This window comes from Schistocerca gregaria, chromosome 11, assembly GCF_023897955.1.
Source record: "Schistocerca gregaria isolate iqSchGreg1 chromosome 11, iqSchGreg1.2, whole genome shotgun sequence".
NCBI classification, from domain to species: domain Eukaryota; kingdom Metazoa; phylum Arthropoda; class Insecta; order Orthoptera; family Acrididae; genus Schistocerca; species Schistocerca gregaria.
Genome location: NC_064930.1, coordinates 6291264 through 6433367, shown reverse-complemented (window position 1 = coordinate 6433367; position 142104 = coordinate 6291264). Strand labels below are relative to the sequence as shown.

The window sequence follows — 142104 nt, the reverse complement described above, 5'->3', positions numbered from 1 at the left end:
TTCCCTATCACATTGACACTTGTCGAAGAACATGCTCTGACAATTCTCTCTCATATTTTCAGGTGTAGCTGGAATGTCTAAAAACAGTCTCCTTCGCAAATACCCAGGGGTCAATGTTGGGGCCACTCCTGTTCCTTATTTATATAAATGATGTGCCCTGTAGTATTATGGGTAGTTGAAATATTTATGTTTGCTGATGACACTAGCTTGGTAGTAAAGATTGTTGTGTGAAACATTGGCTCAGTTTCAAATAGTGCAGTACATGACCTCAGTTCATGGCCTGCAGAAAATAAACTAATGCTAAATCACAATAAGACTCAGTTTTTATGGTTTCTAACATACAATTCAACAAAACTTGACGTTTTGATTTCACAGAATGGGCCTATGATTAGTGAAATTGAACAGTTCAAATTTCTAGGTGTTTAGATAGATGGTAAGCTCTATTGCAAAGGCAACATTCAGGATCTTGTTCAAAGACTTAAAACTGCCATTTTTACTGTACGAACGGTATCAGAAGTGAGTGATCGTTCGACACGAAAATTAGTGTATTTTGGTTTTTTTCATTCGTTTATGTTGCATGGTATTATGTTATGGGGTAACTCTTCCTATTCTAAAAGGTTATTTTTGGCTCAGAAACAGGCGGTTCGGGTAACAAGTGTTGTGAGTCAAGCGCCTCTAGTCCACTTCTGTTCACGAGTCTGGTTATTTTGACATTGGCCTCCCAATATACAGGGTAGTCCATTGATAGTGGCCGGGCCAAATATCTCACGAAATTCACGAAATAAGCGTCCAACGAAAAAACTACAATCTTTAAGGGGAAAACTGAAGGCGCAATGGTGGGCCCGCTAGATGGCACTGCCATACGTCAAACGGATATCAACTGCGTTTAAAAAAATATGAATCCCCATTTTTACTACATGTTCGTGTACTACGTAAGGAAATATGAATGTTTTAGTATGACCACTTATTTCGCTTTGTGACAGATGGCGCTGCAATAGTCACAAACGTGTAAATACGGACGGTATTTGCTTCATGATGCATTACCCTTGTTGAAATGGACCGTTTACCAATTGCGGAAAATGTCGATATCGAGTTGATGTATGGCTATTGTAATGAAAACGCCCAACGGGCATGTGCTATGTATGCTGCTCGGTATCCTGGACGACATCATCCAAGTGTCCGGACCGTTCGCCCAATAGTTACGTTATTTAAGGAAACAGGAAGTGTTCAGCCACATGTGAAACGACAACCACGAGCTGCAACAAATGATTATGCCCACATAAGTATTTTAGCTGTTGTTGCGGCTAATCTGCACATCAGTAGCAGACAAATTGCCCGAGAATCGGGAAGCTCAAAAACGTCAGTGTTGAGAATGCTACATCAACATCGATTGCACCCGTACCATATTTCTATGCACCAGGAATTGCATGGCGACGACTTTTATCGTCGTGTACAGTTCTGCCACTGGGCACAAGACAAATTACAGGACGATGACAGATTTTTTTTTGCACGCGTTTTACTTAGCGACGAAGCATCATTCACCAACAGCAGTAACGTAAACCGGCATAATATGCACTGTTGGGCAACGATAAATCCACGATGGCTGCTCCAAGTGGAACATCAGCGACCTTGGCGGGTTAATGTATGGTGCGGCACTATGGGAGGAAGGATAATTGGCCCCCATTTTATCGATGGTGCAATGTATGCTGATTTCCTACGTTATGTTCTACCGATGTTACACAAAATGTTTCACTGTATGACAGAATGGCGATGTACTTCCAATATGATGGATATCCGGCCCATAGCTCGCGTCCGCTTGAAGCGGTATTGAATAGCATGTTTCATTACGGGTGGATTGGTCCTCGAAACCATACCAAGGCCCGCACGTTCACCGGACCTAACGTCTCCAGACTTCTTTCAGTGGAGAAAGTTCGATATTTGCTATCGTGATCCACCAACAACGCCTGTCAACATGCGTCAGCGCACTGACTATGCATGTGCAAACATTACGGAAGGCGAACTGCTCGCTGTTGAGAGGAATGTCGTTGCACGTATTGCCAAATGCACTGAGGTTGACGGACATCATTTTGAGCATTTATTAATGTGGTATTTACAGGTAATCACGCTGAAATAGCATGCGTTCTCAGAAATGGTAAGTTCACAAAAAGTTCAAACGGTCGAGTGTTCTATATTTTAATTTAAAAAAACCTACAGTTACCAACTGTTCCTCTATAATTGTGAGCCATATGTCTATTACAGCGCCGTCTATCACAAAGCGAAAAAAGTGGTCCAACTGAAGCATTCATATATCTTTACGTACCTACACGAATATATTATAAAAAATGGCGGTTCATATTTTAAGAAACGCAGTTGATATAAATATCACCTACCGCAGGGTCTATCAAGCCAACAATAGCACCATCTGGTTTCCCCTTCGTTCGTGAGATATTTGGAACGTCCCCGATCAATGGACCACTCTGTATATATTCCTTATTGTCGTTTCTTGTTACCAATATTAGTTAATTCCCAAGAATAAGCAGATTTCACTAGGATAATACTCGACAGATATCAAACCTGCATTAGGATCGGACTTTCTTAACCCTTGTGCCAAAAGCTGTGCAGTAAACTGCTGCATCTGTTTTCAATAAGGTACCACCCGAATTCAAAACACTTTAGCAGTAATTGCATCGGGATTGAATACAACAGGCACCATGCGGACTTCTCTCCATCGGAGTAATGTCTCAAACGGTCTACGATTTTATCGATTCCTGGGAGACCAGTAGTAGTTTCCGAAGCAAATCTGGAGGCATTCTGTAATCTGTGGACCTTCAGAGTGTTGATGAAACACAGAAATTGCATTGGGATTGAATACAACAGGCACCATGCGGACTTTTCCCCATGGGAGTAATGTCGCTAACTGTCTACGCTTTGATCGATAACGGGGAGACCAGTAGTAGTTTCCGAATCACATCTGGAGGTTTCCTGTAATCTGTGAACCTTCAGAGTGTTGATGAAACACTAAAATTGAATCGGGATTGAATACAAAGGCACAATGCGGACTTTACCCAAAGGGAATAATGTCTCAAACTGTCTATGCTTTGATCGATTCCTGGGACACCAGTAGTAGTTTCCGAAGCACATCTGGAGGCATTCTGTATTCTGTTGGCCTTCAGAGTGTTGATGAAACACAGAAATTGCATCAGGATTGAATACAACAGGCACCATGCGGACTTTTGTCCATGGAAGTAATGTCTAAAACTGTCTACGCTTAGATCGATTCCTGGGAGACCAGTAGTAGTTTCCGAAGCACATCTGGAGGCATTTTGTAATCTGTGGACGTTCAGAGTGTTGATGAAACATAGAAATTGCATCCGGATTGAATACAACAGGCACCATGAGGACTTTTCTCCATGGGAGTAATGTCGTTAAATGTCTACGATTTGATCGATTCCTGGGAGACCAGTAGTAGTTTCCAAAGGACATCTGGAGGCATTCTGTGTTCTGTTGACCTTCAGAGTGTTGATAAAACCCAGAAATTGGATCGGGATTGAATACAACAGCACCATGCGGACTTTTCTCCATGGGAGTAATGTCTCAAACTGTCTACAATTTGATCGATTCCTGGGAGACAAGTATTAGTTTCTGAAGCATATCTGGAGGCATTCTGTAATCTGTGGACGTTCAGAGTGTTGATGAAACACAGAAATTGCATCCGGATTGAATACAACAGGCACTATGCGGACTTTTTTCCATGGTATTAATGTCTTAAACTGTTTACGTTTTTATCGATTCCTGGGAGACCAGTAGTAGGTTCCGAAGCACATCTGGTATCTTCCTGTAATCTGTGGACGTTCAGAGTGTTGATGAAACATAGAAATTGCATCCAGATTAAAACAACAGACACCATGTGGACTTTTCTCCATGGGAGTAATGTCGCTAACTGTCTACTCTTTGATCTATTCCGGGGATAGCAGTAGTAGTTTCCGAAGCACATCTGGAGGCTTCCAGTAATCTGTGGACGTTGAGAGTGTTGATTAAACACAGAATTTGCAATGGGAATGAATACAACAGGCACCATGCGAACTTCTCTCTATGAGAGTAATGTCTCAAACTGTGTACGCTTTGATCGATTCCTGGGAGACCAGTAGTATTGCATGGCGACGACTTATATCGTCGTGTACAGTTCTGCCACTGGGCACAAGACAAATTACAGGACGATGACAGATTTTCTTTTGCACGCGTTCTACTTAGCGACGAAGCATCATTCACCAACAGCAGTAACCTAAACCGGCATAATATGCACTGTTGGGCAACGATAAATCCACGATGGCTGCTCCAAGTGGAACATCAGCGACCTTGGCGGGTTAATGTATGGTGCGGCACTATGGGAGGAAGGATAATTTGCCAAAATTTTATCGATGGTGCAATGTATGCTGATTTCCTACGTTATGTTCTACCGATGTTACACAAAATGTTTCACTGTATGAGAGAATGGCGATGTACTTCCAATATGATGGATATCCGGCCCATAGCTCGCGTCCGCTTGAAGCGGTATTGAATAGCATGTTTCATTACGGGTGGATTGGTCCTCGAAACCATACCAAGGCCCGCACGTTCACCGGACCTAACGTCTCCAGACTTCTTTCAGTGGAGAAAGTTCGATATTTGCTATCGTGATCCACCAACAACGCCTGACAACATGCGTCAGCGCACTGACTATGCATGTGCAAACATTACGGAAGGGGAACTGCTCGCTGTTGAGAGGAATGTCGTTGCACGTATTGCCAAATGCACTGAGGTTGACGGACATCATTTTGAGCATTTATTAATGTGGTATTTACAGGTAATCACGCTGAAATAGCATGCGTTCTCAGAAATGGTAAGTTCACAAAAAGTTCAAACGGTCGAGTGTTCTATATTTTAATTTAAAAAAACCTACAGTTACCAACTGTTCCTCTATAATTGTGAGCCATATGTCTATTACAGCGCCGTCTATCACAAAGCGAAAAAAGTGGTCCAACTGAAGCATTCATATATCTTTACGTACCTACACGAATATATTATAAAAAATGGCGGTTCATATTTTAAAAAACGCAGTTGATATAAATATCACCTACCGCAGGGTCTATAGGGCCAACAATAGCACCATCTGGTTTCCCCTTCGTGCGTGAGTTATTTGGCCCGTCCCCGATCAATGGACCACTCTGTATATATTCCTTATTGTCGTTTCTTGTTACCAGTATTAGTTAATTCCCAAGAATAAGCAGCTTTCACTAGGATAATACTCGACAGATATCAAACCTGCATTAGGATCGGACTTTCTTAACCCTTGTGCCAAAAGCTGTGCAGTATACTGCTGCATCTGTTTCAATAAGGTGCCACCCGAATTCAAAACACTTTAGCAGTAATTGCATCGGGATTGAATACAACAGGCACCATGCGGACTTCTCTCCATCGGAGTAATGTCCCAAACGGTCTACGATTTTATCGATTCCTGGGAGAACAGTAGTAGTTTCCGAAGATAATCTGGAGGCATTCTGTAATCTTTGGACCTTCAGAGTGTTGATGAAACACAGAAATTGCATCGGGATTGAATACAACAGACACCATGCGGACTTTTCCCCATGGGAGTAATGTCGCTAACTGTCTACGCTTGGATCAATAACGGGGAGACCAGTAGTAGTTTCCGAATCACATCTGGAGGTTTCCTGTAATCTGTGAACCTTCAGAGTGTTGATGAAACACTAAAATTGAATCGGGATTGAATACAAAGGCACAATGCGGACTTTACCCAAAGGGAATAATGTCTCAAACTGTCTACGCTTTGATCGATTTCTGGGAGACCAGTAGTAGTTTCCGAAGCACATCTGGAGGCATTCTGTAATCTGTGGGCTTTCAGAGTGTTGATGAAACACAGAAATTGCATCGGTAGTGAATACAAAAGGCACCATGCGGACTTCTCTCCACGGGAGTAATGTCTCAAATTGTCTACGATTTGATTGATTCCTGGGAGACCAGTAGTAGTTCCGATGCACATCTGGTGGCTTCCTGTAATCTGTGGACGTTCAGAGTGTTGATGAAACACAGAAATTGCATCCGGATTGAATACAACAGGCACTATGCAGGACTTTTTTCCATGGTTGTAATGTCTGAAACTGTCTACGTTTTTATCGATTCCTGGGAGACCAGTAGTAGTTTCCGAAGCAAATCTGGATGCATTCTGTAATCTGTGGACCTTTAGAGTGTTGATTAAACACAGAAATTGCATCGGGATGGAATACAAAACGCACTATGTGGACTTTTCTCAAAAAGAATAATGTCTCAAACTGTCTTCACTTTGATCGATTCCTGGGAGACCAGTAGTAGTTTCCGAAGCACATCTGGTCGCATTCTGTAATCTGTGGACCTTCAGAGTGTTGATGAAAAACAGAAATTGCATCAGGATTGAATACAACAGGCACCATGCGGACTTTTGTCCATGGAAGTAATGTCTTAAACTTTCTACGCTTAGATGGATTCCTGGGAGACCAGTAGCAGTTTCCGAAGCACATCTGGAGGCATTCTGTAATCTGTAGACCTTCAGAGTGTTGATGAAACACAGAAATTGGATCGGGATTGAACACAACAGGCACCATGCGAACTTTTCTCCATGGGAGTAATGTCTCAAACTGTCTACGCTTTGATCGATTCCTGGGAGACAAGTATTAGTTTCCGAAGCACATCTGGAGGCATTCTGTAATCTGTGGACGTTCAGAGTGTTGATGAAACACAGAAATTGCATCCGGATTGAATACAACAGGCACTATGCGGACTTTTTTCCATGGTAGTAATGTCTCAAACTGTCTACGTTTTTGTTTATTCCTAGGAGACCAGTAGTAGTTTCCGAAGCAAATCTGGATGCATTCTGTAATCTGTGGACCTTCAGAGTGTTGATTAAACAAAGAAATTCGATCGGGATTGAATACAACAGGCACCATGCGGACTTTTCTTAAAGGGAATAATGTCTCAAACTGTCTACGCTAGAATCGATTCCAGGGAGACCAGTAGTAGATTCCGAAGCACATCTGGAGGCAGTCTGTAATCTGTTGACCTTCACAGTGTTGATGAAACACAGAAATTGCATCGGGATTGAATACAACAGGCACCATGCGGACTTTTCTCCATGGGAGTAATGTCTCAAACTGTCTACGCTTTGATCGATTCCTGGGAGACAAGTATTAGTTTCCGAAGCACATCTGGAGGCATTCTGTAATCTGTGGACGTTCAGAGTGTTGATGAAACACAGAAATTGCATCGGGATTGAATACAACAGGCACTATGCGGACCTCTCTCATTGGAGTAATGTCTTAAACTGTCTACGCTTTGATCGATTTCTGGGAGACCAGTACTAGATTCCGAAGCACATCTGGAGGCTTTCTGTAATCTGTGGACAATCAGAGTGTTGATTAAACACAGAAATTGCATCGGAATTGAATACAACAGGCACCATGCAGATTTCACTCCATGGGACTAATATCTCAACTAGTCTACGCATTGATCGATTCCAGTAGTAGTTTCCGAAGCAAATCTGGAGGCATTCTGTAATCTGTGGATATTCAGAGTGTTGATGAAATACAAACATTGCATCGGGTTTGATACAACAGGCACCATGCGGACTTTTCTCCATGGGAGTAATGTCTCAAACTGTCTACGATTTGATCGATTGCTGTTAGACCAGTAATGCTTCCGATGCACATCTGGAAGTATTCTGTAATCTGTTGATATTCAGATTGTTGATGAAAAACAGGCATTGCATCGGGATTTGATACAACAGGCACCATGCGTACATTTCTCCATAGGAGTAAAGTCTCAAACTGTCTACGATTTGATCGACTCCTGGGAGACCAGTAGTAGTTTCCGAAGCACATCTGGAGGCTTCCTGTAATCTGTGGACGTTTAGAGTCTTGATGGAACACGGGAAATCCGTCAGGATTGAATACAACAGGAACCATGCGGACTTTTTTCCATGGGATCAATGTCTCAAACTGTCTACGCTTTGATCGATTCCTGGGAGACCAGTAGTAGTTTCCGAAGCACATCTGGAGGCTTCCTGTAATCTGTGGACGTTTAGAGTTTTGATGGAACACGGGAAATGCGTCAGGATTGAATACAACAGGCACCATGCGGACTTTTTTCCATGGGATCAATGTCTCAAACTGTCTACGCTTTGATCGATTCCTGGGAGACCAGTAGTAGTTTCCGAAGCACATCTGGAAGCATTCTGTAATCTGTGGACTATCAGAGTGTTGATGAAACACAGAAATTGCATCGGAATTGAATACAACAGGCACCATGCGGATTTCACTCCATGGGACTAATATCTCAATCTGTCTACCTATTGATGGATTCCAGTAATAGTTACCGAAGAAAATCTGGAGGTTATTCTGTAATCTGTGGACATTCAGAGTGTTGATGAAACACAGAAATTGCATCGGGTTTGAATACAACAGGCACCATGCGGACTTTTCTCCATGGGAGTAATGTCTCAAACTGTCTACGCTTTGATCGATTCCTGGGAGACCAGTTGTAGTTTCCGACACACATCTGGAGGCATTCTGTAATCTGTGGACTTTCAGAATGTTGATGAAACACAGAAATTGCATCGGAATTGAATACAACAGGCACCATGCGGAATTTTCTCCATTGGAGTAATGTCTGAAACTGCCTACGCTTTTATCGATTCCTGGGAGGCCAGTAGTAGTTTTCGAAGCAAATCTGGAGGTTTTCTGTAATCTGTGGAACTTCAGAGTGTTGATGAAACACAGAAATTGCATCGGGATTCAATACAACAGGCACCATGCGGAGTTTTCCCCATTGGAGTAATGTCTCAATCTGTCTACGCTTTGATCGATCCCTGGGAGACCAGTTGTAGTTTCCGAAACACATCTGGAGGCAATCTGTAATCTGTGGACCTCCAGAGTGTTGATTAAACACAGAAATTGCATCGGGATTGAATACATCAGGCACCAAGCGGTCTTTTCTCCATGGCAGTAATGTCTCAAACTGTGTATGGTTAGAGCGATTCCTCGGAGACCAATAGTAGTTTCCGAAGCACATCTGGAGGCATTCTGTAATCTGTGGACCTCCAGAGTGTTGATGAAACACAGAAATTACATCGGGACTGAATACAACAGGCACCACGCTGACTTCTTTCCATGGAAGTAATGTCTCAAACTGTGTACGCTTTGATCAATTCCTGGGAGACCAGTGGTAGTTTCCGAGGCACATCTGGAGTCATTCTGTAATCTGTGGACTTTCAGAATGTTGATGAAACACAGAAATTGCATCGGCATTCAATACAACGTGCACCATGCAGACTTTTCTCCATGGGAGTAATGTCTCAAACTGTCTACGCTTTGATCGATTCCTGGGTGACACGTAATAGCTTCCGAAACACATCTGGATTCAATCTGTAATCTGTGGAACTTCAGAGTGTTGATTAAACACAGAAATTGCATCGGGATTGAATACATCAGGCACCATGCAGACTCTCTCCATGCGAGTAATGCCTCAAACTGTCTACGCTTTGATCGATTCCTGGGTGACCAGTATTGTTTCTGAAGCACATCTGGCGGCATTCTGTAATCTGCGGACGTTCAGAGTATTGATGAAACACAGAGATTGCATCTGGATTTGATACAACAGGCACCATGCGTACTTTTCTCCATGGGAGTAAAGTCTCAAACTGTCTACGCTTTGATCGATTCCTGGGTGACACGTAATAGCTTCCGAAACACATCTGGATTCAATCTGTAATCTGTGGAACTTCAGAGTGTTGATTAAACACAGAAATTGCATCAGGATTAAATACGTCAGGCACCATGCGGACTTTTCTCTATGGGAGTAATGTCTGAATCTGTCTACGATTTGATCGAATCCTGGGAGACCAGTAGCAGTTTCCGAAGCACATCTCGAGGCATTCTCTACTCTGTGTACTTTCAGGATGTTGATGAAACACAGAAATCGCATCGGGATTGAATACAACAGGCACCATGCGGACTTTTCTCTATGGGAGTAATATCTGAATCTGTCTACGATTTGATCGAATCCCGGGAGACCAGTAGTAGTTTCCGAAACACATCTGGAGGCATTCTGTTATCTGTGGACATTGAGAGTGTTGATGAAACACAGAAATTGAATAAGGATTGAATACAACAGGCACCATGCTGACTTTTCTCTATGGGAGTAATGTCTCAAACTGTCTACGTTTTGATCGCTTCCTGGGAGACCAATAGTAGTCTCCGAAGCACATCTGGAGGCATTATGTAATCTGTGGATCTTCAGAGTGTTGATGAAACACAGGAATAGCATCAGGATTGAATACAACAGGCACCATGCGGATTTCACTCCATGGGACTAATATCTCAAACTGTCTACGCATTTTTCGATTATAGTAATAGTTTCCGAAGCAAATCTGGTGGCTTCCTGTAATCTGTGGAAGTGCTGAGTGTTGATGAAACGCAGATATTGCATCCGGATTGAAAACAACAGGCAGCATGTGGACTTTTCTCCATGGGAGTAATGTCGCTAACTGTCTACGCTATGATCTTTTCTAGGGATAGCAGTAGTAGTTTCCGAAGCACATCTGGAGGCTTCCTGCATTTTTGAGAACCTTCAGAATGTTGATGAAATACCGAAATTGAATCGAGATTGAATACCACAGGCACAATGCGGACTTTTCTCAAAGGGAATAATGTCTCAAATTGTCTACGCTTTGATCGATTCCTGGGAAACCAGTAGTAGTTTCCGAAGCACATCTGGAGGCGTTCTGTAATCTGTGGACGTATAGAGTGTTGATGATACATAGAGATTGCATCCGGATTGAATTCAACAGGCACCATGCCGACTTTTCTCCATGGAAGTAATGTCTCTTACTCTCTACGCTATGATCGATTCCTGGGAGACCAGTAGAAGTTTCCTAAGCACATCTGGAGGCATTGTGTAATCTGTGGACCTTCAGAGTGTTGATGAATCGCAGAAATTGCATCGGGATTGAATACAACAGCCGCCATGCGGACTTCTCTCCATGGAAGTAATATCTCAAACTGTCTACGTTTTGATCGATTCATCGGAGACCTGTAGTAGCTTCCGAAGCACATCTGGAGGCTTCCTGTAATCTGTGGACCTCCAGAGTGTTGATGAAACACAGAAATTGCATCGGGATTCAATACAACAGTCACCATGGGGACTTTTCTCCATGGGAGTAATGTCTCAATCTGTCTACGTTTTGATCGATTAATGGGAGACCAGTAGTAGTTTCCTATACACATCTGGATTCATTCTGTAATCTGTGGAACTTCAGAATGTTGATGAAACACATAAATTGCATCGGGATTGAATAGAACAGACACCATGCGGTCTTTTCTCTATGGGCGTAATATCTCAAACTGTCTACGCTTTGATCGATTCCTCGGAGACCAGTGGTAGATTCCGAAGCAAATCTGGAGGCATTCTGTAATCTGTGGACTTTCAGAGTGTTGATGAAGCAGAGAAATTGCATCGGGATTCAATACAACGGGCACCATGCAGACTTTTCTCCATGGGAGTAATGTCACAAACTGTGTACGCTTAGAGCGATTCCTGGGAGACCACTAGTATTTTCCGAAACACATCTGGATGCTTCCTGTAATCTGTAGACCTCCAGAGTGTTGGTGAAACACAGTAATTGCAGCGGGATTCAATACAACAGGCACCATGCGGACGTTTCCCCAGTGGAGTAATGTCTCAATCTGTGTACGCTTCGATCGATCCCTGGGAGATGTTGTAGTTTCCGAAACACATCTTAAGGCAATCTGTAAGCTGTGGACCTCCAGCGTGTTGATGAAACTCAGAAATTGCATCGTGATTGAATACAACAGGCACCATGCGGTCTTTTCTCCATGGGAGTAATGTCTCAAACTGTCTACGCTTTGATCGATTCCTCGGAGACCAGTAGTAGTTTCCGAAGCAAATCTCGACTCATTCTGTAATCTGTGGACCTTGAGAGTGTTGGTTAAACACAGAAATAGCATCAGGATTGTATACAACAGGCACCATGCGGACTTCTCTCCATGGGAGTACTGTCTCAAACTGTCTACGCTTTGATCGATTCCTGGGAGACCAGTGGTAGTTTCCGAAGCACATCAATAGGCTTCCTATAATCTGTGAACCTTCAGAATGTTGATGAAACACAGTAATTGCATCGTAATTGAATACAACAGGCATCATGCAGACTCTCTCCATGGGAGTAATGTCTCAAACTGTCTACGCTTTGATCGATTCATGGGAGACCCGTAGTAGCTTCCGAAACACATTTGGAGGCAATCTGTAATCTGTTGACCTTCAGATTGTTGATGAAACACAGAAATTGCATCGGGATTGAGTACAACAGGAACCATGCGGACTTTTCACCATGGGAGTAATGTCTCAAACTGCCTACGCTTTGGTCGATTCCTGGGAGACCAGTAGCAGTTTCCGAAGCAAATCTGGAGGCTTCCTGTAATCTGTGAACCTTCAGAATGTTGATGAAACACAGAAATTGAATCGGGATTGAATACCACATTCACAATGCGGACTTTTCTCAAAGGGAATAATGTCTCAAACTGTCTACGCTTTGATCGATTCCTGGGAAACCAGTAGCAGTTTCCGGAGAACATCTGGAGGCATTCTGTAATCTGTGGACCTTCAGAGTGTTGATGAAACACACGAATTGCATCGGGATTGAATACAACAGGCACCATGCAGACTTTTCTCCATGGGAGTAATGTCTCAAACTGTCTACGCTTTGATCGATTCCTGGGAGACCAGTAATGCTTCCGAAGCACATCTGGAGGCATTCTGTAATCTGTGGACGTTCAGAGTGTTGATGAAACACAGAGATTGCATCGGGATTTGATACAACAGGCACCATGCGTACATTTCTCCATAGGAGTAAAGTCTCAAACTGTCTACGATTTGATCGATTCATGGGAAACCAGTAGTAGTTTCCGAAGCACATCTGGAGGCTTCCTGCAATCTAAGGACGCTTAGAGTTTTGATGGAACACGGCATATGTGTCAGGATTGAATACAACAGGCACTATGCGGACTTTTCTCCATGGGAGTAATGTCTGAAACTGTCTACGCTTTGATCGATTCCTGGGAAACCAGTAGTAGTTTCCGAAGCACATCTGGAGGCATTCTGTAATCTGTGGACCTCCAGAGTGTTGGTTAAACACAGAAATTGCATCGGGATTGAATACAACAGGCACCATGCGGTCTTTTCTCCATGGGAGTAATGTCTCAAACTGTGTACGCTTTGATCGATTCCTGGGAGACCAGTAGTAGTTTCCGAAGCACATCTGGAGGCATTCTGTAATCTGTGGACTTTCAGAATGTTGATGAAACACAGAAATTGCATCGGCATTCAATACAACGGGAACCATGCAGTCTTTTCTCCATGGGAGTAATGTCTCAAACTGTCTACGATTTGATCGATTCCTGGGAGACCAGTAGTAGTTTCCGAAGCACATCTGGAGGCATTATGTAATCAGAGGACGTTTAGGGTGGTTGTGAAACACAGAGATTGCATCTGCATTTGATACAACAGACACCATGCGTACTTTTCTCCATGGGTGTAAAGTCTCAAACTGTCGACGATTTTATCGATTCCTGGGAGACCAGTAGTAGTTTCCGAAGCACATCTGGACGCTGCCTGCAATCTTTGGACGTTTAGAGGTTTAATGGAACACGGGAAATGCGTCAGGATTGAATACAACAGGCACCATGCGGACTTTTTTCCTTGGGAGTAATGTCTTAAAGTGTCTACGCTTTGATCGATTCCTGGGAGACCAGTAGTAGTTTCCGAAGCACATCTGGAGGCATTCTGTAATCTGTGGACTATCAGAGTGTATATGAAACATAGAAATTGCATTGGAATTGAATACAACGGCACCATGCGAATTTCACTCCATGGGACTAATATCTCAAACTGTCCACGCATTGATCGATTAAAGTAATAGTTTCCGAAGCAAATCTGGATACATTCTGTGATCTGGGGACCTTCAGAGTGTTGATGAAACACAGAAATTGCATCGGGATTGAATACAATAGGCACCATGCGTATTTCTATCCATGGGTGTAATGTCTCAAACTGTCTACCCTTTGATCGATTCCTGGGAGACTAGTAGTAGTTTCCGAAGCACATCTGGAGGCATTATGTAATCTGTGGACCTTCAGGGTGTTTATGAAACACAGAAATTCCATCGGGATTGAATACAAGATGCACCATGCGGATTTCTCTCCATGGGAGTAATGTCTCAAACTGTCTACGCTTTGATCGATTCCTGGGAGACTAGTAGTAGTTTCCGAAACACATCTGGAGGCATTCTGTAATATGTGGACTTTCAGAGTGTTGACGTAACACAGAAAATCCATCGGGATTGAATACAACAGGCACCATGCGGATTTCTCTCCATGGGAGTAATGTCTCAAACTGTCTACGCTTTGATCGACTCCTGGGAGACCAGTAGTAGTTTCCAAAGCAAATCTGGAGGCATTCTGTAAACTGTGGACCTTCAGAGTGTTGATTAAACACAGAAATTGCATCGGGATTCAATACAACAGGCACCATGCGGACTTTTCTCCATAGGACTTATGTCTGAATCTGTCTACGCTTTGATCGATTCCTGGGAGACCGGTAGCAGTTTCCGAAACACTTCTGGAGGCATTCTGTAACCTCTGCACATTCAGAGTGTTGATGAAACACAGAATTTGCATCGTGTTTGAATACAACAGTCACCATGCTGACTTTTCTCCATGGGAGTAATGTCTAAAACTGTCTACGATTTGATCGACTCCTGGGAGACCAGCAGTAGTGTCCGTAGCACATCTGGAGGCATTCTCTAATCTGTGGACCTTCAGGGTGTTGATGAAACACAGAAATTGCATCTTGATTCAATACAACAGGCACCATGCTGATTTCTCTCCATGGGAGTAATGTCTCAAACTGTCTACGCTTTGATCGATTTCTGGGAGACCAGTAGTAGTTTCCGAAGTCCATCTGGAGGCATTCTGTAATCTGTGGACTTTCAGAGTGTTGATGAAACACAGAAATTGCATCGGGATTGAATACAACAGGCGCCATGCGGATTTCTCTCCATGGGAGTAATAAGTCAAATTGTCTACGCTTTGATCGATTCCTGGGAGACCAGTAGTAGTTTCCAAAGCAAAACTGGAGGCATTCTGTAATCTGTAGACATTCAGAGTGTTGATTAAACACAGAAATTGCATCGGGATTCAATACAACAGGCACCATGCGGTCTTTTCTCCATGTGAGTAATGTCTGAATCTGTCTACGCTTTGATCGATACCTGGGAGACCAGTAGTATTTTCCGAAACAAATCTGAAGGCATTCTGTAAACTGTTGACCTTCAGAGTGTTGATAAACACAGAAATTGCATCGGGATTGAATACAACAGGCACCATGCGGACTTTTCTTTCATAGGTGTAATGTCTCAAACAGTCTACGCTTTGATCGATTCCTGGGAGACCAGTAGTAGTTTCCGAAGCACATCTGGAGGAATTCTCTAATCTGTGGACCTTCAGGGTGTTGGTGAAACACAGAAATGGCATCGGGATTCAATACAAGATTCACCATAAGGACTTTTCTCCATGGGAGTAATGTCTCAAACTGTCTACGCTTTGATCGATTCCAGGGTGACCAGTAGTAGCTTCCGAAATACATCTGGAGGCAATCTGTAATCTGTGGAACTTCAGAGTGTTGATGAAACACAGAAATTGCATCGGGATTGAATACAACAGGTAACATGTGGACTTTTCACCATGGGCGTAAGGTCTCATATTGTCTACGCTTTTATCCATCCCTCGGAGACCAGTAGTAGTATCCGAAGCACATCTGGTCTCTTCCTGTAATCTGTGGACGTTCAGAGTATTGATGAAACTCAGAAATTGCATCCGGATTGAATACAACAGGCACCATGCGGACTTTTCTCCATGGAAGTAATGTCTCTAACTCTCTACGCTTTGATCGATTCGTGGGAGACCAGTAGTAGTTTCCTAAGCACATCTGGAGGCATTCTGTAATCTGTGGACCCTCAGAGTGTTGATGAAACGCAGAAATTGCATCGGGATTGAATACAACAGCCACCATGCGGACTTCTCTCCATGGGCGTAATGTCTCAAACTGTCTACGCTTTGATCGATTCCTGGGAGACCAGTGTTAGTTTCCGAAGCACATCTGGAGGCATTCTGTAATCTGTGGACTTTCAGAGTATTTATGAAACACAGAAATTGCAGCGGGATTTAATACAACGGGCACCATGCAGACTTTCCTCCATGGGAGTAATGTCTCAAACTGTGTACGCTGAGAGCGATTCCTGGGAGACCGCCGGCCATGTAACAGTGTAGCGCCCTTGCGGCAACCGAGTAGTCACCACATAAACACGCAACCCTGGATCGAGTACGACAACTTAGTGGTGCAAGCACCACACCGACATCGACAAGAGGGCCACCTGGCAGGGCAAACATCAGTAACAAAGTGTCGCAAATAGGCATGGCGTCTGGTATTCACGAATATGCCGTCATGTCGCCGAGCCAAAAGATCGCTGCAATTGACGAGCTACTGAATGACATTGCAGCGGAACTGAAGGCTAAACACGTGTCTAGTAGTGTACTGAATACAATACGGAATAAAATATTCCCGTTGGCATTTCAACTTACGTCAGAAGAAGCCAAGGTCGAACTGCTGCAAGAACAGAATAAAGATCTACTGCGAGAATTGCATTACTCAGCAGATCCAGTAAAGGACCTACGCATTAAGTCACTCACCGAACAGGTTAATAAACGAGAGGAGGACAACTCCAAGCTTGTTGAAATAAATCAGGAACTTAGAGACCAGATCAGGGAACTGACAGGGAAAGTCACTGAACAAGCGCAGCAACAGGCCAAAACATTAACATATGCTGCAGCTCTATCCACCGCACCCAAAGAACATAAACGCATTGAGGCGGCCAAAGCCAAACAGGCAACAACATTGTTCATAAAATCAACAAACAATCAAGACACAAAAACAGTACAACAAACACTGACACAAAAAATAACCCCAAGACGTGATAACTTACATATAAAATCGATAAGAAACACGAAGACAGCCGTTATTGTCGAAGCAGCAACACAGGAGGACTGCCGTAAAATCATAGAAAAGACGAAAGACATAGAGAACATTGTGTGTGAAGGGCCTAGAAAACGGCAACCTCTGGTGATAGTCCACCGAGTTACAGACACTATCTCAGATAGAGAATTTCTGGAGTGTCTGTACGAGCAGAACCTCAGCGACGATCTCACAAAAGACGAATTTGACAGAGACGTCAAAATCAGATTCCGCACAGGTCCAAAAGGAAAGGGATATAACCATCAGGTGTTGGAGGTTACACCCAGAATTTATTAGTATCTCACTAAAAAAGGAAGGGTGTACATAGACTTTCAATCATTAACCGTCAAAGGCTTTACCTCCGTAAGCCAGTGTTACAATTGTTGTGACCTAGGCCACACAACCAAAGCTTGCGCAGACACAAGTGCGACCTGTTCAAGGTGTGGCAAGAAGGGTCACAAACGCGCAGAGTGCCGTGCATCAGAACCCATCGATTGTATTCCCTGTAGGAATAGAAACAGAATTTGCAATAAGAGTAGGGGTGGGGTCTGCCAGACCTACAAACAGCTGCTTGACAGACTAATTGACAGCACTGACTATGGCAACTGAACACCCCCCTGCGTCAACTGACCTGCTCCACAAATCACACCCTGCTAAAACGAAGTCATACAAGTCACCTTCGACAAAAAACCGAAACCACCTACGTGCAATACTCTGGCGTAAGAGGCAAAAACTGTTACTAGACGACTACCCCAACAATGGATACATCCCAGGCTTGATGAACAGTACAAACCTGGAAGACAGCCTTCACGCAGTTACCGAATACATTGACGATCTCACATTGACAGGACAAATAGTACCAGAACCCGCCAAACTAATTAAAAGACAGATAAGGTACTGGATGACGTTTTAGACGACCCTCATTAGCAGGATAGACGAACTTGAAGACGAACTACTAAGATTAGACATGGTAACCCCATACTCCGACACTGACAGATCAGGATGCTACAACACATATGACCAACTAGAGCAACCATGCAAAACAACACCACCAACGACCCAACGAGGCCCTTCTACTCCAACGCAACGACGCACATAGGATACCACGAAATGCGAAGGATATATCAAACCAGTTAAGTTCGTTTTAGGTGAGACTTTGAACCCTACCGTTATGCAAGCCAGCGAAACTGGAACTCAAACGAAAGACACAGACAAATCAGACACCCCAGGCTGCATTCAATCCAAACGAATAATAACTCACACTTACTCATCGGCAGAGGAAGAAGATGACGTATATCACTGCCCCTACGCCAGAGATTGTAGCGTACACAAAAATGATCCACCAAATCCCAATGCCAATCTTGAACAGGCCACAGCACTGACCGACACCGCAAATGACACGCATAAAGTCGGGGCAACAACCGCAACTAAAGCTGACAGTGCGCATATCATACTCAAAGCTGATACGACCGACGCAAATAATGACGAAGAGCAGACCTTTGAGAACCAACTCGTGTCAGACCGAATTAGAACTAAGGTACACTCACCCAACACATCTAAAACACAACAAGATAGCACAAATGAAACACACAAAAAACACACAAAAATAATCACAGCCTTCAAGAAACTAAACCCACGTAATAAACCTAAACAGCCTAAGAGAGTTAAAAAAGTGAAAGCGTGTGACGACCAACCGCGGCAATTGCCGGCTGTTCCAACACCTTGTGTCAAAATAGTGATTCCCCCCAGTGGTGTAAACACACCCTCAGTTCCCAAATCAACAACCGCAACGTCAACGCCATTGGAATCCCCCGCAACGACCAACATGGGCACCCATCCAGCGCTTCTCGCAGAGGCGCACAACGACTCCACTACACCACCACGGCACGACACGGCAGCGGGCACGTCAACACACGCCACCACCACCACTAGTTTTAAATACGATAAGTTAGACCTAAATGTAAAATTAAGTAGGCTAGAAAAGAGGGACATATTAGAGACGGTACAACGGATGCTTATTCGCACCCTACATCCATATGGAGATTCGGTCTGTTTTCGTACATCGGAGCAAACCGACAGACTCATTCTCAAAACAGAAAACATTCCGACGGATCCTGACAGCCTGCTTAATCTGCTCATGCAGGTGTGCGCGCGCAGGGAGGAGCCATTCGACCTAGATAAGCTATATAAGGATCACGTTAGGGCTCATGGGAGAACATACTTCGATTATAGTCAAACCGGCAGCAAGTGCTACGCCACTGTTAAACACCCGAACTGCTGTTAGCACAGCTTAATGCTATGCGGAGTATACTCGTCAACTCGGAGCTCCCACAAGCCCTACGTGAACTAAGAAGTGATATTCTGTGTTTACAGGAGCCATATACCAGAATAGGTCAAATCCCTAATCTCCCTCCAGGCGCGGTGACAGTTGCGGAGGGGGCGGGCTGCAAGGCATCCGTCACAATTCTAAACAAAGGAATATACCCGGTGAAAATCACAGAACTCTGTTCTGAACACCTAGCTACAGTCGAAGTCACGCACAAGGGGGATACGTGGATCATCGCGTCGCTGTACGCCCAATTCTGTCACAGCATTATACCATATGCAGACCTCATTAGAGATCTTGCAAATTATGCTGGCAACAAGAAACTACTTATCTGTGCAGACATAAATGCCAGATCCACCCTGTGGCATTCAGACAGAACTGACGACAGAGGCAGAATCATAAACGACATCATTAATGAAAATGGACTCCACATACTCAACGAAGAAGGACACCACCCGACTTACACCGGACACAACGGCTACACATCAAACATAGACATTACCATCGCCAACAATGCTGCCATTAACCGTGTACGAGACTGGACTGTACATGATCAGATCACAGCTAGCGACCACAACATCATCACACTAACCTTAAATGGTACATCCAACATCAACTCAGTCACACAACCCAAAAGACTGTTATTTAACAAAACGGATTGGAATAGGGTCAGACGAACAATACATGAGCACACATTGCACGACATCACCGGTAGCGTTGACTTCCGAGCACACATGCTGACGGACATCATCACAAAAATACAGAACACCTGCATACCTACACAAAGCAAGACAAAACACCAAAACATTCCATGGACCACACAATTAACGCGACTCAAACAGGACTCAAAACGTAAGCGTAAGCTTTATCAACGAGCAATCTCAGACAGAGAATGATAAGTACGACTACACGACTACCGGCTTGCCAAGGACAGGTACAAACTCGAGCTGAATAAGACCAGGAAAGACCACTGGAACAGCCATGTAGCAGCACAAACACAACTAAACATTTGGGGGGAACCATACAAAATAGTGACAGAAAAAGTAAAGAGCCCACTGGTTCTGGGAACGCTGCGACAGGAAGACGGCGCGATGACTAAGGGCTGGAGACGCACAGCGGAGTTCCTGCTAAGCAAACTCCTGCCTGATGACATCGCTGACACTGACACACCAGAACAAGCAGCACTGAGACGCGAACTCGACACAGCATACATTACACCAACTGTCGTCTGTCCTTTTGCACAGGAAGAAGTCGCGATAGCGATTTCAGAACTAAAAAACAAAAAGGCGCCAGGACCAGACGGTATCCACTCTGAGGTACTAAAACAAATTGCACCGCAGATCACCCCATATCTCACAACATTGCTAAACGACGCATTAAGGCTGGGTCGAGTGCCTGCAGTGTGGAAGTCCTCGAAGGCGGTCATCATCAAAAAAGCCCCAGACAAAGACCCCTCAGATCCCAAGTCATACAGTCCAATATGCCTCATCAACACACTGAGTAAAATACAAGAGAAACTACTTTGTAAACGACTACGAGCACATAGAACACTACGGGGACTAACACCACACCAATACGGCTTCAGGGAAGGGAAATCTATAGACGACGCAATAAACAGAGCACTCCAAATAGTACATAACACACCTAACAAATACACACTTGCCATTATGAGAGATATATCAGGTGCTTTCGATAACCTGTGGTGGCCGGCCTTGTTCAAGAGGCTCAGACACCTGCAGGTGCCGGAATCCCTGTACAATAGCTTCATCGATTATTGCAAAGACAGGACAGTCGTTTGGCACATGGACAATCAGAAAGTAATCAAACGTATTACAAAAGGCTGTCCACAAGGGTCGATCTGCGGCCCCATCTTCTGGGACATAGTGATTGAACCGTTCCTACAGTTACTAGAGGAGCACACTTTGACAGATGGAGTTGTCGCCTATGCTGACGATCTACTCGTGGTTGTATCAGCAAATAACCTGGCCCAGCTAGAAGAAAGAGCCAATGGAACACTTCATACAATAACCAAATGGTGTGCTAAGAACAAACTAAAGATAGCAGAAACCAAAACAACATACACACTGTTAAAGGGCATCCTACGCAGGACCCCAACAGTCAAAATAGGGGAAACAAACATAAAAAGACTCGCGGCTACACGCTATCTAGGAGTATACATTGACGAACGTTTGAACTTCCACGAACACATGCGAATATGCACAAACAAAGCAGAAAAGCTACTACACAAACTGGCAAGGCTAAATTCGGAACAATTTAGACTACCCCTGTCAGTCACACGAACATACCATTGTGCTCTCTTCGAGTCAGTACTATGCTTTGCTGCCAGTACATGGGCCCACAGATTGAGTCTCTCAACCAACAGAACCATCGTACGTAGAGGACAAAGAAGTGTTTTACTTCGATTAACTGGGGCCTTCAACACAACGTCAATTGATGCACTATGTGTGGTCATGGGAATCTTCCCAATAGACATCACAATCAGGTACCGTGCAGCAATGTACTGGCTTAGGATGGGGAGAATAGACCAGGTTCGGCAGATCACTGGTGTACCGATTGAGTCAACACGCCAACTTAAAACATGGCGAGTGGATACCTGGCAGAGCGAGTGGGACAACAGCGATAAGGGCCGCCGAGTATACAACTTCTTCCCTGACATCCGGGAAAGACTAAAACTGAAACATATCGATCCCAGCCGCGGTATGGTACACTCCATCACAGGACACGGCCCCTATCCCACGCACCTGAACCGCGTGAGTCTGCAGCAGACTAATAGATGCACATGCGGGGAAGAAGGTTCCCCTGAACACATCGTCTTTTTCTGCGGACAACGCACGATCACAAGACACACAGTACCCGTAGACCACTTGAACACACAAAATGAACTACATGCCATAGTACGCGATCCTGAAAGGTGGACTGAACTTAATACACTGACTGACGAAATCTCAAAGATTCAACATGTTGAATATTTACGCAACAGACCATACAGAAGGCAAGTCGGCACAACCAGACAACAGGATGCCCAGAGGATCACAGACATTACTGATACATCGAGTGAAGAAGAAGAAGACACAGATGCAGACCAAGGCACCAACACAGATATTGAGGCGTCCAGCGCGTATGACCCATAGTGTCAACTAAAGTGGCCTCAAAGACTTTTCCCGAAAGACCGACAAATGGTGCATATGTCACAGAAATTGTGGAAAACTGATTGCACCTAAATGTAAATATGTATATAGTTAATAGTACCTCCATGTCTAACATGAGCTTAAAGCTAGGCACCCCTTCAAGGGACCTACGCCTTCTGGTAAGAGGCAGCGCACGGCCTCGATGGAAGGATCTTAATTGTGGTCCCTCTTGACTGAGCCCAACCCGACGGATACATATTGTAGATCGGGGAAAACCACCTTTCAGGCTGTGTTGCTGGCGGGGCCGGGAGGTGCTAACTAACGCATTATGCAGTATCATAAGCCTTATTGCTTCAACACAAATTGTCAGTTTTAATGCAGCTGTACAACCGCTACCATAACCATTATTTTACCAATACCATCGAAGCCAAAGCTTATTGGTAGGCACCTCCTCAAGGGACCTACGCCTCCTGGTAAGAGGCGGCACACGGCCTGGATGGAAGGATCTTAATTGTGGTTCCTCTTGACTGAGCCCAACCCGACAGATACATCTTGTAGATCGGGGAAAACCACCGTTCAGGCCGTGTTGTCGGCGGGGCCGGGAGGTGCTAACAACCGAACAGTCTTTATTAGGAGCCATGCAAGCCCGAAATAAACAGCCACATTCCATCTCACCTCTATTACCATTACCATAACAACTTTCCACCAATAACTTCTGAGCCAGATCAAAAAGCTGGGCATTATTTGTTATTCATCACAAGGTAGCTTTGCAGACTAGACATGGAGGGTTAGTTGGCTAATGTACCTCAACCTTCCATAGTTAAGTAAGTACTTAGAATGGCAGACATTAGAAGGAATGGTGAGCGACGTCCAGCGACTTGAGGATCATTCCAAGACCCTGGACGCCGCCCACAACCAGGTGACGGGCCCATACTACACCATTCCTTTCCCTATTCCTTTCCCTTTTCTCTACTTCTTCCAAACATCCTATTAATTATTAAGTTTTTGTATTATTATTTTCTTAATTCTTTCGTATACTTGTCTGTCTGTCTGTATCCTACTTATTTTATATTTTATATTAGTTTTAAGATTTTAATATGCTGCACAATAACAAAAAAAAGATAAGAACCATACAAAGCCCGCCTCCACGTGGCGGGACACGGGCAACGGTGTGGGTGGGGACGGGAGCCGGGGTGATGGCACAATCAGCCACTCCGGACCCCGGACCCAGCCACAGCGGCCAAGAGGCTATATAAGACCCACCATAAGAAATTAGGCGGTGGGTCATTAAATATAAAGCAGCAAGTGAAAAAAAAAGTGTCGAACAGTCCAGTGGTAGTAGCGCCCCGCCGCAGGTTTTGCACGCCCCTGACACAGAATTTCCTCCTTTGCGTGCCAAATCTGATGTTGTTCCGTCTGTTCCTCAGGTGGGTGTGCCGCTTTTGAATAATAAACGGCGTCGCGCACAAGATGGAAATAGTACGGATGAGGATCTCCGCGAGATGCCCCACTCCGAGAGACCGACATCCTCCGAGCCACAGAGTAGTGTAGATGCTCCCTGTTCCCCTGAAGTAGCTGTTCCGGTAGCGGCTGCTGACGCCCCTCCGGCTTCCGACGCGGCTTCTCTCGAGTCGGCTCGTCGGTCGGGCCGGTTGGCGCCGCCTTCCGAACCGACTTCGTTGTCACAACAAGTTGAGCCGCAACAACTTCCTGCTTCGCTGCCCCATACCTCTGCCAGCGGAGCTGCTCCGCTTCCTTCCAACTTAGCAGCTTCGGAGCTTCCTGCTCACGTTTCGCCTCCGTGTAGTCCATGTTTGCCGGAAGCTAGTATTGGTGTAGACCAGTCCGTTTCGTCGGATGTTTCCCCCGCGACCCCGGACCCTGACTGTGGACCGGCGCGGGTGTTGTCGGATACAGAAGTTGACCCTCCTACGTCACCGGCGGCTGCCGCTTCCTTGCCCGTCAGCCGACGCAAGTTGCGCGTTCAGCCGAACGTCAATGCTGTTCGTAAAAAACCGAAACGTAAGGGATCCGCGGAAGAGGGTAGCAGTCCCCCTCCCTCGGATGCCTCCGTCTCCCCTGCTATGGACTGTGATGTTGATGCGTCGGTGTAGGTGATTTCTTCCCTCGCTCTTCTCTCCATGGTTCAAGCATACACCTTTCTTACCTTAAATGTTAACCGTATTGAGTCCGACGTTCGCATTGCCTCTTTGCGGCAGTTTCTCTACGACTCCTGTGCAGACATACTATTTTTGCAGGAAGTATTGTTTTCTGATCTCTCTCTACCTGGATTTCAAACTGTTTTTAATGTCGCACCGGAAAATTCAACAGGAACTGCTCTTTTCTTTCGAGAAGGTATTCCTGTTACTGACATTGAATTCCTTGACTCTGGCAGTGGGATTGGTTGTCGTCTTTTTGATCTCTGCCTAGTTGTTTTGTATGCCCCCTCTGGTTCGGGTCGCACTGTGGCTCGATCGCGCTTTTATAAGGAAGAGCTTATTTATCTTTTGCGCAAGAGTCCTCGGAGTCTCCTGCTCGGAGGCGATTTTAATTGTGTTTTACGCCCTGAAGATCAGTCCCCCAATTTTAATTATTGCCGAGATTTACATGACTTGGTTCGTACGATGCACCTGCGTGATGTTTGGGAACACAAATATCCAACCCTGGTGAAATTTACGTATTTTACCGCGTCCTCATGCAGTAGACTCGACAGATTCTACTTCTCTGATTTTTTATGTGATAACATTCTTTCTGTCGATGTTATTCCTACTAGTTTTTCTGACCATTGTGCTTTTACTGCAACTGTAAACCTTAGTCACCAACCAGCAAAACTTTATCGTTCCCAGTGGATGTTAAATGTTTCCCACCTTGCCGACAGTGCCATTGATGAAGTTGTAAGTGCCGTGTGGGAGCGATGTCTTCGCTCTGTCCCGCGTTACCCCTCCTTGCTCGTTTGGTGGACTGCGTTTGCCAAGCCCATGATTCGTCAGTCTTTGATTGTTTACTGTGCCGCAAGGGCGCGCGATTTTAAGAACAAGTATGAATTTTACTACTCTGTCCTGCGTGAACTGTATGACGCGGCGGGTCCTTCTCCTCTGCGGATCCATGATGTTCGTCGTATTAAAGCAAAGCTCTTGACCCTCAAACGACGACAGTTGGATGGTCTGCAAGTAAAGTCGAAACCTCACTCTCTTGTTGAAGGTGAACTGGGTTCTTTGTACCACCTGCTGCGGCATCAGACTCGACGTCGTCGCACCTTCATCTCTTCTCTTATGGTGGATGATGGACGACAGCTTATTGCACAGGAGGATATGACTCGTGCTCTTCATCAGTATTACGCTAGTCTCTATTCTGCCGATGATTCTGGTGCGTCACTTTCTGATGATGTCCTTGAGGATCTTCCTGCGACGATCACGCCTGACGCGAACGGCGACTTTCTCCGGGAGTTCCAGGTAGATGATGTTTTCGATTTTATTGCTCGCTCTCCGTCCGGTAAATCGCCGGGTCCAGACGGCCTGCCTAAAGAATTTTATCTCCGTTTTTGGCCTCTTTTGGGTGGCACTTTTACGCAGATTTTAAATGAGATTGTCAGGGGGATGGATGTGCCAGCCGATTTTAAAGTAGGGAAAATTGTTTTATTTCCGAAGTCCACTGGTCGTTTATCTGCTGGCAATCTTCGTCCGCTCACATTGCTGAACTTTGATTACAAGACAGCTGCTAGAGCGCTCAATAGTCGATTGTCTTCTCTGCTTCGGGGTGTGATTGGTGCACATCAATGTTGTTTTCCTGGTAGATCTATTCTGACCCCAGTAGCCGAATATCGGGATGTTGTCTCGGTTGCGGCGGTTACAAACGTTCATTGTGCCTTTGCTTTCCTCGATTTTTACAAGGCTTTTGATCACGTCAGTCATGTGTTTTTAAATCGTGTTTTAGATACAATTGGTTTTAACGCTTTCATCACGTGGTGTTCTTGGTAATTTGTATTGGGGAATAACTGCTCGGGTGTCAGTCAATGGGCAGCTGACGCCGCCCTTTGCTATCCGCCGAGGGGTACCTCAGGGTAGTCCGTTCTCTATGTCTCTATTCATATTGTCCCTGGACCCGCTGCTTCGGTCTCTTGCTTTCAAGCTTCAGGGTATGACCCTCTCTGGTGGGAAGCTCACTGTTAAGGCGTACGCGGACGATGTCGTTGTTCTCCTCCGTCAACGTGATGATATCACATTGTTGAAAGGGGCAGTTGATGCATACTGTTGTGTCTCTGGAGCGCGTCTCAATCAGGGTAAATGTAAGTTCCTTGATTTTCGAGGGTTTCGCGATGCTGATGTCCCTTGGGCCACTTTTGTCGATCGCCATACGTCATTGGGGATTAGCATTGATCGGTGTCCCATAAAAATGACGGCTCTTAATTGGAAATCTGTCACCGAGAAGATACAGGGGGCTCTGATGGTCCATGAGCAGCGCTCTGCTACCATTTTGCAAAAAATCAGAATTTTAGACACATACGTGTTATGTAAAGCCTATTATGTTGCTCAGCTGTTCCCACTTCCCATTATGGTGGCGAAAAGGTTGCGCCAATTGTCTAGCAGGTTTATATGGAAGGGTCATCTATTCAAGTTGCGTTACGAGGTTATGACGAAACCGCGTATCTCCGGAGGCTTGGGCCTCACTGACATTACTCGCAAGGCATCTGCCTTGTACGTCCGCCGTACGACTCTAATTGTTACGCAAGAAATACTTCAATTACATCCAGACTTTTTACTGTTGTGAATCCGAAGAGCCTTGCTCCACCTGTCGACGTCGGTCGCCTCAATTTTAAGTTGAAACACGTCCGGGAATTTTATATTGCGGTTAGTTACCTCGGTGACGTCTTCTTGCGACGACCGGTGCCAACGACCAAGAGCTTGATTGCCCGTTGGGAGGGGCTGGCCGGTCCCAATCCAATCGAACTGGCGTCTCCATCAGTGTCCTGGAAGAACGTCTGGAGGAATGTTAGTCTGCCGATCCACACTATGGCTGTGGCGTCCACGTGGTGTAGGGTAGTTAATGGTTTGGTCCCCACCAACGTACGACTGCACCGTATTGGTCTTTCTGACACGGACAACTGCACTCGGTGTGGTCTCCAGGACACACTTGAGCATCGATTCACCTGCAGTGGGCACCTTGCTAATTGGATTTGGCTCAGGAAACAACTGGCTTTTGTCACTAGGACTGCCGAAACCGCTTACACCATTGACATCATCGTACGGCCCGATTCTTCCTTTTATCCGCGAACGAAGCTCAATACCGTTATGTGGTTGCTTGGACACTTCGTACATTTTGTTATTAGTTGTCATGAAGAGGATGAACACCTTACGTTTCGACAGTACATTCTTACTGCTTACTGGAACCGATTGCGCATGCCAGGACTCCGTGAAGATTTTGCAAATATGCTTAGCCTGACATTTGAAAGGGAGGGTGTTGGCTAAGGTCGCCTGTGTTAGCCGATTTCCTATATACTGTTTCTGGATTTGCCACCTTTCTGTAAACTACTTTTCTAAACCTGGACTGAAGTTTTCGTGGATATTTAGGACGAACAAGAAAAACAAACGTGAGACCAAGAACAGCGACAGTAGGGGAAAGTACGACGCCGTAGTACAGGTGCCATTCGGAAACAGGACGGTGGAGTCATCGTGGCCAGGCCTCGGGTTTCGACCCCTGCCCGCTTTGTTTCCGCAGGCCTGAATCTGAGTGTCAGCCCTAAATTTTAAACAATGGCATATCAAGTAATACAAAAAAAAAGTGGTAGAGCACTGGTCTAGTAAACCAGGGGTCATGAGTTCCCATACTCAGAGGAGGAAGACGAATTTTGGAAATCAGTTGCGCGTCGTGGCCGTATAGCAAACAGTATCTGTGATGACGAACAATTAGCGACAAGCGTTTTATTAAGAATTACGCTCAGATGTGATTAAGGCGAATGGCGCAGATAAAAAGAAAAAAAAAGCGGTAGAGCATTGGTCTAGTAAACCAGGGGTCGTGAGTTCCATCCTCACAGGAGGAAGACGAATTTTGGAAATCAGTTGCGCATCGTGGACGTATAGCAAACAGTATCTGTGATGACGAACAATTAGCGACAGGCGTATTATCAAGAATTACTCTCAGATTTGATTAAGGCGAATGGCGCAGATAAAGCATTTGCCAAAGCGGTACGGCATAAGGTGGGACGAGGCAGTCTGAATTACATTTTATAGATGTACTTCTCACAAATCTCAGAGCCTCTCGCGGTCGTCGTCGTCGTCGTCGTCGTCGTCGTCGTCGTCGTCATCGTCGCCGCCGCCGCCGCCGCTTCTGCAGAAGTAGCAAATGGCCATCGTAGCAAATGCGGCGAGGGACACCCTGCCATCGATTCCGAATGCGCAAAGTGTGTGGTCTTGTTTTCCTGTCTATGTTTGGTCGGTCTCGTAAGAGGTTGAATGTAACGAATGGGTGGGAAAGTGTAAGGGGCAGCGGCTGTGTGGAACGAAAACTCAATTCCTCAGGGGGTCTGAGCGTTTCAAAATGAGTCATATATAAGTTATACTTGGTCGTCGGTGACCGTGTGGCCTAATGGATAAGGCGTCGGACTTCGGATCCGAAGATTGCAGGTTCGAATAGTGTCACGGTCGTGTTTTTCCAGTTCTGAAAAAGAAACATATCGTTTTAATGTAGCAATTGAGCAGTACGAAACCGTCTGAATGTTGCTGTTGACCATTTTGTGCTTGGAGATGGTCTTGAGCTTGAAACACACACAACAAGACCGGTGTTAACTAGCGAAATGGTCGGCAGAGTGGCCTCACCGCGAGGTGTGACTGGCACTTGCACATCTAAAACAACGTCGGAAAGTAACTCGTTCGGCTTTTGAGTCACATCAAGTATGTGTGTTAATTTTGACGCCGCTAGCTCTGCAGATTTTCATGCAATTCCTTTACCTCTCAGAAGTGAATATGATATAAAAGTGAAGTACGTGACGAGTGTGACTTTAGGAAAACATTAGGAAGCATGGAGAGATTCTGTATGGGACCACGCAACCCAAACGAGTACTGTGTGATCTGCTGCAAAGCAGATATGCAACGAGGCAGCACGGCTAGCTCAGTCGGTAGAGCATGAGACTCTTATTCACATGGTCGTGGGTTCGAGCCCTACACTGGGCGGAACGGAATTTTTTCCGCTGCAGATGTAAATTACCGATTTTCTGATTAACGTGATGTAATTGAAATAGCAACTTTAAAATTTGCCTACGTCTCCATCAGACGCAAGAAAACTGTATTTGAAGTGAAGGTGATTTTGTAGACATGTGTGAAAGTCATGTTCTGAAGTGCAAGTGGTTTTGGTTGGAGAGAACACGGCTACGTGTCAGATGTGTAGCCAAGCAGTAATGGGTCGCCATAGCTGCAAATATTAGTCGAAAATATGAAGTGTTGTCAGCTGACGTCTGATGATTCAGACGACCGTACGGACGAAGTACGCAGAAGTGCCGCTAGGCGGCGCCTGTTTAGCTCAGTGGTAGAGCGTTGGTCTAGTAAACCAGGGGTCGTGAGTTCCATCCTCACAGGAGGAAGACGAATTTTGGAAATCAGTTGCTCATCGTGGCCGTATAGCAAACAGTATCTGTGATGAGGAACAATTAGCGACAGGCGTATTATCAAGAATTACTCTCAGATGTGATTAAGGCGAATGGCGCAGATAAAGCATTTTTTTTTTTTTTTTAAAAAAAAAAAATTCTTTATTAACCAATGTTATATTTTGATACAGAATAACCCACCACCTGAAGCATTAGTGGGTCTTTGCTTACATACAATAATACAATTACTACAGCATTCATTGCTTAATATTATTACCTACTTTTTAGTGTTAGTTTTTTGTTTTCACTATGGGCATTTCTACTTCTAATATTAACCTACTTAATCTAACTGCAACGTTACACACGTGCCAGCGTGAGTATAAACCTACTGTTTGTGGCCGGGCCCACTGAGCTGATCCCAGTGGGCATGCCCCTGGCACCGGGCTGGCCTAAGACGTTTGAACCGCTGCAGTTTATGCTAAGGTATTATCCTAACTTATCCTACTTCTTATCCTATTCCTACGCTACTGTCAATTTCGGTGTGTTGGTCAAATCCGGTAGAAATGTGCACCCTCCTCCTGGTCCAGGAGCGTGGCGGATCCCAGCCGTGAAACGGCTGGCCAATTCCACGTCCGGCGGAAAGGGACGGGTGCACTTAGGTCTGGTCAGGTGTTTGTCAGTTTCGGGTTAATTTTGATTGTTCCTAAGAAAGTCCTTTAATATTTTGCCCGAGATCTCATTCGCAAGATTATTTAAAGTTTGAAAGTGATCCTCGCGCCTGAGTAAGTGGTACGTGTCTTGATTTGGTAGTTGGAGTCTGAGTTGTGATGCTACTTCGTCAAAGAGATGGCACTCATACACCACATGGTCTGGGGTGCCCTGTGGGGCCCCACAGTCGCACGCTGGTGTAGCCCGTTTCCCAAATCTGCATAAGTATGCTGGATAGGGTCCATGTCCAGTGAGGAAGTGCAGAAGTCCTCTTGATGGCTTGAAATATCTGAGCTGTAAGCGCTCCTTAATATTTGGCAGCAGTTCATGCGTTCTCCGACCTGCGTCGTCCGCATCCCATTGCTCTTGCCAAAGTTCTTCCCCCCTATTTCTAATTTCCGATTTAGAGCCCGTGTAGATCCCCATTATTTCTATCATTTTATCCCTGTTGCCTTTCTTGGCCCAGTACCATGCCGCCTGTTCTCTTATTTTAATGTCCAGAGGACACAGCCCCATGAGTACTAATAGCGCCCCCCCTGGTGTTGTTCTATATGCTCCTACAGAGCGCAGGAGCATATTCCGCTGCACTCTCCTCACGGCCATGGCAGGCATGACCCTCGTGAGCCTGTGAGCCCAGACTCCTGACGCGTATCCCACAATGGAGGTCAGTATGCTGTTATGATATAGTTTGATTAGGTCTGGTGGTAAGTGAAACCGCTTGTGTCCTATGCCAATGAGTTTATTCAGTGTTTCTAGGGATCTCTGTGTTATTGTGTCAACATGCGATGTATAATTCCATCTCTCATCGACGATTACGCCCAAGTACCGGGCCTCACGTCGCCGAAGCACTGGCGAGCCGTCTATTCTCACCGTCGGGTTCCTAACTAGTTGTCCCTTGAGCAACAGATATGTAGACTTACTGGGTGATATAGTCATTTTTGTTCTGTGACACCATGTGGTCAAGATAGAAATTGCTCTCTCAATTTTCGGTTCCAGTTCTTCGCGGCTGCGGCCGCCAACCAACAGAAGGAGGTCGTCTGCGTAGGCTATGCCCTCTAGCACATCCTCGCTATTCTGCAGATCTTCTAAGAGTGGTTCCATTGTTATGTCCCAAAAGAGTGGCCCAAGGACAGAGCCCTGTGGACACCCCTTTGTAATCTTCTTTCTAACCCTCCCGCTAGGGGACGATAGCCAGACCTCCCTTCCCTCACAGTAGCTCCTAAAACAACCATATAGCGGCCCTGGACACTCTTTCTCTCGCAAGCGAGAGAAGAGCGAGGGCCACCACAGATTGTCGAAGGCGCCGCTGATATCCACCATGATGCCAACAATGTATTTGTGCGGGGCTGAGCCACAGACCTCCGCGGCAAGGGCGATAGCGTCAGACGCTGATCTCCCCGACCGGAAACCGAATTGCCTGTCGCACATCCCACACAACACACGATGTGCAGCCAGTCTGTCTGCCAGCAACCTCTCAAAAAGTTTCCCCAGTATGTCTAGTAGGCAGATGGGCCTGTATGATTTGGCTTCTTTTGGGTCCTTATCTGGGCCTTTCTTAAGTATTACAACATTTGCCTTCTTCCAGGTGTTAGGGAATTTTCTGAGTCTCAAGCACTCATTGTACAACTTGGTGAGAGGTGCCACCAGCTGGGGAGCCAGGAACTGCACTACTTCCGTTGTGATACCGTCTGGTCCAGGAGCCTTCCCCTTTTTGAGGGCTTTTATCTGGGCTTCGACCTCCTCTTCTGAGAAGGGATAGACCATACTGTTGTTTTCATAATCTTGTCGGTCTTCCTCCCTGATCAGCCTTTGTACTTCTGTATCCTCTTCTTCCACATCATCAGGCAGCAGGACCCGGAGAAGGACCTCGGCAGTTTCCTGCCAGGTCTCTGTCATCCAGTCCCCGCTCCTGACGGTGGACAGCACCATGGGCGATCTTATTTTCTCCCGTACTAGTTTGTAAGGGGTACCCCATGGGTCTGTGGCGAGTTGATTTAAAACAAATTTTTCCCAGCTTGCAAGTCGACTGCCCTGAGCTCCTGTTGAAAATGATCCTTCGCCTCTCTGTAAATTTGTAGCCATCGTTGTTTTTCCCTCCAGACGGCACACCGCTGGTAGTACCTCCTAGCCCTCCTTACAGACTGGCGCATCTGTTCTAGTTCTGTCGACCATGGTGTTGGGGAGGCCGCGACGGCTCTCCTCCTGGTTGGTACAGCTGCTTTCACCGCTCTGTTGACTGCACTCACCAGTTCTTCGGCGTATAGCTCCACGTTTACGTCACCCTCCGGCCATGTCGGAATGTCACACTCTCTCGCCAGGCGATCCCAGTCGGCCTTATTGTAGTTGAATTGCAGCTCCCACCCCATGTCCCAGCGGCACTCCTTGTCTCCCAGTGAAAAGGTAATCAGATTGTGGTCACTTGTTGTCATGTGTTCCCATACTTTCCAATCAGTTACCTTGGTTGCGGCGTTGGGCGTTACCAAGGTAATATCAATATTGGTACCTTCTCCCCCGCCACCTGCATAGGTAGGGGGGTGCCCTTGCTTGTTAGCGACCATGAGCTGTAGGGCCATGATGGTCTCTTCAGCCTTTTCTCCACGTTCATCTCTTGTGCCGCTGAACCACAGGGGGGACTTTGCATTTATGTCTGCTGTGACTATTATTCTCCGCCCCTGCAGTGCCGTGGTTATCTGAGTTAGTTTATCTAAGAACTCGTCAAACTCCCTTCCGTACTGGAAGTACATATTAATGATGTACAGTACCCCGATGGGTGATTGCAACTCCACGACATTGCAGTGGTCATCAGAAAGCTGTGTAAGCACTGTAACTCTCAGTGCCTTGTTGATAATTATGATTGCAGCTTTTGGCTCACCTGTGCTATGAGTTATTTGCCAGTTGGCAGCTGTAAAGGGGATCCGTCCAGCTTGAGAGTATGGCTCCTGTAGACAGAGTATGTCAAGTCTCCTCTCCTCCACCACCTTCCGGAGTTCCTGCGTGACTAGTCTGCTGTTATGACAGTTAATCTGCCCTACGTTTATAAGGCTCAGTGGAAAAGTATGTTCTAATATGCGATTCTGGCCAGGTCTTATTCCAGTCGTGTGCAAGCCTTCCATTTGTAATTACAGACTGGTGATATAGTTCTTCCAGATCAAATTTTTCGTTTCGCCTTTCGAATACTTTTTTCACCAAGTCACGTAGGGCTCCAAAGTCAGTGGGGAGATTCATTGTCTTGAGCTGTATTCTATCTACAGCCTCCATTACCGAAAAGGTGACGTCTCTACCATATTCATGGCCAACACGCACCACATGCCTTAAAGCGGTGGTGAGGACAGCCGGCTCCTCCAGGCGCGATAGCTGCAATGCCTGTTCCAAATTTGGGTAAATCCTCCTTGGATCCACGCCCATGCCTCCAAAGGAGGGTGGATCTTTCAACGTACTCGTACTGCTCACATCATTGATTTGTATTTTCCCTTCATCAGCTGTGTTGTCTTTCATTGTCGGGAAGGTCAAACTCCCTACCACAGGATGCCCTTTTGGTCGCTCATGATCTGTAATCGACCTTCTTCCCCAGCTTGGAGGAGAGGGTGCGTCCTTCTGCCCACTAGGGTCTGTTTGAATCCCTATGTCTACCATTTGCACTTTTCCAGTAGTTGCATTGTTGAACTTCCGCAGAAGTTCTCTAAATCTGCTTGCTCTCAACGCATCCCTTAACCTCTTACTGGGCGACTTCCTTTTGGGCTTCCTGGATGCAGGAACAGACTCAGCCATAGTCTATTCTTGCTATAAGCCGTTGCTCGAGCATCCTGTATGTAGGGCAGTTCCTTCCAGTAGCATTGCAACTTTTCTTTCCTCTTCTCACACAAGGGATACATATCCCTGTTTTACAACAGGTTTTCCTTGTATGGTTTTCTGCCCCACACCTGGAGCAGGCCGGCTTCCTCTCGCAATGCTTGTGGACATGGTCCAGATCACCGCAGTTATGACATCTGGGAACCACGAGGTAGTCCCTCACATTAATTGCGTGAAACCCCATATAGATTCTGCCCATAGCGGTCAGTTTGCGCCACATACTCCCCGAGACTTCCGCGACGTGATGGACAACATCACGATCGCGGGGTCCCGTTCTGAAGCGCAACTTAAACTCATTTTTGAAGGCTTCCATATTCATTTCCTCGAAGTTCTGTTCTTTTATGGCTTCGTATATCTCATTTTCCTCTATTGCCACAGGTACATCATATAATATCACCAGCGGATTCCGCTTTTTAGGCGGTTCGCATTTCACTACCTTATTAAGCTTCGTGTGATTAAGTATTTTTTCCCTGTCTTCTTCTGTAGCAACATTTACAATAACCACATTTTTGGTTGCCTTAACTTTGTTTATTTTAATTTTTTCTTTTGCAGGGTTCACCGTTGTGGTGAATATTTCTTGTACTTTCTTAGTATCATGTCCGGACAGGGGTCTCAAGAAGACCGCCGTGTCCGGCCTTTTCGACACCTTGGCGATTGTCTCTTTTGTGGTTTGCGTTTTTGGAGCCGCTTGCGCAGCTACACCAGCCCATGTTTTTGTCGGCTGTTTACGTAGACGCTCGTTTTCTTTTTCTAGTTCTTCTAGCCGCCCCTCGAGCTTTGCGCTAGCGATCGCCCAGGCGGCAAGCTCCTTTTTGATCGACAGGACAGCAGTATTGCTTATTTTGCCGTTCTTTATACTAGAGTCCAATAATTGATTTATTCTGTTGTGCCAGTCAGTTACATTCTCCACGTTTTGCCCCAGGCCCTCTTCTGGGACAGGAACAATAGGCATCGAACACCTCGAATGCACACTCGAGTCACTCGTCTCTTGTTCAGCCATGATGATGTAGACGAGTGAAAAAAGTTGGGAGCCCGTCTCTTACCCCGGACCGGCTCCTCTGGCATGGGGGGGGACTTCTTGCAGCTCGCCCACCGACCTCGCCCCAAGGTCAAGGGCCTTCTCGAACTGCTGGGTTCAGCGCGCCGTCGCCAGCGCACTGGTCCCCATCGATGGCTTCATCATCGGCGATTTCACGCGACGCTCCTCGGCAACTGCACCCCGCACTCCGGAGAGGCGGATGCACCTCTCGTCCTTCGCCGCCTACTAGCCCGAGTTTCCACCTTTCGGCCAAGGACCCACTCCTACTCAGATGGCGGGCCGGTCCCCCAGACGTTCGGCGGTCTGGACCCAGTTAACCTAGCCCAGGCGATGTCACCACCTCCTGGGTTTGGCAGAACACGCCCCGGTTACCCAGGGGCGCGGCGAGGCACCCTTGCCGACTCGCGCCGCGATCCCACGCCGACAAACGAAGTCGCCGGCATGCAGAGCTCCTGCTGGTCTGGGCCCTGCGAACAGAAGGGACAGATGTTCGTCCCTCGACACAGCTCCCCCTGTGCCATGCACCCTTCGCTTTCGCATCGGGTTGGGTCGCAGCTCTCCCTTTTGTCGCAAGGCAAAACGCCAAGCTTAACGTCTGGCACCACGGGAAGGCGGAAAGAGCCACTTGGGAAGGAGAGGCTATAGGAGACGCGTCACTTCCCCTGTGAGGACTGCCGCGGCACGCCCGTCTGGAAGCGATACGCCCCAGTGCGAGCCTCCGTGCCTTACGGCGCGCCGACTACGGGCGGGCCCGCGCCGAACGCGCCGTCGAGCGACCGACCTCACGCCAGACAGATAAAGCATTTGCCAAAGCGGTACGGCATAAGATGGGACGAGGCAGTCTGAATTACATTTTATAGATGTATTTCTCACAAATCTCAGAGCCTCTCGCGGTCGTCGTCGTCGTCGCTTCTGCAGAAGTAGCAAATGGCCATCGTAGGAAATGCGGCGAGGGACACCCTGCCATCGATTCCGAATGCGCAAAGTGTGTGGTCTTGTTTTCCTGTCTATGTTTGGTCGGTCTTGTAAGAGGTTGAATGTAACGAATGGGTGGGAAAGAGTAAAGGGCAGCGGCTGTGTGGAAGAAAACACAATTCCTCAGGGGGTGTGAGCGTTTCTAGATGAGTCGTATATAAGTTATACTTGGTCGTCAGTGACCGTGTGGCCTAATGGACATTCCGCCGCCAGCGGCCGTGCTGTGCGGACGTGCGGTGCGGCTGTTGCGGTGTTTACATCGTCGCTGCGAGCGGCCGGCGCTGTGTGGTGAGTACGCGCTTTCTGCGTTAGTCATAGTTCACGATCACATTTTTAGATTGACATATTGGATCAGAGAACGCGACGCGATGCTTTGAAGTTGATTTTCGATCCGAACTATGCCCGACCGAAGTCTTACGAAGTTGAGGCATTTATCGAAGAAACTTTTCAGATCAAAGTGGATGAATTGATTGGAATACACCTGTCGATTGTCAGTCCGACTGTGTTCCTTAAGTTATCGAGTTCTGACAAGTGCGACCAAATTGTAGAAGCATGTGGTGGGGTGGTAAAATTCAAACATTCAGACGGACACATAGGGCAGGTCACGGTTTCGCGTGCCGGAATGGGAATACGAACGGTTCGAATCTTTGAGCTCCCCTTTAAAATAACGCCCGAGGAGATAAACAACAAACTGAGAGACTATGGCGCCATTATCAGCAATGTCGCCGAAAAATGGTCTAGCTTGCACAAGTATCCAGTATTAAATGGAGTCAGGCAAGTTAAGATTGACATGCTGAAACATATCCCGTCGTATCTCTGGATTGGTGGATATAGAGCGATCATCATTTACGATGGCCAGCCGAGAACCTGCTCGGGCTGTGGTTCTACGCAACACGTCCGCGCGCAGTGTGTTCAACGGCGTGTGACGCAACTGCCGACTGGGGAGCGAGACCCGCCTAGTCAAATGGCCACGCTACCCGTGACGTACGCCGCCGCACTACGCAGTGAGGTCGCCCCAGACATCTGTATCGACACGGCGGTAGTTGCTTATGCCGACGTTCCCGATGGTAGCGTAGCCATGGATACTAGCAGCACAGAAGCTACAGGTCCAGCACACTCACAAGACGAGGAAACTGACAGGCGTGGAGAACAAGACCAGGCTAAGACGGCAGAAGAAGGCATGTGCAAATCACTCGAAGAAGTCGGGCAACACAAAGAAGATACGGTCGCCACGTCGGAGGATAATGACCAGCAGCCTACAACTGTTTCACCAAAGAAACGGAAGAAACGTCGAATAGCCCGTCAGGGAGCAGCAGAAGCCGCGCCAATTCTGCGCGAAAAGGCGAAACAAATAGGCCAAGAACTGGCGGAGATGACACAGGCAACTCCTCCGGAAGATCGAACAACAAAAAGGAAGACTCGAAATGAGGACACTGACCCCGACCGTGGAATCCACATTCAAGACGGTACCGCTAGTCTGAAGGACCTTCCACCTGTACCCAACACGTGCACGCGGGAAGTTACGTGCACGCGAGACTGGGCGGATGACATGGAGGAGCAAAGCCATGATGCAGAGATGGCTGACATAGCACAACGTTCAGGACGGACGGCACCAGACCGTCGACAGGATGTGTCCACCCGGCAACAAACCACCATCAAAGACGCTCGTGCGGCAGATGATGATGCCGACTTCTTCTAAGTGGAGCAAGCATCCACTTCCCTTGGCAAACAGTACCCCACCTGACACGGTATAGTCGACATGACGTCTTTACAGGCGTACAGAATTGCAACCTTGAATATAAATAAAATTAGCAGCACCCTCAATCTGAGAAATCTCCAAGATTTTCTGTACGCCGCTGATATTGACATCTTAATGCTGCAAGAAGTAACGGCTATCCGTTTGGACGACATCACTGGCTACAACGCCGTCATCAATCCTGGCAATGACAATAGCCTCGGCACAGCGATTATGACTAAAGAGGGGATCCTACTTACAGACGTGGCGCAACTGCCTAACAGTAGAGGTCTCGCTGTCACGATAAACAACACCAGGTTTATCAACATATATGCCCCGTCAGGAACCGGAAACAAGCGCCGCAGGGCCGAATTTTACAAAGAGGACATCGCCCCCCTTTTCGCGGTGCGATTTGACCAAATAATTTTTGCGGGTGACTTTAATTGCGTGCTGAGTCCCAAGGATCAGACGCCAAATTTTAACAAATCTCTGGAGCTGGAGGACATCGTCAGAGACTTCCAACTGTTTGATACTTGGGAACTAAAACACGGTGATAGGCTAGGTTTCACCTATATCACCAGCCATTCTGCCAGTCGTATCGACAGAATTTACGCAACATCCAATTTAAGGAGACACGTTTTACAGTCCGAGCTATGGCCCACGATTTTCTCTGATCATATCGCGTACATATGTACGGTAAATTTAGAGAAACAAGGCACTTACAGGGCGAGAGGTCAGTGGAAGCTAAACGTTACTCATCTTTCGGATCCTGGATGTCACGCCGCCTTCCACACCACTTGGGCAGAATGTGAAAGGAAGTTCCACTTGTACGGCACGGCGCTGAATTGGTGGCTAAACTGCGCGAAGCCCGCAATAATAAAGACAATGAAAACTTACTCCCGTGAAAAAGTCGTCTGGCGGAAGCGGACAGTAGAGTTTTACTTCAGCTGTCTGAGGGACTTGTGCGTTCGTGATGCTACAGTCATAACAAATTATGGGCAAATCAACAGAATAAAAGCAAAATTGCTCAACCTGCAGAGACACCATCTCGAAGGCTGTAAAATACGAACGCGTTTGCAGAACGGTACACGAGAAGAAACAACATCGATGTACCACATTCTCCAAGAGAACAAAAGACAAAAACTTAAAATTCTGACGGAACTCAAAACTTCAGACGGGAGACTCTTGACAGATCAAGCTGCAATACGAGACGAGATCCATCGACACTTTAGTGAATTGCTGGCCAATACACAGACAGATGAAACGGCGCAGCAAGCTCTCACTGCTAGGACGACAGAGCGACTCACTCCAGAAGAAGCTGATGTGCTCGCAGCGAGAATAACGGACGAAGACGTCGAAGATGCCATCTCGAAGAGCCCAAAGAACAAATCACCTGGACCAGATGGGCTACCCGCTGAATTTTATCAAACTTTTCGCGAACAAATAATTGCTAAATTGACACTCGTATGCAATGAAATACTAAATGCGGACACTGACCTTCCGAAGGAATTCTGTGAAGGTACAGTGGTCTTAGTCCCCAAAACACCAGGAGGCAAAACCGTGGAGAATCTTCGACCCATAACACTTCTCAATAGTGATTATAAAATCTTCGCCCGTATCATGATGCAAAGGTTCAATTCTGTTATTCGTACAGTGACAGGAGCCTATCAGACAAGTGTGGGAAAGGACAGAACGATATTTCAGACTTTATGCGACTACAGAGACATTATAGCGATATCGGAAGCCTGCAACATTCGCTGTGCTCTGATGTCGCTTGACTTTGAAAAAGCTTTTGATAAAGTTAATCATTCGTACCTGCTCCGGTGTATGACATCCATGCACTTCCCCCAGAAAATTATAGCCTCCGTGAAAAACATACTGACGAATAGCACGTCAAGAATCAGTGTCAACGGACAACTCAGTCACCCGATCAATATTCAGAGTTCGGTAAGACAAGGTTGCCCAATGTCCATAACGCTTTTCGCGATTGCGCTTGAACCTCTCTTAGCATCTCTGACTCGGCAACTCCGTGGATTACATATACACGGACAGAAGATCATATGTCAAGCCTACGCGGACGATGTGGGGGTACTTGTGACTGACGAAAGAGAGGTGAAAACAGTACTTGAAGTTGTGGCGACCTACGAAATGGCGTCAGGAGCTAAATTCAACCGCAATAAATCTGGTATTATGAATCTTGGTCGCGGTATAGAGATCAGAGCCGCTGGAAGTATCAACACTGTGGAAAAAATCAAATGCCTTGGAATAGAATATACGAGTAATATCCGCCGCACGGCCGCTCTCAATTATCGAAAATTACTTGCCACCTTACGGGCAAGCATAAAACAACACAGCTTGCGTAATTTAAACGTAATACAAAAAGTGCAACTGGCCAATACATACATCACTTCCAAAGTCAACTATGTTGCTCAAGTGCTGCCTCTGCCACGAACCATTGCACACCAAATGCAAGCAGCGCTTGGTTATTTTGTCAGCAGAGGTCAGATATTTAAGGTTTCATATGATACCTTGACGCTACCGACACGCAATGGAGGGCTACAACTGACAGACATCTACCTTAAAGCGCAAGCGCTATACGTTAGCAGAACTTATAAACAGTGGCAACGATCACCGCGGACTTTAGTGGCTCATCTCTTACGTGAAATCACCCCAGTCAGCAGAGATCCACCAATCGATGTGCATCACATCTCCCACGAGCTGTACCACTATAAACACTTTCTGGTGGAATACAGCTATGTACGCCATAGAATACCGGAGAAGGACATATATCGGGTTAAGGAGGTTTACAACACCTTGCTGGAAGGAAAATTGCGCAATCGAATAGAAAACAAGTTTCGACATTATAATTGGAAAAACATATGGGACAACATATCTGACCCCCATCTACCATCCAATGTGCGATCGACGTGGTACCTCGCAGTCAATAGAAAAATCCCAACCAAATCCAAACTGCACGCGATACGTCTGGCACACACACCAAACTGTTCCAGCTGCAATGTCGTCGACACTGCAGACCATCGCTTCGTCTGTGAAGATGTGAAAGACGTGTGGAATCTCTTCAGGCAAAAACTAGCACATGTGCTACGTACGTCACCTAACACAATTTCACCGACACACGTCCTTCTGCCTGATGACGTGCCATATCGTAACACTAAAAGAAGGTCAGCCAACTGGCTCAAAGGACTGACAGTCCATTACATCTCAACGGCTATGACGAAAAGTGAAGCAAATTATTGGATGTACCTGATGACAGAACATCAAAAGCTCGAACGACAAATGAAATACAAAGACAACTACGCACATTTCTTGAACCGAACATTGTCTCACCGACAGAGCTGAAGAACGATCAAAGGACATGTTGTTCAACCTCAGAATTCCTTTTTTTTTTTTCCTTTATGAAATTATCTATTAAGCTTCTCATTCATATTACGCCAACAAGGTGGCTATTTCGTTTACCCTTCGCCCTCGTGTCGCAGCACTAATAGGTTGCTGACACACCCATGAGAAGCCATCAGGCTGAAGTAAGCCTGGCTCTAATATAAAAATCGCTCCCACTCAATGATGGAAGAATGTAGCGGAACTATTTCCTTTCCATAACCCCAAAAGAAGGGATTTTATTTACTTGTATACATTTACTTCGTCACTCACCTATCTCATATAAAAAAAAAAAAAGTGGTAGAGCACTGGTCTAATAAACCAGGGGTCGTAAGTTCAATCCTCACAGGAGAAAGATTAATTTTGGAAATCAGTTGCGCGTCGTGGCCGTATAGCAAACAGTATCTGTGATGACGAACAATTAGCGACAGGCGTATTTTTAAGAGTTACTCTCAGATGTGATTAAGGCGAATGGCGCAGATAAAAAAAAGAAAAAAAAATAAAAAAATAAAAAAAATATATATAAGTTATACTTGGTCGTCGGTGACCGTGTGGCCTAATGGATAAGGCGTCGGACTTCGGATCCGAAGGTTGCAGGTTCGAATCCTGTCACGGTCGTGTTTTCCCAGTTCTGAAAAAGAAACATATCGTTTTAATGTAGCAATTGAGCAGTACGAAACCGTCTGAATGTTGCTGTTGACCATTTTGTGCTTGGAGATGGTCTTGAGCTTGAAACACACACAACAAGACCGGTGTTAACTAGCGAAATGGTCGGCAGAGTGGCCTCACCGCGAGGTGTGACTGGCACTTGCACATCTAAAACAACGTCGGAAAGTAACTCGTTCGGCTTTTGAGTCACATCAAGTATGTGTGTTAATTTTGACGCCGCTAGCTCTGCAGATTTTCATGCAATTCCTTTACCTCTCAGAAGTGAATATGATATAAAAGTGAAGTACGTGACGAGTGTGACTTTAGGAAAACATTAGGAAGCATGGAGAGATTCTGTATGGGACCACGCAACCCAAACGAGTACTGTGTGATCTGCTGCAAAGCAGATATGCAACGAGGCAGCACGGCTAGCTCAGTCGGTAGAGCATGAGACTCTTATTCACATGGTCGTGGGTTCGAGCCCTACACTGGGCGGAACGGAATTTTTTCCGCTGCAGATGTAAATTACCGATTTTCTGATTAACGTGATGTAATTGAAATAGCAACTTTAAAAATTGCCTACGTCTCCATCAGTCGCAAGGAAACTGTATTTGAAGGTGAAGGTGATTTTGTAGACATGTGTGAAAGTCATGTTCTGAAGTGCAGGTGTTTTTTTTGGAGAGAACATTGGCTACGTGTCAGATGTGTAGCCAAGCAGTAATGGGTCGCCATAGCTGCAAATATTAGTCAAAAATATGAAGTGTTGTCAGCTGAAGTCAGATGATTCAGACGACCGTACGGACGAAGTACGCAAAAGTGCCGCTAGGCGGCGCCTGTTTAGCTCGGTGGTAGAGCATTGGTGTAGTAAACCAGGGGTCGTAAGTTCCATCCTCACAGGAGGAAGACGAATTTTGGAAATCAGTTGCGCATCGTGGCCGTATAGCAAACAGTATCTGTGATGATGAACAATTAGCGACAGGCGTATTATTAAGAATTACTCTCAGATGTGATTAAGGTGAATGGCGCAGATGAAGCATTTCCCAAAGCGGTACGGCATAAGGTGGGACGAGGCAGTCTGAATTACATTTTATAGATGTATTTCTCACAAATCTCAGAGCCTCTCGCGGTCGTCGTCGCCGCCGCCGCTTCTGCAGAAGTAGCAAATGGCCATCGTAGCAAATGCGGCGAGGGACACCCTGCCATCGATTCCGAATGCGCAAAGTGTGTGGTCTTGTTTTCCTGTCTATGTTTGGTCGGTCTCGTAAGAGTTTGAATGTAACGAATGGGTGGGAAAGAGTAAGGGGCAGCGGCTGTGTGGAACGAAAACACAATTCCTCAGGGGGTCTGAGCGTTTCGAAATGAGTCGTATATAAGTTATACTTGGTCGTATGTGACCGTGTGGCCTAATGTATAAGGCGTCGGACTTCGGATCCGAAGATTGCAGGTTCGCATCCTTTCACGGTCGTGTTTTTCCAGTTCTGAAAAAGAAACATACCATTTTAATGTAGCAATTGAGCAGTACGAAACCGTCTGAATGTTGCTGTTGACCATTTTGTACTTGGAGATGGTCTTGAACCTGAAACACACACAACAAGACGGGTGTTAACTAGCGAAATGGTCGGCAGAGTGCCCTCACCGCGAGTTTTGACTGGCAATTGCAAAACTAAAACAACGTCGGAAAGTAACTCGTTCGGCTTTTGAGTCACATCAAGTGTGTGTGTTAATTTTGACGCCGCTAGCTCTGCAGATTGTCATGCAATTCCTTTACCTCTCAGAAATGATTATGAAATAAAAGTGAAGTACGTGACGAGTGTGACGTTAGGAAAACATTAGGAAGCATGGAAAGATTCTGTATGGGACCACCCAACCCAAACGAGTACTGTGTGATCTGCTGCCCAGCAGGTATCCAACGAGGCAGCACGGCTAGCTCAGTCGGTAGAGCATGAGACTCTTATTCACATGGTCGTGGATTCGAGCACTACGCTGGGCGGAACGGAATTTTTTTCCGCTGCAGATGTAAATTACCGATTTTCTGATTAACGTGATGTAATTGAAATAGCAACTTTAAAATTTGCCTACGTCTCCATCAGTCGCAAGAAAACTATATTTGAAGGTGAAGGTGATTTTGTAGACATGTGTGAAAGTCATGTTCTGAAGTGCAAGTGGTTTTGTTTGGAGAGAACATTGGCTACGTGTCAGATGTGTAGCCAAGCAGTAATGGGTCGCCATAGCTGCAAATATTAGTCGAAAATATGAAGTGTTGTCGGCTGAAGTCTGATGATTCAGACGACCGTACGGACGAAGTACGCAAAAGTGCCGCTAGGCGGCGCCTGTTTAGATCAGTGGTAGAGCATTGGTCTAGTAAACCAGAGGTCGTGAGTTCCATCCTCACAGGAGGAAGACGAATTTTGGAAATCAGTTGCGCATCGTGGCCGTACAGCAAACAGTATCTGTGATGATGAACAATTAGCGACAGGCGTATTATTAAGAATTACTCTCAGATGTGATTAAGCCGAATGGCGCAGATAGAACATTTGCCAAAGCGGTACGGCATAAGGTGGGACGAGGCAGTCTGAATTACATTTTATAGATGTATTTCTCACAAATCTCAGAGCCTCTCGCGGTCGTCGTCGTCGTCGTCGTCGTCGTCGCCGCAACCGCTTCTGCAGAAGTAGCAAATGGCCAACGTAGCAAATGCGGCGAGGGACACCCTGCCATCGATTCCGAATGCGCAAAGTGTGTGGTCTTGTTTTCCTGTCTATGTTTGGTCGGTCCCGTAAGAGGTTGAATGTAACGAATGGGTGGGAAAGAGTAAGGGGCAGCGGCTGTGTGGAACGAAAGCACAATTCCTCAGGGGCTGTGAGCGTTTCGAAATGAGCCGTATATAAGTTATACTTGGTCGTCAGTGACCGTGTGGCCTAATGGATAAGGCGTCGGACTTCGGATCCGAAGATTGCAGGTTCGAATCCTGTCACGGTCGTGTTTTTCCAGTTCTGAAAAAGAAACATACCGTTTTAATGTAGCAATTGAGCAGTACGAAACTGTCTGAATGTTGCTGTTGACCATTTTGTACTTGGAGATGGTCTTGAACCTGAAACACACACAACAAGACCGGTGTTAACTAGCGAAATGGTCGGCAGAGTGCCCTCACCGCGAGTTTTGACTGGCACTTGCACATCTAAAACAACGTCGGAAGGTAACTCGTTCGGCTTTTGAGTCACATCAAGTGTGTGTGTTAATTTTGACGCCGCTAGCTCTGCAGATTGTCATGCAATTCCTTTACCTCTCAGAAATGATTATGAAATATAAGTGAAGTACGTGACGAGTGTGACGTTAGGAAAACATTACGAAGCATGGAGAGATTCTGTATGGGACCACCCAACCCAAACGAATACTGTGTGATCTGCTGCAAAGCAGGCATGCAACGAGGCAGCACGGCTAGCTCAGTCGGTAGAGCATGAGACTCTTATTCACAGGGTCGTGGGTTCGAGCCCTACGCTGGGCGGAACGGAATTTTCTTCCGCTGCAGATGTAAATTACCGATTTTCTGATTAACGTGATGTAATGGAAATAGCAACTTTAAAATTTGCCTACGTCTCCATCAGTCGCAAGAAAACTGAATTTGAAGTGAAGGTGATTTTGTAGACATGTGTGAAAGTCATGTTCTGAAGTGCAAGTGGTTTTGGTTGGAGAGAACACGGCTACGTGTCAGATGTGTAGCCAAGCAGTAATGGGTCGGCATAGCTGCAAATATTAGTCGAAAATATGAAGTGTTGTCAGCTGACGTCTGATGATTCAGACGACCGTATGGACGAAGTACGCAAAAGTGCCGCTAGGCGGCGCCTGTTTAGTTCAGTGGTAGAGCATTGGTCTAGTAAACCAGAGGTCGTGAGTTCCATCCTCACAGGAGGAAGACGAATTTTGGAAATCAGTTGCGCATCGTGGCCGTATAGCAAACAGTATCTGTGATGAGGAACAATTAGCGACAGGCGTATTATTAAGAATTACTCTCAGATGTGATTAAGGCGAATGGTGCAGATAAAGCATTTGCCAAAGCGGTACGGCATAAGGTGGGACGAGGCAGTCTGATTTACATTTTATAGATGTATTTCTCACAAATCTCAGAGCCTCTCGCGGTCGTCGTCGCCGCCGCCGCTTCTGCAGAAGTAGCAAATGGCCATCGTAGCAAATGCGGCGAGGGACACCCTGCCATCGATTCCGAATGCGCAAAGTGTGTGGTCTTGTTTTCCTGTCTATGTTTGGTCGGTCTCGTAAGAGGTTGAATGTAAAGAATGGGTGGGAAAGAGTAAGGGGCAGCGGCTGTGTGGAACGAAAACACAATTCCTCAGGGGGTGTGAGCGTTTCGAGATGAGTCGTATATAAGTTACACTTGGTCGTCTGTGACCGTGTGGCCTAATGGATAAGGCGTCGGACTTCGGATCCGAAGATTGCAGGTTCGAATCCTGTCACGGTCGTGTTTTTCCAGTTCCGAAAAAGAAACATACCGTTTTAATGTAGCAATTGAGCAGTACGAAACCGTCTGAATGTTGCTGTTGACCATTTTGTGCTTGGAGATGGTCTTGAACCTGAAACAGACAAAACAAGACCGGTGTTAACTAGCGAAATGGTCGGCAGAGTGCCCTCACTGCGAGTTTTGACTGGCACTTGCACATCTAAAACACCGTCGGAAAGTAACTCGTTCGGCTTTTGAGTCACATCAAGTGTGTGTGTTAATTTTGACGCCGCTAGCTCTGCAGATTGTCATGCAATTCCTTTACCTCTCAGAAATGATTATGAAATAAAAGTGAAGTACGTGACGAGTGTGACGTTAGGAAAACATTAGGAAGCATGGAGAGATTCTGTATGGGACCACCCAACCCAATCGAGTATCGTGTGATCTGCTGACCAGCAAGTACCCAACGAGGCAGCACGACTAGCTCAGTCGGTAGAGCATGAGACTCTTATTCACAGGGTCGTGGGTTCGAGCCCTACGCTGGGCGGAACGGAATTTTTTTCCGCTGCACATGTAAATTACCGATTTTCTGATTAACGTGATGTAATGCAAATAGCAACTTTAAAATTTGCCTACGTCTCCATCAGTCGCAAGAAAACTGTATTTGAAGTGAAGGTGATTTTGTAGACATGTGTGAAAGTCATGTTCTGAAGTGCAAGTGGTTTTGGTTGGAGAGAACACGGCTACGTGTCAGATGTGTAGCCAAGCAGTAATGGGTCGCCATAGCTGCAAATATTAGTCGAAAATATGAAGTGTTGTCAGCTGAAGTCTGATGATTCAGACGACCGTACGGACGAAGTACGCAAAAGTGCCGCTAGGCGGCGCCTGTTTAGTTCAGTGGTAGAGCATTGGTCTAGTAAACCAGAGGTCGTGAGTTCCATCCTCAAAGGAGGAAGACGAATTTTGGAAATCAGTTGCGCATCGTGGCCGTATAGCAAACAGTATCTATGATGAGGAACAATTAGCGGCAGGCGTATTATTAAGAATTACTCTCAGATGTGATTAAGGCGAATGGCGCAGATAAAGCATTTGCCAAAGCGGTACGGCATAAGGTGGGACGAGGCAGTCTGAATTACATTTTATAGATGTATTTCTCACAAATCTCAGAGCCTCTCGCGATCGTCGTCGTCGTCGTCGTCGCCGCCGCTTCTGCAGAAGTAGCAAATGGCCATCGTAGCAAATGCGGCGAGAGATACCCCGCCATCGATTCCGAATGCGCAAAGTGTGTGGTCTTGTTTTCCTCTCTATGTTTGGTCGGTCTCGTAAGAGGTTGAATGTAACGAATGGGTGGGAAAGAGTAAGGGGTAGCGGCTGTGTGGAACGAAAACACAATTCCTCAGGGGGGGTGTGAGCGTTTCCAAATGAGTCGTATATAAGTTATACTTGGTCGTCAGTGACCGTGTGGCCTAATGGATAAGGCGTCGGACTTCGGATCCGAAGATTGTAGGTTCGAATCCTGTCACGGTCGTGTTTTTCCAGTTCTGAAAAAGAAACATACCGGTTTAGTGTAGCAATTGAGCAGTACGAAACCGTCTGAATGTTGCTGTTGACCATTTTGTGCTTGGAGATGGTCTTGAACCTGAAACACACACAACAAGACCGGTGTTAACTAGCGAAATGGTCGGCAGAGTGCCCTCACCGCGAGTTTTGACTGGCACTTGCACATCTAAAACAACGTCGGAAAGTAACTCGTTCGGCTTTTGAGTCACATCAAGTGTGTGTGTTAATTTTGACGCCGCTAGCTCTGCAGATTGTCATGCAATTCCTTTACCTCTCAGAAATGATTATGAAATAAAAGTGAAGTACGTGACGAGTGTGACGTTAGGAAAACATTAGGAAGCATGGAGAGATTCTGTATGGAACCACCCAACCCAAACGAGTATCGTGTGATCTGCTACCCAGCAGGTATCCAACGAGGCAGCACGGCTAGCTCAGTCGTTAGAGCATGACACTCTTATTCACAGGGTTGTGGGTTCGAGCGCTACGCTGGGCGGAACGGAATTTTTTTCCGCTGCAGATGTAAATTACCGATTTTCTGATTAACGTGATGTAATTGAAATAGCAACTTTAAAATTTGCCTACGTCTCCATCAGTCGCATGAAAACTGTATTTGAAGTGAAGGTGATTTTGTAGACATGTGTGAAGGTCATGTTCTGAAGTGCAAGTGGTTTTGGTTGGAGAGAACACGGCTACGTGTCAGATGTGTAGCCAAGCAGTAATGGGTCGCCATAGCTGCGAATATTAGTCGAAAATATGAAGAGTTGTCAGCTGAAGTCTGATGATTCAGACGACCGTACGGACGAAGTACGCCAAAGTGCCGCTAGGCGGCGCCAGTTTAGCTCAGTGATATAGCATTGGTCTAGTAAACCAGGGGTCGTGAGTTCCATCCTCACAGGAGGAAGACGAATCTTGGAAATCAGTTGCGCATCGTGGACGTATAGCAAACAGTATCTGTGATGAGGAACAATTAGCGACAGGCGTATTATTAAGAATTCTCTCAGATGTGATTAAACCGAATGGCGCAGATAAAGCATTTGCCAAAGCGGTACGGCATAAGTAGTTCTTCGGCGTAACTCGAGAGGGTTGCGCCCTTCGATATTATTGTCCTTAATTTCGAAGTGCTAGGAGTTTCAGTGATCGCTGCAGCTGCCGTCGTCCCGAGCCTTTGCCGCCGTTGGTCCCAGCCGCCGCTGCCGCCGCCGCCGGTTCCCACCGCCGCCGCTGGTCTCCCGCCGACGCCGGTTGCCGCCATCGTATCCGGTTCCTGCCGCTGCTGCTGTTGCCGACCGCCGCCGCCGCCGCCGCCGCCGCCGCTCCCTGCCCGTCTTTCGTTCTGTCGTCTCTGCTTACGTCTTACCCTTCCTCTTCGTCAGTCTCTTGTCCTTGTCCTTTGACTGTCCCCTGTTATTTTTCCTCTTTTCCCCTCTCCCACTTATCCTCTCACCATGACAACCCCCACAACTACCGCCACTACCACTGCAATCGTGTACACGTCCCCCTCACTTGCTGCCACCACCATTACGTGGTGTGCTCAATCACCGCCTCCCCCATATATTCCCCCCCTCCTCACTCTTCCCACCCCCGCTCCTTTTGTTGCTCCCTCCCCTGTTCCTACCCCCCATGCCTCACGTGACCCATTCCCTCCCCTCCCACATGTGACTCATGCCACCCCCCACCGGGGTTGTTGCCCGTCGGGCCACCACCCACGCCACACCATCATCATCGTCATCACCATCACCATCACCATCGCCCTCGCCATCGCCAGTGCCAACCACTGCCACTGCATCTTCTGTGGCGCCAGCTCCAGCCCCAGCGCCAGCACCAGCACCACCACCAGTGCCTGCACCGCCGGTGGGACCTGCCGTCTCCCGCCATCTCCCGGTCGTCCCCATCCCCCACACCTCTTCCCGTCCCTCTCCCGCTGTGAAACGTCCCAGCGGCACCCCAGCCTCTACTGCTCCCAAGAAGTGGCAGACTCTCCCCCCTCCAACCCCCCAGGATGCCATGGATACCACCTCACGTTCCCTATCTACTCCCTCCTCTACCTCCCCCTCCTACAGGTACCTCCTTTCTCACCCTGATCCCTCTCTCCTGGAGGCCCGCAATCTTACCCTTCTCCTCCGCCAGCACTTCCCCGGAGCCCCGATCTCCCTTCTCACCCCCCGTCGGGACTCCGTCCTGATCACATCCCCCAGCCCCACCCTCCACTCCGACATCCTCTCCCGCATTCCCCTCACCCGGTTTGGTCCCCATGCCTCCCTTGCCCCTGCTCCCCCCCCCTCCTCATCCCGACAACCCCAGCCGCCCCGTCGCCCACCGACCCTCACTGCCGTGATCACTCGGCTTAGCCCGATGATCACGGAGGAGGAGGTGTTGGCGGAGCTGAAGGCCCATCCCTATCTAGAGGTTCGAGCTGTCCGCCGGATTCACAATCCAGCCGGCCCCACCCGCCTCATGTGGGTGTTCTCCGAGCATGCTCCCTCCATAGACCTCCTCCTCAAGGAGGGTGCCCTCCTTTTCAACCGCTGTTATAAGGTCTACCCCTCCCGCTCCCCTCCACAGTCCATCCGCTGCCAGAGGTGCTTGCGCTATAATGCACATCCTACATCTGAGTGCCGCGAGGCCCCCGTCTGCCCGCACTGCAAAGAAGCACACTTCCTCCGGCAGTGCCCCAACCTTCAGTCCCCCCCCTCCTGTAACACCTGTAACCTCCAACACCCAACCTACTCCCAAAAGTGCAAGGCCCGACCCCCTCCCTCCGCTCCTGAACTCACTGTCCCTGTCCGCCCCTTGGATGCCCCCACCCCTCCCGGCAATTCCCTCCGTCCCCCCCCCCCCACAGCTGAGGACATCATCCGCTTTGTAACCGTTGTCCTTCAGAACATCCACCCCTTTCAGCGCCCCCACACCCTCCAGCAGATATCCCTTGCCGCCCGTTCCGTCTTCCAGCTAAACACTTACGCCACCTACTCCCATAACCAGGCCCATTTTACCTTCTCCTGTCTCGACACCCTCGTCTAAATTCCCACTATGGCGCGACAGCAACGTATCCTGTTTAACAACATCCGTTCCCTTCCTGTCAACAAGAATCTCCTGATGCATACCCTCACCACCCACCGCGTGGATGCCTTCCTCCTAAACGAAACATTTCTCCAGCCCCACCATACTGTCCATACCTCGCCCTACCTCCTTCACCGCTCTGACAACCCCCTCCCGATAGCGCGTGGCGGAGTTGCCATTGGCCACCATCGCCACATCCCTGTTCGGCTCCAACCCCTCCTTCCCAACCCCACGGAACACCTGATCCTTAGTCTATTCTTCCCCGGCCTCACCGTTACCTGCGCCACAATCTATGTCCGCCCCTCTGCCCTATTCCTTTTGACTTCCTTTCCCACATCGACCGTACCTTCTCCTCCTACGTGATTGCCGCAGATCTCGATATCCATAGTCGCTCCGCCACCCAGTTACGGCGGTGGCATCGGTTCCTCGCCACCATCCAAGGAGATGTCCTTCCTCTTCCCCAACACACCCGCCCTGAATCCAATACCACACCCGATGTCGTCCTAGCCTCCCCCAACCTCCTTGGCCGCATAGCGGTGGACGTCCTCGACCCTATTGGCAGTGACCATCTCCCTGTCCTTCTTACCATATGAGACGGTCGTCGCCCCCGTCCCGATCCTCGCCTTGACCCTGCCCCCAAGTATGTCCATGATTACTCCCGTGCCGACTGGAATGCATACCGGGATACCCTTACTACCCGAGTCGATAGCCACCCCCTCACCTACCACCGCCCACATGACATAACCCATGCCGCATCCTTTCTCCAGCAGACCTTGTCTGAGGCCGTGGAGGCCCACATCCCTACCGTCGCCATCCACCCGCACCGTCCCACTTTACCCCCACAGGCCGTCCTCCTCCTTCGAGAATCCCGTCGTCTCTACCGTGCCTTCCTCCACACGCGTGACCGGGACACACTACAACGCCACCGGCAACTCCAGAGACACATCCGGAACTTGCTCGCGGCTAAGAAACGCCGGGACTGGCGACAGACATGCACCCGTCTTAATGCTACCCTACCTATTAACTCGTCCAAATACTGGTCAGCCTTCCGCCGCCTTACTGGATCAAACCCCCCCCCCCCCCCTTACTATCCTCTCCTTCATAATGACAATCCCTTTCCTGACAACCTTAGTAAGGCCAACCATTTTGCCTCCTACCTCACCGATGTCTTTACCATCCCTGACGATCCCCAGTTCGATTATTCCCTCTTCCCCGATGTCCGCGATCGAACTGACACCTCTATCCCTCCACTAGCTCCTGGCTTCCAGTACTTGGACAACATTACACACACTGAACTCAATACCCCTATAACTACTCAAGACATCATCGATATACTCCGCACCAAACGCAACACTGCTCCTGGTCACGACCGTGTTACTTACCGTCACCTCCGTGAAGCTCCCGCCCCCTTCCTCTCCACCCTGGCCAGGCTGTACAATGTGGTCTTGTCCACCGGCTTCTACCCCGACCTGTGGAAAACCTCCCGGATCCTGATGTTCCTCAAACCCGATAAACCACCTTCCGCTGTCTCCTCCTACCGTCCTATAAGCCTTACCTCGGTCTTCAGCAAGGTCCTGGAATCCATTCTAACCCGCCGCATCCACCAGCATCTCCACCGGCACCGCTTCCTTCCCTCCACCCAATGTGGCTTTCGACCATCATTCTCTGCCGATGACCTTCTCCTTCACCTCACTCACCTCCTCTCCGAACAACTCAACTCCCGTCGCTCCGCCATATTCCTCTCCCTTGACCTTGAACGCGCCTATGACCGAGTGTGGCATTCTGGTCTCCTCTTCAAGCTCCAAACCTTTGCTCTTCCTATTAACTACGTCCGTCTGATCGCCTCCTTCATTTCCCACCGCCCTTCCTATGTCACTCTCCACAACACTGATTCCTACACCTTCTACCCCTCTGCCGGTGTGCCCCAAGGTTCCGTCCTTTCCCCTCTTCTTTACCTTCTTTATACGGCGGACATGCCTCCACCTGCACCCCCCCTTCACCTTCTCCAGTACGCCGATGACACCACCTTCCTTGCCCTTGCCCCCACCCTGCTACGCTCCCAACACCTTCTCCAATCCCATCTTGACCGGTTCACCTCTTGGTGTAACCAGTGGTTGCTCAAGGTCAATCCTTCCAAGACCCAGGCAATCATCGTAGGCAAAACCACCCCTTCCTTCCGTCTCCTTGATTTCTATCTTACCATTTATGGCCGTCCTATTAACCTCACACCCACCCTCAAGTACCTTGGCGTCACCCTTGACCGTCGCCTCTCCTGGACCCCTCATCTCCGGACAATCCAAGCCAAGGCACGCTCCCGACTCCACCTCCTGAAGCTCCTTTCTGGCCGCACATGGGGTCTGGACCCCTCCACCGTCCTCCACACCTATAAATCTCTCATCCGCCCTATCCTCTGTTATGCCCATCCCGCCTGGATCTCTGCCCCGCCTACCTTTTACAAATCCCTTCAAATCCTTGAACGGCATGCACTCCGCCTCGCCTATCGCATCCGCCTCCCTTCCCCCACGCGGCTCCTCTATGACCTCATCCCCTTCCCACACCTCCTCCTCTTCCTCCAATGGATACGGATCCTCTACACTTCCCACAAGCTTGATCCTCCCCACCCGCTTGTCTCTTCCATCCTCTCCCACCCCAACCCACTGCCGCGCCTGTACTCCTGAATCCCACCTGCTCTCCATCTTCACACTCTCCACACCCTCTCCCAAGGTGGCTTCCGCCGACTCCCCCTCCCGGATGATGCCCTCCTCCCCTCCATCTACCCCTCCTACCAACTTTGAGCCTTGCCTTCCCCTCTCCTCTCATTTTCCTGTGGGCACCCTCTCTCCCTTCTCTCCCTCCCTCTCTCCCTCCTTCCATCCTTACCTCCCCTCCCCCTCTCCCTGGGCTTCCACCCCCCTCTTTTCGTTTTCTCCCCTCCTCCTCCCTGGCATCCTATCTCCCCCTCCCTCCTTCCCTCCCCCCTGTTTTTTCCCTTGGCAGGCCCCCAGCTTTTCGGTGTGGACAGTGCCCTGCAAGCGCCGAAGCCCATCTCCGCAGTGGCCGTGTCTTTCGTCCCGTCTGTGCCTCGAGTGTTTCTTCGTTTTCTGCTCCACCGTTCACCTGTGCTAGTGTTCTCTGTTCCGTGCTGGGCTGCCCGTCTTTTTAAAACTGAAACAGTGCTGCGTCGGTGAACGACTTCATTTCTTTTTATTCTCTGTTGTCTTCTGATTTTTGTCCTCCATGTCTGTGTTTTGAGATTATGTCTTCCTGTTTTGTTCTCTTGTATGTTTCTTGTGGCCGAAGAGCGGCATATTAGGCCGCTACCGGCCTACCTTTGTAGGTATAAAATGACAATAAAGGAAAAAAAAAAGGTACGGCATAAGGTGGGACGAGGCAGTCTGAATTACATTTTATAGATGTATTTCTCACAAATCTCAGAGCCTCTCGCGGTCGTCGTCGTCGTCGTCGTCGTCGTCGTCGCCGCCGCCGCCGCTTCTGCAGAAGTAGCAAATGGCCATCGTAGCAAATGCGGTGAGGGACACCCTGCCATCGATTCCGCATGCGCAAAGTGTGTGGTCTTGTTTTCCTCTCTATGTTTGGTCGGTCTCGTAAGAGGTTGAATGTAACGAATGGGTGGGAAAGAGTAAGGGGTAGCGGCTGTGTGGAACGAAAACACAATTCCTCAGGGGGGGTGTGAGCGTTTCGAAATGAGTCGTATATAAATTATACTTGGTCGTCAGTGACCTGTGGCCTAATGGATAAGACGTCGGACATCGGATACGAAGATTGCAGGTTCGAATCCTGTCACGGTAGTGTTTTTCCAGTTCTGAAAAAGAAACATACCGTTTTAATGTAGCAATTGAGCAGTACGAAACTGTCTGAATGTTGCTGTTGACCGTTTTGTACTTGGAGATGGTCTTGAACCTGAAACACACACAACAAGACCGGTGTTAACTAGCGAAATGGTCGGCAGAGTGCCCTCACCGCGAGTTTTGACTGGCACTTGCACATCTAAAACAACGTCGGAAAGTAACTCGTTCGGCTTTTGAGTCACATCAAGTATGTGTGTTAATTTTGACGCCGCTAGCTCTGCAGATTGTCATGCAATTCCTTTACCTCTCAGAAATGATTATGAAATAAAAGTGAAGTACGTGACGAGTGTGACGTTAGGAAAACATTAGGAAGCATGGAGAGATTCTGTATGGGACCACCCAACCCAAACGAGTACTGTGTGATCTGCTGCCCAGCAGGTATCCAACGAGGCAGCACGGCTAGCTCAGTCGGTAGATCATGAGACTCTTATTCACATGGTCGTGGGTTCGAACCCTACACTGGGCGGAACGGAATTTTTTTCCGCTGCAGATGTAAATTACCGATTTTCTGATTAACGTGAAGTAATTGAAATTGCAACTTTAAAATTTGCCTACGTCTCCATCAGTCGCAAGAAAATTGTATTTGAAGGTGAAGGTGATTTTGTAGATATGTGTGAAAGTCATGTTCTGAAGTGCAGGTGGTTTCGTTTGGAGAGAACATTGGCTACGTGTCAGATGTGTAGCCAAGCAGTAATGGGTCGCCATAGCTGCAAATGTTAGTCGAAAATATGAAGTGTTGTCAGCTGAAGTCTGATGATTCAGACGACCGTACGGACGAAGTACGCAAAACTGCCGCTAGGCGGCGCCAGTTTAGCTCAGTGGTAGAGCATTGGTCTAGTAAACCAGGGGTCGTGAGTTCCATCCTCACAGGAGGAAGACGAATCTTGGAAATCAGTTGCGCATCGTGGACGTATAGCAAACAGTATCTGTGATGACGAACAATTAGCGACAGGCGTATTATTAAGAATTACTCTCAGATGTGATTAAGGCGAATGGCGCAGATAAAGCATTTGCCAAAGCGGTACGGCATAAGGTGGGACGAGGCGGTCTGAATTACATTTTATAGATGTATTTCTCACAAATCTCAGAGCCTCTCGCGGTCGTCGTCGTCGTCGCTTCTGCAGAAGTAGCAAATGGCCATCGTAGCAAAGGCGGCGAGGGACACCCTGCCATCGATTTCGAATGCGCAAAGTGTGCGGTCTTGTTTTCCTGTCTATGTTTGGTCGGACTCGTAAGAGGTTGAATGTAACGAATGGGTGGGAAAGAGTAAGGGGCAGCGGCTGTGTGGAACGAAAACACAATTCCTCAGGGGGTGTGAGCGTTTCCAAATGAGTCGTATATAAGTTATACCTGGTCGTCAGTGACCGTGTTGCCTAATGGATAAGGCGTCGGACTTCGGATCCGAAGATTGCAGGTTCGAATCCTGTCACGGTCGTGTTTTTCCAGTTCTGAAAAAGAAACATACTGTTTTAATGTAGCAATTGGGCAGTACGAAACCGTCTGAATGTTGCTGTTGACTATTTTGTACTTGGAGATGGTCTTGATCCTGAAACACACACAGCAACACCGGTGTTAACTAGCGAAATGGTCGGCAGAGTGCCCTCACCGCGAGTTTTGACTGGCACTTGCACATCTAAAACAACGTCGGAAAGTAACTCGTTCGGCTTTTGAGTCACATCAAGTGTGTGTGTTAATTTTGACGCCGCTAGCTCTGCAGATTGTCATGCAATTCCTTTACCTCTCAGAAATGATTATGAAATAAAAGTGAAGTACGTGACGAGTGTGACGTTAGGAAAACATTAGGAAGCATGGAGAGATTCTGTATGGGACCACTCAACCCGAACGAATACTGTGTGATCTGCTGCGAAGCAGGTATGCAACGAGGCAGCACGGCTAGCTCAGTCGGTAGAGCATGAGACTCTTATTCACAGGGTCGTGGGTTCGCGCCCTACGCTGTGTGGAACGGAATTCTTTTCCGCTGCAGATGTAAATTACCGATTTTCTGATTAACGTGATGTAATGGAAATAGCAACTTTAAAATTTGCCTACGTCTCCATCAGTCGCAAGAAATCTGTATTTGAAGTGAAGGTGACTTTGTAGACATGTGTGAAAGTCATGTTCTGAAGTGCAAGTGGTTTTGGTTGGAGAGAACACGGCTACGTGTCAGAAGTGTAGCCAAACAGTAATGGGTCGCCATAGCTGCAAATATTAGTCGAAAATATCAAGTATTGTCAGCTGATGTCTGATGATTCAGACGACCGTACGGACGAAGTACGCAAAAGTGCCGCTAGGCGGCGCCTGTTTAGCACAGTGGTAGAGCATTGGTCTAGTATACCAGGGGTCGTGGGTTCCCTCCTCACAGGAGGAAGACGAATTTTGGAAATCAGTTGCGCGTCATGGCCGTATAGCAAACAGTATCTTTGATGACGAACAATTAGCGACAGGCGTATTATCAAGAATTACTCTCAGATGTGATTAAGGCGAATGGTGCAGATAAAGCATTTGCCAAAGCGGTACGGCATAAGGTGGGACGAAGCAGTCTGAATTAAATTTTATAGACGTATTTCTCACAAATCTCAGAGCCTCTCGCGGTCGTCGTCGTCGTCTTCGTCGTCGCCGCCACCGCATCTGCAGAAGTAGCAAATGGCCATCGTAGCAAATGCGGCGAGGGACACAATGCCGTCGATTCCGAATGCGCAAAGTGTGTGGTCATGTTTTCCTGTCTATGTTTGGTCGGTCTCGTAAGAGGTTGAATGTAACGAATGGGTGGGAAAGAGTAAGGGGCAGCGGCTGTGTGGAACGAAAACACAATTCCTCAGGGGGTGTGAGCGTTTCCAAATGAGTCGTATATAAGTTATACCTGGTCGTCAGTGACCGTGTTGCCTAATGGATAAGGCGTCGGACTTCGGATCCGAAGATTGCAGGTTCGAATCCTGTCACGGTCGTGTTTTTCCAGTTCTGAAAAAGAAACATACCGTTTTAATGTAGCAATTGAGCAGTACGAAACCGTCTGAATGTTGCTGTTGACCATTTCGTGCTTGGAGATGGTCTTGAACCTGAAACACACACAACAAGACCGGTGTTAACTAGCGAAATGGTCGGCAGAGTGCCCTCACCGCGAGTTTTGACTGGCACCTGCACATCTAAAACACCGTCGGAAAGTAACTCGTTCGGCTTTTGAGTCACATCAAGTGTGTGTGTTAATTTTGACGCCGCTAGCTCTGCAGATTGTCATGCAATTCCTTTACCTCTCAGAAATGATTATGAAATAAAAGTGAAGTACGTGACGAGTGTGACGTTAGGAAAACATTAGGAAGCATGGAAAGATTCTGTATGGGACCACCCAACCCAAACGAGTACTGTGTGATCTGCTGCCCAGCAGGTATCCACCGAGGCAGCACGGGTAGCTGAGTCGGTAGAACATTAGACTCTGATTCACATGGTCGTGGGTTCGAACCCTACGCTGGGCGGAAGGGAATTTTTTTCCGCTGCAGATGTAAATTACCGATTTTCTGATTAACGTGATGTAATTGAAATAGCAACTTTAAAATTTGCCTACGTCTCCATCAGTCGCAAGAAAACTATATTTGAAGGTGAAGGTGGTTTTGTAGATATGTGTGAAAGTCATGTTCTGAAGTGCAAGTGGTTTTGTTTGGACAGAACATTGGCTACGTGTCAGATGTGTAGCCAAGCAGTAATGGGTCGGCATAGCTGCAAATATTAGTCGAAAATATGAAGTGTTGTCAGCTGAAGTCTGATGATTCAGACGACCGTACGGACGAAGTACGCAAAAGTGCCGCTAGGCGGCGCCAGTTTAGCTCAGTGGTCGAGCATTGGTCTAGTAAACCAGGGGTCGTGAGTTCCATCCTCACAGGAGGAAGACGAATCTTGGAAATCAGTTGCGCATCGTGGACGTATAGCAAACAGTTTCTGTGATGACGAACAATTAGCGACAGGCGTATTATCAAGAATTACTCTCAGATGTGATTAAGGCGAATGGCGCAGATAAGGCATTTCCCAAAGCGGTACGGCATAAGGTGGGACGAGGCAGTCTGAATTACATTTTATAGATGTATTTCTCACAAATCTCAGAGCTTCTCGCGGTCGTCGTCGCCGCCGCCGCTTCTGCATAAGTAGCAAATGGCCATCGTAGCAAATGCGGCGAGGGACACCCTGCCATCGATTCCGAATGCGCAAAGTGTGTGGTCTTGTTTTCCTGTCTATGTTTGGTCGGTCTCGTAAGAGGCTGAATGTAACGAATGGGTGGGAAAGAGTAAGGGGCAGCGGCTGTGTGGACCGAAAACACAATTCCTCAGGGGGTGTGAGCGTTTCCAAATGAGTCGTATATAAGTTATACTTGGTCGTCAGTGACCGTGTTGCCTAATGGATAAGGCGTCGGACTTCGGATCCGAAGATTGCAGGTTCGAATCCTGTCACGGTCGTGTTTTTCCAGTTCTGAAAAAGAAACATACCGTTTTAATGTAGCAATTGAGCAGTACGAAACCGTCTGAATGTTGCTGTTGACCATTTTGTGCTTGGAGATGGTCTTGAACCTGAAACACACACAACAAGACCGGTGTTAACTAGCGAAATGGTCGGCAGAGTGCCCTCACCGCGAGTTTTGACTGGCACTTGCACATCTAAAACACCGTCGGAAAGTAACTCGTTCGGCTTTTGAGTCACATCAAGTGTGTGTGTTAATTTTGACGCCGCTAGCTCTGCAGATTGTCATGCAATTCCTTTACCTCTCAGAAATGATTATGAAATAAAAGTGAAGTACGTGACGAGTGTGACGTTAGGAAAACATTAGGAAGCATGGAAAGATTCTGTATGGGACCACCCAACCCAAACGAGTACTGTGTGATCTGCTGCCCAGCAGGTATCCACCGAGGCAGCACGGGTAGCTGAGTCGGTAGAACATTAGACTCTGATTCACATGGTCGTGGGTTCGAACCCTACGCTGGGCGGAAGGGAATTTTTTTCCGCTGCAGATGTAAATTACCGATTTTCTGATTAACGTGATGTAATTGAAATAGCAACTTTAAAATTTGCCTACGTCTCCATCAGTCGCAAGAAAACTATATTTGAAGGTGAAGGTGGTTTTGTAGATATGTGTGAAAGTCATGTTCTGAAGTGCAAGTGGTTTTGTTTGGACAGAACATTGGCTACGTGTCAGATGTGTAGCCAAGCAGTAATGGGTCGGCATAGCTGCAAATATTAGTCGAAAATATGAAGTGTTGTCAGCTGAAATCTGATGATTCAGACGACCGTACGGACGAAGTACGCAAAAGTGCCGCTAGGCGGCGCCAGTTTAGCTCAGTGGTCGAGCATTGGTCTAGTAAACCAGGGGTCGTGAGTTCCATCCTCACAGGAGGAAGACGAATCTTGGAAATCAGTTGCGCATCGTGGACGTATAGCAAACAGTTTCTGTGATGACGAACAATTAGCGACAGGCGTATTATCAAGAATTACTCTCAGATGTGATTAAGGCGAATGGCGCAGATAAGGCATTTCCCAAAGCGGTACGGCATAAGGTGGGACGAGGCAGTCTGAATTACATTTTATAGATGTATTTCTCACAAATCTCAGAGCCTCTCGCGGTCGTCGTCGCCGCCGCCGCTTCTGCATAAGTAGCAAATGGCCATCGTAGCAAATGCGGCGAGGGACACCCTGCCATCGATTCCGAATGCGCAAAGTGTGTGGTCTTGTTTTCCTGTCTATGTTTGGTCGGTCTCGTAAGAGGCTGAATGTAACGAATGGGTGGGAAAGAGTAAGGGGCAGCGGCTGTGTGGACCGAAAACACAATTCCTCAGGGGGTGTGATCGTTTCCAAATGAGTCGTATATAAGTTATACTTGGTCGTCAGTGACCGTGTGGCCTAATGGCTAAGGCGTCGGACTTCGGATCCGAAGATTGCAGGTTCGAATCCTGTCACGGTCGTGTTCTTCCAGTTCTGAAAAGAAACATACCGTTTTAATGTAACAATTGAGTAGTACGAAACCGTCTGAATGTTGCTATTGACCATTTTGTACTTGGAGATGGTCTTGAACTTGAAACACACACAACAAGACCGGTGTTAACTAGCGAAATGGACGGCAGAGTGCCCTCACCGCGAGTTTTGACTGGCACTTGCACATCTAAACAACGTCGGAAAGTAACTCGTTCGGCTTTTGAGTCACATCAAGTGTGTGTGTTAATTTTGACGCCGCTAGCTCTGCAGATTGTCATGCAATTCCTTTACCTCTCAGAAATGATTATGAAATAAAAGTGAAGTACGTGACGAGTGTGACGTTAGGAAAACATTAGGAAGCATGGAGAGATTCTGTATGGGACCACTCAACCCAAACGAATACTGTGTGATCTGCTGCAAAGCTGGTATGCAACGAGGCAGCACGGCTAGCTCAGTCGGTAGATTATGAGACTCTTATTCACAGGGTCGTGGGTTCGCGCCCTACGCTGGGGGAACGGAATTTTTTTCCGCTGCAGATGTAAATTACCAATTTTCTGATTAACGTGATGTAATGGAAATAGCAACTTTAAAATTTGCCTACGTCTCCATCAGTCGCAAGAAATCTGTATTTGAAGTGAAGGTGATTTTGTAGACATGTGTGAAAGTCATGTTCTGAAGTGCAAGTGGTTTTGTTTGGAGAGAACACGGCTACGTGTCAGATGTGTAGCCAAGCAGTAATGGGTCGCCATAGCTGCAAATATTAGTCGAAAATATGAAGTGTTGTCAGCTGAAGTCTGATGATTCAGACGACCGTACGGATGAAGTACGCAAAAGTGCCGCTAGGCGGCGCCTGTTTAGTTCAGTGGTAGAGCAAGGGTCTAGTAAACCAGGGGTCGTGAGTTCCATCCTCACAGGAGGAAGACGAATTTTGGAAATCAGTTGCGCATCGTGGCCGTATAGCAAACAGTATCTGTGATGAGGAACAATTAGCGACAGGCGTATTATTAAGAATTACTCTCAGATGTGATTAAGGCGAATGGTGCAGATAAAGCATTTGCCAAAGCGGTACGGCATTCTGGAATCCATTCTAACCCGCCGCATCCACCAGCATCTCCACCGGCACCGCTTCCTTCCCTCCACCCAATGTGGCTTTCGACCATCCTTCTCTGCCGATGACCTTCTCCTTCACCTCACTCACCTCCTCTCCGAACAACTCAACTCCCGTCGCTCCGCCATATTCCTCTCCCTTGACCTTGAACGCGCCTATGACCGAGTGTGGCATTCTGGTCTCCTCTTCAAGCTCCAAACCTTTGCTCTTCCTATTAACTACGTCCGTCTGATCGCCTCCTTCATTTCCCACCGCCCTTCCTATGTCACTCTCCACAACACTGATTCCTACACCTTCTACCCCTCTGCCGGTGTGCCCCAAGGTTCCGTCCTTTCCCCCTCTTCTTTACCTTCTTTATACGGCGGACATGCCTCCACCTGCACCCCCCCTTCACCTTCTCCAGTACGCCGATGACACCGCCTTCCTTGCCCTTGCCCCCACCCTGCAACGCTCCCAACACCTTCTCCAATCCCATCTTGACCGGTTCACCTCTTGGTGTAACCAGTGGTTGCTCAAGGTCAATCCTTCCAAGACCCAGGCAATCATCGTAGGCAAAACCACCCCTTCCTTCCGTCTCCTTGATTTCTATCTTACCATTTATGGCCGTCCTATTAACCTCACACCCACCCTCAAGTACCTTGGCGTCACCCTTGACCGTCGCCTCTCCTGGACCCCTCATCTCCGGACAATCCAAGCCAAGGCACGCTCCCGACTCCACCTCCTGAAGCTCCTTTCTGGCCGCACATGGGGTCTGGACCCCTCCACCGTCCTCCACACCTATAAATCTCTCATCCGCCCTATCCTCTGTTATGCCCATCCCGCCTGGATCTCTGCCCCGCCTACCTTTTACAAATCCCTTCAAATCCTTGAACGGCATGCACTCCGCCTCGCCTATCGCATCCGCCTCCCTTCCCCCACGCGGCTCCTCTATGACCTCATCCCCTTCCCACACCTCCTTCTCTTCCTCCAACGGATACGGATCCTCTACACCTCCCGCAAGCTTGATCCTCCCCACCCGCTTGTCTCTTCCATCCTCTCCCACCCCAACCCACTGCCGCGCCTGTACTCCTGTATCCCACCTGCTCTCCATCTTCACACTCTCCACACCCTCTCCCAAGGCGGCTTCCGCCGACTCCCCCTCCCGGATGATGCCCTCCTCCCCTCCATCTACCCCTCCTACCAACTTTGAGCCTTGCCTTCCCCTTTCCTCTCATTTTCCTGTGGGCACCCTCTCTCCCTTCTCTCCCTCCCTCTCTCCCTCCTTTCATCCTTACCTCCCCTCCCCCTCTCCCTGGGCTTCCACCCCCCCTTTTTTCGTTTTCTCCCCTCCTCCTCCCTGGCATCCTATCTCCCCCTCCCTCCTTCCCTCCCCCTGTTTTTTCCCTTGGCAGGCCCCCAGCTTTTCGGTGTGGACAGTGCCCCTGCAAGCGCCGAAGCCCATCTCCGCAGTGTCCGTGTCTTTCGTCCCGTCTGTGCCTCGAGTGTTTCTTCGTTTTCTGCTCCACCGTTCACCTGTGCTAGTGTTCTCTGTTCCGTGCTGTGCTGCCCGTCTTTTTAAAACTGAAACAGTGCTGCGTCGGTGAACGACTTCATTTCTTTTTATTCTCTGTTGTCTTCTGATTTTTGTCCTCCATGTCTGTGTTTTGAGATTATGTCTTCCTGTTTTTATCTCTTGTATGTTTCTTGTGGCCGAAGAGCGGCACATTAGGCCGCTGCCGGCCTACCTTTGTAGGTATAAAATGACAATAAAGAAAAAAAAAAAAAAAAAAAAAAAAAAAAAAAGGTACGGCATAAGGTGGGACGAGGCAGTCTGTATTACATTTTATAGATGTATTTCTCACAAATCTCAGAGCCTGTCGTCGTCGCCGCCGCTTCTGCAGAAGTAGCAAATGGCCATCGTAGCAAATGCGGCGAGGGACACCCTGCCATCGATTAGGAATGCGCAAAGTGTGTGGTCTTGTTTTCCTGTCTATGTTTGGTCGGTCTCGTAAGAGGTTGAATGTAACGAATGGGTGGGAAAGAGTAAGGGGCAGCGGCTGTGTGGAACGAAAACACAATTCCTCAGGGGGTGTGAGCGTTTCGAGATGAGTCGTATGTAAGTTACATTTGGTCGTCAGTGACCGTGTGGCCTAATGGATAAGGCGTCGGACTTCGAATCCGAAGATTGCAGGTCCGAATCTTCTCATGGTCGTGTTTTTCCAGTTCTGAAAAAGAAACATTCCGTTTTAATGTAGCTATTGAGCAGTACGAAACCGTCTGAATGTTGCTGTTGACCATTTTGTACTTGGAGATGGTCTTGAACCTGAAACACACACAACAAGACCGGTGTTAACTAGCGAAATGGACGGCAGAGTGCCCTCACCGCGAGTTTTGACTGGCACTTGCACATCTAAACAACGTCGGAAAGTAACTCGTTCGGCTTTTGAGTCACATCAAGTGTGTGTGTTAATTTTGACGCCCCTAGCTCTGCAGATTGTCATGCAATTCCTTTACCTCTCAGAAATGATTATGAAATAAAAGTGAAGTACGTGACGAGTGTGACGTTAGGAAAACATTAGGAAGCATGGAGAGATTCTGTATGGGACCACAAAACCCAAACGAATACTGTGTGATCTGCTGCAAAGCAAGTATCCAACGAGGCAGCACGGCTAGCTCAGTCGGTAGAGCATGGGACTCTTATTCACATGGTCGTGGGTTCGAGCGCTACGCTGGGCGGAACGGAATTTTTTTCCGCTGCAGATGTAAATTACCGATTTTCTGATTAACGTGATGTAATGGAAATAGCATTTTAAAAATTTGGCTGCGTCTCCATCAGTCGCCAGAAAACTGTATTTGAAGTGAAGGTGATTTTGTAGACATGTGTGAAAGTCATGTTCTGAAGTGCAAGTGGTTTTGGTTGGAGAGAACACGGCTACGTGTCAGATGTGTAGCCAAGCAGTAATGGGTCGCCATAGCTGCAAATATTAGTCGAAAATATGAAGTGTTGTCAGCTGAAGTCTGATGATTCAGACGACCGTACGGATGAAGTACGCAAAAGTGCCGCTAGGCGGCGCCAGTTTAGCTCAGTGGTAGAGCATTGGTCTAGTAAACCAGGGGTCGTGGGTTCCATCCTCACAGGAGGAAGACGAATCTTAGAAATCAGTTGCGCATCGTGGCCGTATAGCAAACAGTATCTGTGATGAGGAACAATTAGCGACAGGCGTATTACCAAGAATTACTCTGAGATGTGATTAAGGCGAATGGCGCAGATAAAGCATTTGCCAAAGCGGTACTGCATAAGGTGGGACGAGGCAGTCTGTATTACATTTTATAGATGTATTACTCACAAATCCCAGAGCCTCTCGCGGTCGTCGTCGTCGTCGTCGTCGTCGTCGCCGCTTCTGCAGAAGTAGCAAATGGCCGTCGTATCAAATGCGGCGAGGGATACCCTGCCATCGATTAGGAATACGCAAAGTGTGTGGTTTTGTTTTCCTGTCTATGTTTGGTCGGTCTCGTAAGAGGTTGAATGTAACGAATGGGTGGGAAAATAGTAAGGGGCAGCGGCTGTGTGGAACGAAAACACAATTCCTCAGGGGGTGTGAGCGTTTCGATATGAGTCGTATATAAGTTATACTTGGTCGTCAGTGACCGTGTGGCCTAATGGATAAGGCGTCGGACTTCGCATCCGAAGATTGCAGGTTCGAATCCTGTCACGGTCGTGTTTTTCCAGTTCTGAAAAAGAAACATACCGTTTTAATGTAGTAATTGAGCAGTACGAAACCGTCTGAATGTTGCTGTTGACATTTTGTGCTTGGAGATGGTCTTGAACCTGAAACACACACAACAAGACCGGTGTTAACTAGCGAAATGGTCGGCAGAGTGCCCTCACCGCGAGTTTTGACTGGCACTTGCACATCTAAAACAAAGTCGGAAAGTAACTTGTTCGGCCTTTGAGTCACATCAAGTGTGTGTGTTAATTTTGACGCCGCTAGCTCTGCAGATTGTCATGCAATTCCTTTACCTCTCAGAAATGATTATGAAATATAAGTGAAGTACGTGACGAGTGTGACGTTAGGAAAACATTAGGAAGCATGGAGAGATTCTGTATGGGACCACCCAACCCAAACGAGTATCGTGTGATCTGCTGCCCAGCAAGTATCCAACGAGGCAGCACGGCTAGCTCAGTCGGTAGAGCATGAGACTCTTATTCCCAGGGTCGTGGGTTCGAGCGCTACGCTGGGCGGAACGGAATTTTTTTCCGCTGCAGATGTAAATTACCGATTTTCTGATTAACGTGATGTAATGGAAATAGCAACTTTAAAATTTGCCTGCGTCTCCATCAGTCGCCAGAAAACTGTATTTGAAGTGAAGGTGATTTTGTAGACATGTGTGAAAGTCATGTTCTGAAGTGCAAGCGGTTTTGGTTGGAGAGAACACGGCTACGTGTCAGATGTGTAGCCAAGCAGTAATGGGTCGCCATAGCTGCAAATATTAGTCGAAAATATGAAGTGTTGTCAGCTGAAGTCTGATGATTCAGACGACCGTACGGACGAAGTACGCAAAAGTGCCGCTAGGCGGCGCCTGTTTTGGTCAGTGGTAGAGCATTGGTCTAGTAAACCAGGGGTCGTGTGTTCCATCCTCACAGGAGGAAGACGAATCTTGGAAATCAGTTGCGCATCGTGGACGTATAGCAAACAGTATCTGTGATGAGGAACAATTAGCGACAGGCGTATTATTAAGAATTACTCTCAGATGTGATTAAGCCGAATGCCGCAAATAAAGCATTTGCCAAAGCGGTACGGCATAAGGTGGGACGAGGCAGTCTGTATTACATTTTATAGATGTATTTCTCACAAATCTCAGAGCCTGTCGTCGTCGTCGTCGCCGCCGCTTCTGCAGAAGTAGCAAATGGCCATCGTAGCAAATGCGGCGAGGGACACCCTGCCATCGATTAGGAATGCGCAAAGTGTGTGGTCTTGTTTTCCTGTCTATGTTTGGTCGGTCTCGTAAGAGGTTGAATGTAACGAATGGGTGGGAAAGAGTAAGGGGCAGCGGCTGTGTGGAACGAAAACACAGTTCCTCAGGGGGTGTGAGCGTTTCGAGATGAGTCGTATGTAAGTTACATTTGGTCGTCCGTGACCGTGTGGCCTAATGGATAAGGCGTCGGACTTCGAATCCGAAGATTGCAGGTCCGAATCTTCTCATGGTCGTGTTTTTCCAGTTCTGAAAAAGAAACATACCGTTTTAATGTAGCAATTGAGCAGTACGAAACCGTCTGAATGTTGCTGTTGACATTTTGTGCTTGGAGATGGTCTTGAACCTGAAACACACACAACAAGACAGGTGTTAACTAGCGAAATGGTCGGCAGAGTGCCCTCACCGCGAGTTTTGACTGGCACTTGCACATCTAAAACAACGTCGGAAAGTAACTCGTTCGGCTTTTGAGTCACATCAAGTGTGTGTGTTAATTTTGACGCCGCTAGCTCTGCAGATTGTCATGCAATTCCTTTACCTCTCAGAAATGATTATGAAATAAAAGTGAAGTACGTGACGAGTGTGACGTTAGGAAAACATTAGGAAGCATGGAGAGATTGTGTATGGGACCACCCAACCCAAACGAGTATCGTGTGATCTGCTGCCCAGCAGGTATCCAACGAGGCAGCACGGGTAGCTCAGCAGTCTGCCTGCGGCAGCGGTGGTGAGCTGACCTCCAGGGCCAGCGCGCTGCGGCAGGAAGTGTTTACGTCAGGCGGTGAGTCGCGTGCTTACAGCGTCTGCTTATTAGTATTCGTTCCGTTCTGTAGGATCTGATATGGAATTATGAATCCGACTAACAGGAAAGATACCTTGAAGTTTACCTTTGATAGGAACTTTTCGAAACCAAATTCGTTTGAAGTTGAAGCATGGTTAGAGGAAACAGCTAAGATTACTTTTGATGACATTGTAGGGATAAATTTCTCTATCGTGACTAGTGTTGTTTATGTGAAATTAACGTCCTCTGAAATGTGTGATAGAATTGTGGAGTCCAGTGGAGGTGTACTGAAGTTTAAATATAGAGATGGTACCGTCAGTGACGTCAGCATTACGCATGCTGGACTAGGCATCCGAACGGCACGTATTTTCGAACTCCCGTTTGAAATATCAGCCGCGCAAATAAATTCTGCGTTAACACCTTACGGGAGGGTCATTAACAATTTTGCGGAGCGTTGGTCCAAAGCCCACAAATTTCCGGTGCTTAACGGCGTCAGGCAGGTTAAGATCGATCTACAGAAGCACATACCTTCATATATTTACGTAGGTGGACATCGCGGAATTGTCATATATGATGGGCAGCCAAAAACGTGTGCCGGCTGTGGTGCGCCCGGCCACGTGCGCTCTGAATGTATACAAAGACGCGTGACGCAGATACCTGTCGGTGAAGCCGCTAGCCCCCCTGTGACGACGGCACTGCCGCTGACATACGCTGTCGCGGCTTCTGGTCTTCCACCCGCGACCGCGCCTGTAGATGCCCCTCGTTTGAATGATGTTTTGGCCGATAACGTCAAAGAACCGAGTGCTGACGCGGCACCGCCGCTACCACACTCAGAGATGGAGGTAACGACGGATGACTCCCCAGTGGTTGATGCCACTGGTACTGAGGATGAAGCAGACGCTGTGTTCCCGGCGGATCAACCCCAGAGTCAACAGTCCACTTCGGATGTTGATGATACTGCGAACCCTAACAGGAAGCCTTCCAAAAAGAAGCGGAGACTTGCACATCAAGGAGCCAATCAGCTCGCCCCACAGCTCCGCGAAAAAGCGAAACGAATAAGCAGCCAAATGAGTCAGAACACTTCTGAACCCTCTGAAGTTGGTCTCCCTGCGTCTGGTCGAATGGACATTGATCCTGTAGTGTCTCCCCCTGTGAATCCACGACGGGTGGAAGATAGTGATACCTCGAGTAGAGTCGTTTTGCCGGATACCCACGCTCAAGGAAACGCAGGATCGCTTTTGTCAGAGGCCACTCTCACTGGGAATTGGGCACACGAAATGGAAGTATTGGATGCGAGCAATGATGCGGCTGTCATGCGGACCATTGAGACGGAATCTTCGGCACCCCCCACAGAGCAGCATACACCAACCGTACCGGGAACTACAGGAACTCCGACTGACGCGCTTGGCCTCAATTTCGTTAGCCATCCTTCTAAGACTGTTTAATTAATAGTATGTGCCTTCTCCCATGAACGAGCCCCAAGCCTATAAAATTGCCACGTTAAACATCAATAAGATACAGTCGTACTGGCGGCTCCGTAATTTACAAGATTTTGTATACGCAGCGGATATCGATATTCTGTTACTTCAAGAAGTCGCTGCGATTGAACTTGACCGAATAACTGGTTATACTACTCTCTCCAATTCCGGGAGCGGTGCGAATTTAGGGACAGCGATTCTGTTAAAAGAAGGGATTGTAGCGAACGACGCAGAAAAACTGCCTGATCATAGAGGGATCGCTGTCACTTTCCATCGGACACGCATAATCAATGTTTACGCCCCGTCCGGCAGTAGCAATAGGCGTGCTAGGGCTGAGTTCTTCACAAGCGCCATAGTCCCACTTTTTAGGGGGACCTACGATCGTATAATTTTTGCGGGTGACTTCAATTGTGTCTTAAGTCCAAAAGACCAGACGAATAATTTTAACAAATCTGGAGAACTAGAACGTATCGTCCAAGAAATGAACCTCATTGACACATGGGAGCATACGCACGGAGCGGCACCTGGGTTCACTCATGTCACGAACCACTCTGCAAGCCGGCTAGACAGAATCTATGTATCGGCGTGTATGAAGACTCAAGTCCTCCATTCCGAAGTTTGGCCCACAATTTTTTCCGATCATGCCGCATATATTTGTACTGTTAACATGGTCAAGCAAGGCACATTTCGCGGCAGAGGTTTCTGGAAACTTAACAATGCTCTCCTTAACGATGTTGACTGTCACCGTGTCTTTAACGAAACATGGGAGGCATGTGAACGACGGGTTGCACAGTATGCCTCCGTTACTGAATGGTGGATAACACATGCCAAACCAACTTTATCAAAAATGTTTAAACGCTACGCTCGGGACAAATCCTGGTGGCAACGGCAAACGTCTGAGTTTTATTTTACTTGTCTCAGGGAGCTTTACCAGTCCGATGTGACTGTACCTGAAAATTCTATGCAGATTAAAAAAATTAAGGCAAAATTATTAAAACTTCAGCGGCAGCAGGCAGAAGGCTTTCAAATAAGGTCCAGGCCCCAGAATGTGATAGACGACGAAATGACATCCATGTTTCACGTCATTCGTGAAAATAAGAGGGGGCGGCGGAGATTAATAACTCGTCTTCAGTTGAGTGAAGGCGTTGCGCTCACGCGGCAACAAGACATACGGAACGCACTTCACAATCACCTGGCAGATCTCCTGGCAACGACACATACCGACGATGGAACTCACGATGAATTACTCAATAACTTGCAAAGGACTTTGGGTGCTGCTGAAGTCGAAACTCTCATGCGAGAAATTGATGAAGACGAATTGGATTCTGCGCTATCACGAAGTCCGAAAAATAAATCGCCGGGACCCGACGGACTCACTGCCGAATTTTATCTTACTTTCTGCGACAAATTAAAGCCCAAGTTGTTGAGTATGTTTAATGAAATTTTACGGCCTCATTTTAATGTTCCTCAGGCTCTCGTGGAAGGCATCGTGATTTTAATCCCTAAACGCCCAATGTGCAGTTCTGTTGACGATTTTCGGCCGCTTACTTTACTGAACAGTGACTACAAAATTTTAGCACGTATTATTTCTAATAGATTGAAAATGTTGATGAATACTGTCATTGGTCAGTACCAGACCAGTGTAGGTGTCGGTAGAACGATCTTCCAAAATTTGTCTCAATACAGGGACGTTATAGCCATTGCAGATGCGTGCAAGATACGGTGTGCGCTAGTTTCCCTTGACTTTTCAAAGGCATTCGACAGAGTAAACCATCAGTTTCTCATCCGGACGATGCATGCCATGGGATTTCCACTACGTTTTATCAATCTTATACATGAGCTCCTTCGTAAAGGAGTAACTCGACTCATGGTGAATGGCCAGCTGAGCGCATCAATTAATATTACTAATTCAGTGCGACAGGGATGCCCTATGTCAATGGCCTTGTTTGTCATTGCCATTGAGCCTTTGCTTGTCACCTTGACACAGCGTCTACAAGGATTAACCATCCACGGCAATAAGATTGTTTGTACTGCATATGCGAATGACGTCGGATTTTTGGTCATGGACGAAGGTGAAGTCGAGGAAGCCCTTCAGATCGTCAAAAACTACGAACTTGTTACGGGTGCGAAGTTGAATGCCAGGAAATCTGGCATTATGAACATAGGACGCGGCATCTCGCTGCACCATCACGGTCAGTTGCAACTAATTTCTAAAATGAAATGCCTTGGTATTGAGTACAGGAGCAACATACAGCACACAATTGCGGTGAACTATAGGAATCTCCTGGCAAGTATGCGTGCTTGCATGCAGACCCACTACCTATGAAGCCTTGATGAACTGCAGAAAGTCACCTTCGCTAATGTCTACCTCACCTCAAAGATTAACTACGTTGCACAAGTACTGCCCATGCCACAGGAGACAGCGAAGCGTATGATGTCCGCTCTAGGCCATTTTGTCACACGTGGACACATTTTTAAAGTCAAGTACGATACGCTCACTCTCTCCACGACCGATGGAGGCTTAAATTTAACAGATGTTCGTTCCAAGTCACGAGCTTTGTACGTATGCACCACCTACAAACGGTGGAGGCCGTTACCGAACAGTCTAACGGCTCACTTGTTAACCGAAATAGCGCCGGCCTGCCTGCAGCCTCCCGTCTCTGTTCAACATATTCCGCCTGCGCTGACTCACTTTAAGAGCTTTTTCATTGAGTTCAGTTACTTACGGTCAACTCTCCCAGAAAATGAGCTTTCCGTGGTGAAGTTAGTTTATAATAAACTACTGGCAACCAAGAACAGGAACAACATCGAACACAAATACCCCAATCATCGCTGGCCAGTGATATGGAAAAACATACATAGCCGTGATTTACCAACGTCAGTGAAAGCCTCTTGGTACAGGGTCGTGAACCGTAAAATAAGTACCAATTCACGACTTCATGCTCTACATTTAGCTGACTCACCTTTGTGCCTAACGTGCAACTTGCCTGATACTGATGAACATCGTTTTCTGTGCACCACTGTCCAAACAGTTTGGCCATGCATTCGCCGAAAACTGCCTACGATTATGAGGACTTCCCAGCTTTGTATTAAACCTGAAGATTTCCTGTATCCGAATTCAGTGCCGTACCCGAACACCAAACGGAACTCTGTCAATTGGTTGAAGGGTCATTATGTTCATTATTTACAGACGCAAGAACCCAAGAGTGAGGGGGCGTTCTGTCTTTACCTGGCATTACAGTTTCATATACTTTCACAGACGAGACATTACAGGAAACGATATGCGAATTTTTTAGAAGTCGTTCTTCGATGAAAGAAGTATTTTTTTTTCCTTCATTCTACATTGCTTTGTTTTTTTTTTCTTTTCTTCTTCAAATGTCACAGTGACGTATACTGAACAGTGTTACGACAAGGACTATTTTATTTTCTTCTGTTTTTCTAGCGGACCAGAGTTCCTTTTTCATTTTCTATTAAAAAAAAAAATATTCTACTCTGTCACCATTGCGGGACTATGCATTAGGTTTAGAAGTATCTTTGGTTTGGAAATCGGAATAGTTCAGAAGAATAAGTAATTCAGAAATCATGGCAGATGAAGCCGACGCCGACGAAGGCGATTTATGGCGAGCGCAAGGCGGGGCTGAAGGGGAGGAAGGAGGCCCTAAAAAAAGAAAAAAAAGTAAAAATAAAAAAAAAGGTAGCTCAGTCGGTAGAGCATGAGACTCTTATTCACATGGTCGTGGGTTCGAGCCCTACGCTGGGCGGAGCGGAATTTTTTTCCGCTGCAGATGTAAATTACCGATTTTCTGATTAACGTGATGTAATTGAAATAGCAACTTTAAAATTTGCCTACGTCTCCATCAGTCGCAAGAAAACTGTATTTGAAGGTGAAGGTGATTTTGTAGATATGTGTGAAAGTCATGTTCTGAAGTGCAGGTGGTTTTGTTTGGAGAGAACATTGGCTACGTGTCAGATGTGTAGCCAAGCAGTAATGGGTCGCCATAGCTGCAAATATTAGTCGAAAATATGAAGTGTTGTCAGCTGAAGTCTGATGATTCAGACGACCGTACGGATGAAGTACGCAAAAGTGCCGCTAGGCGGCGCCAGTTTAGCTCAGTGGTAGAGCATTGGTCTAGTAAACCAGGGGTCGTGAGTTCCATCCTCACAGGAGGAAGACGAATCTTGGAAATCAGTTGCGCATCGTGGATGTATAGCAAACAGTATCTGTGATGAGGAACAATTAGCGACAGGCGTATTATTTAGAATTACTCTCAGATGTGATTAAGCCGAATGGCGCAGATAAAGCATTTGCCAAAGCGGTACGGCCGTCGTTCTTCGGCGTAACTCGAGAGGGTTGCGCCCTTCGATATTATTGTCGTTAATTTCGAAGTGCTAGGAGTTTCAGTGATCGCTGCAGCTGCCGTTGTCCCAAGCCTTTGCCGCCGTTGGTCCCAGCCGCCGCTGCCGCCGCCGCCGGTTCCCACCGCCGCCGCCGCCGCCGCCGCCGCCGCCGCCGCCGCCGGTCTCCCGCCGACGCCGGTTGCCGCCATCGTATCCGGTTCCTGCCGCTGCTGCCGCTGCTGCTGTTGCCAACCGCCGCCGCCGCCGCCGCCGCCGCCGCTCCCTGCCCGTCTTTCGTTCTGTCGTCTCTGCTTACGTCTTACCCTTCCTCTTCGTCAGTCTCTTGTCCTTGTCCATTGACTGTCCCCTGTTATTTTTCCTCTCTTCCCCTCTCCCACTTATCCTCTCACCATGACAACCCCCACAACTACCGCCACTACCACTGCAATCGTGTACACGTCCCCCTCACTTGCTGCCACCACCATCACGTGGTGTGCTCAATCACCGCCTCCCCCATATATTCCCCCCCTCCTCACTCTTCCCACCCCCGCTCCTTTTGTTGCTCCCTCCCCTGTTCCTACCCCCCATGCCTCACGTGACCCATTCCCTCCCCTCCCACATGTGACTCATGCCACCCCCGCCAGGGTTGTTGCCCGTCGGGCCACCACCCACGCCACACCATCATCATCGTCATCACCATCACCATCACCATCACCATCGCCCTCGCCATCGCCAGTGCCAACCACTGCCACTGCATCTTCTGTGGCGCCAGCTCCAGCCCCAGCGCCAGCACCAGCACCACCACCAGTGCCTGCACCGCCGGTGGGACCTGCCGTCTCCCGCCATCTCCCGGTCGTCCCCATCCCCCACACCTCTTCCCGTCCCTCTCCCGCTGTGAAACGTCCCAGCGGCACCCCAGCCTCTTCTGCTCCCAAGAAGTCGCAGACTCTCCCCCCTCCAACCCCCCAGGATGCCATGGATACCACCTCACCTTCCCTATCTACTCCCTCCTCTACCTCCCCCTCCTACAGGTACCTCCTTTCTCACCCTGATCCCTCTCTCCTGGAGGCCCGCAATCTTACCCTTCTCCTCCGCCAGCACTTCCCCGGAGCCCCGATCTCCCTTCTCACCCCCCGTCGGGACTCCGTCCTGATCACATCCCCCAGCCCCACCCTCCACTCCGACATCCTCTCCCGCATTCCCCTCAAACGGTTTGGTCCCCATGCATCCCTTGCCCCTGCTCCCCCCCCCTCCTCATCCCGACAACCCCAGCCGCCCCGTCGCCCACCGACCCTCACTGCCGTGATCACTCGCCTTAGCCCGATGATCACGGAGGAGGAGGTGTTGGCGGAGCTGAAGGCCCATCCCTATCTAGAGGTTCGAGCTGTCCGCCGGATTCACAATCCAGCCGGCCCCACCCGCCTCATGTGGGTGTTCTCCGAGCATGCTCCCTCCATAGACCTCCTCCTCAAGGAGGGTGCCCTCCTTTTCAACCGCTGTTATAAGGTCTACCCCTCCCGCTCCCCTCCACAGTCCATCCGCTGCCAGAGGTGCTTGCGCTATAATGCACATCCTACATCTGAGTGCCGCGAGGCCCCCGTCTGCCCGCACTGCAAAGAAGCACACTTCCTCCGGCAGTGCCCCAACCTTCAGTCCCCCCCCTCCTGTAACACCTGTAACCTCCAACACCCAACCTACTCCCAAAAGTGCAAGGCCCGACCCCCTCCCTCCGCTCCTGAACTCACTGTCCCTGTCCGCCCCTTGGATGCCCCCACCCCTCCCGGCAATTCCCTCCGTCCCCCCCCCACAGCTGAGGACATCATCCGCTTTGTAACCGTTGTCCTTCAGAACATCCACCCCTTTCAGCGCCCCCACACCCTCCAGCAGGTATCCCTTGCCGCCCGTTCCGTCTTCCAGCTCAACACTTACGCCACCTACTCCCATAACCAGGCCCATTTTACCTTCTCCCGTCTCGACACCCTCGTCTAAATTCCCACTATGGCGCGACAGCAACGTATCCTGTTTAACAACATCCGTTCCCTTCCTGTCAACAAGAATCTCCTTATGCATACCCTCACCACCCACCGCGTGGATGCCTTCCTCCTAAACGAAACATTCCTCCAGCCCCACCATACTGTCCATACCTCGCCCTACCTCCTTCACCGCTCTGACAACCCCCTCCCGATAGCGCGTGGCGGAGTTGCCATTGGCCACCATCGCCAGATCCCTGTTCGGCTCCAACCCCTCCTTCCCAACCCCACGGAACACCTGATCCTTAGTCTATTCTTCCCCGGCCTCACCGTTACCTGCGCCACCATCTATGTCCGCCCCTCTGCCCCTATTCCTTTTGACTTCCTTTCCCACATCGACCGTACCTTCTCCTCCTACGTGATTGCCGCAGATCTCAATATCCATAGTCGCTCCGCCACCCAGTTACGGCGGTGGCATCGGTTCCTCGCCACCATCCAAGGAGATGTCCTTCCTCTTCCCCAACACACCCGCCCTGAATCCAATACCACACCCGATGTCGTCCTAGCCTCCCCCAATCTCCTTGGCCGCATAGCGGTGGACGTCCTCGACCCTATTGGCAGTGACCATCTCCCTGTCCTTCTTACCATATCAGACGGTCGTCGCCCCCGTCCCGATCCTCGCCTTGACCCTGCCCCCAAGTATGTCCATGATTACTCCCGTGCCGACTGGAATGCATACCGGGATACCCTTACTACCTGGGTCGATAGCCACCCCCTCACCTACCACCGCCCACATGACATAACCCATGCCGCATCCTTTCTCCAGCAGACCTTGTCTGAGGCCGTGGAGGCCCACATCCCTACCGTCGCCATCCACCCGCACCGTCCCACTTTACCCCCACAGGCCGTCCTCCTCCTTCGAGAATCCCGTCGTCTCTACCGTGCCTTCCTCCACACGCGTGACCGGGACATACTACAACGCCACCGGCAACTCCAGAGACACATCCGGAACTTGCTCGCGGCTAAGAAACGCCGGGACTGGCGACAGACATGCACCCGTCTTAATGCTACCCTACCTATTAACTCGTCCAAATACTGGTCAGCCTTCCGCCGCCTTACTGGATCAAAACCCCCCCCTTACTATCCTCTCCTTCATAATGACAATCCCTTTCCTGACAACCTTAGTAAGGCCAACCATTTTGCCTCCTACCTCACCGATGTCTTTACCATCCCTGACGATCCCCAGTTCGATTATTCCCTCTTCCCCGATGTCCGCGATCGAACTGACACCTCTATCCCTCCACTAGCTCCTGGCTTCCAGTACTTGGACAACATTACACACACTGAACTCAATACCCCTATAACTACTCAAGACATCATCGATATACTCCGCACCAAACGCAACACTGCTCCTGGTCACGACCGTGTTACTTACCGTCACCTCCGTGAAGCTCCCGCCCCCTTCCTCTCCACCCTGGCCAGGCTGTACAATGTGGTCTTGTCCACCGGCTTCTACCCCGACCTGTGGAAAACCTCCCGGATCCTGATGTTCCTCAAACCCGATAAACCACCTTCCGCTGTCTCCTCCTACCGTCCTATAAGCCTTACCTCGGTCTTCAGCAAGGTCCTGGAATCCATTCTAACCCGCCGCATCCACCAGCATCTCCACCGGCACCGCTTCCTTCCCTCCACCCAATGTGGCTTTCGACCATCCTTCTCTGCCGATGACCTTCTCCTTCACCTCACTCACCTCCTCTCCGAACAACTCAACTCCCGTCGCTCCGCCATATTCCTCTCCCTTGACCTTGAACGCGCCTATGACCGAGTGTGGCATTCTGGTCTCCTCTTCAAGCTCCAAACCTTTGCTCTTCCTATTAACTACGTCCGTCTGATCGCCTCCTTCATTTCCCACCGCCCTTCCTATGTCACTATCCACAACACTGATTCCTACACCTTCTACCCCTCTGCCGGTGTGCCCCAAGGTTCCGTCCTTTCCCCTCTTCTTTACCTTCTTTATACGGTGGACATGCCTCCACCTGCACCCCCCCTTCACCTTCTCCAGTACGCCGATGACACCGCCTTCCTTGCCCTTGCCCCCACCCTGCAACGCTCCCAACACCTTCTCCAATCCCATCTTGACCGGTTCACCTCTTGGTGTAACCAGTGGTTGCTCAAGGTCAATCCTTCCAAGACCCAGGCAATCATCGTAGGCAAAACCACCCCTTCCTTCCGTCTCCTTGATTTCTATCTTACCATTTATGGCCGTCCTATTAACCTCACACCCACCCTCAAGTACCTTGGCGTCACCCTTGACCGTCGCCTCTCCTGGACCCCTCATCTCCGGACAATCCAAGCCAAGGCACGCTCCCGACTCCACCTCCTGAAGCTCCTTTCTGGCCGCACATGGGGTCTGGACCCCTCCACCGTCCTCCACACCTATAAATCTCTCATCCGCCCTATCCTCTGTTATGCCCATCCCGCCTGGATCTCTGCCCCGCCTACCTTTTACAAATCCCTTCAAATCCTTGAACGGCATGCACTCCGCCTCGCCTATCGCATCCGCCTCCCTTCCCCCACGCGGCTCCTCTATGACCTCATCCCCTTCCCACACCTCCTTCTCTTCCTCCAACGGATACGGATCCTCTACACCTCCCGCAAGCTTGATCCTCCCCACCCGCTTGTCTCTTCCATCCTCTCCCACCCCAACCCACTGCCGCGCCTGTACTCCTGTATCCCACCTGCTCTCCATCTTCACACTCTCCACACCCTCTCCCAAGGTGGCTTCCGCCGACTCCCCCTCCCGGATGATGCCCTCCTCCCCTCCATCTACCCCTCCTACCAACTTTGAGCCTTGCCTTCCCCTCTCCTCTCATTTTCCTGTGGGCACCCTCTCTCCCTTCTCTCCCTCCCTCTCTCCCTCCTTCCATCCTTACCTCCCCTCCCCCTCTCCCTGGGCTTCCACCCCCCTTTTTTCGTTTTCTCCCCTCCTCCTCCCTGGCATCCTATCTCCCCCTCCCTCCTTCCCTCCCCCTGTTTTTTCCCTTGGCAGGCCCCCAGCTTTTCGGTGTGGACAGTGCCCCTGCAAGCGCCGAAGCCCATCTCCGCAGTGTCCGTGTCTTTCGTCCCGTCTGTGCCTCGAGTGTTTCTTCGTTTTCTGCTCCACCGTTCACCTGTGCTAGTGTTCTCTGTTCCGTGCTGTGCTGCCCGTCTTTTTAAAACTGAAACAGTGCTGCGTCGGTGAACGACTTCATTTCTTTTTATTCTCTGTTGTCTTCTGATTTTTGTCCTCCATGTCTGTGTTTTGAGATTATGTCTTCCTGTTTTTATCTCTTGTATGTTTCTTGTGGCCGAAGAGCGGCATATTAGGCCGCTGCCGGCCTACCTTTGTAGGTATAAAATGACAATAAAGGAAAAAAAAAAAAAAAAAAAAGCGGTACGGCATATGGTGGGACGAGGCAGTCTGAATTACATTTTATAGATGTATTTCTCACAAATCTCTGAGCCTGTCGTCGTCGCCGCCGCTTCTGCAGAAGTAGCAAATGGCCATCGTAGCAAATGCGGCGAGGGACACCCTGCCATCGATTAGGAATGCGCAAAGTGTGTGGTCTTGTTTTCCTGTCTATGTTTGGTCGGTCTCGTAAGAGGTTGAATGTAACGAATGGGTGGGAAAGAGTAAGGGGCAGCGGCTGTGTGGAACGAAAACACAATTCCTCAGGGGGTGTGAGCGTTTCGAAATGAGTCGTATATAAGTTATACTTGGTCGTCAGTGACCGTGTGGCCTAATGGATAAGGCGTCGGACTTCGGATCCGAAGATTGCAGGTTCGAATCCTGTCACGATCGTGTTTTTCCAGTTCTGAAAAAGAAACATACCGTTTTAATGTAGCAATTGAGCAGTACGAAACTGTCTGAATGTTGCTGTTGACCATTTTGTACTTGGAGATGGTCTTGAACCTGAAACACACACAACAAGACCGGTGTTAACTAGCGAAATGGTCGGCAGAGTGCCCTCACCGCGAGTTTTGACTGGCACTTGCACATCTAAAACAACGTCGGAAAGTAACTCGTTCGGCTTTTGAGTCACATCAAGTATGTGTGTTAATTTTGACGCCGCTAGCTCTGCAGATTGTCATGCAATTCCTTTACCTCTCAGAAATGATTATGAAATAAAAGTGAAGTACGTGACGAGTGTGACGTTAGGAAAACATTAGGAGGCATGGAGAGATTCTGTATGGGACCACAAAACCCAAACGAGTATCGTGTGATCTGCTGCCCAGCAGGTATCCAACGAGGCAGCACGGCTAGCTCAGTCGGTAGAGCATGAGACTCTTTTTCACATGGTCGTGGGTTCGAGCCCTACGCTGGGCGGAACGGAATTTTTTTCCGCTGCAGATGTGAATTACCGATTTTCTGATTAACGTGATGTAATGGAAGTAGCAACTTTAAAATTTGCCTACGTCTCCATCAGTCGCAAGAAAACTGTATTTGAAGGTGAAGGTGATTTTGTAGACATGTGTGGAAGTCATGTTCTGAAGTGCAGGTTGTTTTGTTTGGAGAGAACATTGGCTACGTGTCAGATGTGTAGCCAAGCAGTAATGGGTCGCCATAGCTGCAAATATTAGTCGAAAATATGAAGTGTTGTCAGCTGAAGTCTGATGATTCAGACGACCGTACGGACAAAGTACGCAAAAGTGCCGCTAGGCGGCGCCTGTTTAGGTTAGTGGTAGAGCATTGGTCTAGTAAACCAGGGGTCGTGTGTTCCATCCTCACAGGAGGAAGACGAATCTTGGAAATCAGTTGCGCATCGTGGACGTATAGCAAACAGTATCTGTGATGAGGAACAATTAGCGACAGGCGTATTATTAAGAATTACTCTCAGATGTGATTAAGCCGAATGCCGCAAATAAAGCATTTGCCAAAGCGGTACGGCATAAGGTGGGACGAGGCAGTCTGTATTACATTTTATAGATGTATTTCTCACAAATCTCAGAGCCTGTCGTCGTCGTCGTCGTCGTCGTCGTCGTCGTCGTCGTCGTCGTCGTCGTCGCCGCCGCTTCTGCAGAAGTAGCAAATGCGGCGAGGGACACCCTGCCATCGATTAGGAATGCGCAAAGTGTGTGATCTTGTTTTCCTGTCTATGTTTGGTCGGTCTCGTAAGAGGTTGAATGTAACGAATGGGTGGGAAAGAGTAAGGGGCAGCGGCTGTGTGGAACGAAAACACAATTCCTCAGGGGGTGTGAGCGTTTCGAGATGAGTCGTATGTAAGTTACATTTGGTCGTCAGTGACCGTGTGGCCTAATGGATAAGGCGTCGGACTTCGAATCCGAAGATTGCAGGTCCGAATCTTCTCATGGTCGTGTTTTTCCAGTTCTGAAAAAGAAACATACCGTTTTAATGTAGCAATTGAGCAGTACGAAACCGTCTGAATGTTGCTGTTGACATTTTGTGCTTGGAGATGGTCTTGAACCTGAAACACACACAACAAGACAGGTGTTAACTAGCGAAATGGTCGGCAGAGTGCCCTCACCGCGAGTTTTGACTGGCACTTGCACATCTAAAACAACGTCGGAAAGTAACTCGTTCTGCTTTTGAGTCACATCAAGTATGTGTGTTAATTTTGACGCCGCTAGCTCTGCAGATTGTCATGCAATTCCTTTACCTCTCAGAAATGAATATGATATAAAAGTGAAGTACGTGACGAGTGTGACGTTAGGAAAACATTAGGCAGCATGGAGAGATTCTGTATTGGACCAACCAACCCAAACGAGTACTGTGTGATCTGCTACAAGGAGGTATCCAAAGAGGTAGCACGGCTAGCACATTCGGTAGAGCATGAAATTCTTAATCACAGGGGCGTGGGTTCGAGTTCTTCGCTGGGCGGAACGGAATTTTTTTCCGCTGCAGATGTAAATTACCGATTTTCTGATTAACGTGATGTAATGGAAGTAGCAACTTTAAAATTTGCCTACGTCTCCATCAGTCGCAAGAAAACTGTATTTGAAGGTGAAGGTGATTTTGTAGACATGTGTGGAAGTCATGTTCTGAAGTGCAGGTTGTTTTGTTTGGAGAGAACATTGGCTACGTGTCAGATGTGTAGCCAAGCAGTAATGGGTCGCCATAGCTGCAAATATTAGTCGAAAATATGAAGTGTTGTCAGCTGAAGTCTGATGATTCAGACGACCGTACGGACGAAGTACGCAAAAGTGCCGCTAGGCGGCGCCTGTTTAGCACAGTGGTAGAGCATTGGTCTAGTATACCAGGGGTCGTGGGTTCCCTCCTCACAGGAGGAAGACGAATTTTGGAAATCAGTTGCGCGTCATGGCCGTATAGCAAACAGTATCTTTGATGACGAACAATTAGCGACAGACGTTTTATTAAGAATTACTCTGAGATGTGATTAAGCCGAATGGCGCAGATAAAGCATTTGCCAAAGCGGTACGGCATAAGTTGGGACGAGGCAGTCTGAATTACATTTTATAGATGTATTTCTCACAAATCTCAGAGCCTCTCGCGGTCGTCGTCGTCGTGTCGCCGCCACCGCTTCTGCAGAAGTAGCAAATGGCCATAGTAGCAAATGCGGCGAGGGACACCTTGCGATCGATTCCGAATGCGCAAAGTGTGTGGTCTTGTTTTCCTGTCTATGTTTGGTCGGTCTCGTAAGAGGTTGAATGTAACGAATGGGTGGGAAAGAGTAAGGGGCAGCGGCTGTGTGGAACGAAAACGCAGTTCCTCAGGGGGGTGTGAGCGTTTCGAGATGAGTCGTATACAAGTTACACTTGGTCGTTAGTGACCGAGTGGCATAATGGATAAGGCGTCGGACTTCGGACTGATAGAGCACAGAGGCCTCTGCTGGGAAGAGAAACTTAGGAACGCAGAACAAGACATAAACCGAGTATGGAAAATCACAAAAGCGCAGAAGGCTACTCCCAGGGTACACAGGCCACTCCGAGGTCCAAATGGGCTAGTATATGGCGACGAGGGCAAAGCAGAATTACTGGCGACATCGTTAGAGTCACAATTCCGTACTCACGTCATGGAAGATGACGAGAGTGAGAGGCAGGAAGAAATAATATACGGACGAGTGGCTCAATTGAGGCAACAAAGGCCAGATACACAGTTTACTCCTGTTTCCGATCGATTTGTGTGTGCCTACATTAGGCGCTTAGGGAATAATAAATCCCCCGGTCCTGACAAGGTCCGTGTCCCATACCTGAAACACCTGCCTCCCAACGCAATCACCTACCTCACCACACTATACAACCAGTGCCTTTCCCTAACCTACTTCCCAAAAGCCTGGAAAACTGCTCAGGTCGTAACCCTACCAAAACCCAATAAGAAACTTATCCTTCCACAAAACTATAGACCCATCTCACTCCTGTGTTTTCTAGGGAAAGTACTGGAGTGCCTGATCCTAAGCGCCCTATCCATATTCCTACAGGGCAACAACACAATCATCCCTGAGCAGTTTGGATTCCGCCCTGAACACAGCACCATCCATCAATCCCTACGCCTGGTGGAACACATATGCAGGGCGAGAGACCGGAAACACAGCACAGGAGCAGTCTTTCTCGATATCGAGAAAGCATTCGACAAAGTCTGGCATGATGGCTTAATATACAAGTTATCCCAGTTAGGCGTTCCAGGACATATCATCAGCATGATTGACTCGTTTCTGGCGGGGAGGCAGTATCGCGTCAGGTGTGGCAAACATGTAAGCACGATCAGGGACGCTGTGGCAGGAGTTCCACAGGGCTCAGTTCTTGGCCCCATGTTATACTCGTTATACACAAACGACGTGCCAAAGTCGGCAGGAGGTGAGATAGCGCTGTACGCCGACGATACGGCGGTTTACAGGAGTAGCAGCAATCTCAATTTCATAGTAAAAAAGCTGCAGGAGCACTTGGACCAAATCGTAAAATGGTGCAAGATTTGGAAAATAATGATTAATCCTGAAAAGTCCGTAGCCGTTATGTTTACGAGGAAACTGACCCCCCCCCAAACAGACGGATTTTGGTAGCCGAAAAGGAATTAGAATGGAGTGGCTCAGCCACATATCTAGGCCTTGAACTAGATAAACGCCTAACCTTTGCAAAGCAGGTAAACAGATCCAGAGGTAGAGGCTACACCGCTTTCTTTCAACTGTACCCACTATTAAAAGGTGGAGGACTCAGCATGAAAACAAAACTAAGATTATACAGGGCAATTATTCTACCGAGTATTTTATATGGGTCGGAAGTTTGGTCCATGGCAGCAGACGTACATCTACAAAAAATTCAGAGCCTATAGAACAGAATCCTCCGCGTCATCGCCGACGCAGACCGCTACACACCAAACATCCACATTAAGGACCTATTAGAGGAACCATCCATCTATACTTATATTAAAACAAAATCAGAAAACCTATACGAAAAAACACCGACTTCGACCCACCAGCTAATAAATCAGTTAGGAACCGATTATCCTAATGCTTCAGACAAGCGTCCCATTTCAACAATAAACAGAGAATTTAGGGAATAACAGTTACAGACAAAACAAGCAGACATGCAAACACTATTCAGATAAATAACTAAAGCTATTCCTCTAAATACCATACAGCCATATTGGAAGTCAGACAGGTAAAGCCCTGTGGTGCTTCTGTGAAACATTAATATAGATAAGCAACTCACGGCATAAGGTGGGACGAGGCAGTCTGAATTACATTTTATAGATGTATTTCTCACAAATCCCAGAGCCTCTCGCGGTCGTCGTCGTCGTCGTCGTCGTCGTCGTCGTCGTCGTCGCCGCTTCTGCAGAAGTAGCAAATGGCCATCGTAGCAAATGCGGCGAGGGACACCCTGCCATCGATTAGGAATGCGCAAAGTGTGTGATCTTGTTTTCCTGTCTATGTTTGGTCGGTCTCGTAAGAGGTTGAATGTAACGAATGGGTGGGAAAGAGTAAGGGGCAGCGGCTGTGTGGAACGAAAACACAATTCCTCAGGGGGTGTGAGCGTTTCGAAATTAGTCGTATATAAGTTATACTTGGTCGTCAGTGACCGTGTGGCCGAATGGATAAGGCGTCGGACTTCGGATCCGAAGATTGCAGGTTCGAATCTTGTCACGGTAGTGTTTTTCCAGTTCTGAAAATGAAACATACCGTTTTAATGTATCAATTGAGCAGTACGAAACAGTCTGAATGTTGCTGTTGACCATTTTGTGCTTGGAGATGGTCTTGAACCTGAAACACACACAAAAAGACCGGTGTTAACTAGCGAAATGGTCGGCAGAGTGCCCTCTCCGCGAGTTTTCACTGGCACTTGCACATCTAAAACAACGTCGGAAAGTAACTCGTTCTGCTTTTGAGTCACATCAAGTATGTGTGTTAATTTTGACGCCGCTAGCTCTGCAGATTGTCATGCAATTCCTTTACCTCTCAGAAATGATTATGAAATAAAAGTGAAGTACGTGGCGAGTGTGGCGTTAGGAAAACATTAGGAAGCATGGAGAGATTCTGTATGGGACCACCCTTCCCAAACGAGTACTGTGTGATCTGCTACCCAGCAGGAATCCAACGAGGCAGCACGGCTAGCTCAGTCGGTAGAGCATGAGACTCTTATTCACAGGGTCGTGGGTTCGAGCCCTACGCTAGGCGGAAGGGAATTGTTTACCGCTGCAGGAGTAAATTACCGATTTTCTGATTAACGTGATGTAATGGAAATAGCAACTTTAAAATTTGCCTACGTCTCCATCAGTCGCAAGAAAACTGTATTTGAAGGTGAAGGTGATTTTGTAGACATGTGTGAAAGTCATGTTCTGAAGTGCAAGTGGTTTTGGTTGGAGAGAACACGGCTACGTGTCAGATGTGTAGCCAAGCAGTAATGGGTTGCCATAGCTGCAAATATTAGTCGAAAATATGAAGTGTTGTCAGCTGAAGTCTGATGATTCAGACGACCGTACGGACGAAGTACGCAAAAGTGCCGCTAGGCGGCGCCTGTTTAGCTCAGTGGTAGAGCAATGGTCTAGTAAACCAGGGGTCGTGAGTTCCATCTTCACAGGAGGAAGACGAATCTTGGAAATCAGTTGCGCATCGTGGCCGTATAGCAAACAGTATCTGTGATGAGGAACAATTAGCGACAGGCGTATTATCAAGAATTACTGTCAGATGTGATTAAGGCGAATGGCGCAGATAAAGCATTTGCCAAAGCGGTACGGCATAAGGTGGGACGAGGCAGTCTGAATTATATTTTATAGATGTATTTCTTACTAATCTCAGAGCCTCTCGCGGTCGTCGTCGTCGTCGTTGTCGTCGTCGTCGTCGTCGTCGTCGTCGTCGTCGTCGTCGCCGTCGCCGCCGCCGCTTCTGCAGAAGTAGCAAATGGCCATCGTAGCAAATGCGGCGAGGGACACCCTGCCATCGATTCCGAATGCGCAAAGTGTGTGATCTTGTTTTCCTGACTATGTTTGGTCGGTCTCGTAAGAGGTTGAATGTAACGAATGGGTGGGAAAGAGTAAGGGGCAGCGGCTGTGTGGAACGAAAACACAATTCCTCAGGGGGTGTGAGCGTTTCGCGATGAGTCGTATATAAGTTATACTTGGTCGTCAGTGACCGTGTGGCCTAATGGATCCAGTCGGCCTTTGGCTGTGGAGCGGTGCAGTACGCCCCGGCCGCTCCGTGTCGCGTGTCCGGGTGTATTGTTGTTTACCGCACCGACGCGCTAGTGTTACGTATTGCCGTCACGTTCCTGCACACGATGGCTCTTTCGTATCGGAAAGCCACGATCAAGCTGCAGTACGACAGTACGTACTCTAGACCCAAGGCCCACGAAGTAGAGCGTTTTTTACGCGATGTGGTACATGTTGATCCTAACGAGCTGATCGGTATCCACTTATCAATTGTCTCCAGCGTCGTATATCTTAAGTTCACTGACGACGAAGCATGTGACAAACTTCTCAGACGCTCGACGGCAGGTTATCGGTTCTGCCACTCAGACGGAAACGTGGGTGTGGTGACACTTGAACGTGCTGGATTGGGAATCCAAAATGTGCGCGTGTTTGAGCTCCCTTTTGAAGTTCCAGCGGATTTGGTCACCCTTGCTCTTCGACCCTATGGAACAGTTCTCGGCCACACGGCCGAAAAATGGAAGCCCTTCGACACCTACCCTGTCCTTAACGGGGTGCGACAAGTCCGTATTGACCTGCATCGCCATATTCCTTCGTATCTCACGATCGCTGGTTGCAGTTCAATAATTATTTACGACGGTCAGCCGAGAACCTGCTCCGGTTGTGGCCAGACGGGACACATGCGTACCGAATGCCTGCAACGCCGTCTCATGCAGACACCCTCGACCGACCAGATTCGTCCGTCGACACCGACCTCTCTGCCGATTACGTATGTTGCGGCGGCGAGACGGGAGACGCCAGCTGTATATGACGACCCCACTGTATTGGTGCGAGCTTTGGAGGACCCTGCAGTAGCTTCCACGGAGCCCCAAGCGTCTTTCAGTGCTGATGCTATTGATGTCCTTTCGTCGGACCCCGGCGCACCGTCACAACGGCTCGCCGACGGTGCGATGGAAGTTGAAGCACAGGATGCAGCGTCCTCCCCTTGCCCTACGTCGGAAACAGAGGCGCGGCAGCGTAAGCAGAAATCACCCAAGCGTCATAAGAAGCGTGGCAAGACAACCGACGACGTAGAACAGCCCGAGGCGACACCGCTGGATGACGAGGTGCCTCAACCGCTCCACCGCGCCGACACAGGCGACCCTACCGTCTCACACGGTTCGACGTCTTCTCCCACTACCGCTGGGTCTGGACCACATGGGGATGCGGGAGATCACCGCAGCTCCGACACCGGGGATGCACCCTTGCCTCCGTCTGCCTCTCGAGATCCAGTGGTGTCAACGTCTCTGGGCGACTGGGCGCAGGAGATGGAGTTGCAGGATGCGTTTCAGAACCAAGACGATGCACCGATGCCGATGGCAGCGTCTACGCGGCCGGCGACAGACGCCTAGGACGGCATGAGCACCTCTCGTCGCTGCCTAGCACTTCGCAAGACCGGCGCTCCACGTCACGACTACTGCCCTCCTGTCATACCATGGTCACCTCCCGAGACTTGATGGACCAGGCATACCGCCTCGCCACGATCAACGTCAATGGCATTACATCTGATGTCAAGACCCGTATGCTGAAGGATACGTTACGCGCTGCGGATCTGGACGTTGTTTTCCTTCAAGAAGTCCGATCAGGACTCTGTCTCGATGCCTACGGATATGACGCCTACACTATGCCTGCAGATGTGGGCGGCGGAGGTACGGCGATTCTACTGCGGGAAGGGATAATGGCCACTGATGTCTCCTATTTACCGTCGGCCCGGGGGGTCGCACTCACGATTGGTACAGTACGTCTGGTGAACTTATATGCTCCTTCAGGCACCGGCAAAAGGAGAGAACGGCGCACCTTTTTTGCCGAAGATATAGCCCCGCTCTTCCAGGGCAATACCGACCACTTGGTAGTAGGCGGCGATTTTAATTGTGTGCTCCGCCCATCCGACCAGGAGCCACACTATACCACCTGCCCGGCACTCCAGGCACTTGTACAGGACTTGGCCTTGTTGGACACCTGGATCATCCAACACGGCGACCGTCGAGCACACACCTACTTTACTAGTCACTCCGCAAGCCGTTTGGATCGAGTCTACGTCACCCGCGGCCTACGATCGGCCGTTGTCGACGCTGAGATGTGGCCGGCAGCGTTCACGGATCACCTCGCATATGTGTGTACTCTCACCCTTCCCTTCCAGCGCGTCCGCCGAAGTAGGGGTCCGTGGCGCCTCAATGTGGCCCTTCTTGATGAGATAAATTGCAGACGCGCAGTCGAGTCCACATGGAGCAATTGCCACCGGCGTTTACCCGCCTACCGTTCTGTACTTCAATGGTGGTTACGGTGTGCAAAACCGGCACTGTGCCGAACATTAGTCAGCTATGGACGCGACCGAGTGCGCTGGTATACTGCGACTACTGATTTTTACTATACTGCGCTCCGCGAACTGGCTGTACAACCACCGTCGCCAGAGCGACAATCAGCAGTGCAACGCGTCAAGGCACAATTGCTTCGTATCAACGCTGTACGTCTTGCGGGTGTGCGGGTGCGAGCGAGGACGACTGATGATGTTCGTGGTGAACGACCTTCCCTCCACCATATCATTCAAGAACGCCGAAGACGCAAGAGGCAGCTCATTACCGAGGTTGAGACGGAGGATGGGCGACGCGTTGACGCAAAAATGGATATCGTCCGAGCGTTCACACAGTCATATAAACTTCTTTACGAGAGGGAGTCCCACATGAATGTAGGGGTCAGGGAAGTCCTATCTGACCTACCAGTCTCTCGGAACCTACAAGATGAAGCTACGCTCTTGTCGGCGGTGACTTTGGAAGAACTGCGAGAGGCTCTGTTGCGTGGCTCTCCCAACAAAACGCCTGGCCCTGACGGCCTCCCTCTTGAATTTTACAAGCGGTTCTTTGATCTCATGGGCCCAATGTGGGTCAGGATGTACAGTGAACTCCTGGACGCCGATTTTCAGGTACCATCTGACTTTACTGAGGGTCTCTTGATCCCTGTGCCCAAACCCGGCGGAGGCCGTCGCCCTCTAGATTTTCGCCCGTTGACAATGCTAAACACTGACTATAAGCTGTTGACACGCATGCTCCGTGAGAGGCTCAAACCTACGGTAATGGCGGCCATTCACACTGATCAAACCTGCCTCGGGGGCGACACTAATGTGTTTACGACTTTAAGCACCTATAGAGACGTGGTGGCGCTCATGCAAACTTGCCGCCTCCAAGGCGCTCTTGTTGCGCTGGACTTCGACCATGCTTTCGACCGCGTTAACCATGGTTTCCTGCGTGCTGTTATGGAACACATCGGTGTCCCGCGTCTGACGACGTCTGTTGTGCTTCGATTGATCCATGGGGCTGTCACGAGGATTATGATCAACGGCTGTCGGTCCGCCCCCGTCCGTGTCAACAGGTCCGTCCGGCAGGGTTGTCCTCTTTCTGCCATGCTCTTCTGCGTTGCCCTCGAACCAGCTCTTCACGGACTACGGCGACGCTTAGAAGGACTTACCCTCCGTTCCGTAACCTTTCGATGTGGTGCATACGCCGACGATGTGATGTTCCTAGCACGGTCTGGTGACGAATTACACACGGCGTTTTCCTGGCTCCACCAGTATGGGGCGGTGGCAGGCAGTGTGCTCAACCTTCGGAAATCACGCTACATGGAGGTAGGACGAGGAATGCCTGCAGGTCTGGCCGTACCTCTGACAAAGGTCCCGATGCTCAAGTGTTTAGGGATATCACTCCATCGACAAATACAACGCACGGCGGCCTTTACGTATCGTATGGTCTTACGACGACTCCGTTTAGAGGCTCGTCTCAATAAATTCAGATCATTGAACTTTTTGCAACGCGCCCAATACGTCAATGTGTACATGGCTTCTCACCTTAACCATTACGCCCATGTACTGCCGATAACGGACACGATGGCTTCCTGGATACAGGCAGTGTTTGGACACGTGGTGAACGATGGTGCTGTTTTCAAGATCCGTTTTGTTACGCTTACTTTACCCTTCGACAAAGGCGGTGTTGGACTCACTCACGTCAAGCACAGAGCGCTGGCACTGTATCTCCGTTCCATGAGGCGACTCTGGCTTTCACCAACAGCCAGTCTCCCCGGCCTACTGATTGAAGAAGTGGCCCCACGTACGCTGTACCCACCGGTACCAGTTGGACATTTATCGCCCTCGCTGTCACATATTAGAACGTTTTTCGTATAGCATAGCTATGTGTTGCGGGTTATATTGGAGACACGGAATCCGACAGCGAAGACTTATTATAGTGCTCTCCAGCACTGGACTCCGGATAACGACATTGTACGGCGCCACCCTACGGTCGACTGGCCACGGGTATGGCGAGCCATCCACGCGCCGTTCCTACTTTCGTGCGGTCGACGTGGTATGTGGTCGTTAACGAGAAACTTCCAACCCGACAACGGCTGCATGCCATTCACCTAATTGACGTCCCTGTGTGCCCCCGTTGCACGACGTTAGACACGGACGAACATAGACTGAACTGTGGCCCCGCGCGTGAGTGCTGGAAACTGATCCGCCAGATCCTGGCTTTCCTGCTCCGCCGCCCCTACGTTTCGATTTTACCCCAAGAACTCTTTCATCCCGACGCTGTCTATTTCCCTATGACCCGGATGAATGCGGTTAATTGGGTACGAGGAATGGCGATACACTACATATACCGCGATGGAGACAAAGACGTCCTCGATTTATGGTACTATTTGATCGACGAGTTTCTGGTCTTAACGAACAGACAGGATTGCCGGAACCTTTTTGCGAACTATTTGGGTTCGTCATTCACGGACCCACCACCCAGCTGGGGTGTGCCGGGTGTGAGAAGACATTAACTTGTAGATGTGATCTTTCCACGATTCCCCTATGGTAACAGAAACAGTCTCTGACTGTGTGCAGCGGCCCCGGGCGCTCCAACGATTGGTGGCTGGTGATGTCCAATGTAATGACGACCGCCCGTTCCTGGCCGCCCGCCTAGCAATGTGACCGCGGAGAGCAAGATGGCCCTTTTTAGTTCACTTTATTGGCAACTTTTTGCGCATGGCTGCCTTGTTTTTTTTTATGCATTCTAAAAAAAAGAGAAGGAGAAAAAAAAATTGGTAATCGTCGTGGCTTCTGAATTTATAGTCGCCTGTTGGCGCCCAACTGTTTTTCTTTTTTTTTCCTTTTTTTTGCCACATTTCGGTCTAAAGCTATGAGTCTCACTGAACATCGAAGATAATTCGCTTGACAAGAAAAAAAAAAAAGTTGCTAGCGTTGCTACCTCTGGATCACGGGGTCCCGGGTTCCATTCCCGGCCAGGTTGGGGATTTTCTCTGCTCGGGGACTGAATGTTTGTGTTGTCTTCATCATTTCATCATCATTCGTAAAAATGGCTACTTTGAACTGAGTAAAGATTGGGACTTGGTACTAGCGCCCCTCATAAACACATAGCGTGTGGAACGCGTCACGTGTTGCCTATCGAGGTACTAACAAGTAACCCCATGAGTGCGATGTCGCAGAAGGCCAATGATGTTTACGGCATTCGACGCCGCACATAATGTCTACCATGGAACCACAATACTGGGTCTAATGGCAACAGCGGGCAGGACTGGAGGTATCCAATTCAAATGGTAAAAATAAAGAAAAAAAATAAAAGAAAAAAAACAAAAAAAAAGAAAACAAAAAAAAGTAAAAGCCAAAAAAAGAAAACAAAAAAAAATGGTAGAGCGCTCGCTTAGCGTGCGAGAGGTACTGGGATCGATACCCAACGCCTCCAGGATTTTTAACACACCTACATGCGCACCTTGCCATGCAAGTGGAATAATTCCCAACCAGCAGAGGTGTCTAGGCAGATACAACCGAACGATTAGCATCCACAATTGGCGAGCGTGCTTTTATTCGTGCGCAGGAAGCACCCTCCTCCCACACCTACACTTAATTTAGAAACAGTACAAATGTTCCCATAAGATTCTCAAGCCTACGTCGGAAAGATCTGCCTTGCGCCGAGTTCACGTAAATCCCACTGCACGTTCCCATTCTTTGCGTGCAGTCGGCTGCTACTGGTGTTGCTGGTTGTGACTGCTGATAACAGATGCCGTAGCAATCAATTCATGGAGTGAGTTGTATGTTTTGCGATAGTCTGCCTCTGACAAGCAAGCACAGGTGATATAGGTGCGAACACAGGAAGCTTGCAGCCCCTCGTTGCCTGCAGACACAGAGCAGCCACACTAGGAGAGCGGCCTAAGCCGTAGGCGAAATGTGCTCATTCGCTTTGGCGCGACGTCGAACTATAAATGGCTGTCACTAGCGTGAGCGTTGCGTGAGCGTCGTATAAAGTCGGAAAAGTTGGCTGCATGGGTGATTGCCAAGTTTGGGCAGCGTTTCGTAGTATATCAGTGCAATGAAGACGTATCCCAGTGTTTCGCAGTTGGATGACAAGAGTTTTACACAGTAGCAAAGAGCGAGGCACTGAGTTGGCATGAACAATGGAGAGCACAATGGGGCTCGAGATGTGCTTGTTACCTCAGGTGCTGTGTGATTGTCAACAAGGAGTGAAATGGACCAATTTGTGACCGCCCTTTCAATTTAAGACGTTAAAAACAGACGGAATTTGCATTCGTAATACCAGAGCATCGGAACTACTTGGAACTCTTGTGTATATGAACGTGTCCGCGCCTTTGTACTCTGGTACCTGCGCCGCTACAAACCAACCAACCATCGTGCCCGTGCACATCAGAGTCGCAAAGAATGGAGAATAGCCAGGCTTGGTTGTGTGTGCAGCCGTAGGTCAGTTGGCAGATCGTTCGCTTAGCGTGTGAAAGCCTCGGGTTCAATCCCCGGCTCCTCCATGTTTTGTGGTCAGTGCATGGTAAGTGTTGGTCGCGGCAAACATAAAGGCACGCAAGAAGTTGCAAAACCAGCGTCACAGACTGATATGATGTATACTGTCATCAGGAGAGCCAGATGTAAGTGTGGGGACCGGCTGTTATCGAGGTGTCATCGAGTGCAGATCTGTCTTAGGTATCACGGCATAACGTCATTGAAGTCTAGAGAGTGGACAACACGTTCGTCTTACTCAGAGCGGTGTCCGAACTCTATTTTCGACGTTATGCGTGCCACTTTCATTGTGGCAAACTACGATTCGATACAGAATGCACGAAACCTGAAAGACACCCTCACTGATACATAGAAAGTGTCGTTTGTCTGCGGAATAATGGGAGTGCAAGGGTCTGTGAGGTTGATATGGCTGTATGTAGCACTAACAGTCAACGGGAGGGAGGGCGTAGCTCAGATGGTAGAGCGCTCGCTTAGCGTGCTAGAGGTACTGGGATCGATACCCAGCGCCTCCGGAATTTTTAACACACCTACAAGCGCACCTTGCCATGCAAGTGGAATAATTCCCAACCAGCAGAGGTGTCTAGGCAGATACAAGCGAACGATTAGCATCCACAATTGTCAAGCGTGCTTTTATTCGTGCGCAGGAAGCACCCTCCTCCCACACCTACACTTAATTTAGAATCAGTACAAATGTTCCCATAAGATTCTCAAGCCTACGTCGGAAAGATCTGCCTTGCGCCGTGTTCACGTAAATCCCACTGCACGTTCCCATTCTTTGCGAGCAGTCGGCTGCTACTGGTGTTGCTGGTTGTGACTGCTGATAACAGATGCCGTAGCAATCAATTCATGGAGTGAGTTGAATGTTTTGCGATAGTCTGTCTCTGACAAGCAAGCACAGGTGATATAGGTGCGAACACAGGAAGCTTGCCGCCCCTCGTTGCCTGCAGACACAGAGCAGCCACACTAGGAGAGCGGCCTAAGCCGTAGGCGAAATGTGCTCATTCGCTTTGGCGCGACGTCGAACTATAAATGGCTGTCACTAGCGTGAGCGTCGTGTAAAGTCGGAAAAGTCGGCTGCATGGGTGATTGCCAAGTTTGGGCAGCGTTTCGTAGTATATCAGTGCAATGAAGACGTATCCCAGTGTTTCGCAGTTGGACGACAAGAGTTTTACACAGTAGCAAAGAGCGAGGCACTGAGTTGGCATGAACAATGGAGAGCACAATGGGGCTCGAGATGTGCTTGTTACCTCAGGTGCTGTGTGATTGTCGACAAGGAGTGAAATGGACCAATTTGTGAGCGCCATTTCAATTTAAGACGTTAAAAACAGACGGAATTTGCATTCGTAATACCAGAGCATCGGAACTACTTGGAACTCTTGTGTATATGAACGTGTCCGCGCCTTTGTACTCTGGTACCTGCGCCGCTACAAACCAACCAACCATCGTGCCCGTGCACATCAGAGTCGCAAAGAATGGAGAATAGCCAAGCTCGGTCGTGTGTGCTGCCGGAGCTCAGTTGGCAGATCGTTCGCTTAGCGTGTGAAAGCCTCGGGTTCAATCCCCGGCTCCTCCATGTTTTGTGGTCAGTGCATGGTAAGTGTTGGTCGCGGCGAACATAAAGGCACGCAAGGAGTTGCAAAACCAGCGTCACAGACTGATATGATGTATACTGTCATCAGGAGAGCCAGATGTAAGTGTGGGGACCGGCTGTTATCGAGGTGTCATCGAGTGCAGATCTGTCTTAGGTATCACGGCATAACGTCATTGAAGTCTAGAGAGTGGACAACACGTTCGTCTTACTCAGAGCGGTGTCCGAACTCTATTTTCGACGTTATGCGTGCCACTTTCATTGTGGCCAACTACGATTCGATACAGAATGCACGAAACCTGAAAGACACCCTCACTGATACATAGAAAGTGTCGTTTGTCTGCGGAATAATGGGAGTGCAAGGGTCTGTGACGTTGATATGGCTGTATGTAGCACTATCAGTCAACGGGGGGGAGGGCGTAGCTCAGATGGTAGAGCGCTCGCTTAGCGTGCTAGAGGTACTGGGATCGATACCCAGCGCCTCCAGAATTTTTAACACACCAACAAGCGCACCTTGCCATGCAAGTGGAATAATTCCCAACCAGCAGAGGTGTCTAGGCAGATACAAGCGAACGATTAGCATCCACAATTGTCAAGCGTGCTTTTATTCGTGCGCAGGAAGCACCCTCCTCCCACACCTACACTTAATTTAGAATCAGTACAAATGTTCCCATAAGATTCTCAAGCCTACGTCGGAAAGATCTGCCTTGCGCCGTGTTCACGTAAATCCCACTGCACGTTCCCATTCTTTGCGTGCAGTCGGCTGCTACTGGTGTTGCTGGTTGTGACTGCTGATAACAGATGCCGTAGCAATCAATTCATGGAGTGAGTTGTATGTTTTGCGATAGTCTGCCTCTGACAAGCAAGCACAGGTGATATAGGTGCGAACACAGGAAGCTTGCAGCCCCTCGTTGCCTGCAGACACAGAGCAGCCACACTAGGAGAGCGGCCTAAGCCGTAGGCGAAATGTGCTCATTCGCTTTGGCGAGACGTCGAACTATAAATAAGGCTGTCACTAGCGTGAGCGTCGTGTAAAGTCGGAAAAGTCGGCTGCATGGGTGATTGCCAAGTTTGGGCAGCGTTTCGTAGTATATCAGTGCAATGAAGACGTGTCCCAGTGTTTCGCAGTTGGACGACAAGAGTTTTACACAGTAGCAAAGAGCGAGGCACTGAGTTGGCATGAACAATGGAGAGCACAATGGGGCTCGAGATGTGCTTGTTACCTCAGGTGCTGTGTGATTGTCGACAAGGAGTGAAATGGACCAATTTGTGACCGCCCTTTCAATTTAAGACGTTAAAAACAGACGGAACTTGCATTCGTAATACCAGAGCATCGGAACTACTTGGAACTCTTGTGTATATGAACGTGTCCGCGCCTTTGTACTCTGGTACCTTCGCCGCTACAAACCAACCAACCATCGTGCCCGTGCACATCAGATTCGCAAACAATGGAGAATAGCCAAGCTCGGTCGTGTGTGCTGCCGTAGCTCAGTTGGCAGATCGTTCGCTTAGCGTGTGAAAGGTCTCGGGTTCAATCCCCGGCTCCTCCATGTTTTGTGGTCAGTGCATGGTAAGTGTTGGTCGCGGCGAACATAAAGGCACGCAAGAAGTTGCAAAACCAGCGTCACAGACTGATATGATGTATACTGTCATCAGGAGAGCCAGATGTAAGTGTGGGGACCGGCTGTTATCGAGGTGTCATCGAGTGCAGATCTGTCTTAGGTATCACGGCATAACGTCATTGAAGTCTAGAGAGTGGACAACACGTTCGTCTTACTCAGAGCGGTGTCCGAACTCTATTTTCGACGTTATGCGTGCCACTTTCATTGTGGCCAACTACGATTCGATACAGAATGCACGAAACCTGAAAGACACCCTCACTGATACATAGAAAGTGTCGTTTGTCTGCGGAATAATGGGAGTGCAAGGGTCTGTGAGGTTGATATGGCTGTATGTAGCACTATTAGTCAACGGGGAGGTGGGCGTAGCTCAGATGGTAGAGCGCTCGCTTAGCGTGCGAGAGGTACTGGGATCGATACCCAGCGCCTCCAGAATTTTTAACACACCTACAAGCGCACCTTGCCATGCAAATGGAATAATTCCCAACCAGCAGAGGTGTCTAGGCAGATACAAGCGAACGATTAGCATCCACAATTGTCAAGCGTGCTTTTATTCGTGCGCAGGAAGCACCCTCCTCCCACAACTACACTTAATTTAGAAACAGTACAAATGTTCCCATAAGATTCTCAAGCCTACGTCGGAAAGATCTGCCTTGCGCCGAGTTCACGTAAATCCCACTGCACGTTCCCATTCTTTGCGTGCAGTCGGCTGCTACTGGTGTTGCTGGTTGTGACTGCTGATAACAGATGCCGTAGCAATCAATTCATGGAGTGAGTTGTATGTTTTGCGATAGTCTGCCTCTGACAAGCAAGCACAGGTGATATAGGTGCGAACACAGGAAGCTTGCAGCCCCTCGTTGCCTGCAGACACAGAGCAGCCACACTAGGAGAGCGGCCTAAGCCGTAGGCGAAATGTGCTCATTCGCTTTGGCGCGACGTCGAACTATAAATGGCTGTCACTAGCGTTAGCGTTGCGTGAGCGTCGTGTTAAGTCGGAAAAGTCGGCTGCATGGGTGATTGCCAAGTTTGGGCAGCGTCTCGTAGTATATCAGTGCAATGAAGACGTGTCCCAGTGTTTCGCAGTTGGACGACAAGAGTTTTACACAGTAGCAAAGAGCGAGGCACTGAGTTGGCATGAACAATGGAGAGCACAATGGGGCTCGAGATGTGCTTGTTACCTCAGGTGCTGTGTGATTGTCGACAAGGAGTGAAATGGACTAATTTGTGACCGCACTTTCAATTTAAGACGTTAAAAACAGACGGAATTTGCATTCGTAATACCAGAGCCTCGGAACTACTTGGAACTCTAGTGTATATGAACGTGTCCGCGCCTTTGTACTCTGGTACCTTCGCCGCTACAAACCAACCAAACATCGTGCCCGTGCACATCAGAGTCGCAAACAATGGAGAATAGCCAAGCTCAGTCGTGTGTGCTGCCGTAGCTCAGTTGGCAGATCGTTCGCTTAGCGTGTGAAAGCCTCGGGTTCAATCCCCGGCTCCTCCATGTTTTGTGGTCAGTGCATGGTAAGTGTTGGTCGCGGCGAACATAAAGGCACGCAAGAAGTTGCAAAACCAGCGTCACAGACTGATATGATGTATACTGTCATCAGGAGAGCCAGATGTAAGTGTGGGGACCGGCTGTTATCGAGGTGTCATCGAGTGCAGATCTGTCTTAGGTATCACGGCATAACGTCATTGAATTCTAGAGAGTGGACAACACGTTCGTCTTACTCAGAGCGGTGTCCGAACTCTATTTTCGACGTTATGCGTGCCACTTTCATTGTGGCCAACTACGATTCGATACAGAATGCATGAAACCTGAAAGACACCCTGACTGATACATAGAAAGTGTCGTTTGTCTGCGGAATAATGGGAGTGCAAGGGTCTGTGAGGTTGATATGGCTGTATGTAGCACTATTAGTCAACGGGGAGGTGGGCGTAGCTCATATGGTAGAGCGCTCGCTTAGCGTGCGAGAGGTACTGGGATCGATACCCAGCGCCTCCAGAATTTTTAACACACCTACAAGCGCACCTTGCCATGCAAGTGGAATAATTCCCAACCAGCAGAGGTGCCTAGGCAGATACAAGCGAACGATTAGCATCCACAATTGTCAAGCGTGCTTTTATTCGTGCGCAGGAAGCACCCTCCTCCCACACATACACTTAATTTAGAAACAGTACAAATGTTCCCATAAGATTCTCAAGCCTACGTCGGAAAGATCTGCCTTGCGCCGAGTTCACGTAAATCCCACTGCACGTTCCCATTCTTTGCGTGCAGTCGGCTGCTACTGGTGTTGCTGGTTGTGACTGCTGATAACAGATGCCGTAGCAATCAATTCATGGAGTGAGTTGTATGTTTTGCGATAGTCTGCCTCTGACAAGCAAGCACAGGTGATATAGGTGCGAACACAGGAAGCTTGCAGCCCCTCGTTGCCTGCAGACACAGAGCAGCCACACTAGGAGAGCGGCCTAAGCCGTAGGCGAAATGTGCTCATTCGCTTTGGCGCGACGTCGAACTATAAATGGCTGTCACTAGCGTTAGCGTTGCGTGAGCGTCGTGTTAAGTCGGAAAAGTCGGCTGCATGGGTGATTGCCAAGTTTGGGCAGCGTCTCGTAGTATATCAGTGCAATGAAGACGTGTCCCAGTGTTTCGCAGTTGGACGACAAGAGTTTTACACAGTAGCAAAGAGCGAGGCACTGAGTTGGCATGAACAATGGAGAGCACAATGGGGCTCGAGATGTGCTTGTTACCTCAGGTGCTGTGTGATTGTCGACAAGGAGTGAAATGGACTAATTTGTGACCGCACTTTCAATTTAAGACGTTAAAAACAGACGGAATTTGCATTCGTAATACCAGAGCATCGGAACTACTTGGAACTCTTGTGTATATGAACGTGTCCGCGCCTTTGTACTCTGGTACCTTCGCCGCTACAAACCAACCAAACATCGTGCCCGTGCACATCAGAGTCGCAAACAATGGAGAATAGCCAAGCTCAGTCGTGTGTGCTGCCGTAGCTCAGTTGGCAGATCGTTCGCTTAGCGTGTGAAAGCCTCGGGTTCAATCCCCGGCTCCTCCATGTTTTGTGGTCAGTGCATGGTAAGTGTTGGTCGCGGCGAACATAAAGGCACGCAAGAAGTTGCAAAACCAGCGTCACAGACTGATATGATGTATACTGTCATCAGGAGAGCCAGATGTAAGTGTGGGGACCGGCTGTTATCGAGGTGTCATCGAGTGCAGATCTGTCTTAGGTATCACGGCATAACGTCATTGAATTCTAGAGAGTGGACAACACGTTCGTCTTACTCAGAGCGGTGTCCGAACTCTATTTTCGACGTTATGCGTGCCACTTTCATTGTGGCCAACTACGATTCGATACAGAATGCATGAAACCTGAAAGACACCCTCACTGATACATAGAAAGTGTCGTTTGTCTGCGGAATAATGGGAGTGCAAGGGTCTGTGAGGTTGATATGGCTGTATGTAGCACTATTAGTCAACGGGGAGGTTGGCGTAGCTCAGATGGTAGAGCGCTCGCTTAGCGTGCGAGAGGTACTGGGATCGATACCCAGCGCCTCCAGAATTATTAACACACCTACAAGCGCACCTTGCCATGCAAGTGGAATAATTCCCAACCAGCAGAGGTGTCTAGCAGATACAAGCGAACGATTAGCATCCACAATTGTCAAGCGTGCTTTTATTCGTGCGCAGGAAGCACCCTCCTCCCACACCTACACTTAATTTAGAAACAGTACAAATGTTCCCATAAGATTCTCAAGCCTACGTCGGAAAGATCTGCCTTGCGCCGAGTTCACGTAAATCCCACTGCACGTTCCCATTCTTTGCGTGCAGTCGGCTGCTACTGGTGTTGCTGGTTGTGACTGCTGATAACAGATGCCGTAGCAATCAATTCATGGAGTGAGTTGTATGTTTTGCGATAGTCTGCCTCTGACAAGCAAGCACAGGTGATATAGGTGCGAACACAGGAAGCTTGCAGCCCCTCGTTGCCTGCAGACACAGAGCAGCCACACTAGGAGAGCGGCCTAAGCCGTAGGCGAAATGTGCTCATTCGCTTTGGCGAGACGTCGAACTATAAATAAGGCTGTCACTAGCGTGAGCGTCGTGTAAAGTCGGAAAAGTCGGCTGCATGGGTGATTGCCAAGTTTGGGCAGCGTTTCGTAGTATATTAGTGCAATGAAGACGTGTCCCAGTGTTTCGCAGTTGGACGACAAGAGTTTTACACAGTAGCAAAGAGCGAGGCACTGAGTTGGCATGAACAATGGAGAGCACAATAGGGCTCGAGATGTGCTTGTTACCTCAGGTGCTGTGTGATTGTCGACAAGGAGTGAAATGGACCAATTTGTGACCGCCCTTTCAATTTAAGACGTTCAAAACAGACGGAATTTGCATTCGTAATACCAGAGCATCGAAACTACTTGGAACTCTTGTATATATGAACGTGTCCGCGCCTTTGTATTCTGGTACCTTCGCCGCTACAAACCAACCAACCATCGTGTCCGTGCACATCAGAGTCGCAAAGAATGGAGAATAGCCAGGCTTGGTCGTGTGTGTATCTGTAGCTCAGTTGGCAGATCGTTCGCTTAGCGTGTGCACGGTCCCGGGTTCAAGCCCCGGCTCCTCCATGTTTTGTGGTCAGTGCATGGTAAGTGTTGGTCGCGGCGAACATAAAGGCACGCAAGAAGTTGCAAAACCAGCGTCACAGACTGATATGATGTATACTGTCATAAGGAGAGCAAGATGTAAGTGTGGGGACCGGCTGTTATCGTGGTGTCATCGAGTGCAGGTCTGTCTTAGGTATCACGGCTTAACGTCATTGAAGTCTAGAGAGTGGACAACACGTTCGTCTTACTCAGAGCGGTGTCCGAACTCTATTTTCGACGTTATGTGTGCCACTTTCATTGTGGCCAACTACGATTCGATACAGAATGAACGAAACCTGAAAGACACCCTCACTGATACATAGAGAGTTGTGTTTGTCTGCGGAATAATGGGACTGCAAGGGTCTGTGACGTTGATATGGCTGTATGTAGCAGTACTAGTTAACGGGGGTGGGCGTATGTCAGATGGTAGAGCGCTCGCTTAGTTTGCGAGAGGTACTGGGATCGATTCCCGACGCCTCCAGAATTTTTAACACACCTACATGCGCAAGTGGAATAATTGCCAACCAGCAGAGGTGTGTAGGCAGATACAAGCGAACGATTAGCATCCACAATTGTCAAGCGTGCTTTTATTCGTGCGCGGGAAGCACCCTCCTCCCACACCTACACTTAATTTAGAAACAGTACAAATGTTCCCATAAGATTCTCAAGCCTACGTCGGAAAGATCTGCCTTGCGCCGAGTTCACGTAAATCCCACTGCACGTTCCCATTCTTTGCGTGCAGTCGGCTGCTACTGGTGTTGCTGGTTGTGACTGCTGATAACAGATGCCGTAGCAATCAATTCATGGAGTGAGTTGTATGTTTTGCGATAGTCTGCCTCTGACAAGCAAGCACAGGTGATATAGGTGCGAACACAGGAAGCTTGCAGCCCCTCGTTGCCAGCAGACACAGAACAGCCACACTAGGAGAGCGGCCTAAGCCGTAGGCGAAATGTGCTCATTCGCTTTGGCGCGACGTCGAACTATAAATGGCTGTCACTAGCGTTAGCGTTGCGTGAGCGTCGTGTAAAGTCGGAAAAGTCGGCTGCATGGGTGATTGCCAAGTTTGGGCAGCGTTTCGTAGTATATCAGTGCAATGAAGACGTGTCCCAGTGTTTCGCAGTTGGACGACAAGAGTTTTACACAGTAGCAAAGAGCGAGGCACTGAGTTGGCATGAACAATGGAGAGCACAATGGGGCTCGAGATGTGCTTGTTACCTCAGGTGCTGTGTGATATTCGACAAGGAGTGAAATGGACCAATTTGTGACCGCCCTTTCAATTTAAGACGTTCAAAACAGACGGAACTTGCATTCGTAATACCAGAGCATCGGAACTACATGGAACTCTTGTGTATATGAACGTGTCCGCGCCTTTGTACTCTGGTACCTTCGCCGCTACAAACCAACCAACCATCGTGCCCGTGCACATCAGAGTCGCAAACAATGGAGAATAGCCAAGCTCGGTCGTGTGTGCTGCCGTAGCTCAGTTGGCAGATCGTTCGCTTAGCGTGTGAAAGCCTCGGGTTCAATCCCCGGCTCCTCCATGTTTTGTGGTCAGTGCATGGTAAGTGTTGGTCGCGGCGAACATAAAGGCACGCAAGAAGTTGCAAAACCAGCGTCACAGACTGATATGATGTATACTGTCATCAGGAGAGCCAGATGTAAGTGTGGGGACCGGCTGTTATCGAGGTGTCATCGAGTGCAGATCTGTCTTAGGTATCACGGCATAACGTCATTGAAGTCTAGAGAGTGGACAACACGTTCGTCTTACTCAGAGCGGTGTCCGAACTCTATTTTCGACGTTATGCGTGCCACTTTCATTGTGGCCAACTACGATTCGATACAGAATGCACGAAACCTGAAAGACACCCTCACTGATACATAGAAAGTGTCGTTTGTCTGCGGAATAATGGGAGTGCAAGGGTCTGTGACGTTGATATGGCTGTATGTAGCACTATTAGTCAACGGGGAGGTGGGCGTAGCTCAGATGGTAGAGCGCTCGCTTAGCGTGCGAGAGGTACTGGGATCGATACCCAGCGCCTCCAGAATTTTTAATACACCAACAAGCGCACCTTGCCATGCAAGTGGAATAATTCCCAACCAGCAGAGGTGCCTAGGCAGATACAAGCGAACGATTAGCATCCACAATTGTCAAGCGTGCTTTTATTCGTGCGCAGGAAGCACCCTCCTCCCACACATACACTTAATTTAGAAACAGTACAAATGTTCCCATAAGATTCTCAAGCCTACGTCGGAAAGATCTGCCTTGCGCCGAGTTCACGTAAATCCCACTGCACGTTCCCATTCTTTGCGTGCAGTCGGCTGCTACTGGTGTTGCTGGTTGTGACTGCTGATAACAGATGCCGTAGCAATCAATTCATGGAGTGAGTTGTATGTTTTGCGATAGTCTGCCTCTGACAAGCAAGCACAGGTGATATAGGTGCGAACACAGGAAGCTTGCAGCCCCTCGTTGCCTGCAGACACAGAGCAGCCACACTAGGAGAGCGGCCTAAGCCGTAGGCGAAATGTGCTCATTCGCTTTGGCGCGACGTCGAACTATAAATGGCTGTCACTAGCGTGAGCGTTGCGTGAGCGTCGTGTAAAGTCGGAAAAGTCGGCTGCATGGGTGATTGCCAAGTTTGGGCAGCGTTTCGTAGTATATCAGTGCAATGAAGACGTGTCCCAGTGTTTCGCAGTTGGACGACAAGAGTTTTACACAGTAGCAAAGAGCGAGGCACTGAGTTGGCATGAACAATGGAGAGCACAATGGGGCTCGAGATGTGCTTGTTACCTCAGGTGCTGTGTGATTGTCGACAAGGAGTGAAATGGACCAATTTGTGACCGCCCTTTCAATTTAAGACGTTAAAAACAGACGGAACTTGCATTCGTAATACCAGAGCATCGGAACTACTTGGAACTCTTGTGTATATGAACGTGTCCGCGCCTTTGTACTCTGGTACCTTCGCCGCTACAAACCAACCAACCATCGTGCCCGTGCACATCAGAGTCGCAAACAATGGAGAATAGCCAAGCTCGGTCGTGTGTGCTGCCGTAGCTCAGTTGGCAGATCGTTCGCTTAGCGTGTGAAAGGTCTCGGGTTCAATCCCCGGCTCCTCCATGTTTTGTGGTCAGTGCATGGTAAGTGTTGGTCGCGGCGAACATAAAGGCACGCAAGAAGTTGCAAAACCAGCGTCACAGACTGATATGATGTATACTGTCATCAGGAGAGCCAGATGTAAGTGTGGGGACCGGCTGTTATCGAGGTGTCATCGAGTGCAGATCTGTCTTAGGTATCACGGCATAACGTCATTGAAGTCTAGAGAGTGGACAACACGTTCGTCTTACTCAGAGCGGTGTCCGAACTCTATTTTCGACGTTATGCGTGCCACTTTCATTGTGGCCAACTACGATTCGATACAGAATGCACGAAACCTGAAAGACACCCTCACTGATACATAGAAAGTGTCGTTTGTCTGCGGAATAATGGGAGTGCAAGGGTCTGTGAGGTTGATATGGCTGTATGTAGCACTATTAGTCAACGGGGAGGTGGGCGTAGCTCAGATGGTAGAGCGCTCGCTTAGCGTGCGAGAGGTACTGGGATCGATACCCAGCGCCTCCAGAATTTTTAACACACCTACAAGCGCACCTTGCCATGCAAGTGGAATAATTCCCAACCAGCAGAGGTGTCTAGGCAGATACAAGCGAACGATTAGCATCCACAATTGTCAAGCGTGCTTTTATTCGTGCGCAGGAAGCACCCTCCTCCCACACCTACACTTAATTTAGAAACAGTACAAATGTTCCCATAAGATTCTCAAGCCTACGTCGGAAAGATCTGCCTTGCGCCGAGTTCACGTAAATCCCACTGCACGTTCCCATTCTTTGCGTGCAGTCGGCTGCTACTGGTGTTGCTGGTTGTGACTGCTGATAACAGATGCCGTAGCAATCAATTCATGGAGTGAGTTGTATGTTTTGCGATAGTCTGCCTCTGACAAGCAAGCACAGGTGATATAGGTGCGAACACAGGAAGCTTGCAGCCCCTCGTTGCCTGCAGACACAGAGCAGCCACACTAGGAGAGCGGCCTAAGCCGTAGGCGAAATGTGCTCATTCGCTTTGGCGCGACGTCGAACTATAAATGGCTGTCACTAGCGTTAGCGTTGCGTGAGCGTCGTGTTAAGTCGGAAAAGTCGGCTGCATGGGTGATTGCCAAGTTTGGGCAGCGTCTCGTAGTATATCAGTGCAATGAAGACGTGTCCCAGTGTTTCGCAGTTGGACGACAAGAGTTTTACACAGTAGCAAAGAGCGAGGCACTGAGTTGGCATGAACAATGGAGAGCACAATGGGGCTCGAGATGTGCTTGTTACCTCAGGTGCTGTGTGATTGTCGACAAGGAGTGAAATGGACTAATTTGTGACCGCACTTTCAATTTAAGACGTTAAAAACAGACGGAATTTGCATTCGTAATACCAGAGCATCGGAACTACTTGGAACTCTTGTGTATATGAACGTGTCCGCGCCTTTGTACTCTGGTACCTTCGCCGCTACAAACCAACCAAACATCGTGCCCGTGCACATCAGAGTCGCAAACAATGGAGAATAGCCAAGCTCAGTCGTGTGTGCTGCCGTAGCTCAGTTGGCAGATCGTTCGCTTAGCGTGTGAAAGCCTCGGGTTCAATCCCCGGCTCCTCCATGTTTTGTGGTCAGTGCATGGTAAGTGTTGGTCGCGGCGAACATAAAGGCACGCAAGAAGTTGCAAAACCAGCGTCACAGACTGATATGATGTATACTGTCATCAGGAGAGCCAGATGTAAGTGTGGGGACCGGCTGTTATCGAGGTGTCATCGAGTGCAGATCTGTCTTAGGTATCACGGCATAACGTCATTGAATTCTAGAGAGTGGACAACACGTTCGTCTTACTCAGAGCGGTGTCCGAGCTCTATTTTCGACGTTATGCGTGCCACTTTCATTGTGGCCAACTACGATTCGATACAGAATGCATGAAACCTGAAAGACACCCTCACTGATACATAGAAAGTGTCGTTTGTCTGCGGAATAATGGGAGTGCAAGGGTCTGTGAGGTTGATATGGCTGTATGTAGCACTGTTAGTCAACGGGGAGGTTGGCGTAGCTCAGATGGTAGAGCGCTCGCTTAGCGTGCGAGAGGTACTGGGATCGATACCCAGCGCCTCCAGAATTATTAACACACCTACAAGCGCACCTTGCCATGCAAGTGGAATAATTCCCAACCAGCAGAGGTGTCTAGGCAAATACAAGCCAACGATTAGCATCCACAATTGTCAAGCGTGCTTTTATTCGTGCGCAGGAAGCACCCTCCTCCCACACCTACACTTAATTTAGAAACAGTACAAATGTTCCCATAAGATTCTCAAGCCTACGTCGGAAAGATCTGCCTTGCGCCGAGTTCACGTAAATCCCACTGCACGTTCCCATTCTTTGCGTGCAGTCGGCTGCTACTGGTGTTGCTGGTTGTGACTGCTGATAACAGATGCCGTAGCAATCAATTCATGGAGTGAGTTGTATGTTTTGCGATAGTCTGCCTCTGACAAGCAAGCACAGGTGATATAGGTGCGAACACAGGAAGCTTGCAGCCCCTCGTTGCCTGCAGACACAGAGCAGCCACACTAGGAGAGCGGCCTAAGCCGTAGGCGAAATGTGCTCATTCGCTTTGGCGCGACGTCGAACTATAAATGGCTGTCACTAGCGTGAGCGTTGCGTGAGCGTCGTGTAAAGTCGGAAAAGTCGGCTGCATGGGTGATTGCCAAGTTTGGGCAGCGTTTCGTAGTATATCAGTGCAATGAAGACGTGTCCCAGTGTTTCGCAGTTGGACGACAAGAGTTTTACACAGTAGCAAAGAGCGAGGCACTGAGTTGGCATGAACAATGGAGAGCACAATGGGGCTCGAGATGTGCTTGTTACCTCAGGTGCTGTGTGATTGTCGACAAGGAGTGAAATGGACCAATTTGTGACCGCCCTTTCAATTTAAGACGTTAAAAACAGACGGAACTTGCATTCGTAATACCAGAGCATCGGAACTACTTGGAACTCTTGTGTATATGAACGTGTCCGCGCCTTTGTACTCTGGTACCTTCGCCGCTACAAACCAACCAACCATCGTGCCCGTGCACATCAGATTCGCAAACAATGGAGAATAGCCAAGCTCGGTCGTGTGTGCTGCCGTAGCTCAGTTGGCAGATCGTTCGCTTAGCGTGTGAAAGGTCTCGGGTTCAATCCCCGGCTCCTCCATGTTTTGTGGTCAGTGCATGGTAAGTGTTGGTCGCGGCGAACATAAAGGCACGCAAGAAGTTGCAAAACCAGCGTCACAGACTGATATGATGTATACTGTCATCAGGAGAGCCAGATGTAAGTGTGGGGACCGGCTGTTATCGAGGTGTCATCGAGTGCAGATCTGTCTTAGGTATCACGGCATAACGTCATTGAAGTCTAGAGAGTGGACAACACGTTCGTCTTACTCAGAGCGGTGTCCGAACTCTATTTTCGACGTTATGCGTGCCACTTTCATTGTGGCCAACTACGATTCGATACAGAATGCACGAAACCTGAAAGACACCCTCACTGATACATAGAAAGTGTCGTTTGTCTGCGGAATAATGGGAGTGCAAGGGTCTGTGAGGTTGATATGGCTGTATGTAGCACTATTAGTCAACGGGGAGGTGGGCGTAGCTCAGATGGTAGAGCGCTCGCTTAGCGTGCGAGAGGTACTGGTATCGATACCCAGCGCCTCCAGAATTTTTAACACACCTACAAGCGCACCTTGCCATGCAAATGGAATAATTCCCAACCAGCAGAGGTGTCTAGGCAGATACAAGCGAACGATTAGCATCCACAATTGTCAAGCGTGCTTTTATTCGTGCGCAGGAAGCACCCTCCTCCCACAACTACACTTAATTTAGAAACAGTACAAATGTTCCCATAAGATTCTCAAGCCTACGTCGGAAAGATCTGCCTTGCGCCGAGTTCACGTAAATCCCACTGCACGTTCCCATTCTTTGCGTGCAGTCGGCTGCTACTGGTGTTGCTGGTTGTGACTGCTGATAACAGATGCCGTAGCAATCAATTCATGGAGTGAGTTGTATGTTTTGCGATAGTCTGCCTCTGACAAGCAAGCACAGGTGATATAGGTGCGAACACAGGAAGCTTGCAGCCCCTCGTTGCCTGCAGACACAGAGCAGCCACACTAGGAGAGCGGCCTAAGCCGTAGGCGAAATGTGCTCATTCGCTTTGGCGCGACGTCGAACTATAAATGGCTGTCACTAGCGTTAGCGTTGCGTGAGCGTCGTGTTAAGTCGGAAAAGTCGGCTGCATGGGTGATTGCCAAGTTTGGGCAGCGTCTCGTAGTATATCAGTGCAATGAAGACATGTCCCAGTGTTTCGCAGTTGGACGACAAGAGTTTTACACAGTAGCAAAGAGCGAGGCACTGAGTTGGCATGAACAATGGAGAGCACAATGGGGCTCGAGATGTGCTTGTTACCTCAGGTGCTGTGTGATTGTCGACAAGGAGTGAAATGGACTAATTTGTGACCGCACTTTCAATTTAAGACGTTAAAAACAGACGGAATTTGCATTCGTAATACCAGAGCCTCGGAACTACTTGGAACTCTAGTGTATATGAACGTGTCCGCGCCTTTGTACTCTGGTACCTTCGCCGCTACAAACCAACCAAACATCGTGCCCGTGCACATCAGAGTCGCAAACAATGGAGAATAGCCAAGCTCAGTCGTGTGTGCTGCCGTAGCTCAGTTGGCAGATCGTTCGCTTAGCGTGTGAAAGCCTCGGGTTCAATCCCCGGCTCCTCCATGTTTTGTGGTCAGTGCATGGTAAGTGTTGGTCGCGGCGAACATAAAGGCACGCAAGAAGTTGCAAAACCAGCGTCACAGACTGATATGATGTATACTGTCATCAGGAGAGCCAGATGTAAGTGTGGGGACCGGCTGTTATCGAGGTGTCATCGAGTGCAGATCTGTCTTAGGTATCACGGCATAACGTCATTGAATTCTAGAGAGTGGACAACACGTTCGTCTTACTCAGAGCGGTGTCCGAACTCTATTTTCGACGTTATGCGTGCCACTTTCATTGTGGCCAACTACGATTCGATACAGAATGCATGAAACCTGAAAGACACCCTGACTGATACATAGAAAGTGTCGTTTGTCTGCGGAATAATGGGAGTGCAAGGGTCTGTGAGGTTGATATGGCTGTATGTAGCACTATTAGTCAACGGGGAGGTGGGCGTAGCTCAGATGGTAGAGCGCTCGCTTAGCGTGCGAGAGGTACTGGGATCGATACCCAGCGCCTCCAGAATTTTTAACACACCTACAAGCGCACCTTGCCATGCAAGTGGAATAATTCCCAACCAGCAGAGGTGTCTAGGCTGACACAAGCGAACGATTAGCATCCACAATTGTCAAGCGTGCTTTTATTCGTGCGCAGGAAGCACCCTCCTCCCACACCTACACTTAATTTAGAAACAGTACAAATGTTCCCATAAGATTCTCAAGCCTACGTCGGAAAGATCTGCCTTGCGCCGAGTTCACGTAAATCCCACTGCACGTTCCCATTCTTTGCGTGCAGTCGGCTGCTACTGGTGTTGCTGGTTGTGACTGCTGATAACAGATGCCGTAGCAATCAATTCATGGAGTGAGTTGTATGTTTTGCGATAGTCTGCCTCTGACAAGCAAGCACAGGTGATATAGGTGCGAACACAGGAAGCTTGCAGCCCCTCGTTGCCTGCAGACACAGAGCAGCCACACTAGGAGAGCGGCCTAAGCCGTAGGCGAAATGTGCTCATTCGCTTTGGCGCGACGTCGAACTATAAATGGCTGTCACTAGCGTTAGCGTTGCGTGAGCGTCGTGTTAAGTCGGAAAAGTCGGCTGCATGGGTGATTGCCAAGTTTGGGCAGCGTCTCGTAGTATATCAGTGCAATGAAGACGTGTCCCAGTGTTTCGCAGTTGGACGACAAGAGTTTTACACAGTAGCAAAGAGCGAGGCACTGAGTTGGCATGAACAATGGAGAGCACAATGGGGCTCGAGATGTGCTTGTTACCTCAGGTGCTGTGTGATTGTCGACAAGGAGTGAAATGGACTAATTTGTGACCGCACTTTCAATTTAAGACGTTAAAAACAGACGGAATTTGCATTCGTAATACCAGAGCATCGGAACTACTTGGAACTCTTGTGTATATGAACGTGTCCGCGCCTTTGTACTCTGGTACCTTCGCCGCTACAAACCAACCAAACATCGTGCCCGTGCACATCAGAGTCGCAAACAATGGAGAATAGCCAAGCTCAGTCGTGTGTGCTGCCGTAGCTCAGTTGGCAGATCGTTCGCTTAGCGTGTGAAAGCCTCGGGTTCAATCCCCGGCTCCTCCATGTTTTGTGGTCAGTGCATGGTAAGTGTTGGTCGCGGCGAACATAAAGGCACGCAAGAAGTTGCAAAACCAGCGTCACAGACTGATATGATGTATACTGTCATCAGGAGAGCCAGATGTAAGTGTGGGGACCGGGTGTTATCGAGGTGTCATCAAGTGCAGATCTGTCTTAGGTATCACGGCATAACGTCATTGAATTCTAGAGAGTGGACAACACGTTCGTCTTACTCAGAGCGGTGTCCGAACTCTATTTTCGACGTTATGCGTGCCACTTTCATTGTGGCCAACTACGATTCGATACAGAATGCATGAAACCTGAAAGACACCCTCACTGATACATAGAAAGTGTCGTTTGTCTGCGGAATAATGGGAGTGCAAGGGTCTGTGAGGTTGATATGGCTGTATGTAGCACTATTAGTCAACGGGGAGGTTGGCGTAGCTCAGATGGTAGAGCGCTCGCTTAGCGTGCGAGAGGTACTGGGATCGATACCCAGCGCCTCCAGAATTATTAACACACCTACAAGCGCACCTTGCCATGCAAGTGGAATAATTCCCAACCAGCAGAGGTGTCTAGGCAGATACAAGCGAACGATTAGCATCCACAATTGTCAAGCGTGCTTTTATTCGTGCGCAGGAAGCACCCTCCTCCCACACCTACACTTAATTTAGAAACAGTACAAATGTTCCCATAAGATTCTCAAGCCTACGTCGGAAAGATCTGCCTTGCGCCGAGTTCACGTAAATCCCACTGCACGTTCCCATTCTTTGCGTGCAGTCGGCTGCTACTGGTGTTGCTGGTTGTGACTGCTGATAACAGATGCCGTAGCAATCAATTCATGGAGTGAGTTGTATGTTTTGCGATAGTCTGCCTCTGACAAGCAAGCACAGGTGATATAGGTGCGAACACAGGAAGCTTGCAGCCCCTCGTTGCCTGCAGACACAGAGCAGCCACACTAGGAGAGCGGCCTAAGCCGTAGGCGAAATGTGCTCATTCGCTTTGGCGCGACGTCGAACTATAAATGGCTGTCACTAGCGTGAGCGTTGCGTGAGCGTCGTGTAAAGTCGGAAAAGTCGGCTGCATGGGTGATTGCCAAGTTTGGGCAGCGTTTCGTAGTATATCAGTGCAATGAAGACGTGTCCCAGTGTTTCGCAGTTGGACGACAAGAGTTTTACACAGTAGCAAAGAGCGAGGCACTGAGTTGGCATGAACAATGGAGAGCACAATGGGGCTCGAGATTTGCTTGTTACCTCAGGTGCTGTGTGATTGTCGACAAGGAGTGAAATGGACCAATTTGTGACCGCCCTTTCAATTTAAGACGTTAAAAACAGACGGAACTTGCATTCGTAATACCAGAGCATCGGAACTACTTGGAACTCTTGTGTATATGAACGTGTCCGCGCCTTTGTACTCTGGTACCTTCGCCGCTACAAACCAACCAACCATCGTGCCCGTGCACATCAGAGTCGCAAACAATGGAGAATAGCCAAGCTCGGTCGTGTGTGCTGCCGTAGCTCAGTTGGCAGATCGTTCGTTTAGCGTGTGAAAGGTCTCGGGTTCAATCCCCGGCTCCTCCATGTTTTGTGGTCAGTGCATGGTAAGTGTTGGTCGCGGCGAACATAAAGGCACGCAAGAAGTTGCAAAACCAGCGTCACAGACTGATATGATGTATACTGTCATCAGGAGAGCCAGATGTAAGTGTGGGGACCGGCTGTTATCGAGGTGTCATCGAGTGCAGATCTGTCTTAGGTATCACGGCATAACGTCATTGAATTCTAGAGAGTGGACAACACGTTCGTCTTACTCAGAGCGGTGTCCGAGCTCTATTTTCGACGTTATGCGTGCCACTTTCATTGTGGCCAACTACGATTCGATACAGAATGCATGAAACCTGAAAGACACCCTCACTGATACATAGAAAGTGTCGTTTGTCTGCGGAATAATGGGAGTGCAAGGGTCTGTGAGGTTGATATGGCTGTATGTAGCACTATTAGTCAACGGGGAGGTTGGCGTAGCTCAGATGGTAGAGCGCTCGCTTAGCGTGCGAGAGGTACTGGGATCGATACCCAGCGCCTCCAGAATTATTAACACACCTACAAGCGCACCTTGCCATGCAAGTGGAATAATTCCCAACCAGCAGAGGTGTCTAGGCAGATACAAGCGAACGATTAGCATCCACAATTGTCAAGCGTGCTTTTATTCGTGCGCAGGAAGCACCCTCCTCCCACACCTACACTTAATTTAGAAACAGTACAAATGTTCCCATAAGATTCTCAAGCCTACGTCGGAAAGATCTGCCTTGCGCCGAGTTCACGTAAATCCCACTGCACGTTCCCATTCTTTGCGTGCAGTCGGCTGCTACTGGTGTTGCTGGTTGTGACTGCTGATAACAGATGCCGTAGCAATCAATTCATGGAGTGAGTTGTATGTTTTGCGATAGTCTGCCTCTGACAAGCAAGCACAGGTGATATAGGTGCGAACACAGGAAGCTTGCAGCCCCTCGTTGCCTGCAGACACAGAGCAGCCACACTAGGAGAGCGGCCTAAGCCGTAGGCGAAATGTGCTCATTCGCTTTGGCGCGACGTCGAACTATAAATGGCTGTCACTAGCGTGAGCGTTGCGTGAGCGTCGTGTAAAGTCGGAAAAGTCGGCTGCATGGGTGATTGCCAAGTTTGGGCAGCGTTTCGTAGTATATCAGTGCAATGAAGACGTGTCCCAGTGTTTCGCAGTTGGACGACAAGAGTTTTACACAGTAGCAAAGAGCGAGGCACTGAGTTGGCATGAACAATGGAGAGCACAATGGGGCTCGAGATTTGCTTGTTACCTCAGGTGCTGTGTGATTGTCGACAAGGAGTGAAATGGACCAATTTGTGACCGCCCTTTCAATTTAAGACGTTAAAAACAGACGGAACTTGCATTCGTAATACCAGAGCATCGGAACTACTTGGAACTCTTGTGTATATGAACGTGTCCGCGCCTTTGTACTCTGGTACCTTCGCCGCTACAAACCAACCAACCATCGTGCCCGTGCACATCAGAGTCGCAAACAATGGAGAATAGCCAAGCTCGGTCGTGTGTGCTGCCGTAGCTCAGTTGGCAGATCGTTCGTTTAGCGTGTGAAAGGTCTCGGGTTCAATCCCCGGCTCCTCCATGTTTTGTGGTCAGTGCATGGTAAGTGTTGGTCGCGGCGAACATAAAGGCACGCAAGAAGTTGCAAAACCAGCGTCACAGACTGATATGATGTATACTGTCATCAGGAGAGCCAGATGTAAGTGTGGGGACCGGCTGTTATCGAGGTGTCATCGAGTGCAGATCTGTCTTAGGTATCACGGCATAACGTCATTGAAGTCTAGAGAGTGGACAACACGTTCGTCTTACTCAGAGCGGTGTCCGAACTCTATTTTCGACGTTATGCGTGCCACTTTCATTGTGGCCAACTACGATTCGATACAGAATGCACGAAACCTGAAAGACACCCTCACTGATACATAGAAAGTGTCGTTTGTCTGCGGAATAATGGGAGTGCAAGGGTCTGTGAGGTTGATATGGCTGTATGTAGCACGATTAGTCAACGGGGAGGTGGGCGTAGCTCAGATGGTAGAGCGCTCGCTTAGCGTGCGAGAGGTACTGGGATCGATACCCAGCGCCTCCAGAATTTTTAACACACCTACAAGCGCACCTTGCCATGCAAGTGGAATAATTCCCAACCAGCAGAGGTGTCTAGGCAGATACAAGCGAACGATTAGCATCCACAATTGTCAAGCGTGCTTTTATTCGTGCGCAGGAAGCACCCTCCTCCCACACCTACACTTAATTTAGAAACAGTACAAATGTTCCCATAAGATTCTCAAGCCTACGTCGGAAAGATCTGCCTTGCGCCGAGTTCACGTAAATCCCACTGCACGTTCCCATTCTTTGCGTGCAGTCGGCTGCTACTGGTGTTGCTGGTTGTGACTGCTGATAACAGATGCCGTAGCAATCAATTCATGGAGTGAGTTGTATGTTTTGCGATAGTCTGCCTCTGACAAGCAAGCACAGGTGATATAGGTGCGAACACAGGAAGCTTGCAGCCCCTCGTTGCCTGCAGACACAGAGCAGCCACACTAGGAGAGCGGCCTAAGCCGTAGGCGAAATGTGCTCATTCGCTTTGGCGTGACGTCGAACTATAAATAAGGCTGTCACTAGCGTGAGCGTCGTGTAAAGTCGGAAAAGTCGGCTGCATGGGTGATTGCCAAGTTTGGGCAGCGTTTCGTAGTATATCAGTGCAATGAAGACGTTTCCCAGTGTTTTGCAGTTGGACGACAAGAGTTTTACACAGTAGCAAAGAGCGAGGCACTGAGTTGGCATGAACCTTGGAGAGCACAATGGGGCTCGAGATGTGCTTGTTACCTCAGGTGCTGTGTGATTGTCGACAAGGAGTGAAATGGACCAATTTGTGACCGCCCTTTCAATTTAAGACGTTAAAAACAGACGGAATTTGCATTCGTAATACCAGAGCATCGGAACTACTTGGAACTCTTGTGTATATGAACGTGTCCGCGCCTTTGTACTCTGGTACCTTCGCCGCTACAAACCAACCAACCATCGTGCCCGTGCACATCAGAGTCGCAAAGAATGGAGAATAGCCGGGCTTGGTCGTGTGTGCAGCCGTAGGTCAGTTGGCAGATCGTTCGCTTAGCGTGTGAAAGGTCTCGGGTTCAATCTCCGGCTCCTCCATATTTTGTGGTCAGTGCATGGTAAGTGTTGGTCGCGGCGAACATAAAGGCACGCTAGAAGTTGCAAAACCAGCGTCACAGACTGATATGATGTATACTGTCATCAGGAGAGCCAGATGTAAGTGTGGGGACCGGCTGTTATCGAGGTGTCATCGAGTGCAGATCTGTCTTAGGTATCACGGCATAACGTCATTGAATTCTAGAGAGTGGACAACACGTTCGTCTTATTCAGAGCGGTGTCCGAACTCTATTTTCGACGTTATTCGTGCCACTTTCATTGTGGCCAACTACGATTCGATACAGAATGCACGAAACCTGAAAGACACCCTCACTGATACATAGAAAGTGTCGTTTGTCTGCGGAATAATGGGAGTGCAAGGGTCTGTGAGGTTGATATGGCTGTATGTAGCACTATTAGTCAACGGGGAGGTGGGCGTAGCTCAGATGGTAGAGCGCTCGCTTAGCGTGCGAGAGGTACTGGGATCGATACCCAGCGCCTCCAGAATTTTTAACACACCTACAAGCGCACCTTGCCATGCAAGTGGAATAATTCCCAACCAGCAGAGGTGTCTAGGCAGATACAAGCGAACGATTAGCATCCACAATTGTCAAGCGTGCTTTTATTCGTGCGCAGGAAGCACCCTCCTCCCACACCTACACTTAATTTAGAAACAGTACAAATGTTCCCATAAGATTCTCAAGCCTACGTCGGAAAGATCTGCTTTGCTCCGAGTTCACGTAAATCCCACTGCACGTTCCCATTCTTTGCGTGCAGTCGGCTGCTACTGGTGTTGCTGGTTGTGACTGCTGATAACAGATGCCGTAGCAATCAATTCATGGAGTGAGTTGTATGTTTTGCGATAGTCTGCCTCTGACAAGCAAGCACAGGTGATATAGGTGCGAACACAGGAAGCTTGCAGCCCCTCGTTGCCTGCAGACACAGAGCAGCCACACTAGGAGAGCGGCCTAAGCCGTAGGCGAAATGTGCTCATTCGCTTTGGCGCGACGTCGAACTATAAATGGCTGTCACTAGCGTGAGCGTTGCGTGAGCGTCGTGTAAAGTCGGAAAAGTCGGCTGCATGGGTGATTGCCAAGTTTGGGCATCGTTTCGTAGTATATCAGTGCAATGAAGACGTGTCCCAGTGTTTCGCAGTTGGACGACAAGAGTTTTACACAGTAGCAAAGAGCGAGGCACTGAGTTGGCATGAACAATGGAGAGCACAATGGGGCTCGAGATGTGCTTGTTACCTCAGGTGCTGTGTGATTGTCGACAAGGAGTGAAATGGACCAATTTGTGACCGCCCTTTCAATTTAAGACGTTCAAAACAGACAGAACTTGCATTCGTAATACCAGAGCATCGGAACTACATGGAACTCTTGTGTATATGAACGTGTCCGCGCCTTTGTACTCTGGTACCTTCGCCGCTACAAACCAACCAACCATCGTGCCCGTGCACATCAGAGTCGCAAACAATGGAGAATAGCCAAGCTCGGTCGTGTGTGCTGCCGTAGCTCAGTTGGCAGATCGTTCGCTTAGCGTGTGAAACCCTCGGGTTCAATCCCCGGCTCCTCCATGTTTTGTGGTCAGTGCATGGTAAGTGTTGGTCGCGGCGAACATAAAGGCACGCAAGAAGTTGCAAAACCAGCGTCACAGACTGATATGATGTATACTGTCATCAGGAGAGCCAGATGTAAGTGTGGGGACCGGCTGTTATCGAGGTGTCATCGAGTGCAGATCTGTCTTAGGTATCACGGCATAACGTCATTGAAGTCTAGAGAGTGGACAACACGTTCGTCTTACTCAGAGCGGTGTCCGAACTCTATTTTCGACGTTATGCGTGCCACTTTCATTGTGGCCAACTACGATTCGATACAGAATGCACGAAACCTGAAAGACACCCTCACTGATACATAGAAAGTGTCGTTTGTCTGCGGAATAATGGGAGTGCAAGGGTCTGTGACGTTGATATGGCTGTATGTAGCACTATTAGTCAACGGGGGGGTGGGCGTAGCTCAGATGGTAGAGCGCTCGCTTAGCGTGCGAGAGGTACTGGGATCGATACCCAGCACCTCCAGAATTTTTAACACACCTACAAGCGCACCTTGCCATGCAAGTGGAATAATTCCCAACCAGCAGAGGTGTCTAGGCAGATACAAGCGAACGATTAGCAACCACAATTGTCAAGCGTGCTTTTATTCGTGCGCAGGAAGCACCCTCCTCCCACACCTACACTTAATTTAGAAACAGTACAAATGTTCCCATAAGATTCTCAAGCCTACGTCGGAAAGATCTGCCTTGCGCCGAGTTCACGTAAATCCCACTGCACGTTCCCATTCTTTGCGTGCAGTCGGCTGCTACTGGTGTTGCTGGTTGTGATTGCTGATAACAGATGCCGTAGCTATCAATTCATGGAGTGAGTTGTATGTTTTGCGATAGTCTGATTCTGACAAGCAAGCACAGGTGATATAGGTGCGAACACAGGAAGCTTGCAGCCCCTCGTTGCCTGCAGACACAGAGCAGCCACACTAGGAGAGCAGCCTAAGCCGTAGGCGAAATGTGCTCATTCGCTTTGGCGCGACGTCGAACTATAAATAAGGCTGTCACTAGCGTGAGCGTCGTGTAAAGTCGGAAAAGTCGGCTGCAGGGGTGATTGCCAAGTTTGGGCAGCGTTTCGTAGTATATCAGTGCAATGAAGACGTGTCCCAGTGTTTCGCAGTTGGACGACAAGAGTTTTACACAGTAGCAAAGAGCGAGGCACTGAGTTGGCATGAACAATGGAGAGCACAATGGGGCTCGAGATGTGCTTGTTACCTCAGGTGCTGTGTGATTGTCGACAAGGAGTGAAATGGACCAATTTGTGACCGCCCTTTCAATTTAAGACGTTCAAAACAGACAGAACTTGCATTCGTAATACCAGAGCATCGGAACTACATGGAACTCTTGTGTATATGAACGTGTCCGCGCCTTTGTACTCTGGTACCTTCGCCGCTACAAACCAACCAACCATCGTGCCCGTGCACATCAGAGTCGCAAACAATGGAGAATAGCCAAGCTCGGTCGTGTGTGCTGCCGTAGCTCAGTTGGCAGATCGTTCGCTTAGCGTGTGAAACCCTCGGGTTCAATCCCCGGCTCCTCCATGTTTTGTGGTCAGTGCATGGTAAGTGTTGGTCGCGGCGAACATAAAGGCACGCAAGAAGTTGCAAAACCAGCGTCACAGACTGATATGATGTATACTGTCATCAGGAGAGCCAGATGTAAGTGTGGGGACCGGCTGTTATCGAGGTGTCATCGAGTGCAGATCTGTCTTAGGTATCACGGCATAACGTCATTGAAGTCTAGAGAGTGGACAACACGTTCGTCTTACTCAGAGCGGTGTCCGAACTCTATTTTCGACGTTATGCGTGCCACTTTCATTGTGGCCAACTACGATTCGATACAGAATGCACGAAACCTGAAAGACACCCTCACTGATACATAGAAAGTGTCGTTTGTCTGCGGAATAATGGGAGTGCAAGGGTCTGTGACGTTGATATGGCTGTATGTAGCACTATTAGTCAACGGGGGGGTGGGCGTAGCTCAGATGGTAGAGCGCTCGCTTAGCGTGCGAGAGGTACTGGGATCGATACCCAGCACCTCCAGAATTTTTAACACACCTACAAGCGCACCTTGCCATGCAAGTGGAATAATTCCCAACCAGCAGAGGTGTCTAGGCAGATACAAGCGAACGATTAGCAACCACAATTGTCAAGCGTGCTTTTATTCGTGCGCAGGAAGCACCCTCCTCCCACACCTACACTTAATTTAGAAACAGTACAAATGTTCCCATAAGATTCTCAAGCCTACGTCGGAAAGATCTGCCTTGCGCCGAGTTCACGTAAATCCCACTGCACGTTCCCATTCTTTGCGTGCAGTCGGCTGCTACTGGTGTTGCTGGTTGTGATTGCTGATAACAGATGCCGTAGCTATCAATTCATGGAGTGAGTTGTATGTTTTGCGATAGTCTGATTCTGACAAGCAAGCACAGGTGATATAGGTGCGAACACAGGAAGCTTGCAGCCCCTCGTTGCCTGCAGACACAGAGCAGCCACACTAGGAGAGCAGCCTAAGCCGTAGGCGAAATGTGCTCATTCGCTTTGGCGCGACGTCGAACTATAAATAAGGCTGTCACTAGCGTGAGCGTCGTGTAAAGTCGGAAAAGTCGGCTGCAGGGGTGATTGCCAAGTTTGGGCAGCGTTTCGTAGTATATCAGTGCAATGAAGACGTGTCCCAGTGTTTCGCAGTTGGACGACAAGAGTTTTACACAGTAGCAAAGAGCGAGGCACTGAGTTGGCATGAACAATGGAGAGCACAATGGGGCTCGAGATGTGCTTGTTACCTCAGGTGCTGTGTGATTGTCGACAAGGAGTGAAATGGACCAATTTGTGACCGCCCTTTCAATTTAAGACGTTAAAAACAGACGGAATTTGCGTTCGTCATACCAGAGCATCGGAACTACTTGGAACTCTTGTGTATATGAACGTGTCCGCGCCTTTGTACTCTGGTACCTTCGCCGCTACAAACCAACCAACCATCGTGTCGGTGCACATCAGAGTCGCACAGAATGGAGAATAGCCAGGCTTGGTCGTGTGTGCAGTCGTAGCTCAGTTGGCAGATCGTTCGCTTAGCGTGTGAAAGGTCTCGGGTTCAATCCCCGGCTCCTCCATGTTTTGTGGTCAGTGCATGGTAAGTGTTGGTCGCGGCGAACATAAAGGCACGCAAGAAGTTGCAAAACCAGCGTCACAGACTGATATGATGTATACTGTCATCAGGAGAGCCAGATGTAAGTGTGGGGACCAGCTGTTATCGAGGTGTCATCGAGTGCAGATCTGTCTTAGGTATCACGGCATAACGTCATTGAAGTCTAGAGAGTGGACAACACGTTCGTCTTACTCAGAGCGGTGTCCGAACTCTATTTTCGACGTAATGCGTGCCACTTTCATTGTGGCCAACTACGATTCGATACAGAATGCACGAAACCTGAAAGACACCCTCACTGATACATAGAAAGTGTCGTTTGTCGGCGGAATAATGGGAGTGCAAGGGTCTGTGACGTTGATATGGCTGTATGTAGCACTATTAGTCAACGGGGGGGTGGGCGTAGCTCAGATGGTACAGCGCTCGCTTATCGTGCGAGAGGTACTGGGATCGATACCCAGCGCCTCCAGAATTTTTAACACACCTACAAGCGCACCTTGCCTTGCAAGTGGAATAATTCCCAACCAGCAGAGGTGTCTAGGCAGATACAAGCGAACGATTAGCATCCACAATTGTCAAGCGTGCTTTTATTCATGCGCAGGAAGCACCCTCCTCCCACACCTACACTAAATTTAGAAACAGTACAAATGTTCCCATAAGATTCTCAAGCCTACGTCGGAAAGATCTGCCTTGCGCCGAGTTCACGTAAATCCCACTGCACGTTCCCATTCTTTGCGTGCAGTCGGCTGCTACTGGTGTTGCTGGTTGTGACTGCTGATAACAGATGCCGTAGCAATCAATTCATGGAGTGAGTTGTATGTTTTGCGATAGTCTGTCTCTGACAAGCAAGCACAGGTGATATAGGTGCGAACACAGGAAGCTTGCAGCCCCTCGTTGCCTGCAGACACAGAGCAGCCACACTAGGAGAGCGGCGTAAGCCGTAGGCGAAATGTGCTCATTCGCTTTGGCGCGACGTCGAACTATAAATAAGGCTGTCACTAGCGTGAGCGTTGCGTGAGCGTCGTGTAAAGTCGGCTGCAGGGGTGATTGCCAAGTTTGGGCAGCGTTTCGTAGTATATCAGTGCAATGAAGACGTGTCCCAGTGTTTCGCAGTTGGACGACAAGAGTTTTACACAGTAGCAAAGAGCGAGACACTGAGTTGGCATGAACAATGGAGAGCACAATGGGGCTCGAGATGTGCTTGTTACCTCAGGTGCTGTGTGATAATCGACAAGGAGTGAAATGGACCAATTTGTGACCGCCCTTTCAATTTAAGACGTTAAAAACAGACGGAATTTGCATTCGTAATACCAGAGCATCGGAACTACTTGGAACTCTTGTGTATATGAACGTGTCCGCGCCTTTGTACTATGGTACCTTCGCCGCTACAAACCAACCAACCATCGTGCCCGTGCACGTCAGAGTCGCAAAGAATGGAGAATAGCCAGGCTTGGTCGTGTGTGCAGCCGTAGCTCAGTTGGCAGATCGTTCGCTTAGCGTGTAAAAGGTCTCGGGTTCAATCCCCGGCTCCTCCATGTTTTGTGGTCAGTGCATGGTTAGTGTTGGTCGCGGCGAACATAAAGGCACGCAAGAAGTTGCAAAACCACCGTCACAGACTGATATGATGTATACTGTCATCAGGAGAGCCAGATGTAAGTGTGGGGACCAGCTGTTATCCAGGTGTCATCGAGTGCAGATCTGTCTTAGGTATCACGGCATAACGTCATTGAAGTCTATAGAGTGGACTACACGTTCGTCTTACTCAGAGCGGTGTCCGAACTCTATTTTCGTCGTTATGCGTACCACTTTCATTGTGGCCAACTACGATTCGATACAGAATGCACGAAACCTGAAAGACACCCTCACTGATACATAGAAAGTGTCGTTTGTCTGCGGAATAATGGGAGTGCAAGGGTCTGTGACGTTGATATGGCTGTATGTAGCACTATTAGTCAACGGGGGGGTGGGCGTAGCTCAGATGGTAGAGCGCTCGCTTAGCGTGCGAGAGGTACTGGGATCGATACCCAGCGCCTCCAGAATCTTTAACACACCTACAAGCGCACCTTGCCATGCAAGTGGAATAATTCCCAACTAGCAGAGGTGTCTAGGCAGATACAAGCGAACGATTAGCATCCACAATTGTCAAGCGTGCTTTTATTCGTGCGCAGGAAGCGCCCTCCTCCCACACCTACACTTAATTTAGAAACAGTACAAATGTTCCCATAAGTTTCTCAAGCCTACGTCGGAAAGATCTGCCTTGCGCCGAGTTCACGTAAATCCCACTGCACGTTCCCATTCTTTGCGTGCAGTCGGCTGCTACTGGTGTTGCTGGTTGTGACTGCTGATAACAGATGCCGTAGCAACCAATTCATGGAGTGAGTTGTATGTTTTGCGATAGTCTGTCTCTGACAAGCAAGCACAGGTGATATAGGTGCGAACACAGGAAGCTTGCAGCCCCTCGTTGCCTGCAGACACAGAGCAGCCACACTAGGAGAGCGGCCTAAGCCGTAGGCGAAATGTGCTCATTCGCTTTGGCGCGACGTCGAACTATAAATAAGGCTGTCACTAGCGTGAGCGTCGTGTAAAGTCGGAAAAGTCGGCTGCAGGGGTGATTGCCAAGTTTGGGCAGCGTTTCGTAGTATATCAGTGCAATGAAGACGTGTCCCAGTGTTTCGCAGTTGGACGACAAGAGTTTTACACAGTAGCAAAGAGCGAGGCACTGAGTTGGCATGAACAATGGAGAGCACAATGGGGCTCGAGATGTGCTTGTTACCTCAGGTGCTGTGTGATTGTCGACAAGGAGTGAAATGGACCAATTTGTGACCGCCCTTTCAATTTAAGACGTTAAAAACAGACGGAATTTGCATTCGTAATACCAGAGCATCGGAACTACTTGGAACTCTTGTGTATATGAACGTGTCCGCGCCTTTGTACTCTGGTACCTTCGCCGCTACAAACCAACCAACCATCGTGCCCGTGCACATCAGAGTCGCAAAGAATGGAGAATAGCCAGGCTTGGTCGTGTGTGCAGCCGTAGCTCAGTTGGCAGATCGTTCGCTTAGCGTGTGAAAGGTCTTGGGTTCAATCCCCGGCTCCTCCATGTTTTGTGGTCAGTGCATGGTAAGTGTTGGTCGCGGCGAACATAAAGGCACGCAAGAAGTTGCAAAACCACCGTCACAGACTGATATGATGTATACTGTCATCAGGAAAGCCAGATGTAAGTGTGGGGACCGGCTGTTATCAAGGGGTCATCGAGTGCAGACCTGTCTTAGGTATCACGGCATAACGTCATTGAAGTCTAGAGAGTGGACAACACGTTCGTCTTACTCAGAGCGGTGTCCGAACTCTATTTTCGACGTTATGCGTGCCACTTTCATTGTAACCAACTAAGATTCGATACAGAATGCACGAAACCTGAAAGACACCCTCACTGATACATAGAGAGTGTCGTTTGTCTGCGGAATAATGGGAGTGCAAGGGTCTGTGACGTTGATATGGCTGTATGTAGCACTATTAGTCAACGGGGGGGTGGGCGTAGCTCAGATGGTAGAGCGCTCGCTTAGCGTGCGAGAGGTACTGGGATCGATACCCAGCGCCTCCAGAATCTTTAACACACCTACAAGCGCACCTTGCCATGCAAGGGGAATAATTCCCAACCAGCAGAGGTGTCTAGGCAGATACAAGCGAACGATTAGCATCCACAATTGTCAAGCGTGCTTTTATTCGTGCGCAGGAAGCACCCTCCTCCCACACCTACACTTAATTTAGAAACAGTACAAATGTTCCCATAAGATTCTCAAGCCTACGTCGGAAAGATCTGCCTTGCGCCGAGTTCACGTAAATCCCACTGCACGTTCCCATTCTTTGCGTGCAGTCGGCTGCTACTGGTGTTGCTGGTTGTGACTGCTGATAACAGATGCCGTAGCAACCAATTCATGGAGTGAGTTGTATGTTTTGCGATAGTCTGTCTCTGACAAGCAAGCACAGGTGATATAGGTGCGAACACAGGAAGCTTGCAGCCCCTCGTTGCCTGCAGACACAGAGCAGCCACACTAGGAGAGCGGCCTAAGCCGTAGGCGAAATGTGCTCATTCGCTTTGGCGCGACGTCGAACTATAAATAAGGCTGTCACTAGCGTGAGCGTTGCTTGAGCGTCGTGTAAAGTCGGCTGCAGGGGTGATTGCCAAGTTTGGGCAGCGTTTCGTAGTATATCAGTGCAATGAAGACGTGTCCCAGTGTTTCGCAGTTGGACGACAAGAGTTTTACACAGTAGCAAAGAGCGAGGCACTGAGTTGGCATGAACTATGGAGAGCACAATGGGGCTCGAGATGTGCTTGCTACCTCAGGTGCTGTGTGATTGTCGACAAGGAGTGAAATGGACCAATTTGTGACCGCCCTTTCAATTTAAGACGTTAAAAACAGACGGAATTTGCATTCGTAATACCAGAGCATCGGAACTACTTGGAACTCTTGTGTATATGAACGTGTCCGCGCCTTTGTACTCTGGTACCTTCGCCGCTACAAACCAACCAACCATCGTGCCCGTGCACATCAGAGTCACAAAGAATGGAGAATAGCCAGGCTTGGTCTTGTGTGCAGCCGTAGCTCAGTTGGCATATCGATCGCTTAGCGTGTGAAAGGTCTCGGGTTCAATCCCCGGCTCCTCCATGTTTTGTGGTCAGTGCATCTTAAGTGTTGGTCGCGGCGAACATAAAGGCACGCAAGAAGTTGCAAAACCACCGTCACAGACTGATATGATGTATACTGTCATCAGGAGAGCCAGATGTAAGTGTGGGGACCGGCTGTTATCGAGGTGTCATCGAGTGCAGACCTGTCTTAGGTATCACGGCATAACGACATTGAAGTGTAGAGAGTGGACAACACGTTCGTCTTACTCAGAGCGGTGTCCGAACTCTATTTTCGACGTTATGCGTGCCACTTTCATTGTGGCCAACTACGATTCGACACAGAATGCACTAAAAATGAAAGACACCCTCACTGATACATAGAAAGTGTCGTTTGTCTGCGGAATAATGGGAGTGCAAGGGTCTGTGACGTTGATATGGCTGTATGTAGCACTATTAATCAACGGGGGGGGGGGGGGTGGTGGTCGTAGCTCAGATGGTATAGCGCTCGCTTAGCGTGCGAGAGGTACTGGGATCGATACCCAGCGCCTCCAGAATTTTTAACACACCTACAAGCGCACCTTGCCATGCAAGTGGAATAATTCCCAACCAGCAGAGGTGTCTAGGCAGATACAAGCGAACGATTAGCATCCACAAATGTCAAGCGTGCTTTTATTCGTGCGCAGGAAGCACCCTCCTCCCACACCTACACTTAATTTAGAAACAGTACAATTGTTCCCATAAGATTCTCAAGCCTACGTCGGAAAGATCTGCCTTGCGCCGAGTTCACGTAAATCCCACTGCACGTTCCCATTCTTTGCGTGCAGTCGGCTGCTACTGGTGTTGCTGGTTGTGACTGCTGATAACAGATGCCGTAGCAACCAATTCATGGAGTGAGTTGTATGTTTTGCGATAGTCTGTCTCTGACAAGCAAGCACAGGTGATATAGGTGCGAACACAGGAAGCTTGCAGCCCCTCGTTGCCTGCAGACACAGAGCAGCCACACTAGGAGAGCGGCCTAAGCCGTAGGCGAAATGTGCTCATTCGCTTTGGCGCGACGTCGAACTATAAATAAGGCTGTCACTAGCGTGAGCGTTGCTTGAGCGTCGTGTAAAGTCGGCTGCAGGGGTGATTGCCAAGTTTGGGCAGCGTTTCGTAGTATATCAGTGCAATGAAGACGTGTCCCAGTGTTTCGCAGTTGGACGACAAGAGTTTTACACAGTAGCAAAGAGCGAGGCACTGAGTTGGCATGAGCAATGGAGAGCACAATGGGGCTCGAGATGTGCTTGTTACCTCAGGTGCTGTGTGATTGTCGACAAGGAGTGAAATGGACCAATTTACGACCGTCCTTTCAATTTAAGACGTTAAAAACAGACGGAATTTGCATTCGTAATACCAGAGCATCGGAACTACTTGGAACTCTTGTGTATATGAACGTGTCCGCGCCTTTGTACTCTGGTACCTTCGCCGCTACAAACCAACCAAACATCGTGCCCGTGCACAACAGAGTCGCAAAGAATGGAGAATAGCCAGGCTTGGTCGTGTGTGTAGCGGTAGCTCAGTTGGCAGATCGTTCGCTTAGCGTGTGAATGGTCTCGGGTTCAATCCCCGGCTCCTCCATGTTTTGTGGTCAGTGCAAGGTAAGTGTTGGTCGCGGCGAACATAAAGGCACGCAAGAAGTTGCAAAACCAGCGTCACAGACTGATATGATGTATACTGTCATCAGGAGAGCCAGATGTAAGTGTGGGGACCGGCTGTTATCGAGGTGTCATCGAGTGCAGATCTGTCTTAGGTATCACGGCATAACGTCATTGAAGTCTAGAGAGTGGACAACACGTTCGTCTTACTGAGAGCGGTGTCCGAACTCTATTTTCGACGTTATGCGTGCCACTTTCATTGTGGCCAACTACGATTCGATACAGAATGCACGAAACCTGAAAGACAGCCTCACTGATACATAGAAAGTGTCGTTTGTCTGCGGAATAATGGGAGTGCAAGGGTCTGTGACGTTGATATGGCTGTATGTAGCACTATTAGTCAACGGGGGGGTGGGCGTAGCTCAGATGGTAGAGCGCTCGCTTAGCGTGCGAGAGGTACTGGGATCGATACCCAGCGCCTCCAGAATCTTTAACACACCTACAAGCGCACCTTGCCATGCAAGTGGAATAATTCCCAACCAGCAGAGGTGTCTAGGCAGATACAAGCGAACGTTTAGCATCCACAATTGTCAAGCGTGCTTTTATTCGTGCGCAGGAAGCACCCTCCTCCCACACCTACACTTAATTTAGAAACAGTACAAATGTTCCCATAAGATTCTCAAGCCTACGTCGGAAAGATCTGCCTTGCGCCGAGTTCACGTAAATCCCACTGCACGTTCCCATTCTTTGCGTGCAGTCGGCTGCTACTGGTGTTGCTGGTTGTGACTGCTGATAACAGATGCCGTAGCAACCAATTCATGGAGTGAGTTGTATGTTTTGCGATAGTCTGTCTCTGACAAGCAAGCACAGGTGATATAGGTGCGAACACAGGAAGCTTGCAGCCCCTCGTTGCCTGCAGACACAGAGCAGCCACACTAGGAGAGCGGCCTAAGCCGTAGGCGAAATGTGCTCATTCGCTTTGGCGCGAGGTCGAACTATAAATAAGGCTGTCACTAGCGTGAGCGTTGCTTGAGCGTCGTGTAAAGTCGGCTGCAGGGGTGGTTGCCAAGTTTGGGCAGCGTTTCGTAGTATATCAGTGCAATGAAGACGTGTCCCAGTGTTTCGCAGTTGGACGACAAGAGTTTTACACAGTAGCAAAGAGCGAGGCACTGAGTTGGCATGAACAATGTAGAGCACAATGGGGCTCGAGATGTGCTTGTTACCTCAGGTGCTGTGTGATTGTCGACAAGGAATGAAATGGACCAATTTGTGACCGCCCTTTCAATTTAAGACGTTAAAAACAGACGGAATTTGCATTCGTAATACCAGAGCATCGGAACTACTTGGAACTCTTGTGTATATGAACGTGTCCGCGCCTTTGTACTCTATTACCTTCGCCGCTACAAACCAACCAACCATCGTGCCCGTGCACAACAGAGTCGCAAAGAATGGAGAATAGCCAGGCTTGGTCGTGTGTGTAGCCGTAGCTCAGTTGGCAGATCGTTCGCTTAGCGTGTGTATGGTCTCGGGTTCAATCCCCGGCTCCTCCATGTTTTGTGGTCAGTGCATGGTAAGTGTTGGTCACGGCGAACATAAAGACACGCAAGAAGTTGCAAAACCACCGTCACAGACTGATATGATGTATACTGTCATCAGGAGTTCCAGATGTAAGTGTGGGGACCGGCTGTTATCGAGGTGTCATCGAGTGCAGATCTGTCTTAGGTATCACGGCATAACGTCATTGAAGTCTAGAGAGTGGACAACACGTTCGTCTTACTGAGAGCGGTGTCCGAACTCTATTTTCGACGTTATGCGTGCCACATTCATTGTAGCCAACTACGATTCGATACAGAATGCACGAAACCTGAAAGACACCCTCACTGATACATAGAAAGTGTCGTTTGTCTGCGGAATAATGGGAGTGCAAGGGTCTGTGACGTTGATATGGCTGTATGTAGCACTATTAGTCAACGGGGGGGTGGGCGTAGCTCAGATGGTAGAGCTTAGCGTGCGAGAGGTACTGGGATCGATACCCAGCGCCTCCAGAATTTTTAACACACCTACAAGCGCACCTTGCCATGCAAGTGGAATAATTCCCAACCAGCAGAGGTGTCTAGGCAGATACAAGCGAACGATTAGCATCCACAATTGTCAAGCGTGCTTTTATTCGTGCGCAGGAAGCACCCTCCTCCCACACCTACACTCAATTTAGAAACAGTACAAATGTTCCCATAAGATTCTCAAGCCTACGTCGGAAAGATCTGCCTTGCGCCGAGTTCACGTAAATCCCACTGCACGTTCCCATTCTTTGCGTGCAGTCGGCTGCTACTGGTGTTGCTGGTTGTGACTGCTGATAACAGATGCCGTAGCAACCAATTCATGGAGTGAGTTGTATGTTTTGCGATAGTCTGTCTCTGACAAGCAAGCACAGGTGATATAGGTGCGAACACAGGAAGCTTGCAGCCCCTCGTTGCCTGCAGACACAGAGCAGCCACTCTAGGAGAGCGGCCTAAGCCGTAGGCGAAATGTGCTCATTCGCTTTGGCGCGACGTCGAACTATAAATAAGGCTGTCACTAGCGTGAGCGTTGCTTGAGCGTCGTGTAAAGTCGGCTGCAGGGGTAGTTGCCAAGTTTGGGCAGCGTTTCGTAGTATATCAGTGCAATGAAGACGTGTCCCAGTGTTTCGCAGTTGGACGACAAGAGTTTTACACAGTAGCAAAGAGCGAGGCACTGAGTTGGCATGAACAATGGAGAGCACAATGGGGCTCGAGATGTGCTTGTTACCTCAGGTGCTGTGTGATTGTCAACAAGGAGTGAAATGGACCAATTTGTGACCGCCCTTTCAATTTAAGACGTTAAAAACAGACGGAATTTGCATTCGTAATACCAGAGCATCGGAACTACTTGGAACTCTTGTGTATATGAACGTGTCAGCGCCTTTGTACTCTGGTACCTTCGCCGCTACAAACCAACCAACCATCGTGCCAGTGCACAACAGAGTCGCAAAGAATGGAGAATAGCCAGGCTTGGTCGTGTGTGCAGCCGTAGCTCAGTTGGCAGATCGTTCGCTTAGCGTGTGAAAGGTCTCGGGTTCAATCCCCGGCTCCTGCATGTTTTGTGGTCAGTGCATGGTAAGTGTTGGTCGCGGCGAACATAAAGGCACGCAAGAAGTTGCAAAACCACCGTCACAGACTGATATGATGTATACTGTCATCAGGAGAGCCAGATGTAAGTGTGGGGACCGGCTGTTATCGAGGTGTCATCGAGTGCAGACCTGTCTTAGGTATCACGGCATAACGTCATTGAAGTCTAGAGAGTGGACAACACGTTCGTCTTACTTAGAGCGGTGTCCGAACTCTTTTTTTGACGTTATGCGTGCCACTTTCATTGTGGCCAACTACGATTCGATACAGAATGCACGAAACCTGAAAGACACCCTCACTGATACATAGAAAGTGTCGTTTGTCTGCGGAATAATGGGGGTGCAAGGGTCTGTGACGTTGATATGGCTGTATGTAGCACTATTAGTCAACGGGGGGGTGGGCGTAGCTCAGATGGTAGAGCTTAGCGTGCGAGAGGTACTGGGATCGATACCCAGCGCCTCCTGAATTTTTAACACACCTACAAGCGCACCTTGCCATGCAAGTGGAATAATTCCCAACCAGCAGAGGTGTCTAGGCAGATACAAGCGAACGATTAGCATCCACAATTGTCAAGCGTGCTTTTATTCGTGCGCAGGAAGCACCCTCCTCCCACACCTACACTCAATTTAGAAACAGTACAAATGTTCCCATAAGATTCTCAAGCCTACGTCGGAAAGATCTGCCTTGCGCCGAGTTCACGTAAATCCCAATGCACGTTCCCATTCTTTGCGTGCAGTCGGCTGCTACTGGTGTTGCTGGTTGTGACTGCTGATAACAGATGCCGTAGCAACCAATTCATGGAGTGAGTTGTATGTTTTGCGATAGTCTGTCTCTGACAAGCAAGCACAGGTGATATAGGTGCGAACACAGGAAGCTTGCAGCCCCTCGTTGCCTGCAGACACAGAGCAGCCACACTAGGAGAGCGGCCTAAGCCGTAGGCGAAATGTGCTCATTCGCTTTGGCGCGACGTCGAACTATAAATAAGGCTGTCACTAGCGTGAGCGTTGCTTGAGCGTCGTGTAAAGTCGGCTGCAGGGGTGATTGCCAAGTTTGGGCAGCGTTTCGTAGTATATCAGTGCAATGAAGACGTGTCCCAGTGTTTCGCAGTTGGACGACAAGAGTTTTACACAGTAGCAAAGAGCGAGGCACTGAGTTGGCATGAGCAATGGAGAGCACAATGGGGCTCGAGATGTGCTTGTTACCTCAGGTGCTGTGTGATTGTCGACAAGGAGTGAAATGGACAATTTGTGACCGCCCTTTCAATTTAAGACGTTAAAAACAGACGGAATTTGCATTCGTAATACCAGAGCATCGGAACTACTTGGAACTCTTGTGTATATGAACGTGTCCGCGCCTTTGTACTCTGGTACCTTCGCCGCTACAAACGAACCAACCATCTTGCCCGTGCACAACAGAGTCGCAAAGAATGGAGAATAGCCAGGCTCGGTCGTGTGTGTAGCCGTAGCTCAGTTGGCAGATCGTTCGCTTAGCGTGTGAATGGTCTCGGGTTCAATCCCCGGCTCCTCCATGTTTTGTGGTCAGTGCATGGTAAGTGTTGGTCGCGGCGAACATAAAGGCACGCAAGAAGTTGCAAAACCAGCGTCACAGACTGATATGATGTATAGTGTCATCAGGAGTGCCAGATGTAAGTGTGGGGACCGGCTGTTATCGAGGTGTCATCGAGTGCAGATCTGTCTTAGGTATCACGGCATAACGTCATTGAAGTCTAGAGAGTGGACAACACGTTCGTCTTACTCAGAGCTGTGTCCGAACTCTATTTTCGACGTTATGCGTGCCACTTTCATTGTGGCCAACTACGATTCGATACAGAATGCACGAAACCTGAATGACACCCTCACTGATACACAGAAAGTGTCGTTTGTCTGCGGAATAATGGGAGTACAATCGTCTGTGACGTTGATATGGCTGTATGTAGCACTATTAGGCAACGGTGGGGTGGGCGTAACTCAGATGGTAGAGCGGTCGCTTAGCGTGCGAGAGGTACTGGGATCGATACCCAGCGCCTCCAGAATTTTTAACACACCTACAAGCGCACCTTGCCGTGCAAGTGGAATAATTCCCAACCAGCAGAGGTGTCTAGGCAGATACAAGCGAACGATTAGCATCCACAATTGTCAAGCGTGCTTTTATTCGTGCGCAGGATTCACCCTCCTCCCACACCTACACTTAATTTAGAAACAGTACAAATGTTCCCATAAGATTCTCAAGCCTACGTCGGAAAGATCTGCCTTGCGCCGAGTTCACGTAAATCCCACTGCACGTTCCCATTCTTTGCGTGCAGTCGGCTGCTACTGGTGTTGCTGGTTGTGACTGCTGATAACAGATGCCGTAGCAATCAATTCATGGAGTGAGTTGTATGTTTTGCGATAGTCTGTCTCTGACAAGCAAGCACAGGTGATATAGGTGCGAACACAGGAAGCTTGCAGCCCCTCGTTGCCTGCAGACACAGAGCAGCCACACTAGGAGAGCGGCGTAAGCCGTAGGCGAAATGTGCTCATTCGCTTTGGCGCGACGTCGAACTATAAATAAGTCTGTCACTAGCGTGAGCGTCGTGTAAAGTCGGAAAAGTCGGCTGCAGGGGTGATTGCCAAGTTTGGGCAGCGTTTCGTAGTATATCAGTGCAATGAAGACGTGTCCCAGTGTTTCGCAGTTGGACGACAAGAGTTTTACACAGTAGCAAAGAGCGAGGCACTGAGTTGGCATGAGCAATGGAGAGCACAATGGGGCTCGAGATGTGCTTGTTACCTCAGGTGCTGTGTTATTGTCGACAAGGAGTGAAATGGACAATTTGTGACCGCCCTTTCAATTTAAGACGTTAAAAACAGACGGAATTTGCATTCGTAATACCAGAGCATCGGAACTACTTGGAACTCTTGTGTATATGAACGTGTCCGCGCCTTTGTACTCTGGTACCTTCGCCGCTACAAACCAACCAACCATCGTGCCCGTGCACAACAGAGTCGCAAAGAATGGAGTATAGCCAGGCTTGGTCGTGTGTGCAGCCGTAGCGCAGTTGGCAGATCGTTCGCTTAGCGTGTGAATGGTCTCGGGTTCAATCCCCGGCTCCTCCATGTTTTGTGGTCAGTGCATGGTAAGTGTTGGTCGCGGCGAACATAATGGCACGCAAGAAGTTGCAAAACCACCGTCACAGACTGATATGATGTATAGTGTCATCAGGAGTGCCAGATGTAAGTGTGGGGACCGGCTGTTATCGAGGTGTCATCGAGTGCAGATCTGTCTTAGGTATCACGGCATAACGTCATTGAAGTCTAGAGAGTGGACAACACGTTCGTCTTACTCAGAGCGGTGTCCGAACTCTATTTTCGACGTTATGCGTGCCACTTTCATTGTGGCCAACTACGATTCGATACAGAATGCACGAAACCTGAAAGACACCCTCACTGATACATAGAAAGTGTCGTTTGTCTGCGGAATAATGGGAGTGCAAGGGTCTGTGACGTTGATATGGCTGTATGTAGCACTATTAGTCAACGGGGGGGTGGGCGTAGCTCAGATGGTAGTAGAGCTTAGCGTGCGAGAGGTACTGGGATCGATACCCAGCGCCTCCAGAATTTTTAACACACCTACAAGCGCACCTTGCCATGCAAGTGGAATAATTCCCAACCAGCAGAGGTGTCTAGGCAGATACAAGCGAACGATTAGCATCCACAATTGTCAAGCGTGCTTTTATTCGTGCGCAGGAAGCACCCTCCTCCCACACCTACACTTAATTTAGAAACAGTACAAATGTTCCCATAAGATTCTCAAGCCTACGTCGGAAAGATCTGCCTTGCGCCGAGTTCACGTAAATCCCACTGCACGTTCCCATTCTTTGCATGCAGTCGGCTGCTACTGGTGTTGCTGGTTGTGACTGCTGATAACAGATGCCGTAGCAATCAATTCATGGAGTGAGTTGTATGTTTTGCGATAGTCTGTCTCTGACAAGCAAGCACAGGTGATATAGGTGCGAACACAGGAAGCTTGCAGCCCCTCGTTGCCTGCAGACACAGAGCAGCCACACTAGGAGAGCGGCCTAAGCCGTAGGCGAAATGTGCTCATTCGCTTTGGCGCGAGGTCGAACTATAAATAAGGCTGTCACTAGCGTGAGCGTCGTGTAAAGTCGGAAAAGTCGGCTGCAGGGGTGATTGCCAAGTTTGGGCAGCGTTTCGTAGTATATCAGTGCAATGAAGACGTGTCCCAGTGTTTCGCAGTTGGACGACAAGAGTTTTACACAGTAGCAAAGAGCGAGGCACTGAGTTGGCATGAGCAATGGAGAGCACAATGGGGCTCGAGATGTGCTTGTTACCTCAGGTGCTGTGTGATTGTCGACAAGGAGTGAAATGGACCAATTTGTGACCGCCCTTTCAATTTAAGACGTTAAAAACAGACGGAATTTGCATTCGTAATACCAGAGCATCGGAACTACTTGGAACTCTTGTGTATATGAACGTGTCCGCGCCTTTGTACTCTGGTACCTTCGCCGCTACAAACCAACCAACCATCGTGCCCGTGCACAACAGAGTCGCAAAGAATGGAGTATAGCCAGGCTTGGTCGTGTGTGCAGCCGTAGCTCAGGTGGCAGATCGTTCGCTTAGCGTGTGAATGGTCTCGGGTTCAATTCCCGGCTCCTCCATGTTTTGTGGTCAGTGCATGGTAAGTGTTGGTCCCGGCGAACATAAAGGCACGCAAGAAGTTGCAAAACCAGCGTCACAGACTGATATGATGTATAGTGTCATCAGGAGTGCCAGATGTAAGTGTGGGGACCGGCTGTTATCGAGGTGTCATCGAGTGCAGATCTGTCTTAGGTATCACGGCATAACGTCATTGAAGTCTAGAGAGTGGACAACACGTTCGTCTTACTCAGAGCGGTGTCCGAACTCTATTTTCGACGTTATGCGTGCCACTTTCATTGTGGCCAACTACGATTCGATACAGAATGCACGAAACCTGAAAGACACCCTCACTGATACATAGAAAGTGTCGTTTGTCTGCGGAATAATGGGAGTGCAAGGGTCTGTGACGTTGATATGGCTGTATGTAGCACTATTAGTCAACGGGGGGGTGGGCGTAGCTCAGATGGTAGTAGAGCTTAGCGTGCGAGAGGTACTGGGATCGATACCCAGCGCCTCCAGAATTTTTAACACACCTACAAGCGCACCTTGCCATGCAAGTGGAATAATTCCCAACCAGCAGAGGTGTCTAGGCAGATACAAGCGAACGATTAGCATCCACAATTGTCAAGCGTGCTTTTATTCGTGCGCAGGAAGCACCCTCCTCCCACACCTACACTTAATTTAGAAACAGTACAAATGTTCCCATAAGATTCTCAAGCCTACGTCGGAAAGATCTGCCTTGCGCCGAGTTCACGTAAATCCCACTGCACGTTCCCATTCTTTGCGTGCAGTCGGCTGCTACTGGTGTTGCTGGTTGTGACTGCTGATAACAGATGCCGTAGCAATCAATTCATGGAGTGAGTTGTATGTTTTGCGATAGTCTGTCTCTGACAAGCAAGCACAGGTGATATAGGTGCGAACACAGGAAGCTTGCAGCCCCTCGTTGCCTGCAGACACAGAGCAGCCACACTAGGAGAGCGGCCTAAGCCGTAGGCGAAATGTGCTCATTCGCTTTGGCGCGAGGTCGAACTATAAATAAGGCTGTCACTAGCGTGAGCGTCGTGTAAAGTCGGAAAAGTCGGCTGCAATGGTGATTGCCAAGTTTGGGCAGCGTTTCGTAGTATATCAGTGCAATGAAGACGTGTCCCAGTGTTTCGCAGTTGGACGACAAGAGTTTTACACAGTAGCAAAGAGCGAGGCACTGAGTTGGCATGAACAATGGAGAGCACAATGGGGCTCGAGATGTGCTTGTTACCTCAGGTGCTGTGTGATTGTCGACAAGGAGTGAAATGGACCAATTTGTGACCGCCCTTTCAATTTAAGACGTTAAAAACAGACGGAATTTGCATTCGTAATACCAGAGCATCGGAACTACTTGGAACTCTTGTGTATATGAACGTGTCCGCGCCTTTGTACTCTGGTACCTTCGCCGCTACAAACCAACCAACCATCGTGCCCGTGCACAACAGAGTCGCAAAGAATGGAGTATAGCCAGGCTTGGTCGTGTGTGCAGCCGTAGCTCAGGTGGCAGATCGTTCGCTTAGCGTGTGAATGGTCTTGGGTTCAATCCCCGGCTCCTCCATGTTTTGTGGTCAGTGCATGGTAAGTGTTGGTCGCGGCGAACATAAAGGCACGCAAGAAGTTGCAAAACCAGCGTCACAGACTGATATGATGTATAGTGTCATCAGGAGTGCCAGATGTAAGTGTGGGGACCGGCTGTTATCGAGGTGTCATCGAGTGCAGATCTGTCTTAGGTATCACGGCATAACGTCATTGAAGTCTAGAGAGTGGACAACACGTTCGTCTTACTCAGAGCGGTGTCCGAACTCTATTTTCGACGTTATGCGTGCCACTTTCATTGTGGCCAACTACGATTCGATACAGAATGCACGAAACCTGAAAGACACCCTCACTGATACATAGAAAGTGTCGTTTGTCTGCGGAATAATGGGAGTGCAAGGGTCTGTGACGTTGATATGGCTGTATGTAGCACTATTAGTCAACGGGGGGGTGGGCGTAGCTCAGATGGTAGTAGAGCTTAGCGTGCGAGAGGTACTGGGATCGATACCCAGCGCCTCCAGAATTTTTAACACACCTACAAGCGCACCTTGCCATGCAAGTGGAATAATTCCCAACCAGCAGAGGTGTCTAGGCAGATACAAGCGAACGATTAGCATCCACAATTGTCAAGCGTGCTTTTATTCGTGCGCAGGAAGCACCCTCCTCCCACACCTACACTTAATTTAGAAACAGTACAAATGTTCCCATAAGATTCTCAAGCCTACGTCGGAAAGATCTGCCTTGCGCCGAGTTCACGTAAATCCCACTGCACGTTCCCATTCTTTGCGTGCAGTCGGCTGCTACTGGTGTTGCTGGTTGTGACTGCTGATAACAGATGCCGTAGCAATCAATTCATGGAGTGAGTTGTATGTTTTGCGATAGTCTGTCTCTGACAAGCAAGCACAGGTGATATAGGTGCGAACACAGGAAGCTTGCAGCCCCTCGTTGCCTGCAGACACAGAGCAGCCACACTAGGAGAGCGGCCTAAGCCGTAGGCGAAATGTGCTCATTCGCTTTGGCGCGAGGTCGAACTATAAATAAGGCTGTCACTAGCGTGAGCGTCGTGTAAAGTCGGAAAAGTCGGCTGCAATGGTGATTGCCAAGTTTGGGCAGCGTTTCGTAGTATATGAGTGCAATGAAGACGTGTCCCAGTGTTTCGCAGTTGGACGACAAGAGTTTTACACAGTAGCAAAGAGCGAGGCACTGAGTTGGCATGAACAATGGAGAGCACAATGGGGCTCGAGATGTGCTTGTTACCTCAGGTGCTGTGTGATTGTCGACAAGGAGTGAAATGGACCAATTTGTGACCGCCCTTTCAATTTAAGACGTTAAAAACAGACGGAATTTGCATTCGTAATACCAGAGCATCGGAACTACTTGGAACTCTTGTGTATATGAACGTGTCCGCGCCTTTGTACTCTGGTACCTTCGCCGCTACAAACCAACCATCGTGCCCGTGCACAAGAGAGTCGCAAAGAATGGAGAATAGCCAGGCTTGGTCGTGTGTGCAGCCGTAGTTCAGTTGGCAGATCGTTCGCTTAGCGTATGAATGGTCTCGGGTTCAATCCCCGGCTCCTCCATGTTTTGTGGTCAGTGCATGGTAAGTGTTGGTCGCGGCGAACATAAAGGCACGCAAGAAGTTGCGAAATCAGCGTCACAGACTGATATGATGTATAGTGTCATCAGGAGTGCCAGATGTAAGTGTGGGGACCGGCTGTTATCGAGGTGTCATCGAGTGCAGATCTGTCTTAGGTATCACGGCATAACGTCATTGAAGTCTAGAGAGTGGACAACACGTTCGTCTTACTCAGAGCGGTGTCCGAACTCTATTTTCGACGTTATGCGTGCCACTTTCATTGTGGCCAACTACGATTCGATACAGAATGCACGAAACCTGAATGACACCCTCACTGATACACAGAAAGTGTCGTTTGTCTGCGGAATAATGGGAGTGCAAGGGCCTGTGACGTTGAAATGGCTGTATGTAGCACTATTAGTCAACGGGGGGGTGGGCGTAGCTCAGATGGTAGTAGAGCTTAGCGTGCGAGAGGTACTGGGATCGATACCCAGCGCCTCCAGAATTTTTAACACACCTACAAGCGCACCTTGCCATGCAAGTGGAATAATTCCCAACCAGCAGAGGTGTCTAGGCAGATACAAGCGAACGATTAGCATCCACAATTGTCAAGCGTGCTTTTATTCGTGCGCAGGAAGCACCCTCCTCCCACACCTACACTTAATTTAGAAACAGTACAAATGTTCCCATAAGATTCTCAAGCCTACGTCGGAAAGATCTGCCTTGCGCCGAGTTCACGTAAATCCCACTGCACGTTCCCATTCTTTGCGTGCAGTCGGCTGCTACTGGTGTTGCTGGTTGTGACTGCTGATAACAGATGCCGTAGCAATCAATTCATGGAGTGAGTTGTATGTTTTGCGATAGTCTGTCTCTGACAAGCAAGCACAGGTGATATAGGTGCGAACACAGGAAGCTTGCAGCCCCTCGTTGCCTGCAGACACAGAGCAGCCACACTAGGAGAGCGGCCTAAGCCGTAGGCGAAATGTGCTCATTCGCTTTGGCGCGAGGTCGAACTATAAATAAGGCTGTCACTAGCGTGAGCGTCGTGTAAAGTCGGAAAAGTCGGCTGCAGGGGTGATTGCCAAGTTTGGGCAGCGTTTCGTAGTATATCAGTGCAATGAAGACGTGTCCCAGTGTTTCGCAGTTGGACGACAAGAGTTTTACACAGTAGCAAAGAGCGAGGCACTGAGTTGGCATGAACAATGGAGAGCACAATGGGGCTCGAGATGTGCTTGTTACCTCAGGTGCTTTGTGATTGTCGACAAGGAGTGAAATGGACCAATTTGTGACCGCCCTTTCAATTTAAGACGTTAAAAACAGACGGAATTTGCATTCGTAATACCAGAGCATCGGAACTACTTGGAACTCTTGTGTATATGAACGTGTCCGCGCCTTTGTACTCTGGTACCTTCGCCGCTACAAACCAACCATCGTGCCCGTGCACAACAGAGTCGCAAAGAATGGAGAATAGCCAGGCTTGGTCGTGTGTGCAGCCGTAGCTCAGTTAGCAGATCGTTCGCTTAGCGTATGAATGGTCTCGGGTTCAATCCCCGGCTCCTCCAAGTTTTGTGGTCAGTGCATGGTAAGTGTTGGTCGCGGCGAACATAAAGGCACGCAAGAAGTTGCAAAATCAGCGTCACAGACTGATATGATGTATAGTGTCATCAGGAGTGCCAGATGTAAGTGTGGGGACCGGCTGTTATCGAGGTGTCATCGAGTGCAGATCTGTCTTAGGTATCACGGCATAACGTCATTGAAGTCTAGAGAGTGGACAACACGTTCGTCTTACTCAGAGCGGTGTCCGAACTCTATTTTCGACGTTATGCGTGCCACTTTCATTGTGGCCAACTACGATTCGATACAGAATGCACGAAACCTGAAAGACACCCTCACTGATACATAGAAAGTGTCGTTTGTCTGCGGAATAATGGGAGTGCAAGGGTCTGTGACGTTGATATGGCTGTATGTAGCACTATTACTCAACGGGGGGGTGGGCGTAGCTCAGATGGTAGAGCTTAGCGTGCGAGAGGTACTGGGATCGATACCCAGCGCCTCCAGAATTTTTAACACACCTACAAGCGCACCTTGCCATGCAAGTGGAATAATTCCCAACCAGCAGAGGTGTCTAGGCAGATACAAGCGAACGATTAGCATCCACAATTGTCAAGCGTGCTTTTATTCGTGCGCGGGAAGCACCCTCCTCCCACACCTACACTTAATTTAGAAACAGTACAAATGTTCCCATAAGATTCTCAAGCCTACGTCGGAAAGATCTGCCTTGCGCCGAGTTCACGTAAATCCCACTGCACGTTCCCATTCTTTGCGTGCAGTCGGCTGCTACTGGTGTTGCTGGTTGTGACTGCTGATAACAGATGCCGTAGCAATCAATTCATGGAGTGAGTTGTATGTTTTGCGATAGTCTGTCTCTGACAAGCAAGCACAGGTGATATAGGTGCGAACACAGGAAGCTTGCAGCCCCTCGTTGCCTGCAGACACAGAGCAGCCACACTAGGAGAGCGGCCTAAGCCGTAGGCGAAATGTGCTCATTCGCTTTGGCGCGAGGTCGAACTATAAATAAGGCTGTCACTAGCGTGAGCGTCGTGTAAAGTCGGAAAAGTCGGCTGCAGGGGTGATTGCCAAGTTTGTGCAGCGTTTCGTAGTATATCAGTGCAATGAAGACGTGTCCCAGTGTTTCGCAGTTGGACGACAAGAGTTTTACACAGTAGCAAAGAGCGAGGCACTGAGTTGGCATGAACAATGGAGAGCACAATGGGGCTCGAGATGTGCTTGTTACCTCAGGTGCTGTGTGATTGTCGACAAGGAGTGAAATGGACCAATTTGTGACCGCCCTTTCAATTTAAGACGTTAAAAACAGACGGAATTTGCATTCGTAATACCAGAGCATCGGAACTACTTGGAACTCTTGTGTATATGAACGTGTCCGCGCCTTTGTACTCTGGTACCTTCGCCGCTACAAACCAAACATCGTGCCCGTGCACAACAGAGTCGCAAAGAATGGAGAATAGCAAGGCTTGGTCGTGTGTGCAGCCGTAGCTCAGTTGGCAGATCGTTCGCTTAGCGTATGAAAGGTCTCGGGTTCAATCCCCGGCTCCTCCATGTTTTGTGGTCAGTGCATGGTAAGTGTTGGTCGCGGCGAACATAAAGGCACGCAAGAAGTTGCAAAATCAGCGTCACAGACTGATATGATGTATAGTGTCATCAGGAGTGCCAGATGTAAGTGTGGGGACCGGCTGTTATCGAGGTGTCATCGAGTGCAGATCTGTCTTAGGTATCACGGCATAACGTCATTGAAGTCTAGAGAGTGGACAACACGTTCGTCTTACTCAGAGTGGTGTCCGAACTCTATTTTCGACGTTATGCGTGCCAATTTCATTATGGCCAACTACGATTCGATACAGAATGCACGAAACCTGAAAGACACCCTCACTGATACATAGAAAGTGTCGTTTGTCTGCGGAATAATGGGAGTGCAAGGGTCTGTGACGTTGATATGGCTGTATGTAGCACTATTAGTCAACGGGGGGGTGGGCGTAGCTCAGATGGTAGTAGAGCTTAGCGTGGGAGAGTTACTGGGATCGATACCCAGCGCCTCCAGAATTTTTAACACACCTACAAGCGCACCTTGCCATGCAAGTGGAATAATTCCCAACCAGCAGAGGTGTCTAGGCAGATACAAGCGAACGATTAGCATCCACAATTGTCAAGCGTGCTTTTATTCGTGCGCAGGAAGCACACTCCTCTCACACCTACACTTAATTTAGAAACAGTACAAATGTTCCCATAAGATTCTCAAGCCTACGTCGGAAAGATCTGCCTTGCGCCGAGTTCACGTAAATCCCACTGCACGTTCCCATTCTTTGCGTGCAGTCGGCTGCTACTGGTGTTGCTGGTTGTGACTGCTGATAACAGATGCCGTAGCAATCAATTCATGGAGTGAGTTGTATGTTTTGCGATAGTCTGTCTCTGACAAGCAAGCACAGGTGATATAGGTGCGAACACAGGAAGCTTGCAGCCCCTCGTTGCCTGCAGACACAGAGCAGCCACACTAGGAGAGCGGCCTAAGCCGTAGGCGAAATGTGCTCATTCGCTTTGGCGCGACGTCGAACTATAAATAAGGCTGTCACTAGCGTGAGCGTCGTGTAAAGTCGGAAAAGTCGGCTGCAGGGGTGATTGCCAAGTTTGGGCAGCGTTTCGTAGTATATCAGTGCAATGAAGACGTGTCCCAGTGTTTCGCAGTTGGACGACAAGAGTTTTACACAGTAGCAAAGAGCGAGGCACTGAGTTGGCATGAACAATGGAGAGCACAATGGGGCTCGAGATGTGCTTGTTACCTCAGGTGCTGTGTGATTGTCGACAAGGAGTGAAATGGACCAATTTGTGACCGCCCTTTCAATTTAAGACGTTAAAAACAGACGGAATTTGCATTCGTAATACCAGAGCATCGGAACTACTTGGAACTCTTGTGTATATGAACGTGTCCGCGCCTTTGTACTCTGGTACCTTCGCCGCTACAAACCAACCAACCATCGTGCCCGTGCACAACAGAGTCGCAAAGAATGGAGAATAGCCAGGCTTGGTCGTGTGTGCAGCCGTAGCTCAGTTGGCAGATCGTTCGCTTAGCGTATGAATGGTCTCGGGTTCAATCCCCGGCTCCTCCATGTTTTGTGGTCAGTGCATGG

General features: G+C 48.7%; 36 non-coding genes across 36 annotated transcripts; all 36 read left to right on the top strand.

Moving 5' to 3' along the window:
• Positions 1–29734: 29734 nt before the first annotated feature.
• On the top strand, positions 29735–29807 carry Trnak-cuu (transfer RNA lysine (anticodon CUU)). The gene has a single exon. It is a non-coding gene; the product is annotated as a tRNA-Lys (tRNA).
• A 335-nt stretch (positions 29808–30142) lies between these two features.
• Positions 30143–30214, top strand: Trnat-agu (transfer RNA threonine (anticodon AGU)). Its single transcript has one exon. It is a non-coding gene; the product is annotated as a tRNA-Thr (tRNA).
• Positions 30215–42464: 12250 nt separating this feature from the next.
• Trnar-ucg (transfer RNA arginine (anticodon UCG)) lies at positions 42465–42537 on the top strand. The gene has a single exon. It is a non-coding gene; the product is annotated as a tRNA-Arg (tRNA).
• Positions 42538–42989: 452 nt separating this feature from the next.
• Positions 42990–43062, top strand: Trnak-cuu (transfer RNA lysine (anticodon CUU)). The gene has a single exon. It is a non-coding gene; the product is annotated as a tRNA-Lys (tRNA).
• Positions 43063–45474: 2412 nt separating this feature from the next.
• On the top strand, positions 45475–45547 carry Trnar-ucg (transfer RNA arginine (anticodon UCG)). Its single transcript has one exon. It is a non-coding gene; the product is annotated as a tRNA-Arg (tRNA).
• A 452-nt stretch (positions 45548–45999) lies between these two features.
• On the top strand, positions 46000–46072 carry Trnak-cuu (transfer RNA lysine (anticodon CUU)). The gene has a single exon. It is a non-coding gene; the product is annotated as a tRNA-Lys (tRNA).
• Positions 46073–46969: 897 nt separating this feature from the next.
• Trnar-ucg (transfer RNA arginine (anticodon UCG)) lies at positions 46970–47042 on the top strand. Its single transcript has one exon. It is a non-coding gene; the product is annotated as a tRNA-Arg (tRNA).
• A 452-nt stretch (positions 47043–47494) lies between these two features.
• Positions 47495–47567, top strand: Trnak-cuu (transfer RNA lysine (anticodon CUU)). The gene has a single exon. It is a non-coding gene; the product is annotated as a tRNA-Lys (tRNA).
• A 908-nt stretch (positions 47568–48475) lies between these two features.
• Trnar-ucg (transfer RNA arginine (anticodon UCG)) lies at positions 48476–48548 on the top strand. Its single transcript has one exon. It is a non-coding gene; the product is annotated as a tRNA-Arg (tRNA).
• An 8323-nt stretch (positions 48549–56871) lies between these two features.
• Trnar-ucg (transfer RNA arginine (anticodon UCG)) lies at positions 56872–56944 on the top strand. Its single transcript has one exon. It is a non-coding gene; the product is annotated as a tRNA-Arg (tRNA).
• A 452-nt stretch (positions 56945–57396) lies between these two features.
• Positions 57397–57469, top strand: Trnak-cuu (transfer RNA lysine (anticodon CUU)). The gene has a single exon. It is a non-coding gene; the product is annotated as a tRNA-Lys (tRNA).
• A 912-nt stretch (positions 57470–58381) lies between these two features.
• Positions 58382–58454, top strand: Trnar-ucg (transfer RNA arginine (anticodon UCG)). Its single transcript has one exon. It is a non-coding gene; the product is annotated as a tRNA-Arg (tRNA).
• A 1424-nt stretch (positions 58455–59878) lies between these two features.
• On the top strand, positions 59879–59951 carry Trnar-ucg (transfer RNA arginine (anticodon UCG)). The gene has a single exon. It is a non-coding gene; the product is annotated as a tRNA-Arg (tRNA).
• Positions 59952–61375: 1424 nt separating this feature from the next.
• Trnar-ucg (transfer RNA arginine (anticodon UCG)) lies at positions 61376–61448 on the top strand. Its single transcript has one exon. It is a non-coding gene; the product is annotated as a tRNA-Arg (tRNA).
• Positions 61449–65208: 3760 nt separating this feature from the next.
• Trnak-cuu (transfer RNA lysine (anticodon CUU)) lies at positions 65209–65281 on the top strand. Its single transcript has one exon. It is a non-coding gene; the product is annotated as a tRNA-Lys (tRNA).
• Positions 65282–66191: 910 nt separating this feature from the next.
• Trnar-ucg (transfer RNA arginine (anticodon UCG)) lies at positions 66192–66264 on the top strand. Its single transcript has one exon. It is a non-coding gene; the product is annotated as a tRNA-Arg (tRNA).
• A 451-nt stretch (positions 66265–66715) lies between these two features.
• Trnak-cuu (transfer RNA lysine (anticodon CUU)) lies at positions 66716–66788 on the top strand. The gene has a single exon. It is a non-coding gene; the product is annotated as a tRNA-Lys (tRNA).
• Positions 66789–79851: 13063 nt separating this feature from the next.
• Positions 79852–79924, top strand: Trnar-ucg (transfer RNA arginine (anticodon UCG)). The gene has a single exon. It is a non-coding gene; the product is annotated as a tRNA-Arg (tRNA).
• Positions 79925–80376: 452 nt separating this feature from the next.
• Trnak-cuu (transfer RNA lysine (anticodon CUU)) lies at positions 80377–80449 on the top strand. The gene has a single exon. It is a non-coding gene; the product is annotated as a tRNA-Lys (tRNA).
• Positions 80450–85111: 4662 nt separating this feature from the next.
• Trnar-ucg (transfer RNA arginine (anticodon UCG)) lies at positions 85112–85184 on the top strand. Its single transcript has one exon. It is a non-coding gene; the product is annotated as a tRNA-Arg (tRNA).
• A 452-nt stretch (positions 85185–85636) lies between these two features.
• Trnak-cuu (transfer RNA lysine (anticodon CUU)) lies at positions 85637–85709 on the top strand. The gene has a single exon. It is a non-coding gene; the product is annotated as a tRNA-Lys (tRNA).
• Positions 85710–97074: 11365 nt separating this feature from the next.
• On the top strand, positions 97075–97148 carry Trnaa-agc (transfer RNA alanine (anticodon AGC)). The gene has a single exon. It is a non-coding gene; the product is annotated as a tRNA-Ala (tRNA).
• Positions 97149–100217: 3069 nt separating this feature from the next.
• Positions 100218–100294, top strand: Trnaa-agc (transfer RNA alanine (anticodon AGC)). The gene has a single exon. It is a non-coding gene; the product is annotated as a tRNA-Ala (tRNA).
• A 3049-nt stretch (positions 100295–103343) lies between these two features.
• On the top strand, positions 103344–103417 carry Trnaa-agc (transfer RNA alanine (anticodon AGC)). Its single transcript has one exon. It is a non-coding gene; the product is annotated as a tRNA-Ala (tRNA).
• Positions 103418–104917: 1500 nt separating this feature from the next.
• Positions 104918–104991, top strand: Trnaa-agc (transfer RNA alanine (anticodon AGC)). The gene has a single exon. It is a non-coding gene; the product is annotated as a tRNA-Ala (tRNA).
• Positions 104992–106487: 1496 nt separating this feature from the next.
• Trnaa-agc (transfer RNA alanine (anticodon AGC)) lies at positions 106488–106564 on the top strand. The gene has a single exon. It is a non-coding gene; the product is annotated as a tRNA-Ala (tRNA).
• Positions 106565–109637: 3073 nt separating this feature from the next.
• Positions 109638–109711, top strand: Trnaa-agc (transfer RNA alanine (anticodon AGC)). The gene has a single exon. It is a non-coding gene; the product is annotated as a tRNA-Ala (tRNA).
• A 1496-nt stretch (positions 109712–111207) lies between these two features.
• On the top strand, positions 111208–111284 carry Trnaa-agc (transfer RNA alanine (anticodon AGC)). Its single transcript has one exon. It is a non-coding gene; the product is annotated as a tRNA-Ala (tRNA).
• Positions 111285–112781: 1497 nt separating this feature from the next.
• Trnaa-agc (transfer RNA alanine (anticodon AGC)) lies at positions 112782–112858 on the top strand. The gene has a single exon. It is a non-coding gene; the product is annotated as a tRNA-Ala (tRNA).
• A 1500-nt stretch (positions 112859–114358) lies between these two features.
• Trnaa-agc (transfer RNA alanine (anticodon AGC)) lies at positions 114359–114432 on the top strand. The gene has a single exon. It is a non-coding gene; the product is annotated as a tRNA-Ala (tRNA).
• Positions 114433–115923: 1491 nt separating this feature from the next.
• Positions 115924–115997, top strand: Trnaa-agc (transfer RNA alanine (anticodon AGC)). Its single transcript has one exon. It is a non-coding gene; the product is annotated as a tRNA-Ala (tRNA).
• Positions 115998–117493: 1496 nt separating this feature from the next.
• Trnaa-agc (transfer RNA alanine (anticodon AGC)) lies at positions 117494–117570 on the top strand. Its single transcript has one exon. It is a non-coding gene; the product is annotated as a tRNA-Ala (tRNA).
• A 1487-nt stretch (positions 117571–119057) lies between these two features.
• On the top strand, positions 119058–119134 carry Trnaa-agc (transfer RNA alanine (anticodon AGC)). The gene has a single exon. It is a non-coding gene; the product is annotated as a tRNA-Ala (tRNA).
• A 3058-nt stretch (positions 119135–122192) lies between these two features.
• On the top strand, positions 122193–122266 carry Trnaa-agc (transfer RNA alanine (anticodon AGC)). Its single transcript has one exon. It is a non-coding gene; the product is annotated as a tRNA-Ala (tRNA).
• A 1491-nt stretch (positions 122267–123757) lies between these two features.
• On the top strand, positions 123758–123831 carry Trnaa-agc (transfer RNA alanine (anticodon AGC)). The gene has a single exon. It is a non-coding gene; the product is annotated as a tRNA-Ala (tRNA).
• A 3070-nt stretch (positions 123832–126901) lies between these two features.
• Positions 126902–126975, top strand: Trnaa-agc (transfer RNA alanine (anticodon AGC)). Its single transcript has one exon. It is a non-coding gene; the product is annotated as a tRNA-Ala (tRNA).
• Positions 126976–142104: the final 15129 nt, after the last annotated feature.